We start from the raw sequence: 144,179 nt of genomic DNA on the forward strand, positions 1-144,179 counted from the left end.
TGTAACTGCTTGAAAATTGAATTATTATAAGAACCCTACAAAACAGACCAAAATTCATCTTTTATTTCGTATTTGAATGTTTGAAAATCAATCAGTCTTATGCATGTACATGTATACATGCACTTGCATAATGTCGATTTCTATCCGATGCAGCTCATATATAGATTTACTGTCTGGCCAATGCTTCATTAATGTTCATAGTAAGTTCCTATCATGAAGATTAGCATATTTATAGGGCATCCTGCTCAGTGGACAAACTCCAAAGTTATTGCTCCTTTGCACTTATGGTACTATTAAGTGTGCACTTTATGGACACAACTCTTCCCACATGCTTCATCGGATGTTCATGAAACTTTGTTCACTGGAAGATCTATATATTAAATTGAAATTTTCCTGAGTAATGCTAATTTGAAACTTTTATCTTCAATCTTGTATCAATAACCTTTAAAAGAATTGCACTGGCATAGTGGATTTAAGAAACACTATCTGAAGGCATAAGCAACAAAAGTCTGTTTGATATTTTAGAAGGAAGAAATGACAAACATGGATAACACTATATTTATATTTATATCATTCCATTATTAGAAGGTTATCAATGCCACATTTTAGACACATTAATGATCTTGGTTAAGGCTTCAGTTTGATATAAAATTGACTTAAGGCCAAATAGTTATACCCCCGCTTTAAAAAAGTGGGTGTATACTGTTTTACCTCTGTCTCCATCCGTCAGTCCATCCAGCCCATGAATATTTTTTCGTCGCATCTTTCTCAGGAACTACATTACAAGGATTTCTGAAATTTGGTTTCAGGGTTTATATAAGTCAGCTCTACCATGTGATGCGTTTTCAGATTCATCACTCAACAACTTCCTGTTTACATTCAAGTATTTGGGCACAGGGTATCATCAGTGAGCAGTAGCTCACAGTTTCACTTGTTAGTTTTAACTTTATGTTTATACAGTAATGTTTTCAAAGGTTTCAAATGATTAGATTCACTTTTTAAAGATTAGATATGGTGGAACTGACCAAAAAGAGATAGAAAAACTGAGTAATAAAAAAAAAATGAGTCATTTATGTAATTAGTGGATATAAAGGTTTGAATATTACAGAAAGTCTAATGATTGTGAAAGTAAAATGTCTACCATGTGCAAGTGTATATTTAAAATAAAGTAGCTGTTTGACCAATATTTTCGTAATTAAAGAGCAAATAACATGTCAAAAGTTGGCAGTAGATAATTAAAATGGTGTATAAAGTTTCTGCAAGTCATAAAAAAACAGAATTAGTGTCATGATATGTCTTCAACTTCGAATTTTGCACAATCTCAAAATCTGGAGTGATCACATAGATCCAGCATGGCTGAACCAAAAATCTTCTCCTCTGAAACTGCTGGGCCAAATTTAACCACACTTGGCCACAATCATTATTAGGGTATTTAGTTTTAAAAAATGTGTCCAATGACCCTGCTTGTCAACCAAGATGGCCACAGGGCTCAAAATAGAACATAGGGGTAAAATGCAAGTTTTTAGCCTATTATCTTGAAAACCATAATGAATGGAGAAAATCTGACAGGTAAAAAATGCTGAGAATGTTGAGATCTACCTGCTATCCATTTACTTCAAACTGTCAGATGACTTCGTATAGGAGTTGTAGGCTTTAAATGTCAAATTTTATCAATTTTTGTCTCGCCTTGATGGAGTCCAAAAGCGAAACATAGGTATGCTGTTTCGTGCTTTGGCAGAGGAGTCTTCAAAAATGTACTAGTTTGTGATTAGGTCTAGTTTATGGTGAACCACATAAGTGGTAGGTCAATGATATTTGGTATGCAGTTGTATAAGCATTGGCATATCTTATTTCCATGGAGATTATTTGGCCTTGCCCCCTCAGTCATGGTCTATTGACTTTGAAACTTTTGCTTCGTTTACATGTATTAGTTTGTGATTAGGTCAGTTTAAGATGAACTGCTAATGTTAAGTCAATGATATTTTTTGCAAGTTTCATTTCCATGGAGATATATAACCCCACACCCTCATTATGGTTCATTGACTTTGAAACTTTTACATAGTTTACAAGTTAATGTTTGTGTTTGTTTAAAGGAAACAACTTACAAGATTTCAGTTGTATTTGGTAAATATTTGTATTAGTATTGGCACATCTCATTTCCATGGAGATTGTTTAGCCCTGTACCTTCAGTTATGGTTCATTGACTTTGAATATTTGCATAACTTACATATTGATAAAGTATTGCTATTTTAATTTCAACATTTGCATTATCAAAATAACAAATAGGTTAGACATATCTCTGTGTTTACAGTTTATTTTAATTTGTGTCCATTATTTTGAAAACTGTGATAGATACAGAGAAATTTTTGTAAGGAAAAATGATAAGGAAGATCGACAAACAAGTAAACATGGCTGAAATCATGAAGTTATTGCTCTTTACTGACAATTTTTACCATTTTTTTTAATTTTTGCCTTAAATCTTACAAACTATAATAGATAGAAACTTTTCAAGCCAAAATGATCAACAAGTCAAGATCTACAAGTAAGCAATGATGGCTGAAATCTTTAGTTGACTCGTTATTGGAGTTATTTCCCATTAAAGATGTTTTAACATTTTTTTTTGGAGTTTTTGCCCATTATCTTGAAAAGCTTAATAAATACAGATGTAGATGGAAACTTTAAAAAGCAAAAATGATCAGCAGGACAAGATCTACAAATTTGTCACCATGACTGAAATAGTCGGGTACGGTAACTCTTTGTAGAGTTATTGCCCTTTCATGATTTTTACCAAAAAATAGCTATTGAAGATGCAGGTGAGTGACACAGGCTCTTAAGAACCTTTTGTTTTCTTAAACCACGAAAATTGGTACCAACAATCGTAGTAAACTTAACTTCGTGGTTAATTGGTCAATGTTAAATTTTCATGGTTTAAGTCATATGAAAAGTCTGGTGAATACAATCTCAAAGAAATTATAGGACCTATTCATGCATATATACTAAACTATTAAAGACCTCTGTGCATGCATTTTACATTTACTACTTATCCATAATGTATAATGGACAAACAAATATTTCATTCAGTGATTGTTGATAAAAAAAAATGGCTGCTAAACAACTTACAACTTTCTGGTTTTATTCCCGAAGTTTACTCATTGTGACCTTGATAAACAATCAACCCTGAATCATGGAGCATATAAAACACAAGTGAGGTAACACAGCAATGTGATTGATTTTTAATATTTTCCATGCGAATACATTTGTTAATTAAACTTTGTCATAACAATTGTTAAATTGGTGTATTACTTTTTTCAGTATCCGTTCCTATACTATCTTCCTTCCATGTTTGGTTGAAGTGTATAAAACAGATATTTGTTTGTTAAATTTGAAGGTTCATATGACTAAGTTCGTTTCTCAGATACTATAAGCAATAGTATTAGGTATGTGGAATGATTACAGGGTGAACATGTCTGTCACAGTTTTCATCTGACCTTGTCCTCATTAACATGGATCATTGATAATGAAGTTTATTTGATTATTGCATATACTTAAAGATTTTCAATATGAAGTCAGGATATTAAGCAGAGCAAGTGAGACTTTTCAAAGTGCACTCAGCATAAGAAGAAATTCCTCTTTCATTTAGCAGTGCTCACAGTAATCTCAGTTGATCATAAAAATTCATTTAAAGCATCAAGACAAGCTAAAAAGCAGCAAATGCTCCAACTCAGATTAACTTTGAAGGTGTAGGGTCATTCAGTCCTTAATATTGCTGAAACACAATCATGTAGTGTGGAATGAAGGTCAATTTCAAGTTGTGAAAATGTAATAAAACTTTTACAACCTGCTTTAACAAGAGTGCACACGCTGAAATGTCTCGCCTGCTTTTCTACCATTGATTTTATGTTGACAGCCCTAAATATAAAGTTTAAACTACACGTATCACATTAACTTAACATCATCCAAGAAAATGAGGTCAAGGTCAGATAAACCAAGCCAGAAATACATGTTCATCTTACAATCATTCCATATATTGAATATAGTTGACCTATTGCTTATAGTATGCAAGAAACAGACCAAACCATTAAAACTTTATATTGACCAATGAACCATGAATATGAGGTCAAGGTCAGATGAACCCTGCCAGACAGACATCATTCCATGGATCAATTATAGTTGATGTATTAAATATAGTATCTAAGAAACAAACTTGACCAGGAAAACTTAACATTGACCAAGGAACCATGAAAACTAGGTCAAGGTCAGGTGACAACTACCGGACAGACATATAAACTTTACAATCATTCCATACAACAAATATAGTTGACCTATTGCTTATAGTTTAAGAAAAACAGACCACAACATAAAAACTTAACATTGAGCAATGAACCGTGAAAATGAGGTCAAGGTCAACTAAAACCTGCCAGACTGACATGTACATCGTAAAATATTTCCATACACCAAATATAGCTGACCTATTGCATACAGTATTAGAAAAACATACCAAAACACAAAAACTTAACTTTAACCATTGAACCATGAAAATGAGGTAGAGGTGAGATGACACCTGCCAGTTGGACATGTACACCTTACAACCATTCCATACACCAAATATAGTAGACCTAGTGCTTATTGTATCTGAGATATGGACTTGACCTTGTTCCTGATCCATGAAATGAGGTCCAGGTCAAGTGAAAACTGTCCGACAGGCATGAGGACCTTGCAAGGTACGCACATACCAAATATAGTTATCCTATTACTCATAAGAGAGAAATTAGCATTACAAAAAATCTTTTTTTCAAGTAGTCCCTGAACCATGAAAATGAGGTGAAGGACACATGACAGACGGAAACTTCATAACATAAGGCATCTATATACAAAGTATGAAGCATCTAGGTTTTCTACCTTGCCGCCAGATCACTATCCCTATGTCGAGCTTTCTGCGATAGAAGTCGCAGGCTTAACAAAAAATTACACATCTGAAAGAAGATACATGTAGGTGACTAATGGTCCTATTGAATATTTGAACTAAAGATTCAAAGATCTGGAACTTATCATCTGGTAGCCACAAATGTCAAGAATGACCTCTATCCAACATAAGAGTGCACATGCTGAAATGTCTCGCCTGCTATACTGACCATTGATTTTATGTTGATAGTCCTAAATATAAAGTTTACTACAAGTATCACATTAACATTTATGATCCAAGAGAATGAGGTCAAGGTCAGATAAACCAAGCCGGAAATACATGTACACCTTTAATACAATCATTCCATACACAGAATATAGATGACCTATTGCTTATAGTATAAAAGAAAGACCAAACCATGGAAATTTTATATTGACCAACGAACCATGAAAATGGGGTCAAGGTCAGATGAACCCTGTCAGACAGACATGTACACCTTAAAATCATTCCATGCATCAAATATAGTTGACCTATTGCTTGAAGTATAAGAAAAAACAGATCAAAATACAAAAACTTAACATTGAGCAATGAACCGTGAAAATGAAGTCAAGGTCAACTACAACCTGCCAGACACATGTACATCGTAAAATATTTCCATACACCAAATATAGGTGACCTATTGCAAACAGTATTATAAAAACAGAGAAAAACACAAAAACTTAACATTTACCACTGAACCGTGAAAATGAGGTCAAGGTCAGATGACACCTGCCAGTTGGACATGAACACCTTACACCAATTATAATAGACCTATTGGTTATAGTATCTGAGATTAGGACTAGACCACGAAAACCTAACCTTGTTCACTGATCTATAAAATGAGGTCGAGGTCAAGTGAAAACTGTCTGACAGGCATGAAGACCATGCAAGGTATGCACATACCAAACATAGTTATCCTATTTCTAAAAATAAGAGAGAAATTAACATTACATATATTAATAACTTTTTTTTCAAGTACTGTAAATTCAGAAATTATTGCGTGCATTTAAAGATTGGACAAAAATGCGAGATTAATTATTGCGATTTCAGGAAAATCTTCGCACAGATATATTTATCAGATATCAGAATGCGAGTTCTTATTATTGCAATACTAAACCAGTTGCATTATCGCATTAATAAAAATCTCGCAATAATTTCTTAATTTTCAGTAGTCACTGAACCATGATAATGAGGTCAAAGACAATGGACACATGACAGACAGAAACTTCATATCATAAGGCATCTATATACAAAGTATGAAGCATCCAGGTCTTCTACCTTCTGAAATATTAAGGTTTTTAAGAAGTTAGTTAACGATGTTGTTCCCGCAACTGGGTCACTATCCCTATGTTGAGCTTTCAATGACAGAAGTCGCGGGCTCGACAAAAACCATAACAAATCCTATGAACTCTCCTTATATTCAGCCTCAAATTACCATTTGCATTTTTCAAAATTTGTTTAATTCACCATCTAGAATTGCATCTGGAAGCAATTCATTTGCCTGATCAAAATAACATTAGCAGTTTAATAAAGGGCCTTCCATACATTATTGCTTGGAATAGATTAGTAAATGATCACAAAAACTTGTGTATAAAGTTTGATTCAGATTCAGTTTTTTTTTTTTTATAGAAAGATGGGAATGTGATTTCAATATACTGATTAGTGTTGACGTTTGTACAATGTATGAAGATTTTAGATTTTGCCTTGCATATTCAGAATAGAAGGTATGATAAGGCCACTTTTTGTCCTTTTCAATAAAAAAATGAAAAGGTATAATATATCAAATAAAATGCCAAGAATTATCTATTTCTGTAAGGCCTTAATTCCTTTTTTCCAGAAATTAGTTGTAAACTAGCCATTTCAGTTATATATCCATTTTAACACGTTTTTGATATCATACCTGATATGTCTTACTTTTCATGTATCAATGTATCAATATAAGTTCTTTCATAAAAAAGGCTCTTTTCATACTCCTTTGACAATCATACAAGTCCATAGATACATTTTTCTCTGATGTTTGATTCAGATTTGCCATGAAGTTCAGTGAGGAAAATAATGATTTAATATATGGTCAGAATCCTGTAATTCAGTGGTTGCTGTCCATTTTATCTGGGTTTTTTTCGTTTATAGTTTTGTCATACACCAGGCTGTTGTTTTTTTTTATTTGAAATGTTTTACATTTTGTCATGTAGTGGCCTTCTATAGCTGAATATACAATATGGGTGTTTGTTCATTGTTGAAGGCAGTACAGTAACCTATAATTGTTTAAATCCACATCATTTGTTCTCTGTTGGATATTTGTCTCATTGGCAATCATACCATATCTCCTTATTTTAATTTATTAGGAACAGAAGATTGCACCACTGCTGCCATGTTATTATGTACCTCACATTCAATGAAATTCTGGTTTTCCCCCCCAGGATTTTTACTTTTTTCAGGATTTTTCCTAAACAGAACATTTTAATAATTTTTCCAGTTTTCCTGGTAGTATCGATTTTGAACCATTTTTAACATGCAAAGAAGACAGCCAAGAATGTATAATTTTTTATTTCCTTTTTAATATCATATTCAATTTTTTTTGTAATTAAATAAATATCTTATTACAACATTTATCAGTGACAATACTTTCTATACACTTCTACCAATGCTTTCAGATAATATAAGAGTTATTAATTTTGACAGTTTGAACTATTCATCCAAATTTAATGCCACCCAAAAAATAAATCTACAAAGTGGGTGATTCTAAAAAAAAAATTTTTTTTCCTTTCTAATTTTCAAAAATATTGAGAATATAATACATGTACCATATTTTAATATTTGATAATGTAGAAATGAAAATTTGGTTTATTGCAAGGTTGCACAAACTGCAGGGATTAGGTTTCTTATTTTCGTGTAATCTTTTCGTACTAGTTTTCAACGCATATCCCTGAAAATACACAGAAAAGAGTGCACAAATATTGAAGTTGTGCACATGCTATTAAGGAATAGTTACAGGAATTTCTCCCCACTTATCCACACTTGGGAACTTGGTAATTTTAATTAAAATTTGTTGACACAGATATATGTCTCGCCTGTCGGCACAAAATTCAGAAAAAGACAATCTGATGGACAGCAACACTGCTTATCAATACAGTTGCTGGACCATGATCTAGTGAGCAGGGCCTGAAAATGGTGTACAAACTGAGATGTACAGACAGTTATGTAACTTTATAGAAAATATTGTTGTCTATTGTTAAGAAGTTCCTATCAATCTAACTTGAACAAAAAACTTAACATTGAAAATTGCTAATTAATTCAAAGTCACTGGACCATGTCCTAGGGGACAGTGCCTCAAAATAGTCGTCAAACACATATGATCTGATAGTATTGCAACTTAATATTAAATATCAATGATCTATTATAAGTAGTTCCTATCAAACTAACTTAAGCAGAAAACTTAACAATTGTTGACGCCAACATCGTCGGAAAAGCAATCCTGTCCCGCTTTGTGCGACTTTCATTGCAGGCTAGACAAAAACAGATTGATCTAATTTTTTGCACTTAATTCCTCCTACAGTTTTCAACATAAATCTTTGAAACTTTACAGAAAGATTGAAAACATTTTAGAAGTTGTGAATCTCTGCTATTATGGAATCGTCGAGACTCTCACCCAATTTTACTTATCTTTGGAAATTTTGTCAGCAAAAGACAGTACCAATTTTGAGTAATCAACTACTGAAGTCTTGAATCTTCACTGAAAGTTTGCAAACCTTTTGAAGTTATGCACCTCGTATTATACAGTTGTTTCAAGATTTCCCTCTCAATATTTATTTTTTAACATATATTAATGTTCATAATAGACCATTCTCCATTGTTTAATCAACATTTTGGGCAACCCAACCATTTTGAGTCTTGATCTTTTTAAAATTTTTACATTAAAACTTCTGGTTAAGGGAAATGGAAAGAAAACGGCCAGTTTCCTTTTGTAATAGAATATTTTTGTTATATATGTGGCTTATACATGTATCATTACAAAATGTATAAAAAATACTTTTAACAATTTAACAACTCAGCTGTTTCACATAACACAGCATTTTATAATACAATGTATCCTCATTTCATTGATTAACACTATAGTCTTCAAAAGATAAAAAAGTTGATGTGATATTAGAGAGTTTTAAATCACTTTGGCTTCTCTCCCTCCCTAGTTATTCCCTCAATATAAGTTACATTTCATCCCTTCAAGAGATACTCCATTTTATAACAGTCCTCCAAACAATTTCTTTTTTGATCCCAAAATCAAAAGGCTTATACCCCTTCTTTATATGGTCCTTCTGTATAACTAAAGTTAATGTTTGCGGAAACCATTTGTTTCTGATGCGCAGATGGAGAGAGCAGACAAGCCATGACTGTTCGTTTCAGAATTTTTTTCCTGAGCATAATAATAAATAAAAATTCAGGAACGAGAGCGATAGACAGGAAGAAACATGAAATGTGAACAATATAAAATCAAAACAAGTGCAGATTCTTATACTACTCTTGAGCTTGTACATAAATGATATCTTTTTACAATATCACAGTGATCCATTTTATATATTACTTAAATGATTGACTTTATTCTAAAAAAATTCATTTTCATGAATTCTCTTAAAAACTTGTTTGATTGTATGAAATATGATGACATTTTCTGTTTATAGCATACACACAGTAACTTTACAAACATTTCAAGTATTACATGATAAATTACAAACTTCATAAATTAAATATTGATGAATATTACTCAACATTATGGTAACATCATCAATTATATTGCACACATATTATCTATTCTTAAACACAAAAAAATAAATGAATAATGAAATTTATCTGAGTTTAAACATTTTAACAAATATGAAGTAGATTTGACAGCTACTATTTAATAAGAGCTTACACACTTAAATGTCTCTACTACCGCAAAAATTTCTAATTTTTTAAAGATCAACGTACTCTAAAATTTAGTTCAAGGTCAAATGACACCTGACCTATCCTTCTACTGGAGAATGAATGCAAATATGATGTCAAGGCAACATGTCAGACAGCCATATAACTCATATCATTAGAAACTTTTGCCTAGCAATGAAAACAAGTGACTGCCATGAGAAATATGTTAGAAATATACTCATTACAATATTAAAAGTTTTTATATAAAAATGCCCCAAAATGAATAAATATACCACATATGCATAGTTATTGAGAAAAAATAATGAACAGCAGTCCATTAAAATAAGTAGACAACTGGGTGACAAGATATCATCATAAATAACTTCTATACATAGTTAGCCAACTTAAAAAGAAAGAAGGAATAAGTTACAAAGTTATTGTCAACTGTCAATACTACCTCCAGAAAGTTTAATTTTATGTCTTGCCTCCTACGTTTATTTAGGCTTGACAAAATCTAATACAGCACTGGTGTTTCACAAGATTTTATTGTTAACAGGAAGCATCAACCATGGAGCAAAAATATATTATTGTACTGACTTTAAATAAAATTACTGATCATTCAAAATAATATATAACCATGCAAACACGCACATAAAGTTACAATGAAAAACCAAGCTCTACTAAATATACTATTTGAAAATATTGTACTCAGACTGTCTTCAATATTCAGTCAATCATAATGGCATCTCTTGAGTTTTCACCAGCTGAGTCCTTTATCAATCCATTTACCTTTAGTAGTTCTACATTTGTTTTCTCTATGTTATTTAGTACAGGAGGCTGGCCAGTGTTATTTTCAACTGATTTACTACCTTCCTTCTCAGACTTTTGCGTTTTTATAGCTGTGTTTGATATGGGAGAAGATACTGGAATCAGAGCAACTGGCTTTTTACATTGTGGAGAAGTGAAGGCTTTTGCAAAATCTGTTAATTTCCTTTGGTCAACTGTTACCTTTTTATTTGGAGTAAGAGTATCATTAGGAATGTCAGCTGTATCCATTTTTTCAGGTTCCTTGTCAGCAATTTCCTTTTTCTTTTCTGCCTGAGCTGCCAGTATTTTAGCTTGAGCAGCAGCGTGCTGAGCTGCTATGGTTGAAGGAGACATTGGTCTAGCAAACTGAGTTATAGATGGCACTGGTGTCCTACGACCACTTGGCGTAGTTTCTTCAGGTTTAACTTTGCCTGGTGTCTTTGCTGGTTTGGTAAGAGACTCCCAAGCTGATGGAATAGGCAATCCTTCACAGTTATGCTGTTTCAGTATGTCATCATGAACATACCAACAAATCTTTTTATAATCCCCACGTTTCTCTCGTACAGCAATGGCTGTTATTTTGATTTCTAATTGTCTTTTTGATATAGCACAATTTGCAACGTCTGCATCAGTTTCTGCAGTTATGGATATATTGCTTACATTATCTTGTGACAGACTGGTATCCTTAGCTTGTGACAGACTGGTATCTGTAGCTTTGTTATCAGTATTGTCAATCTCCATACTCATGTCTGCTGTACCTGTTGGTTCTTGCTGTTCTCCAGTTGTTTTAGACTTCCAATACAAACGAAATTCTTGAATTAATTTTTTAATACCCATCAAATTTCCATGGACTAGTCTTATCAAGTCTGGCATTGCTACAATGACAAAGTGGAAAGTTCTTTTAGTATAAGTCATCAATAACCATTTTAAGAATTTTTCCTCATAATTGAACTAATACCTCTATAAAGTAAGTAGATCTAGATCTCTGCATTAAAGAGCAATGAAGAGAAGTAGACACATTTTACACAATGGGTAAAAGTTATTTGCTTATATTTGTCGAATCATAAATGTTACAAAATGTACATAAAAAAGTTTCTTTTGATGAGAGACATAATTATATTTACCTTCTTCAGGAACAGGTTTTCTCTGTGGATTAACTTTTGGTGTGTCAACATTATTGTCACAAGAAGAGTTATCCCCCTTTACAACTTTGACTGGTTCATTGAAGGAGGTAGGCACTGGATTTGTTGTCAATAAGACTGCCTGAAATAAACAAAAATAATCTACATTATACTTTTCAAAAGGAAATGTACATGTACATCAATTTCACTACAACCGAAAAAGTATGATAAACAGATGACTACTTTTATATGAAAGGAGTTTCTGTATCAAAATTGACAGAACAGACATTAAGATAATGCTTTAATTATTCAATTCATGGTGACATTTTTTGTAAAACTTTAAATAGGGAAATATCAAAATTAAACCAATGGAATTACTGCAGTCTTTTGGAAACAAACAGAAGAAGGAAATAAGGAATGGAGCATTAAAACCAATTTCAATTAATAACTGTGGATTCATTTATTTTCGTGGATTGAGAAAAGATTGTATATTTGTGGATATCTGATCTAATGGTTTTGTCAAAAGTTTGCATATAAGCCCAAAGAAATTTTGTACTTCAGTGAACATTTTTAAAAATTAGTTGTTCAGCTATATCCATGAAATCTATTAACATTATTATCCCACTAATAATAATGAATCCACAGTATGTCAATTTTACTTAAATGCACCAAGAATGCACACTAGTAACTTTAAAGTCTTGGAAAACAGGAAGAAGTTGCCCAACAGATCTGAATAGTGCACACACATTACAATACATCAATGTTGAGCTGCTGACCAAATATGAACTTGTTTTGTTCAGAAGTTTCTGATAGACAAAGTGATTGTAATATCCCCCACTTTTATAGTGGGGGTATAATTATTCAACTTGTAATCACTGTGTAGCATCACCACCCATTAGCAGTGGAAAAAACAAATGTGAAGTCAGGTAAGGTCAGATTCTTCTTATTTTCATTATATTCTACGTTTTGCTCACAAGTAAAGTTTTGTGATAGTGATTCCTAATAATGTACTAATATTTAGGGCTGATTATGATCCTTATTAGGTTTGACCTCTCTTCAAATTGTCAGAATCAGACCAGGTGGTACTTGTTCAAATAAGCATGTGACAAGTTAAAAACAAGAATGTGTCCATAGTACACCAATGCCCCACTCGCACTATCATTTTCTATGTTCAGTGGACCGTGAAATTAGGGTCAAAACTCTAATTTGGCATTAAAATTAGAAAGATCATATCATAGGGTTCATGTTTACTAAGTTTCAAGTTGATTGGACTTCAACTTCATCAAAAACTACCTTGACCAAAAACTTTAAACTAAAGTGGGACAGACAGACCGAAAAACATAATGCCCCTAGGTGGGGCATAAAAACACATTTATCCTTCAACTTTTCATTTGATGCTTTGGTAGAACAAAACAATATCCCACTTAAGCTTGAATAACACTGTATTTCAAAATAACTATTGTTTTCCCAGAAAAATTCATGTAAATAAAGCAGATAAATTGTATGGCAAATAGTTTTTTACTGTACAGGGAATATAAAAGATACTTTTTGCTTTCATTGTTTCTTTGCCTTGGGGGTACCTATATTAGGTGGTGATGCTACACAGTGTAAAATTATGTTATAACTACTTTCATAGCAGAGTAAGATTCAATTGCTTGTTATACTCTTTTTATGTTCTATCTACTCAAAATTTTATCACCACATAAAATAATAATCCTCAACTGCTAGCAAGTTTTTAAAGATGAAGAAAAATCACAGGCAGGTCAAAATATTATTCAGAAACTTGCTTATCAGCAGATATTTATTTGAACTATAATACAGATAATATTTTAGAAGAACACTTTTTAAATTTGATACCAATACACCTTATCGCTATTTGTCCGCCATTACTGGACCTCACAAAGGTTTCCATAAATTTTGACGTCATAATAGAAAATAACTGATGCCACAATGGAAAAGTGATTGTTGTATGACGTCAATAGGTCAAGCGGCGCAGATTTCCAAATAGCGATAAGGTGTATATATACTAAAGCCAATCTTAAGAGCTATTTCAATTGCCGGTTTTCTATTTATTGTTCTTTTTTTTTGTTTTTTAAAGTTAGGGTCAGAGCCTATAAATTAGGGCCAGTTGGTTGACAATGGTATTTTTTGCCTTATATTTTTTCCATCCAGCCTCTCACCTTATATTGTTCTAGCTGTTTACTAATCTCCTCTTGTAAAACATGTGTGGCTTGTTCCCAGAAACAACCAATGATCTTTGGTAAAACTGGTTTAGTCTCTCTGTTTCTATCTGCCTCCCATCTAGTTGCCAGTTCATTACGTTTTATTTCTAGAAGCTCTGGTGATACCTGTAGATAAAATTATCAATAAAAAAGAATTTTTTATCTCTTTAAAACTAGTCATATACAGCAATTTTCAAAAATACCTACCTCTAACAAAGGTTATGAACTGCAGATTTATATAGATAATAATATGATTGTTTACCACTTTTTGGGCAAACCCATCACCAATAGTATATATGGCTTCCATGAAAAAAAATTCACACAACACCTTTTCAAAGAGGCCCTGTTATTTTAAAAGGGAATCATGTAGTAGCTTAGCTCTCTAGGAAATAACAAAACATAATTCAGAGTTTTCATCCACACCTTCATCCTATAGCTATATTTGTTCCCTTTACATATAACTTCTTGTTAACTACCAACACCATCTTGACAGAGAAATTTGTGCTATACATGTATTATCCATCCTTACTTTCGTCAGATACTAGTAAAATATAATCTATATTAATTCAAACACCTTAATCCTTCTACAGATACCCTTGTGGAACCATCCATCTTTACCTCACCATCATAAACTGTAAAAAACACTTTCATCCAACCACAGATATCCATGAGGAACCATCCATCCATTCCTCCTTGTCATTATCAACACATTCATCCTCATACAGATATCTTTAAGGAATCATCAATCCTTACCTCCTCATCATCCTTATCTACTCCTTCATCCTCAGACAAATACCCATGAGGAACTATGAAGTCGTCTTCTTCATCCTCGTTGTCTTCTTCAACTTTTTCTTCCTCATCCTAAAAAAATAAAATGAAAAATTTATAATTGAAAGATCATTTTATTTTGTTCAAAGATAACTGATATATACAATTGTAGAGTTGAACATAACATTTTTATTCTGGATTAATAAGAAAGGAGTAAGATCTTTAAATATAATTTAATTAGGCACAGCCATAAATGTAAATCTTGCAAGTAATACACCCATCACTAAAACAAGAGTGCACATGCTGAAATGTCTCTCCTGTTTTACTGACCATTGATTTTATGTTGAAAGTCTTAAAGATAAAGGTTTTACTGGAAGTATCACATAAACTTAACATTTTAAAGATCAATGACAATGAGGTCAAGGTCAGATAAATCCTGCTAGACAGATATGTTCACCTTACAATTATTCCATACACCAAATATAGTTGACCTATTGCTTATGGTAATTGAAAAACAGGCCAAACCACAAAAACTTAACATTGACCAATGAACCATGAAATGAGGTCAAGGTCAGATGATACCTGCAAGACAGACATGTACACCTTACAATTATCACATACACCAAATAAATTTGACCTATTGCTTTTAGTACTTGAAAAACAGAACAAAACACAAAAACTTAGCTTGACCAATGAAACATTAAAATTAGGTCAAGGTCTGATGAAACATGTCAGACTGACATTAACCCCTTTTGACAAAAAATATAACTTTTTTTTTCATGCAGTAGCTGAGACATGAAAATGAGGTCAAGGACAATGGACATTTGACAGACAGAAACTTCATTACATAATGTATCTGCATACAAGGTATGAAGCATCCAGGTCTTCTAACTTCTGAAATATAAAGTTATATACAAATAGTTTACACCCCTCCCAGGTTGTAATCCCCATATCTCGCATACTGAGACTTTCGTCGCAGACGAGACAAAAATTGCAACCATCAATATTTTAATAGACCTGAAGTTGCTTTTAGAACAAAAAATCCAACAAATATACAAGAAATGAGCTGTAAAAATGACAGCAAATCAGGTTTCTGTATTTTGGTTCTTTAAATTTTTATATAAATATCTTTGAGAAATGAAGGAATGAGAGCAAATGCAATGCAATTCCCGATATAATTAATATTTCCTTAAAAAATATTTGATCAGCACTGATTTTCCAAAATGTCTTAAGACATTGCTGATATAAACATTTGATAAAAATTTGAATTGTACCCACAAGAGCACTAACAATGCAACTTTCCATATAATTCATATTTCCAAGGGGTATAATTGTTGATCCACTTTTTGAACTTGTCCAAGACAATGCTGATATAAACCTATGATATAATTTCTATAAGAATCTGGCAAAAATTCTATATGTGAGAGGGCTAACAAGACCTGACGGACCATCGCAAACACAGTAATTCTAGGTCCCCTGCAAGACGACACAAGGAGGACACAATGTGAAATTTGTCAATATTGAACTTGAACTCAAATTTTGTCATAAGTTATTGCATAGAAACTGCTGGCAGCCACCCTCCTACTGTACTTAACCATCTTAAAAAGCAGATTTTTCCTTCTGAAGGCCTGGTTAAAAACACAGATTATCAACAGGTACCCTATATCCATATGATTTTCTGATGGTACCCTATATGTATAAACATCAAATATAACAATCATTTGGAAACCCTTCTTTCTTTTGTCAAAGTATGCAGAATTTTTTTTTTTCATTACTGAAGAACAAGATACCAACAAGAAGTTGCAAGTGTTGTTAAATAGAACATAGTTCAGAAAAGTTAACACAAATTCATTGGTAAGTAGAACCTGAGAAAAGCAGGATGAAAATACAAAACAAAATTGTTGGACGATTGTATTGTGACTACTGCTGTCAGTGTAAAAGTGAAATGATGCCTGTCAACAATTTTTCTTTCTCAAAGTAAAATACATAACAAGAATGTACATGCTTAATTGTCTCGCATGCTTTTCTGATCATGACTGAATTCATGTCGAAAGTCTTTACATCAAAGTTCAAATACAGGTATCACATAAATTTAACATTATCTATGATTCACGAGAAAGAGGTGATCAGATGAATATGTATACAGAGTAATCATTCCATAAACCAAGTCTAGTTGACATATTGGATGGTACCACTTAACGTTGATCGATGAACTATGAAAATGAGGTATCGCAACTTTCAGGTAAGACAAATAGTCTGGACAAAAACAATTTTAAGGACATTTTTTGAGGTCGAAGACTGTAATTCAGCGGAAAGTCAAATGAGTACAAAACACAAACTCAATCAATTAGTCAAAAACATGCACTTCTTCAATAAATAGTTCAAGATCTGCAGGCACAAAGAAAAAAGTATGGACAACTGTTTGATTTCAGAATGACGGACATGGGTACCACTATATACCCCAGCCATTTAGTGGGAACAAATAGTTGGTATAAAATACATCTTCAGATACATACATCACAACCTGAATTATCACAAGATACATACATCACAATCAGATAGACTTTCTCCTGGCTCCTCTTCTTCCCAATCATCATCACTATCATATTCATAATCAAACATTTCCTGTGAAAATAGACAAATTATCATATTAACAATCTCACATTACCTGTCGAACAGCAAAAAATGACATCATATTCATATTCTAACAAATCTTATCAAATAAGAGTAATGCACATCACTCATAAAGCAAAGCTCATTGGCTGATAAGTCATCTAAAACACCTACAAACACAAAACACTAAAACTTTAACTTCAATGATTGATTGCATTTTAAATTTACTATAAAAATCACTGATATATGGTTATTCACATTGACATTGTTTGCCTTTCTTTGGTAGAATTCATGCTTAAATGGAATAGCTCAACATCATTATCTAAAAACACTACCCACAACACTCAATAAAACTAAAACATTTCACTTAAAGTTTCTGTCCAAAGTATTCTAAGCCTATCATCTTTATATAATGAGATTTTGATGCATATTTAATCACAGTGACAGAGTATGTGCAGAGAAACAGTCCTTCAATCTTCCATATGACTTACAGTATCTGTTTTAAATGGATTCCTTGGACTGACATGTGAACTTTTTTTTCTATATGTTCCATAATATGGTGGTCTGTAGTTCATATGGAACTGTAACAGTTTACATTTGTATGTGACTTTTTTCACAGTCTCTGAATCATGGACCAATAATTCCACATCATCTTCTCCTATCGTCCTAAAAAATAAATAAACTCTTGACACAGAGATATGTCTCGGCTATCAGCATAAAATTCAGAAAAAGACAATCTGATGGACAGCAACATTGCTTATTACATGTAATTCAATTACTGGACCATGATCTAGTGGGCAGGGCCTAAAAATGGTTGACAAACTGAGATGTACAGACAGTAATGAAACTTTATAGAAAATATCGTTGTCTATTGAAAGTAGTTCCTATCAATATAACTTAAGCAGAAAAACTTCACTGAAAATTGATAATTAATTCAAAGTAACTGGACCATGTCCTAGGGAGCAGGGCCTCAAAATAGTCGTCAAACTGATATGTACTGATAGTACTGCAACTTAATAAAAAATATCATTGATCTATCACAAGTAGATCCTATCAAATAAACTTAATCAGAAAACTTAACATTGAAAATGTTAATATTCAAAGTCACTGGATCATTTCCTAGGGGGCAGGGCCTAAAAATAGTCGTCAAATTGATATGTACTGATAGTAATGCAACTTTATATTAAATATCAATGATCTATCACTAGTAGTTCCTATCAAACTAATTTAAGCAGAAAACTTAATTGTTGACGCCAAGGCCAGAAAAGCAATCCCTGTCTCTCGCTTTCCGCGACTTTCCTTGCAGGTGAGACAAAAAACAAAAATAACAAGATTATTATGTTAAAATGCCTCCCCTGTTTTACTAATTCGGATTGAATGTTATGCAGAAAGTCTTGAAGATCAAGGTATTACTGCGTGCATCACATAAACTTAATTAGTCAATGGAAATGTGGTAAAAGGCCAGATGAAACCTACCAGGCTGATATGTTTACTGTACAATCATTCTAAAGACCAAATATAGTTGACATTACTTATAAGAAAATAACTATGCTAACCAATTAACAAAGAAAATAAGTCAAGGTCAGTGAACTGTAACTGAAATGTATACCTTTCAATGGTTCTATATACTAAATATAGCTGTCTTATCATCCACAATAACAGAAAATACACACGTGATTAAAACCTATAGTTTTTTTAAGCAGTCATAGAACCATGAAATGATGTCAAGGCTGTTCTTGAAAGTATCCTGGACCTTAATACTGGTACAGTGGTGAAAATATGAAGTGACCCAGATCTAGACTGTATGTAAATACTCTAACTTTTCCTGGCCATCTCGGCACCATTTACTTATCATTTATAACAAGGTATATACTGACATGCTCCTGTACACTACTTACTTTGGAAAGGTTTTCTCTGATTTGCCAGTTTTTTTGCCATTTTGAAGATCTTTAATATACAAAACATTAGATTCCTGAAACAAAAGAGAATGTTTTACAGACAATTTGAATGACCATATAATGTAATAAAAGAATAGCATTCCAATCTCCCCTCAGATATACATATTTTATGTCCAAGTGCAAGAACTTCAATTTTTTTTTTTAGAACTTTTTAACAAATATCCTATAGAAATGTAAGCATGAGATTGCTATAAATGTTATTTTCAACTATAATTTCTATTTCCAAGGGGCATAACACATAAAAAAAAGTCGCACTGCACTGATTATCGAGCTCTTCCAAGACCTTGATGATTTAAACTTTTTATATAAACTTCATAAAAGTCTGAAGAGAAATGATGGTGTGAGAGTGCTTTAATGCAATACAATGTTCAACATATAAATTACATTTCAAAGGAACATAATTTGTCAAGAAAACTAATTTGCGCTGTGTTTTTGAACTAAAACAAGACTGATATAAACTTTTCATATAAAGGAGTAGACCCAAGAAAATAAAAGATTTTGAGAGCTAAATAAATTTACACATAATGCTATGAATTACATAAGATCATTGAAACAAGATTTTTTTTTCATCTTATGACATCAAAGAAGACATAATATGTGCCTTTTTCATGAAACTGAAGTTTTACATTCATATATAAAGGCAACAGAAGTATACCGCTGTTCGAAACTCATAAATCAATAGAGATAAAAACAAATCCGGGTTACAAACTAAAACTGAGGGAAACACATCAAATATAAGAAGAGAACAACGACACAACAAAAACACAACATTAAAAATTAAAAATGTAACACACACAGAAACGAACTATAATATAACAATGGTCATTTTCCTGACTTGGTACAGGACATTTTAAGAAAAATTGTATGCAGCCAAGAAACAAAATAAATTTAGAAGAGCTTTAATATAGCTATATAAAGTATCTCACCAAATATAAAGTTGTTTCTTGGGTGTGCACATATCTTTCCTTCCTAAAATATACTTTTTGAGATGGGAATAAAACCTTTCCCCAGAATCAGTTATTTTTTACCTGGTTATCTAAATTGATGCAAAGTTAACTGTCCCATTGAATAAAGACCATAGCTTTACATTTAATGGGAATTTTAAATTTCTCCTTGAAAAACCAATCAATCATTGATTAATTTGACTGTACAGAAAATAAAAACTCCTAGTGATGAAAATACATGTACCATACTGGAGGAATACAGCAAATTATACCTTACTTATCATAAACTGACAAATATCCATAACATTTCACAGGACCATTGAGGAGTGAAATAAATAGCATAGGAATCGTTATCAGCTCCCTTTACATGATCAACTAATGGATAACAACCATGGATAATACCATATATACAAATTCATTTTCCGTACTATTCTCAACCAATTTTATTATAATTAAGATAAGGCCACTATTAAAAAAATTCGTAAGGGTTCCGCGGAACCCAGTGTCTCGCCTTCTTTTGCTGTTAATCACAGGCTCAAGAAAAATGAGGAAAAAAATTTACAAAAATATTCCTCTCTATACTATCTTTTGATTGTAAGTAGCTTCTGTCCAAGTTTGGTAAAAATCCAGGATAGTTTATGAATCTAATAAATGTTTTAAAAACTTTAACTGCAGAGTGTATGTAATGTTAACTGGAAGAAAAACTAAGTCCATTTGTAAGTAAAATACGGAAAAAATGGAACAAAATTTTAACAAAATTTCCTTCTAGATACTAGCTTTTAATCATAAACAAGCTTCTGTCCAAGTTTGGTACAAATCCAGGATAGTTTAAGAAAGTTATTAAAATTTCAAAAACTTTAACCACAGAGTGAGTATTTGTGGCCGCCGCCGATGGAATGTAGGATCGCTATGTCTCGCTTTTTCGATAAAAGTCAAAGGCTCGACAAAAATGTTTGTTGGGTGTTTGCCTACCTTACTCTTTTAGAGATGGGTAAGTAGGTAGGCATTTTTTTTGTTTTTTTGGATAAATTTCTATACATGTAATAATGTTTTTGTGCTATATGTGCCTGCAGGTATGTGTCTTATTCTTTCTTTTATATAGGATCTTATGTCTTCTGCTGTTTAATGTTTGCTTATTTATATTCAATATAATTTATGTCTGTGTTTTCAGTCTCAAACGATGTTACATTAAATGTCAAAAATTTAAAAGTTGGATCAAAACCAGGGGTTCAAATTAACACTTGGTATTGGAAGGTCCAGGACCTTTGACACTCCAAACTGAAAGGTCCACAACATAAATGCCAGGTCCTACTTTATTTGGAATATTTCATAACTCAGTAATTTAAGATACAAATTAATGTGTTTAATGTCTTAGGTTAGCTTGTTTAATTATATTTGAACTGCCAGGCAACCATATAAATGTAGCACTAAACTGTCAGTGTCACTGTGGTATAACATGTATAATAATAAATGATGTAATTGTCTTACAAGTATATTATGAATTCAAATAATCTTTTTTTTTTGGTATTGGGGAGGGTGTAACTGTGGGTGGGTGTGTTGTCTCAATTATTGGTAATTATACCATTATCTCAGGGCTTACACTACTTCAGAATCATAGGGAGAAGTGACTTCTCTTTTTTAAACTGATAGGGGGAAGTGGTGAGATTTGAAAGAGAAGTGCTCACTCAAGGCACTACAATGTTTGATTTTTACTATAATATAAAGGGCTATATGTATCTTTTTTTATATTGTTCAATTAATAACCGAGTATACAATTAAAGTAACAGGTCAAATTCATAGCTGTTTAAGTTCATCATATGTTGCACAATTATATTAGTTCCTCTCTTGTTAGAAACTACCAACTAAATATCTAGCACTAATAAAGAAAGAACTTTTTTAACATAAAAAAAGACAAGAAAGTGATGAATGCCTAATTTTTCCCTTTGGGATCAATATTCTTCTGTCAGATGTGCCATTCATGGGTCCGTAGTCATTATCCTTAGAATCCGCATTTCATTCATAGCTGGTCCGTTTCTCGACTCCGATCAGTAGTTTGTACAAATATTTCAATGGCGGACGAGAAAATTTACAAAAATAAATGTTTGAAATGCTATTTGTAAAGGAATATGACGTTTTTAATGCAATGAATGGATTACAAATTTACTTAAGGCAACTTTCATCACTTCTAATGGGTTAAAAAACTTATTTTGACGACAGTTAAAATGGTTTGAAGTACGCTCTCGAGGGGTATACCATGTCAATAGTAATATGGCTTTGAAATGACGATACTGATGGTTAAAAAGGTCGGCAAATTTAAATTTTATTTTCTTTCAAATTGAAGGTCCGTCGGGCGTAGCTAGTAACCAAAATGAAAGTCTGATTGCAATAGTGGAAGGTCACGGACCTCGGACCACCGCTAATTTGAACCCCTGATCAAAACACAATGCAGCATCAATGGAGTCGTCCAAGGAAGGGTGAAACACATCTGGTGACATTTTTGATGTCAAATTAACGGACACTGTGTCTGATTTCTTCAAACCAAAATCCTTCCCCTCGTCAAGGGTTTCCTCTATGACTTCCCTCCATGTGTAATCTGTTTCGAATTCCAGCAGACAATTTCGTATGTTACAATCGGCATTGCTTTTGAAATCGACATTAATACACAGGGTTGAGAATTTTCTCAACCTTTTCTTATCCGCCTCCATTTCTAAACAAATCAATGTAGTATAAAAGCTTTTAAAAAACTATGTTTGGGCAAATGTTTTAAAGATACTGATTTTGAAACCGCTAAATTATGGAGGTCGGAAACCCAGACCCTTCGCTTGATGTCAGACGCAAAAATAAAGAAATAAAAATAAATGAAAAATCGGTTGAAAAATTTTTTTTTGAGTCGGCACCATTTTGAGTGAATCGGTCGGCAAACACCCAACAAGTTTTATTTTTATTTTGGCCTAAACACCTAGCTACATAGTCAAATGAAATAATATTGACATTGATCTAATGTAAAACATATTTTTTATTTGTGATTGACAAATTTCTCAAAGGGGCCTCGGTGGCTGAGTGGTCTAAGTAGTTACTACTGTAATCACTAGCCAGTCAACACTGAGGTTGTGAGTTCGAACCCCGCTCTTGCGGGTGCACTCGACTCCAATCTTAATTGACTAGGATTGTCAGTTTTCCTATCGAAGGTCTGTGGTTTTCTCCGGGCACTCCGGCTTCCTCCACCAATAAAAACTGGCCGCCAAGAAATAGCCCAAAAGAGGTGCTTAAAAGTGGCGTTAAAACACCAAAAATCAAAATCAAATCAAATTTCTCAACAATCATTGACCTGAAAAAGCTGAAATGCTTGCCACTAGAGTAAAGCAATCAATCACATATCACTTTGTCAAGCAATAAAAGTTTACACTAAACAGAGGTTATGTTTTAGTATTGTATTTTGATACCTGGTCATGAAGACATCTATCCAGATAATTCTTTTGGTCCTCACTAATGTACTGTCTACATTCTGGTGCCAGTCTAGTGTTCTCCTTTACTTGGAAAGGCATAAAAAGACCTGATGGTTCTACAGTTGCCTGAAACAAACACAAAATCATATTGATAAGAAACGTTTTCTTGTTTTCTTGAACATGAATATGAGGGTTCTACAGTTTTATATAATTATACAGTTCCCAGATACAAAAGAAACAACTTATTTTATTGTTGCTTGAAATATTTCCTCTAACAACGTCACACTTTTCCAGTCATAACATCTACTTTACAGTAGTTGATGCATTAAAATAATATCTAAATCATTTCAACCATACTTAATTTGAAAAAAAAACAACTTTCAAATAAATCTAATATATCAATAAAACAATTAAAGCTTCTTAATTAAAGCATGCTCAAATACCCCATACCCCCACATTGTTACTGGACAAACAAAATATCACCAGATTCCTAAGTTCAAAGACTCATAACTGCTACAACAGTATGACATAGTATGTTCTTATCTACAAAGTTTCATGAAATTCTGTAGTGTGGATTCAGTGGAGTTGCGATGACAAACTGCTGCAATAGTACATTAAAGCCAAAATTCTAAGTTCAAAGAGGCAAAACTCCTAGAAAATAAATGAGGAATGTGTCCATTGGACACAAATGCTGCCCCTGCTTGCATATAACCTTATAAAGGGACATACCTCAAGAACAGGAAAAGTGACACTACCCAAATTTGTACCTGATCTGTGTTTAGTAGTAATAAGCATTGTGTATAAGTTTCATAACATTTGGTTCCAGCAAACTAAAGTTGAGAAAAGAAACAAAAAATTCAGCAATTTTTCCAAATGTAAAGGCGCATAACTCGAGAACGGAAAAGTGACGCCACCAAAATTCTAAAGTTAAAGACCGGAATCCAATTTTGGGACATACGGACAAGGGTAAAATTTAATGCCCATTCGGTTACACAGGGGGGGGGGGGGGGGGGGATAAAAAAATTGATTAATGATTTCCTGTCGATATGCACATCTACATAGTATGTCCTTGTTATCTACAAAGCTTCGTGAAATTCTGTTGTGTGGTTTCAGCTGTGTTGCGATTACAAGTACAGGACTGACGGATGGGTAAAAAACATTATACCCTGCTGAACGAATTTTTATCAAAAAGTTTACCTTAGAAGATTTAGGTGAAGTACTTGTCTTGATAAAGAAACTCTGAAATGCATCTTTAACTTTCTTTTCTTTTTTCATCTGAAATGCATAAATGGATATTTCTTAATTAACAAATCAAAAACACAACAAACTAGTTGTCTGTAAAGATTTCTAGATAAATACACATTTCTATTCTATTGTTCTTTTGAGAATAGTATATTTTTAGTTTTGGTCGGTAAAGGCATCAAAAATAAATCAAAAACACAACAAACTAGTTGTCTTTAAAGATTTCTAGATAAATATACATTTTAATTCTATTGTTTTTATTGAAAATAGTATATTTTTACTTTTGGTCAGTAAAGGCTTCAAAAATGACAAAGAAAAACTGTCTTTATGGAGCCATACATCTAGGTTCTTGAGGCACAGTGATATCAATTTGATAGTTCTTTTGCATCCTTTTAAAATCTCATTTTCAAACAAAAAACTTGGTATTTAAATAGATGAATTTCAAGTCGTATTTCATGTAAGAGTAAATATATTTACTTTTTCTTCGTTTTCTTTCTGTTTTTCTTCTTCCTTTAGTCTTTTCTCTTCATCTTTCTTCTTTTTTTCTTCATTTTTAGCTCTGAAAACACAATCAATGACTATTACTCTAAAACATGATTTTTCTTCATCACACATACTTGCATTAATGATAGAAATTGTATAAGTTAATTTTCACCATAACTTAACAACTTATACAACCCTATGTATTCTTGTATCATAAGTTTTCGTAACATTTCTTTTTTCTTAAATACAAAATATTTGAAAAATTTAATAAAGAGTACACGTTAAGGCCAAAAAAAATATGTCTGTTTTCGATTACCTGACCGACCCTCAGTCATTTTATTTCCATCGTAAGTGAAAAATGTGATGAAGTAAACACTTTGATGCCATTTTTTTCCAACCAATAACCAATGAAAATATTCCAATTATTAAAAATATGGGAAACACGGCCCATGGACAAATCGGACCACACGAGTGACACGACTCAAAATCATGTCACAAAAAAATAAAATGAAAAAAAATAATAAAATGGAAATACCGACCTACCTACCCTATTTTTTTTAATGATGTAACCTTAAGCAGACATACATATATTTTTTTGGCCTTAAATATCTTGCCTGGCTTGATTGAATATTAAGTTCTTAAAATTGGTATAACAGAAACTTGACATTATCAATCATCCTTGAAAATAAGGTCAAGGTCAGATGAAAACTCTGTCAGATGGGCATGTTCATCTTACAATCATACTCTACACCCAGTATAGTTGATATATGGCTTATAGTATCTAAGTAACATTCTTAACCAGGAAAACTAAACAGTTACATCCCCTGAAACATTATTGTCTTCCCTTAATTCCACCTTCAAATTTGAACAGTTACCCTAAATTTGTAATGGTTGATAATTATAGTTATTACATTGGTAGCATTGAATTACATTGATTTCCCAGTCAAATAAAAACCGATAATTTCACATGTGAAATAAACGTGGTTATTTCACTCTCTGACGTCATACAACAATAGGCGTTGTCAAGACGTCGATAACGTCGGATCAAAACAAATTGTGAATGCGTAGAAAAAAGATATAGTTCCTTACATTTTCTACATTAATTTCATTAAAAAAAGCCATTTGCCAATGTAATAAAAAGAATAACTAATCAAAAAATTCAAATATCGAAAAATATTCAACTCGTGACCGAACAACACTGATAATTAACTCATGCGCTACGCGCATTCGTGAATTAATGTGTTGTTTGGTCACTTGTTGAATATTTTTCTCTATTTGAATTCTTCGATTAGTTATTCTATAATTACAATTGGCTTTTCTGTTTATTCATACTATATGTATTAGTTTATATCTTACTCCTGCTCTTCACGTTTTTTCTTCAACTCATCTTCCTTTTGCTGTAACTTCTCTAATCTTTCTTTTTCTTTTTTCTCCTAAACATGTAGTACAAATTTCATTAATTGGTAAAACCACATTTTTGTGAAATAATAAGTTCTATAATATTGTTGTTGAAAACAAACTACCTTAGTGAGAACTATGTCACCTGTTTCACCAAAGTTTGTAGGAAAAAAATATTGACTTTTTAATTCATTTATCTTTATTATCTGAACTGACCAGTTGCAATAAAATATAAGTTTTGTACAGGTGTTTTTGCAATAAAATACAAGTTTTGTACAGGTGTTTTTGCAATAAAATACAAGTTTTGTACACATGTTTTTGCAATAAAAATATACCAGCATTAATCTTATTCATAATTGTTTACAGTGAAACTCTTGCTTACACAGGTGGCCATGGTCTAATACATAGCACCTAACAATTCATATTGGACTGCAGCAGCTTCTCAGATGTTTTAAATTAGCAGTGGTCCGAATCAAGGAGCTTTTTTGTTTTGGGGTTACAAAGGGTGATGTTGTCAAAAAGGAAACCTGGTGAAAAAGGGTCCAAAAAAGATGAGACAGCCTCAGGTAAATCGTTGATGGTTGAATTGTAAATAAAAACCTCTGACCTCATGTCTAGCAAAGTGTTAAATCCAACAAAAACATTTATAATTGAAAGAAAGCTCATTAGTTTAAATTTTAGAAAATAGAAATGGAAGGACAAGAAATTTTGCACTATTAAGCATTTTTTATATCGATAAAGTTTTTAGTACAGAAATAAGTTTTGCTCTCTACAGTGTGGACTAGAATCGAATTCACGACAAAAGTTTTTTTTTTGGTTTGTCCTGTATTGCTGATAATGTTTTGTTTACAGTTTCTCACTATTTTCTTTAGTTTTTGCCTACCACTAACGGTTCCCCTTGAACTGACCTAATCACAAACTAATACATGAAAACTTAGGCCACCCTTAAAAAATTGTTTGTTTGGCATTGCCGACCCACACTATCAGCAGGTGGGTAGGTAGGTAGGAAAATTATTTTTTTTTATATTTAAAAGTTTTATACATGTAAATCATGAAGTCTCTAGATCAATGGTGTCTAAAGCATTGCAGCATTGTTGTGTGTACATGCTGGCTGATGGTTTCTTTGAAAGGGGTCAACTGTCAATGTCACATTCTACATCATATGGATAATTTCATGTAAGACAGTCAGTTTTATTGGCAGAGTTAACCAAAGTACCCAGAAAAAAACACAGAACTGAGGCAGAAAACTGACAAAATTAACCATATAAAATGTATGACGTAAAAATTGAACTTTAATTGTGGGACTGCCCATTGAACAGAGACCTGATGTCACATCTTGAAGTTGTGGTCACAGTTTGGTAAAATTACCATATTTTAAATGGATCAACCACTACGGCTCCTTGTACAAATAGACGATGATTTAAAACTTTGATTGTTTGCTTTAGTTTTATAAACCACTTTCTACACCATATGGGTAATTTCATGGCAGTCAGTTTTGTTGGCGTACTTAACCGTAGTACTTGAAGGAAAGTGCCAACCTGCGGGAGGAAACTGACTTACCTTATCACATATGACATGAAAATCAAACCTTAATTTTGCAACTGCCCAACAAGGGCTCAAACCAACACCTACATGTAAGGTGTGACAAACTACCATACAAACACGCCTACTGCCCCTGATAAGTTTTGAGGATAAAGGATCTGTACCAAAAGGCTGGCAAAATATTAAAAATTTGGAAGGTTGGCACAAATAGACATGGTGTTTATACTAATATTATCCAAGTGCAAGGTTTTTCAGGGCTAGGTTTCAAACGTATGATGAATTCAAAATGGAAATATGCAGCAGGACAGACAATTTTTGCAGATAAATAAATTATGGGTTGTAATGCTTGTTTGATTGTCTGGTTCAAGAGAAAATTTGTCAATGATAAATTTCAAATATTTAATAAATTCAACAAATGTAAGAGCCACGCATATTTGTTCTGTGATGTCCCGGTGAAATGCTTCTATATCATGAAGCGACAAAGACAAGCAGAAATCAACTGTTTCTGCTTTACAAAATATAAAATTTGTGTCCTCTACAAGGTCTCTCAAAACGTTTCTTTCAAAGAATAGCTGAAAATTTGATTATTGATAAAATCCATCTCCCTTAACCAATGCATTGCAGCATAGGGAGATGCTTCCCCCTGCCAGCCTCTTTGACACTGATTTTGGCAGACTTTTTCTATTCCATGTCATTCAAATGTTTGCTCCCAATACAGTGTAAGGCAAGCGCTTTTAAGATCGTGATTTGAAATAAGTAAAGCCAGAACAAACTCGGCAGATACGATCAAATTCTGGCACAATTTCGATTTTTTTTAAATAAAAAAAAATAAATTTCTGAAACGCAAATAAAATTATTTGGGTGGCAAGTTTTTCAGTGGGTCGGGCGGCAATGCCAAACAAATAAAATTTTATTTTAGATCTAAGCAAAAGTTTCAAAGTCAATAGACCATGAATGAAGGGACAGGGCCAAAAAATCTCCATAGTAATGAGATGTGCCAATGCTAATTCAACTGAATACCAAATATCATTGACCTACCACTAGTGGTTCCCCATAAACTGACCTAATCACAAACTAATACATGAAAACTAAGCAAAAGTTTCAAAATCAATAGACCATGATTGAGGGGGCGGGGCCAAATAATCTCCATGGTAATGAGATATACCAATGCTTATACAACTGCATACCAAATATCATTGACCTATCACTAGTGGTTCCCCATAAACTGACCTAATCACAAACTAATACATGAAAACTAAGCAAAAGTTTCAGTCAATAAACCATGACTGAGGGGGCGGAGCCAAATAATCTCCATGGTAATGAGATGTGCCAATGCTAATTCAACTGCATACCAAATATCATTGACCTACCACTAGTGGTTCACAATAAACTAGACCTAATCACAAACTAATATACTGTTGATGCTGCCGCCGGAAACAGCATACCTATGTCTCGCTTTTTGATTCTGTCAAGGCGAGACAAAAACGGTAAAAATCATTATCAATGGGCAATAACTCCAATAAGAGGTCATCAGACATTTTCAAGATTTTAACTTAATTGTAGATCTTGTCTTGCTGATCATTTTGCTTATTTAAGTTTCTATGCATCTATAATAGTTTTACAGATATTAGACTAAAACGCAAAAAAAAATGATAATAATTGTCATTAAAGGGCATTAACTCCAATAAGGTGTCGTCTGAAGATTTCAACCATGGGGGGACTTATTTATTGATCTTGTCTTGTTGATCATTTTTGGTACATAAAATTTCTCTCTATTATAGTTTTTCAGATATTTGGCAAACATGAAAAAAATCAGTAAAATTTGTCTTTTAGGAGACAAAAAACTCCTATTTTAAATGTTCTGACAGTTTTGAAATAATAGACAATAAGTATATCTCATCATTCTGAAGATTTTTTCCCCAGACAGATTTTCTCCATTCATAGTGGTTTTCAAGATAATTGACCAAACTTGCTTTTTACCCCATGTTCTATTTTTAGCCATGTTGGACGCCAAGTGATGAGAAAAGCTCACTTGGCCTTTTAAGTCAGGTGAGCTAAAAAGGTGGACCTCATACTTTTTGAAGCCAAAGAGCAAAGACCTTTAATTCCCAAAAGTAAATTTAAACCCCTAATTTTATGTATGTGGAACTGTTTCCTTAATACTATTTTAATAAAAAAAAAACAAAAAACTGCAGGAATGGCACAAATCTGTGTAATCAATCATATAAAAAAGTTGTAATGAATTTCTCTGCCAGAATTTATGTACCTATGAGATGAGATTATTCAAATCAATGCTTTTTTTTTTTTTATTTAGATCAACCAGAATCAATTTTACCAATATATTCTGCCTCACTAGAAGAAATGATTACCATAAACTTACAGTTTCTCTTTAACGTAAGGTTGTTCCAAAATTGATCATGGTGGGGTATGGGGGAAAGGAGGCACTCAAAAAAATAAATTGTAGCTGGTTTTATTTTCCTTAGGATTTTATGAGAATTATAAGTAAAATTAACTATCTATATAATGGAAGGTTGCCACTGGCTTGGGAAAAAAACCTTTGACCCCTAAGCGTTTAATTCTGGAACAATCCTAACTTTTTTTAGTTAATAAACAGACTGATACAGTAGTGACTGAATATACAAAAACAAATCTAGAGAACTATAAGTTATAAAGTTGTTTTATTGCAAAGCGTGCAGATGCCAAATTATTTGACGCTTTTATTCTGAGAGTTTGTTGTAGGCTGTATTTCGTGCAAAGGCATAGAAAGGTTGTTTGCAAGACCAAAAGTGATTCCCCGTTAAAAGTTAACTCATACTTTTAAACTTCAAAAAAGAAAGTTTTTTTTTCATTATATACAAATGAAATGTACTTAAAATTCTTTAACTTGAAATCATTAGTACTTTTTCCTCTTTCTTTTGTTTTTCCTTTTCAGATTTGGCAGCTTCTCTTTCCAGTCTTTGTTTCTCTTTCTCTTTTTCCTTTTCCACTCTCTCCTGCTCTTTTTGTTTCTTCTTTTCTTCAAAGGCCTTTAATTTTTCTTCCTTGAGTTTCTGTCTCTGGGCTTCCCTTTCTTTCAACTTTGCCTCTGAAAGCTGGAATCAACCAAGTTTTCAAATTAAAATGTTTTTAATATTTTTTTAAGCATATATATATTCATTTAAAATGTTTCTTAAACAAGTATTGTGTTCATGTGTACAAGTACATTTTGAAGGACATAATTCATTACAACTTTTTCTTTCTTTTGAGTAACAAATGTAGATCTACTAAGTTTTTTGAAAACTTTATATATGGACAATATCTGAATGCAGCATGATCAAATATATTACTTCCTTAAGGTTCACAATATACCTTAGATCTTGGTTTTTTGCCAGATTTAGGAGTTCCATCACTTAAACTATCCCCTGGGCTCTGTGATAAAGGTGTAGCTCCTGACTGTGGACTAATCTTTGATGAAACTGGAGTTTTAAATACTGCTGAGGGTAGACTGCCCTTACCAGGAGTTACTGGGCCAATAGCACTGTTGTTCATATCTGCCAAACTAGTTGATTCATCTGAAACATCCATGTTTTCTTTGTCTGCAGAAATGTCAAAATTTTCCCCTTTTTCGGAGCTATCCAAGTTTTCCTTATTTTCACATGATTCCTGTAAATTTTCTGCTGGAATAAGTCCTTTACTGACTGCTTCAATGATTTGAATGTAATTTTCTACCTTCTGAGTCTCATTGGTAGATGTCCCTTCCTTTGATATGTCAGTTTTGGAAGATTGTTTCACACTGAAGAACTCCTTTATTTTTTTTGATTGACAGGTATTTGTGTCAACAAAAGATACATCAGATTCTTTGCCATCATCTGAATCTGTTATATCAATACATTCAGTGTTAGTTGACGAGGTAATTTCTTCCTGAGAATTTTTACGTACAAACCTTTCCAACGTATTACGAACCCGTATTTTAACATTGTCAGCTTCAGAACTAGAGCTAACTTCTGCTTCACCACTAGTTACTGGAGTGTTACCAGATCCACATGTGGTTCCTGATTTTGGAGTTTTGGGAGCTTTAGCACTGGGTGATTCTGCATCAGATAGTTTTCTTTTCTTTGATGCAGCAGTTGACTTTGGTGAGACTAGCTGTGCTTTATGTTCAATTGTTTTGAATGGTAATCTAGCTGTAAAATACAAAATTTAAACTTTACAGTGTTAACAAGAAACTGAAATTGATTTTTTTTTGTTTTGAATCTTAATCTAGCTGTAAAATACAAAATTTAAACTTTACAGTGTTAACAAGAAACTGAATTTTTTTTTTTTTAAATGTATAGTTAGCATTCATTAAAACATTACATGTAACCTCTCTAAAAAGATTGGCATACATGTAGGTATGTAATTCAGATATACTTGTAGATTGAAGAAAAGAACCATTATCGCACATACCTTGTCTTAGTTTTTTTGATGGTGTACATCCATCATCATCATCAGCAGAAGGACCTGAAAATAAAAAAAAATATTTTTTTCAGTTTCAACATATTCAAATTTTTTGGCTATCACTATACTGTCTCCTCCCCCAGTGTTCCCTCCATTGTGGCAAGACTTCCTTTTGACTCCCTGTTCTTGCATGTTCATACCTATTATGCCAATAGACAATGTTTTAAGGAAGTCTTTCCTGGGTTGCTGTCTTCAGTTGCATGAACATCTCTTTTTAATACTAAAAAAAAAGTGATATTTTAATGAAACATTTTGTGTGTACTTTAAATGATAGAATTAGGAAATAAAATGGAAGAAGACATATAAACTATCTATTCATTTTCCCTTCCTTTGTAACAAAATAAAAATGGCTTTACAACATGTACAAAAAATTAAAAAAAAATCATATTTTAATCATCTATATTAAGAATGTGTTCGACTTATTTTGAAGACCCCTTTAGATCACTACTTCATCATCCTCCTTATTTTACTAATCATAATTACTAGTTCCTTTAATGAAGAATGGTAAGTAAGGGATTTACAAATACACCAACAAAAGAGGAAAGGTTTGCCCTTGCTGTTTTTTGTCATAATTCTTCATGGACTCCTTCTTTTCCCTTGTTGTTTGTCAGTTTTTTTTGTTTTTTTTTGCAGGACGAAATTTTATTCCAAAAAATCTGTATATTTTTACCAGAGACCTATAATTTAGTATATATTATATGTCAGTGATAGTGTTTGCCTCAAATTACATCCGAAATACAGCTTTTTCCCCTAAAGAAAATTCCCAATTACTAAAAAAAAATGGCTTAAAATTCCTCCCAATAAGTTGTACAATTTTCCCAAACAGTGATGGCATCGGTAGTAATGTATGTAAATTTCATATTCATGTTATTATTTGGATATTCTGAAAGCACTTTTGAGATCCAGGTTTCTGATCAGAATCATCACGGCGTTTGTAACACACGTGGTTTTCAATGTATTAAGTACCATCATTGTTTCAGTTTCTTTCCCCTCCCCAAAAAGTACCTTTCATGTTAAAAATGTCTGAGGTGACAATCAAAATATACGTGAATAAACTGATAAACTGTACAATAAAGACAGCAAAAAATGTTGGATTTGTTGACAATATTTTGTAAAATTCCTAGTTATAAACAAAATTTTGACTAGCCCGTCGGACTACTGTGATGGAAACTTTACTAGCCCTCCCTAATTTTTACTAGCCTCAGGCTAGCGGACTAGCGTTAGTGTCGAACCCTGAATTTAACAATTCCCTAATTTTTATTTATGAAAATAAAAATATTTTGATACAAACATCTAAAAAATATCTAATAATTCCATCAGGTTTGTGAATAAAAAAAAGGTGCGAATGTGAAGGGTGCGAACGGACCCAGGGGCAAACGTGTGTGGTGCGAACATGTATTGGGCGCGAACGGATCCAATAGTTGATACCATTTTCCCCATACCTTATTTTATTAAATTTCGAAGAAAAAAAAATTTGATTGATAGCATCGAAAAACTAAAAAAATGTTTCAGACTCAGACAAAAAACCATAACCCCCCCCCCCCCCTCCCTTTTGAAGTTAAATGGTTGCTCCCTAAGATCTAGTCACAGGCACTTGTTTTCTATCCATGTCAAGATCTACTATCCCTATATATTACGTAATATAGGGATAGTAGATCTTGCCAAGGATAGAAAACAAGTGCCTGTGGATCTAGTAACAGTAACAAGTAAACAATTATGTTTTTCAAATTTCAGTATGTTCTTATTTTAACTGAAGGATGTTTGTCACTTTGTCACTTACCATTGTTAACATTTTGCACACAATCTACTTGTGCCATTGTCTTTAGGTTATGATAAATGATTGAATTTCGTCCAAAAGAGTGGTTTTCTTAGTCTTTTTTATAGGAGAACGTCTAAAAGATAATCAAACTTGGCGGGAATGTGTAGCCGCTTCAGTCCGCATCGAATATTGTTCAATAAAATTGCAAATCAATAAAATTTATTTCAAAACTCATTCTCAAACAATACAAGCAGACTTTAAACTTTATAGAATATTGTTAAAGACAAGGAAAAATTAAAGTAAAAATTATTTATGCGGATATTCACTGCGAAGTTCATGCATCTAACGTCAAGACTTCCGGATGGGAGTAAACATAACTAATTTTAGATTTGTTATTTTTAAGTGAAACAAACATTACCAAAGATGTCGTTCGCAGGATTAAAAAAACAGTTCAACAAAGCAAATCAGGTATAACTAGCGGTATATAAACAAAGTTCAGTCGTAGACTTACAGGATAAACAATAGGAACTTTTAAAGATTTGTTGTCCACCAAAAGGCAAAACGATTACTTATTGAATATATATTTCGAAATACTTTAAGGTTCATCATTTCAAATGGACAAATATGGCTAAAAATTCTCTGAGTACAGAAAACATGTGCAGGTTTGAAAAGTTATAAGGCCTAGCATTCACTAGAAACAAAAAATGTATATATAAAAGTTAAATGCATTTATTGTTTCTGAAAGATAGAATCTTTTTTGATTTTGTATGGCTTGGTGCTTGACACAGCAGTACAATGATTTCCAGAGAACTTCCAAAAACTCAATTTGAACCAGATAACCGATGGATATTACCTGAAAACTCTATTTTGAATGGAGAAATATGGCTTTATAGATAATAAAGTCTATAATTTTGATATGCATGCCATTTTTTACTAAGTAAATGCTCAATTTAACTTCAGGAATTCGATTTGTGTTTCTTGGTTATGACGGTATCAGGTCCGTTCGCGCCCAATACACTTTCGCACCCTACACGTTCGCACCCCACACGTTTGCACCCAATTTTTATTCAAATTTTAGTTGAATTATTAGATACTTTTTTATATGTTAATACCAAAAAAAATATATTTTCCTGAATAAAAATTGGGGAATTCCTATATGAATGTTTTTTTTTGTTTTATTTTTTCATCAATTTGATGATTAATTATTAAATGTTCATTATGTACAAATGTATGATTACTGCTAATTGGTATTTATACACAGCTAAATTTGGTATTATTGTTGTGTGTTTGAAAATCATGGTCCGAGTACACAGTTATCGTCCTTTGATTTTCGTTGTCCATGAATATAGTCCCTAGTGTGGACAGTGTGTTACTTGCCAGTTTTTTTTATACCCCTTCCAAATTTATTTCTCCATGTTTTATGCCTCAAATAGCAAGTAGGGGGGTGAAATTACACTGTAAAAAAATTTGGGTCATGAATTTTAAAGTGAAGTAGTGATTTGGTCCAGCTGAAAAAGGTTAAAAATTAGCACTTTGGAAGTAGTTAGAAGATTTCAAGACCCCCTTAACATGAAATTGTCCATATTTTGAGTTAGAGCCGATGAAGTTTTCTATAGTTTTGATATGATTTGTCCCAAAAGTAGTACAACACACTGTAAAAATATTATTGAGAAAGCGCAGGTGGGATTTTTTTAATTTTCATTTATTGTCTTAAAGAAATGCACTACAAAATAACTGTGTACTCGGACCTCATGATTGTTGTTTTAACTTGCTTTGATGTAAATACTGCATGTATTTAGCTTGGTATGAGTAAAACATTGAAGATTTTAAAAGAAAAACACGAAAGATAATTGATTTTAACAGCTTGGCCCCTTTGATCTCACTTTATTAAGAAACAATGAAAAATAAAATTATATCACAACACTAACCAAAACATAATTTAAGATTTATTAAGCACAAAAAAAAAAAAAACGTGAGAATCTCACTTTATTTTGAAACAAGGAAAACATAAATTTATAGCAATTTACTAACCAAAAGATGATTAAGATTTATTCAACACAAAAAAATGTTTTCAGAATCTCACTTTATTTTGAAGCAATGAAAAAAAAAATATTTACAGCAATACACTTACCAAAACTCGATTACAAAATTATTAAACACAAAACCAATAAAAAGGGTGCGAAAGTGTAGGGTGCGAATGTGTAGGGTGCCAAAGTGAAAGGGGGCCAACGAGAATGGGCGCGAATGGACCCGGATTCGTGTTTCTTGTATGTAATGTCCCTGTATAACAATATGGGGAACATAATCATTCAAAAAGGTAGATAGCCCTATCTTAATTAATTAAAAAAAGATTATAATTTTTTTATAAATTTTAAGTTTTCTAAAAATATTGTAATGTATTTCCATTGTTAAAGAAACTCCATTTAATCCTTCAGTACTTTTTTATACTTTTTTTTAGTTAGAGTTGTCTACCTTTTAAATAATTACGGTTGCCGTATTGTTATCTAGGAACTTGAAATTACTAAATAAACTAATTTATTAATAAACTTCAAGTCAGGGTTGGCAAAGTATTACCCGGGATTTAATGGGCTGAGCAATACTCCCTGAAATGGGTAATACTGGGCAATATGATTTTTTAAGCTTATTTTGACACAGAATAGTAAAGACTTCTTGTAGTTTCATAGTATTGTAGCTAAATATATAAAAATTACATACAGATAACTATTGAGAGTCATTTCTAGAGGACTGAAAATTCAATTTCTTCCTTTTCTTCAATAATTCTTTGTAGGCAAAATACAAGTTTTTTGTACATTTTAGGATACCTTGTCAATTTCCAAGCTTTGTTTTAGCATGTTTGATAATCTAAACTTTTAAAAAATACATTTTATTGCAGTGTTTAAGTGAATTGTAAATATTTATTGTTATACTATCATATTGTTAATTAACAACCTGAGGGGACATGTCATGAATACTTATAGAAATGAAAAGGCTGATTATTGTTATATAAACATATATGTGTTATATAACCTGGATAATTACTTATTAATTAGTGATGTACATATGTATACTGCTTAATAAACATTTTTAGCAATGAACAGAAATGTTTAAAAGTAATTTTCCTTACATATAATTGTTTATTCTTTTAGAATAGTTGTATATATATTTAAAAAAAATCAAATTGAATTCTTTGGCTTTATTTTTATAACCATTTGACAAATCTAGACAGAATGTCGAATTTTTTTTTAAATAGATTTTTAGGAGGATTATTGAGAAAAGCTTTTCACATTTGCCTAATGTGTCTTCATGTACACGTACACTTGTCTTAGAGTTGCTGGTACAATAATTTGTCAGATTTATACACTTTATAATAAGAGTCTCAAACAAGTGAACTTATAAATCAAAATACTATTTTTTATTTTTATAAATATCTTTAATGTATTGCATTTGAGATTAATCACTGAATCCCCTTTAAAATTAAGGCCAGTATTTCATATTACCGAGTATTGCTCAGTATTACTCTGTAAAACCCGGGTTTTCCCAGTATTTCCCACTGGGCTGGGCATTACTCATAAAACCCAGGTTTTTGCCAACCCTGCTTCAAGTGTAGATTTACTGAACATGATGAGAAAATTCAGTAGTACAGATAATATTGAAATCCTTAAGGATTCAAAACAAGTGATTGTAGTAAGCTCACTGAAAACCTATATACATTTGTATTTAGAAACAATTTGGCAATGGACTATTATGGTGTTAATGACCATTTCACTACCTTCATTATGTTTATCTAAATGTTAACATCTTAATATTTTTTTTTCCATCTGTAAATAGATATAGGAAGATGTGGTATGAGTGCCAATGAGACAACTCTCCATCCAAGTTACAATTTATAAAAGTAAACCATTATAGGTCAAGGTACGGCCTTCAACACGGAGCATTGGCTCACACCGAACAGCAAGCTATAAAGGGCCCCAAAAAATTACTAGTGTAAAACCATTCAAAGGGAAAAACCAACGGTCTAATCTATATAAAAACGAGAAACGCGTATGAACTACATAAACAGAAGACAACTACTGTAATCAGATTCCTGACTTAGGACAGACTCGGGACAGGTGCAAACATTTGCAGCGGGATTAAACGTTTTAATGGTACCAAACCTTCTCCCTTTTCTGAACCAATAGTATAACATCACAACATAGAAAAACACACTATAAAATATCTATTGGAAGGCTTAACTCAATCACAAAATGTAAATTAACACACAATGAACGAATAAATTTGACCTGTGACACCTGAATGCAAATACATAGTTAATAAAAAATTACAAGGGATAAATAATTAAAGTCAAAAGTAAATAAACAGGTTTAAACAAAGTTAAAGTATGATACACTTATGAACCACATCAACAAACGAAAACTACTGAACATCAGATTCCTGACTTAGGACAGGTGCAAACAGTTGCAGCGTGTTTAAACGTTTTAATGTACCCTTGTTTTAGGATAGATTCTATCTCAGAACTTTCACCTACTTTACACCACGAAATATTAAACAAACCTATGTTCGAAACATCAACAATGGCATCATTTTTGTTCCAATTAGAGAACAGATCATGACAACACCAAACCTGTTACCATGGTTTAGCATTATCGAGGTCAAAGGTTGCAAAATCAAAACTAAAATGTATACTATGTCTGGGAAAATATATCACATAAATGAGCATATATGTACATGTAGGTTTTGTATCTACTTCCAGGATTATTTCAGTTTACAGTAATGCTGCAATGACCAAATAGCAGATGAAAAATTAAAAAGCATATAAAATGCCAATACTGACTTCCTTTGTACATACTTGTTCTGAAAAAAACTTAATTGTCCTTTTCAATCACTGAGAGCGTTGAAATAAATTATATAAATCATGAATCAAAAACTATTAAGTAAAAGAAATGTTGAAATTTTAAATCAGATTTCACGAATTCAGTTAAATTTATAAAAAAAAAGGTAATAAGGCATGACTGCTTCCTATCTGAGCTTAACTAAATAATTTGATGCAAGTCCTTGGCTTAGACCTTGACAGTGAATTTTTTAAACTCTTGTTAAAGTATTCTCTTATTGAAGAGTGGTAAATAAATTGAGGTGCTATATATATATATATAATTCGTCTAAACAACAGCCCATGCCAACAATGTTAGATCTGTAAATTTGCGGAAGCAAATTTTTTGTTCTTCCCTGGCCGGGATTCAAATTCATGCTACTGAGATATCGTGGCACCAAATCCCCTTGCACTATGCCCGAGGCACTAGACCACTCGACCACCTAGGCTCTTTAAAATAAAGCTTTCGGTGGACGGGTGTTACCTTTCCTTGTCAGTTTTTATCTAGCGTCGTAACACAGATAGATCAAACCTATGATTGCGTTGGATTAAAACCGCAATTTTTATATGTGTGCATGCAAAATAAATTTCTTGGTAGAGGGGTCTAAATACAGCACAAACAACATTTTCCAAAAGACCGAAAAAGTGAAAAAGTATATTTTAACAAAACGCTTTTGACTTACAGGTCGAACAAAGTATGTTCTTAAATCCTGCTGACTGCCATTGGCGATTGCCAAATAAACGGATCACAAGATGTAACAAAATGGATCTTTATTATTAATTTATTACCAAACAGAAAACAATAAACTTGCGGAAAAGATGGTATACGGCAAACATGAGGTGCAAAAATATGTACACCATATCCGGATTTCATACATATATATGCAAATTACGAATACATCCAATCTGATAAATTTTTTAAAAAGTTGTATGTAAATGTATGCCATTATAAACTTCTTATAAGGAGAACCCTCGTAGATGACTTGGAACTATGTAAACATGAAAGTCATAGTTAATGGCTCTGAGGTGCCATTGCATTGTACATATATGTGTACTGATTGCTGTAGTGTCTGCCAGAATAGCTTCCAAAGTTAATGCATCATGTCTTTACTTCAGGCCAAAACAAGCCTGGGCAGCCCATGACTAATAGAGCATTTCTTGTACTAGTACATGTAGGTGCCATTGGAAACCAATTATTGGGAGCTATCAAGCAGTACAATATGTTTTCTACAAAACAGTAGATACTTTTATCAAGTACCACATTGTAGGATATGATTGGCGGAAATAAATCAATAAAAAATCTTATTTAAATTATTATATTTTTGTTTTTAATCATTCCATTTTTGGCTTTGGCTTAGACCTGGTGCAGGTACATGGTAATATCTCATTCCAGACATTTATATTGGTGCTTTTTATTCTCTTTTTGCAGTATATGAGTGAAAAGATAGGTGGTGCTAAAGGAACAGAGCTAGATGATGAATTTATTGAAATGGAAAGAGTGAGTAGTTTGTATATTTATGTGTATTGTGGTTGCTACAGGATTTAACAACTAAAGAAAAGTATCAACAATCATTTTACATAGTGAATCCATAGATCTACAGTACATATAAAAACATATTTTTAACACATTACTACAATAAATCGTAATAAGCAGTTTGTTTAGTAACATACTAGTTTATCGAAGATTGTGATGACTGGCCTGAAACACATCATGGTAGCTATATAGCATGCTTGTCTGAAGTATGGGAGGCCATGGGTTGGATCCTTGGTCATGTAAACTGAAGACTTTAAAATTGATAGTTGCTGCTTCAATGTAAGCACACTGTATTAAGAAGTAAAAGCAAAGACTGGTCAGCTTGAAATCAGATAAATGTGTTGTGGTAAAGATGACATGTGAACTGTGAACTAGAACATTAAAAATCAAACTGAGTGTGTCGGTCAATTACAAAGCAATGTTCATATTCATATCATTCTCATGTTCTTACCCTGAATATGCATGAAACTTGCATCGGAAAGGGGGGGGGGGGATTGGGTTACACAGCCATTCATCATCATCATCCTTTAACACATTTTTAGCAGTAAAAACAAACGTTACAGCAGAAAAGAAAAGAAACAAGGTTTTGATGAATGAGTTTTTTTTGTTTAGAAAACAGATGTCATGGGAAAATGTGTGGATGACCTGATAGGTAAAACAGAAGAATTTCTACAACCCAATCCAGGTAGAGTGTATTAAAATTGATAAAATGAAGTGTCTGGATAACTATCTGATTGCTATTGTTATATTTTGATAAATTGAACAATGTCTAAGGCACTGTCATTAGGATACTTCATGAGAATTTTTGCTTCTTTGGAAAAAAATTGGAAACAAATTTTATCATGTCTTAAAGGTCATACTGTAACTATGATTGTGTTGATAAATGATTGAGGGGAATAAAAACAATGTCAGAAAATAAGTAAAGTTTAAAATTTTCATCTTAATTATAATGTATACAAAACTACAGAGGAAACAGATTCATTTTTATATAGACCCCATCATGTCCGTATCAAGTGTCAAATTATTGGTGATTTATTTGAAGGTAAATTCTTAATCAAAAGCAAATCTTACATTTTGTTCTATTGGAAATACACGTAATTGAAAATCAGAATATGTTTTTCCCTCTGGCACTCTACAGTGTCATGCATGAATGATTACATGAAGATGATGCTGCTGCTTAAGATAAAAGAAATTATAATGATACAAAAAGGTTTTTCTCAGCAATAATTTTAGATAATTAAGTCTTATTATATCCTTTGATATCAAACAATATAGTTACAAATCTTGAAAAAGTTAAAATATTTAATGCTTTACGAATTGCTGATCATATAATAGTATTTGTTTTCTGTATTATTTCAGCCTCCAGAGCAAAATTACGAACAGTAAACACAATATCGAAAATGAGAGGTCAGGCAAAAACAGGTGCCTACCCACAACCTGAGGGTACACTTGGTGAACACATGTGTAAACATGGGAAAGACTTAGGAGAAGATTCCACATTTGGTAAGTTCTGTTATAACTTCTTTAGATTGGGGTGATGGAGAGTAGAGTCTTTCCAGGCAATTTCGGTCTATTACAAACTATTGCAGTTTTTATACGACCGCAAAAAAATTTTGAGGTCGTATATTGGTATGACGTTGGCGTCGGCGTCGTCGTCCGAATACACAATGGTTTTCGCACTCTAACTTTAGTTTAAGTGAATGGATCTCTATGAAATTTTACCATAAGGTTCAATACCACAATAGGAAGGTGGGGATTGATTTTGGGGGTTATGGTACCAACAGTTAAGGAATTAGGGGCCAAAAAGGGGCCGAAAATAAGCATTTTTGTAACTTCCAGACATAACTTGTGTGTTAGCATATGGATCTCTTTGACATTGTACCACAAGATTCCATATCACAAAGGGTCAATGCTGGGATTGATTTTGGGGTTAATTGCCTCAAAATTTTAGGAATAAGGGGCCAAAAGGGGGCAAAAAACAAGCATTTTTCTAGTTTCATGACAATAACTTGTGTGTAAGTGTATGGATCTTTCTGAAATTTTACTACAAGGTTCCATTTCACAAAGGGAAAGCTGGAATTGAGTGTTGTGGTAATTGCCCAAAACGTTTAGTAATAAGGGGCCTAAAAAGGGGTTTAAAATAAGCATTTTTTAGTTTCTAGACAATAACTTGTGTTCAAGTGTATGGATCTCTCTAAAATTGTATTACAAGGTACCATACCACAAAGGCAAGGCTGTTATTGAGCTTGGTTTGGGGGGAAGGGGGGGGGGGGGTGGGGGTGATGAATCATAAGGGGGGCGGGGGTCAAAAAAGGGGTAATTTTTTTTTTTCCTTTTTTTTTTGTTTAAAATTTACATTTTAAGTTAGTTATTTTTTATCACGAAGAGAAAGTAGGAATTGAGTTTTGGGGTTAATTGCTCAAACATTTATGAATAAGGGGCCAAATATTGGTCAAAAATAAGGATTTTTTTAGTTTGCAACAAAAACTTGTGTTCAAGTGTATGGATCTCTGTGAAATTGTATTGCTATGTACCATACCACAAATTGAAGGTTGTGATTGAGGTGGGGGATGATGAATCAAAAGGGGGTTGAAAAAATGTGTGGGAGGTAGGATTTTTTTTTTCCTTTTTTTTTCTTTAAAATTTTCCATTTAAAGATGGTTGTTTCAGATTTATATATGAAAGAAAATAATAATGATACGGTTATATATCATGAGGAATTGAAATTTAAAATTATGTATATTGGAAATTTAGGTTACATTGGAAAGTAATAATTGGCTTTGGGGGGGGGGGGGGGGGGGGGGGGGGGAGGGTGGTTATGGCTCTAATGTTTAAGGAATAAGGGGAAAAAAGGTTAAAAAACAAGGGTTTCCATTTTAATAGACAAATAATTGAGTAAAGAACATTATTTAAAAGCAGTGTAAGGTTGGTAATTCAAACTCATTTAAATATCTCATCTACACTGCTTTTAAATTATGTAAATTGGAAATTTGCCAATAACTTTATTGTTAATAAATGCATTGGAAATTTGCCAACAATTTTAGTGTAATAAACTTCATTGGAAATTTGCCAATATAAAATTTTGCTGATGAAGGTTTTTTGTTTACCTTTAGCCTTGACTATGAAGTCATTTTCTATTTTTATAGCCTTATGATGTAGTTGAATTATTTAATACTTTTATGATGTGTTTAAATGGGGTTTTATCATGTTTATGGTTGCAAATTTATTGTTTTAGTATAATAAACTCCATTTAAAATTTGCCAATAAAAAAAAATTTTGTTTATTTTTAGCTATGATTATGATGTCATTTTCTATTTTACTTTTATGGTTGCAAAGAAATTTTTATTTTTAGATATTACTGTTAAATGATGCTGATTAAGGTTTTTGCTATGTTTAGCCATGACTATGATGTCATTTTCTATTTTAATATCTGTTATGATGTATTTAAATGGGCTTTTATGGTTACAAAGGAATTTTATTTTTAGATATTACTATAAAATGTTGCTGATGCTGATGCTGATTAAGGATTTTGTTTATTTTTAGCCATGACTATGATATCATTTTCTATTTTAATACCTTTATGATGTAATTTCCATTTTTAAAGGCAGTGCTTTAATGCCTTTCTAGTTGCCGGGTTAATCCTTCCTTCCGCGATATCCAACTTATCTACGTGGGGGGTCATTAGACTCCAAGTAGATCCGGAAATGTTGAATTCTCTCCTCTTCTTATTGCGATATAAAATGTTTTTTGTTTCATTTCATTTACATTGGGAAATAGAGAAACGATCATTGTGTTTTGTTAGTTTTAAAAACTTTTGATATATTAGTATTTTGCATTATAAGCAGTCAACCGATTGACAAACTAGAATTATTTGAATTCCGTGTGGAAAGAGCTCGGGTTAATTTCGAGTGTTATCTGCAATCTAGATGTTTATAAATCATTTCAGTCGTTGATATAATAATTAAAGGTCGACTGAACATGAATTATATTATACAATTTAAAGCGCATTTCTGTTTATGCACGTGAACCCGTCTAACGTTATTTTCGCAGTTATATAAAGTAGCAAATTATCGTTCCTGAATAGGTGGCGCCGTGGTAGCGGATCCTGTTCCTCTTCTTCCGGTTTCTGCACTGTGCAACTATTTCAGTTATATTTTTAATTAACGATGCCAAGTACTTGTTGTTGTGTACCTGGATGTCATTTAAGAGGAGGACATGCATTTCCAAATGACTTAAAAAGAAGGAAAAGTTGGATCAACGCCATGGCCCATACGCAGATTGGACGAGAACACGATGATATCGTGGAGTCCATCTCAATCAGCTGTTGTTTGCAAGGCACGTTTTACTGAAAAAGACTACGTGCAGGAAACTATTCATGGTAAAACTCTATTTTCTTTATGAAATATATAGTTATATATGTAATCTCCATGCGAATAAACCAAAGTCTGTTTACAACCGCAATTATCGTTTTAGAATAAAAGGGGGTGGGTAATTCAAGACTTCATAATTTTTTGGATTACGATTCAATGTGATCTGTTTGAGATTTTTTGGTGATTGCTACAATTATAATGATTTCTTACAAGAGGTATATCATACTGAGAATTATTTTAGCAGTAATTATGCTAATGTAGTAATGACAGGAATGCATAAGCTATGCCTCATAGACTTTCTTGAAAAATATAAATGACAATGTTAACAGGAACAAAACAATGACATGCTCTCATCTATATTATAGTTATTTAGGTACAAACAATGTACGTTTGTTGCATAAGTCTCTCATTGTTTGTCCTTTGGATTTACATAACATACATTGAATCAGGCAAACATAGTTTTATCCAGATTGTAATGAATAAATCTAGTTAATATTTCGCCAGGTAGTACAAAGTATACATTGCTAATGGAAGTTCATTTAATTATAAAAAATCTAATGTTTTATAACCTTTTTCAGGGCGCAAACCCACCATACAGAGACTTAAGTCTACTGCAATTCCCAGCCTATTTTCCTGGACCAAGCAAGAGACTGAATCGTCCGCAAAAAGAAAAATCAGGGCAGTTTCCTGTGAAAACAAAAGAACTAAACTTGATGAATATTGTAGTAGAAATCTAGAGGAAAGTTTTGATTGTAAAGTTGGTTTTCCTGAAGAAGTCATTCATACTGCAGAAAGGATTTATGACTGTCCACCACCAACTGCCGAGCTAATGTTGAGCTTCACAGATGGAATTACGCAAACACCATCAATGCCTATGTTTTCAGCAGAGAATTTTGAAATGAAGACACGTGACACAGCCATGCATTTTTATACCGGTTTAGAGTTGTATACTAAATTTTTATTTGTTTTGACCACACTTGGTCCAGCAGCACATTGTTTGAGATACATATATTTTCAAATTGATAGGGTGTCAGTTGAAAATCAGTTTTTTTATGACTTTGATGAAATTGAGGCATCATACAACCAACTTTGAACTGTCTAGATTCTAGATCGAATCTAGTGTTAAGAATATTGTGTATACATGGATTATTTTTATGTCTAAACAGTGGTGTGAGGCTAACACTTGGCCATCTAGTGTTTTAGTCAGGTATTTTTCACCATCCAACTTCAAATTAAAGTTTCCTACGACTTGGATTATTATTGACAGCACAGAATATCCCGTGATAAAACCTAAAGCTCCTAGAGCTCAGGCAACCTTTTCATCAAATAAAAACAGAAACACTGAAAATTCTTGAATGTTCGACACCTGGTGGTTTAGTCAACTATGTCTCTATGTCACATAGAGCGAATTATTGGACTTGGCAAAACATACAAAATTCTAATAAATCCTATGAATGAAACTGAAACAAAACTTTCATCTGAAATAACATTTAGTTGTTGTACATGTTGTATGTTGTGTAATTTTAGAACTTGTATTGTGCCAAAGGATGCATAAATAAAAGTGACGCAATGAATTTTGTTCTGATATATATATACATGTATTTACAATTACATGCACATGTAAATTGTAATGCATATAGAAATAAGGAGATGTGGTATGATATTCAGTGAGTTTATCAAACTAAAGTGCATAAGAAATGGGTTTAAGCAGTAACAGGTGTTACTGTCACCGTACAATCTCCAACAATGAGAAAAACTCGTACCCTGTAAAAAATTTCAGAGATCTTACAACTAAGTTTTGTTGTCTCACCTTGACTTTGGTGAATTTTTTATATCTGTTGATGTAAATATAAAAAAGAAGATGTGGTATGATTGCCAATGAGACAACTCTCCACACATGCACAAGAGACCAAATGACACAGAAATTAACAGCTATAGGTCACAGTACGGCCTTCAACAATGAGCAAAGCCCATACCGCACAGTCAGCTATAAAAGGCCCAGAAATGACAATGTAAAACAATTCAAACAAGAAAACTAACAGCCTATTTTATGTAAAAAAATGAACAAATATAACAAATATGCAACACATAAACAAACGACAACCACTGAATTACACTTTTATAGGCTCCTGACTTGGGACAGGCACATACATGTACATACAGAATGTGGCGGGCTTAAACATGTTAGCGGGATCCCAACCCTCCCCTAACCTGGGACAGTGGTGTAACAGTACAATATAAGAAAGAACTATAAAAATCAGTTGAAAGAGGCTAAACTCATCAGATGGATAAATACAAATACAAGTGGACGTGGTTGGGTAGTTGTACATCCAAACAACAAAAAGACACTAAGTACAAATCTGAGAGTACTCGCAGTTACTGACAGCTAGTTCAAAGCCACTAACAACTGATAAAAAAATCTTGCATCTAAGACTAAATTATCAATCCGTAAGCTCCCTTTAGAATTTTATATATTTTAGATTTTACATTTCTGAGTTATGGGGTTTTATTCATTAAAAAAGGGGGGATTTTCCAGTTTTTGGACAACAACTCAAAAATGCTTTAAGCAGTTCACATGAAACTTTGGTGAATTATTTATAGCTATTGATGTAATCTCGCTATTGATTTTCATAAATTTCAAATATGACATTGAGAAGAAATTGAACTTTATTTGTTTATAGTCTGGCAACAGATTTATTAAGTATTGCACAACAGCAAGAAATCTTTAATTGAATATAAATTCAATTCATATAACCGATTTCAAGTTCATTGACTACATTTATTCAGAAACTATAATATGTCAAATATTTAATTACAATCCAAATTCAGACCTGTATCAAGCTTGAATATTGTGTCCATTTTTGCCCCAGCTGTTCAGGGTAGTACCTCTGCGGGTGTATCCAGCTGCGCTCAGCGAATCAGTTTATTTCTTAATTAAGAACTCCTTTTTATACGACAGCAAAAAAATTTTGTGGTCGTATATTGGTATGACGTTGGCGTCGTCGTCGGTGTCGTGATCCGAAGACACATTAGTTTTCGCACTCTAACTTTAGTTTAAGTGAATGGATCTCAATGAAATTTTAAAATAAGGTTCAATACCACAAAAGGAAAGTGGGGATTGATTTTGGGGGTTATGGTACCAACAGTTAAGGAATTAGGGGCCAAAAATAAGCATTTTTGTAACTTCCAGACATAACTTGTGTGTAAGTGTATGGATCTCACAAGGTTCCATATCACAAAGGGAATGCTGGGATTGATTTTTGGGGGTAATTGCCTCCAAATTTTAGGAATTAGGGGCCAAAAAGGGGTAAAAAACAAGCATTTTCCTAGTTTCATGACAATAACTTGTGTGCAAGTCTATGGATCTCTCTGACATTGTATCACAAGGTTCCATATCACAAAGGGAATGCTGGGATTGAATTTGGGGGTAATTGCCTCCAAATTTTAGGAATTAGGGGCCAAAAAGGGGCAAAAAACAAGCAATTTACTAGTTTCATGGCAAACACTTGTGTGTAAGTGTATGGATCTTTATGAAATTGTACTACAAGGTTCCATATCACAAAGGGAAAGCTGGAATAGAGTTTGGGGGTAATTGCCCAAAAAGTTTAGGAATAAGGGGCCAAAAATAAGCATTTTTATACGCCCGTTTACGGGACGTATTATGGTATACCGTTGTCCGTCTGTCCGTCCGTCCGTCTGTCCGTCGTCAACATGTCGGACATTAACTCAAAAATGCTTTAACCAATTTGCATAAAACTTTGGTGAATTGTTTATATCTATTGACGTGAGCTCCCTTTCGATTTTAATAAAATTAAGATTTTACGTTTCCGAGTTATGGGGTTTTATTCATTAAAAAAAGGGGGATTTTCCAGTTTTTGGACAATAATTCAAGAATACTTTCACCAACTTGCAAGAAATTGTGGTGAATTGTTTATATCTATTGACATGAGCTCCCTTTCAATTTTTATAAATTTTAGATTTTACGTTTCCGAGTTGCAGGGTTTTATTCATGAAAAAAGGGGGGATTTTCCAGTTTTTGGACAAAAACTCAAAAATGCTTTCAGCAATTCTAATGAAACTTTGGGGAATTGTTTGTATGTATTGATGTAAGCTCCCTTTAGAATTTTATAAATTTTACATTTTACATTTCTGAGTTATGGGGTTTTATTCATTAAAAAAGGGGTGATTTTCCAGTTTTCGGACAATAACTCAAAAATTCTGTCACCAATTCTCATGAAACTTTGGTGAATTGTTTATATCTATTGATGTAAGCTCCCTTTTTATTTTCATAAATTTCTAATATGACATTGAGAATTAATTGAACTTTATTTGTTTATAGTCTGACAACAGATTTACTAAGTATTGCACAACAGCAAGAAATCTTTAATTGAATATAAATTCAATTCATATAACCAATTTCAAGATCTTTGACTACATTTATTCAGAAACCTATAATATGTCAAATATTTAATTACAATCCAAATTTGGACCTGAATCAAGCTTGAATATTGTGTCCATTTTTGTCCCAACTGTTCAGGGTTGGACCTCTGCGGGCGTATCTAGCTGCGCTCAGCGAAGCAGTTTATTCTAGTTTCCAGACAATAACTTGTGTTCAAGTGTATGGATCTCTCTGAAATTGTACTGCAAGGTACCATACCACAAAGGGAATGCTGGGATTGATTTTGGGGGTAATTGCCTCCAAATTTTAGGAATTAGGGGCCAAAAAGGGGAAAAAAACAAGCATTTTTCTAGTTTCATGGCAATAACTTGTGTGTAAGTGTATGGATCTTTATGAAATTGTACTACAAGGTTCCATATCACAAAGGGAAAGCTGGGTTTGAGTTTAGGGGTAATTGCCCTAAACGTTTAGGAATTTGGGACCAAAAAGGGGCCAAAAAACAAGCATTTTTCTAGTTTCCAGACAATAACATGTGTTCAAGTGTATGGATCTCTCTGAAATTGTACTGCAAGGTACCATACCACAAAGGGAAGGCTGGGATTGAGTTTTGGGGTGATGAATCATAAGGGGGTTCAAAAAATTTGGGGGGGGGATTCTTTTTCCTTTTTTTTCTTTAAAATTTTCCATTTTAAATTGGTTATTTCTGATTTATATATAAAAGCAAATAATAATGATATGGTTTGAATAGGTAAATTAAATTTTTTTAAGTATCTTAGACCACTTTCATTCTGTGTCAGAAACCTATGCTGTGTCAAATATTTAATTACAATCCAAATTCAGTGCTGAATCAAGCTTGAATGTTGTGTTCATACTTGCCCCAACTGTTCAGGGTTCGACCTCTGCGGTCATATCAAGCTGCGCCCCAGCGGAGCATTTTATTTCATTCATAAATTACTTTATGCTTGGAAATATAATTTTGCTTGGAGTTGAAAGAGTTGACATGTTGCAATGTACATTTACTCTACATAGTTCTATGGTACCAAATCAAAAGTTTATATAAAGAAAGAAGTCAAAGGTTTCCCATCATAGTTTAGTTACATACATTTTTTTTGTACCTGAGGTCGTTGAATATAGATCATTATATAAATAAGGAGATGTGTTATGATTGCCAATGAAAAAACTAAGGATTTTCTTATCCAAGGAATAGATTTCCTTAGCCGTATTTGGCACAACTTTTTGGAATTTTGGGTCCTCAATGCTCTTCAACTTTGTACTTGTTTGGCTTTGTTACTATTTTGATCTGAACGTCACTGATGAGTCTTATGTAGACGAAACACACGTCTGGCGTATTTAATTATAATCCTGGTACCTTTGATAACTAATTTGACTATAAACATAGATAAAAAAGGTACAAACTGGACATAATGCACTAGTTCATAAACAAGTGAGAACAATCGCCTTCATATAGTGCTCAGAATATGACATTCATAAAACTTATTCAATATCATTAGAGAACTCTAAATCTTAAATACTGAAAGCCACCTCTGATAAGTACACTGTACTATGCAAGATAATGATATAACTGGACTTAAAATACACACAACCTGTAATTAACTGCCTTTACAGCGCTTTCGTGCTTTGATTAGATATTACTGTTATATGATGCTGATTAAGGGTTTTTTGCTATGTTTAGCCATGACTATGATGTCATTTTCTATTTTAATATCTTTATGATGTATTTAAATGGGCTTTTATGGTTACAAAGGAATTTTATTTTTAGATATTACTTTAAATGTTGCTGATTAAGGATTTTTGTTTATTTTTAGCCATGACTATGATGTCACTTTCTATTTTAATACCTTTATGATGTATTTAAATGGGCTCCCATGTATTTAGATTTTTGATTATTTATACATGTTACCAAATTGGTCCACATTGAACAAAAACGGTCCAAATTTCAACTTTATTACATTACATCAAACATTGAATTCTACATATTCTTTGATATATTGAAATTAACAAACAATTTAGTTTATGGATATTCCACCATAATAGGTAAATTAAATTTTTTCCAGTTCTTACACCACATTCATCCTGTGTCAGAAACCTATGCTGTGTCAAATATTTAATGACAATCCAAAGTCATAGCTGTATCAAGCTTGAATTTTGTGTCCATACTTGCCCCAACTGTTCAGGGTTCGACCTCTGCGGTCGTATCAAGCTGCGCCCCAGCGAAGCATTTTATTAGTTTTTTGGTGTTCTTATTTTGCAATTGATACAAAATTGTTGCTGATACCCCTTTTTATCAGTGACTTTTACTTTTAATTCAGAAATTTTAACCCTGTCTTTTTATCGTTTTTTTTTTTTCTTATGCAATAGGTTGATCTATACTTGAACAATGATTTTCAATTTGAACATTTTTATATGCAAAATTTTATACAGTATGTGTGAGGCCAAAAAAATACCTTTGTGTACGTACTGTCAGATGGTGATAATATTAGGATCGGTTTATTTTAACTTGAGTCCAGTTTGAGATATTGTGATTTTAAATGTGATTAATGGAAAATGTTATAAACAAATTAGGGTAGTTGGTTAGAAATAGTGTAGATGAGCTGGCAGATAACACACATCCTTTTTTTTTATTTGGCCTATTTAGTTTGGGTGCATGCATATGACACTTACAGATTTAAAGGAGGACATCCCTTATGAAGAGGAAAATATTTCTGCTTCAATATGAAAATTACATATTTATATTGTACTTGAACATGTATAAAAAAATGTTGTCCCACCCAAGCTCTCTCTCTCCCTCTTTCACAATCATTTAGATATAACTGAATGAGTTGTAACTTTGAAAATAATGGAATAACAAAATTATGATAAGCATTTTCATGTCTACATTATGAAGAAAATAGATTGTAATATCCACAATTTCATGGATTGCATATATCTCTCTATTTAATTAATCAAAACTGTCCTGTGATCTTTTGTCTGTGACTTTTGGCTCTGCTATCATACATTCTTACAGCTTGTATTTCCTATCATGATTTCCTTGTTAGAAGGTTCTGCTCACAAGGAAGCTATTAAACCAAGAGTTCCAAGTGGTGAAAGTGAAATCATGCTTTTGTAAATTTTATGGATGCCATCACAAGTTTATTGACCGTAATGGAATATCTGTTTCACAGATGACGACAGATATGTTCCAGTTGTCTACAATCTTGTCCCTTTTTCCCCAAATGTGACCTACCGAATTAAACTTATCACCAGGTTTGTACTTGCATGAGCAACACAATGGGTGCCACATGTGGAGCAGGATTGCTTACCCTTCCAGAGCACCTGAGATCACCCCCAGTTTTTGGTGGGGTTTGTGTTGCTCGGTTTTTAATTGTGTTTTGTGTACTGTTGTTTTTCTGTTTTTCTGTTTTTCTGTTTGTATTTTCTTTTTAAGCCATGGCATTGTCTGTTTTTATTCGACTTATGAGTTTGAATGTCCCTTTGGTATTTTTGGCCTCTCTATTACATGTTTAAAGTTTTTTTCAGAAATGTGAAATTAGTCTATTTAATATAAAAGAAAGGGATGGATTGTATGTGATATATTTTTTGTAATGTTTTTATGTAATATAAATATATTAAACAATAAAACCATTTTTTAACGCAATACATGTAACAATTCAATTGATCTATGATTTTTAAATGAGGAAATATTTTTGAATGATTACATTCTTCATTTACAAAATTATTTATTTATGTAAGGATTTACTCATGAAATCATTGATGTAATACTTTTAGTTTTGAAATATTTACAGATAAATACATTTTCAAAATGATTAATGATGGTTAAATAATTAGCAGGTAAAAAATATATATGATTGATACATGTACATGTATTTACACAAGGAAATAAAACATTTGATTTTATTGTCATTCAATTAAATGGTCTGCTAAACAAGAGTAATATGTTACCTATGATGTAATAGCAAGTGATTTTTTACCAATTTACATATAAATTAATTCCCTTGTAATATTATGCAAGAATCAAACAAATAGTGGAATTTACAGTTTACATGTTAATATTATTGATTTTAAGTTATGGCCATACATGTATAAATAATCATGTAAAATTGTCACATATGGTGTAGAATTGAATAAATATGCATTTTAAACTGTAAAATATTGACTATATATATGAATTATATGAATAAAAGAAGACCATGGATAGATTTAATCATTGAAAACAGATTATTTCCTTAATACGTTGTACTGAAAACATAATGACATTTTCTGTTATGATTATTTTTTGACATTTGACATTTATGTGTTTGTCAATATGAGAATATTTTTCAGAAGAATACGGAATAGATAGTTACTTCTCTGAAGTAAAGAAATTATGAAACTTAATCACGAGACCAAATAAGAGTGTTACAATTTCCTATATTTCATATATACATGTACTTGATTAAGTTGAATGATACAGTTACATGTATATATAAGGTATAAGTTGATAGACTGCTTAACCTACATAATACCATTGTAAGAGGATCTCCCCAATTAGTAATAAATTTTCCTTGAAAATACAGTAAAAATCTTCTTTGAATTTACCTTTTTTGTACATTATTTTAAAAATAACTAAGACAGTTCTTCCAGCTAATGTCCTGAATAAATCTATTTTTACTTTATAAGAATAAAAGGAATAAACGGGTCAACCGGTGTAACTCATTCATAAAAAACAACTCAAAATTGATTTATTGAAGATCTGTCTTAGTTGGTATTTTACACATCAGTAGCAGAGAAAAAGGCTGTATAGGGTGGTTAGCCTGAAACAGATGATATAGAATGCACATACATGATATAAACAGAAAAAGGCTATATGGGGTGATTAACCTAAAGGGATGATATGAAATGAACATACATGACATAAACAGAAAAGATATAAGGAATAAATTTAGACTAAGACAGGAAATACATTGTTAGTTGTGTAGCATCTGTCCTTAATGTGATGAACCTTAACAAAAGATGGTTGGTGGGTAAAACACTTTACCAGGGAGTGCCATAATCTTAGGGGATACACTTCAGACAGAGACACTATACCCAATTCTAACCCCAAGGTTTTCCCTCAAGAGTGTAAATGTTACTTAATAAAAGGACTTAAGAAATATATAGATGAATCCACTAACTGATATAAAGCTTCAGAATAAGCCGAGATCTGTTACAAAATATGGTTTTATTATAAATATCAAGTGTATTACATTAGTAGAACTTTATTACAAGTGGCGATATATGCATGATATGGATCGGTCTTTAATCCCATTCATCTCTGACTGTTAGTAATACAAGTAAAGGAAACGTGTCATTAACCTACTTATATGGCAGTTTAAGGGGATGAAAGATATATACTAATACTGATTTATTGTAATTATATAGTACACTTCTCTTCTGTTGTCAGGGCCTCTGTGGCTGAAGGGTCTAAGTTGTACTGTACCACTAGCCTGTCAACATTGAAGTTGTGTAGGGGTCTCTGTGGCTGAGTGGTCTAAGTAGTACTGTACCACTAGCTTGTCGACATTGAAGTTGTGTAGGGGCCTCTGTGGCTGAGTGGTCTAAGTAGTACTGTACCACTAGCCTGTCAACACTTGAGATTGTGAGTTCTAGGGCCTCTGTGGCTGAGTGGTCTAAGTAGTACTGTACCACTAGCCTGTCAACATTGAGGTTGTGTAGGGGCCTCTGTGGCTGAGTGGTCTAAGTAGTACTGTACCACTAGCCTGTCAACACTGAGATTGTGAGTTCTAGGGCCTCTGTGGCTGAGTGGTCTAAGTAGTACTGTACCACTAGCCTGTCAACATTGAGGTTGTGTAGGGGCCTCTGTGGCTGAGTGGTCTAAGCAGTACTGTACCACTAGCCTGTTAACATAGAGGTTGTGTAGGGGCCTCAGTGGCCGAGTGGTCTAAGTAGTACTGTACCACTAGCCTGTCAACATTGAGGTTGTGTAGGGGCCTCTGTGGCTGAGTGGTCTAAGTTGTACTGTACCACTAGCCTTTCAACATTGAGGTTGTGTAGGGGCCTCTGTGGCTGAGTCGTCTAAGTTGTACTGTACCACTAGCATGTCAACATTGAGGTTGTGTAGGGCCTCAGATGCCGAGTGGTCTTAGTAGTATACTGTACCTGTGACTAGCCTGTCAACATTGAGGTTGTGTAGGGGCCTCTGTGGCTGAGTGGTCTAAGTAGTACTGTACCACTAGCCTGTCAACATTGAGGTTGTGTAGTGGCCTCTGTGGCTGAGTGGTCTAAGTAGTACTGTTCCACTAGCCTGTCAACATTGAGGTTGTTTAGGGGCCTCAGTGGCCGAGTGATCTAAGTAGTACTGTACCACTAGCCTGTCAACATTGAAGTTGTGTAGGGGCCTCAGTGGCCGAGTGATCTAAGTAGTACTGTACCACTAGCCTGTCAACATTGAAGTTGTGTAGGGGCCTCAGTGGCCGAGTGGTCTAAGTAGTACTGTACCACTAGCCTGTCAACATTGAAGTTGTGAGTTGCAACCCCACAAGTGTCAGGTGCATTCCACTCCAATCTTAATTGACTTTGATTGCTGCTTTTCTTGCAGATAGTCCGTGGTTCTCTCTTGGCACTAAGGCTCCCTCCACCAATAAAAAACTGGCTGCCATGATGAATCCAATAGTACTAAAGTGACGTTAAACACCAAATATCAACCAATCAATCAATCTTAAGTTGTCCACAGCATGTTCTTCTTGCATATTTCAAGTCTTGATTTGTCACATGCTCAAATTACAGAAGCTGATTTCAAAATACAGCTCAGTTTCCGTTACTGCGTAGCAAGCTAAATACATTGAGGGCAAACAAATTGAGTAGAACAGGATAAACTTTAAAGTTATGTTTCAAACATTTGTTAATATTATGATTTTTGTCTTGCTTGAGACTTCCTCGCAGTATGGGAGACATGGGTATTAGTACTATTACTATCCGGCGGCAACGGGGATGTAAACTATTTGTATAAAGCTTTATATTTCAGAAGGTAGAAGACCTGGATGCTTCATACCTTGTTTGCAGATACCTTATGTTATGAAGCTTCCATCTGTCATATGTGTCTTTTGTCCTTGATTTCATTTTCATGGTTCAGCGACAGCTTGAAAATTTTTTTTTTCATGTGAATTTCTCACTTATGAGTAGTAGGATAACTATATTTGGTATATGGGCTCCTTGCAACACCTACATGTCCATCAGACAGATTTCACCAGACCTTGACCTCATTTCATGGATCAGTGATCAAGGTGAAAGTTACGTGATTAGGACCGTTTCTCAGATATTATAAGCAGTAGGTCAACTATATGTGGTGTATGGAATGATTGTAAAGGGCACATGTTAGTCTGGCAGGTTTCATCTGACCTTGACCTCATTTTCATGGTTCATTGGTCAAGGTTAAGTTTTTTGTGTTTTGATCTGTTTTTCAAGTACTGTAAGCAATAGGTCAACTATATTTAGTGTATGGAATGATTGTAAGGTGTACATATCTGTCTGGCCTGGTTCATCTGATCATGACCTCTTTATCATAGAACATTTATAATGTTAAGTTTTTATGATACTTGTAGTAAAAACCTTCATGTTACAGACTTTCAACCTAAATTTGATGATAAGGAAAACAGGCGAGACATTTCAGGGTGTGCCATCTTGTTTTTTTAATAACAATTGCTGATATGTCTAAAACATGAATAGGATGGGACCCCGGGGATCTTTACAAACAATTTTGTAAGGTTGATTCTGTCTATATGTAATGGAAATACATGTACATGTATATCAAATTAAAGGTACAAAATAGTATGTAAATGTAGTATGTACTTGAATTAAGTTCTTTATGATATATTTAAGTTCAATTTTATAAATGAGGTTGAAAAAAAGACCTGTCAATTTTCATGGCCCTTATTGTATATGAATATTTGAGTGTTTGTTAGTTAGATTCTAGTACTCCTTTATCCTCAACCAAGAATACCACTGCTATGAAAATGTGCATATGTAGTACTCCACAGTAAGGTGTGCAGTTTCACATTTTGGCCCCAGTGGATTTTTCCAAATAGGAAAGCTATTGTGTAATAAAATTCATTGTTGAGTAGCTGAAGATTAATATAGCCTTCAAAGTGGGTTTATATGAACATCAAGATTGCATTATGTATGTATTATGGGCTGTTTTCTGTATGACAGTCTTTTTTTTTCATATTCATAACACATAATAGTCCAGAAATTATTGTAATGTTTTTTCCCCTGTTTTGTCCCACAAACTTTGTGATTCGATTTTATAAAAAAATGAGGCAAAAGCCACCCAATTTTTACTTGATCATTTGATAGATTATAATTATATTAATGTCATTAGTTTCAGAAAAGGTATCATTCAAAGGGATTGAAATTCCAGTCTGAACCAAATTTTGGGGGAAGTTGCCGCTTTTTGCAATATTTTATGGTAAATAAATGCAGAATGTTACCATTGATACACAGGAAAGGAAAAAAAAATCACCATATTAACTGTTGAAATCAAACCTTTGGAAGATACTGATGACATACATGCATATGTATTAGAACACCAGGAATAGAAGATGATTAAACATTTTGTGGGTCAATTATAAAAATATGATTCCTAATTGTGGAGTTCTTCCTTGACCAGGAAATTAAAAAAAATCTTTTAGTTCAGCTTCTATGTGTATTTATTAGGGCCTCGCCAAATGGCGGCCGCCCTATAGTGATCCGTCTGTCTGTCTGTCCGTCCGTAACAAAACGTGTCCGCTCTATATCTAGAGAACCGTTACGATTTCAAAGTTTATACTTGACATGTATATTAACCAACACCAGAGGATGTGTCATAATGTATGTACAACTTCCTAGGTCAAAGGTCAAGGTCAAAAACTTTGGTTTTAGTTGACAACCCCATGTCCTATGGTAAAGATCGTGTCCGCTCTATTTCTTGAGAACCGTTATGATTTCAAAGTTTATACTTGATATGTATATTAACCAACACCAGAGGGTGTGTCATAATGTATGTACAACTTCCTAGGTCAAAGGTCAAGGTCAAAAACTTTGGTTTTAGTTGACAACCCCATGTCCTATGGTAAAGATCGTGTCCGCTCTATATCTTGAGAACCGTTATGATTTCAAAGTTTATACTTGATATGTATATAAACCAACACCAGAGGGTGTGTCATAATTTATTAACAACTTCCTAGGTCAAAGGTCAAGGTCAAAAACTTTGGTTTCATTTGACAACCCCATGTCCAATGATAAAGATACAAATTTTTTACCACACATTATTCACAGCAGGGTCCACAGAGATGGCTCCCATCTCAATGATATCTAGTTTTCTCCTTCAAACAAGATAGATAAAAATATTGGATTTTATACACATTTATTTTCTTAAGATATGAGTGATATTTTTAAGGAAATAAAACATGAACATGTAATTACTATTTTATTTATAGAAATATTTTATGCAAATAATGAATCAGGATATGTTTTGTCATGACTTACATATTTTGTTCTATATTCTGAACTTCTATATAAGGGGTTCATAATTACACTTCCATGTATTATTTAACACAATACCAAACAATGGAAAAGATTTAAATCTTAGCAACAGATTATGAGAATTGAATATTAATTGGTTTTTGATCTTACTAACCTGTTGTTGTTTACTTTATGGTAGTAATTTTACGTCATAAAAATGTTTGACAGGAAAAAGTCTGTAAGGAAATTATTTTTTAACAATCTAAATAAAATAATCAAAGAAAGAAAAAAGTTATTTTTTGTAAGAAAAATGGATACCTCTAAATTTGTCCTCTTTAATTGTGCCTTGTACCAAAAATGTCTTCCCCATAGGTGATTTGTACCAAATATGTCTTCACCAAAGATATTCACTTTTACTTATTATTATAAATAAGGTGTTTTGTACAAAATAAATCAAGGTTTTCTAAAATTTCAGTGGTAATGATTTCATAAAAAAGCAACTTTTTTCTATTACCAGTATATGATTTTATATAACAAAGGACAAAATCATGTGTAACTGTTGTATGTATATATGGCAGTTATTATTCCTATGTGCCAGTAGTATAGAATCACCAAGCTCATATTCTTATTGGTAAATTGGTATTGACAGGATATAGAGTGAACATCTATGTAAAGGGACTACTCTTTTCCAATAATCGATAATGTATGCATTTGGCAGTCTTTTTATCTGTGAACAATTTAATCATCCTAATTACTAAGGGACCTATTATTTATGAAAATGACAAGTGGAAAGACAGTGTTTTTGACAAGTTATAACAAGTAGTGATTGCTTTAATTGGTTCATTGTATTCATGCTGACATGCAAATACACAATTACTCTTGTAAAGGTTGTAATGTATACGGAGATTTATTTTGTGGATTTTGATTGTATGTTATTCTTTTGTCTAATTATATAAACAACAAAAGAAAAGTTTTTTCAAAAACAGATTGACTCTTTTCATCATGGTGCTGGTATCTGAAAAAAATACACAGAATCAATATCTTTTGTTAGATACTTAATTTTGTTTTGACTTTGTTTTTTAGAGGAATATCATGAATTATAGTTGTCTCAGGAGCCTATTCATGAGGGTAGTAATTGGGCAACCTACAAGACAAATGCCTGTAAAATATTTGTTAAAATAACGTTTGATGCTTGACGGTAAAGGGCATTCTTACCCTCATTCAATTGATGTATAAAATGTCCAACCAACACCTAAAATTTGAAATATTTTAACCTAAATTTGGTCATATAAAGTATGAAGTGTATTAACATTCAACAGTGCCTAAAGTATAGATTCTAATGTATTAACATTCAACAGTGCCTAAAGTATAGATTCTAATGTATTAACATTCAACACAGTGCCTAAAGTATAGATTCTAATGTATTAACATTCAACAGTGCCTAAAGTATAGATTCTAATGTATTAACATTCAACAGTGCCTAAAGTATAGATTCTAATGTATTAACATTCAACACAGTGCCTAAAGTATAGATTCTAATGTATTAACATTCAACAGTGCCTAAAGTATAGATTCTAATGTATTAACATTCAACAGTGCCTAAAGTATAGATTCTAATGTATTAACATTCAACAGTGCCTAAAGTATAGATTCTAATGTATTAACATTCAACAGTGCCTAAAGTATAGATTCTAATGTATTAACATTCAACACAGTGCCTAAAGTATAGATTCTAATGTATTAACATTCAACAGTGCCTAAAGTATAGATTCTAATGTATTAACATTCAACACAGTGCCTAAAGTATAGATTCTAATGTATTAACATTCAACAGTGCCTAAAGTATAGATTCTAATGTATTAACATTCAACAGTGCCTAAAGTATAGATTCTAATGTATGAACATTCAACAGTGCCTAAAGTATAGATTCTAATGTATGAACATTCAACAGTGCCTAAAGTATAGATTCTAATGTATGAACATTCAACAGTGCCTAAAGTATAGATTCTAATGTATGAACATTCAACCGTGCCTAAAGTATAGATTCTAATGTATGAACATTCAACCGTGCCTAAAGTATAGATTCTAATGTATGAACATTCAACCGTGCCTAAAGTATAGATTCTAATGTATGAACATTCAACCGTGCCTAAAGTATAGATTCTAATGTATGAACATTCAACCGTGCCTAAAGTATAGATTCTAATGTATGAACATTCAACCGTGCCTAAAGTATAGATTCTAATGTATTAACATTCAACCGTGCCTAAAGTATAGATTCTAATGTATTAACATTCAACCGTGCCTAAAGTATAGATTCTAATGTATTAACATTCAACCGTGCCTAAAGTATAGATTCTAATGTATTAACATTCAACCGTGCCTAAAGTATAGATTCTAATGTATTAACATTCAACCGTGCCTAAAGTATAGATTCTAATGTATTAACATTCAACCGTGCCTAAAGTATAGATTCTAATGTATTAACATTCAACCGTGCCTAAAGTATAGATTCTAATGTATTAACATTCAACCGTGCCTAAAGTATAGATTCTAATGTATTAACATTCAACCGTGCCTAAAGTATAGATTCTAATGTATTAACATTCAACCGTGCCTAAAGTATAGATTCTAATGTATTAACATTCAACAGTGCCTAAAGTATAGATTCTAATGTATTAACATTCAACAGTGCCTAAAGTATAGATTCTAATGTATTAACATTCAACAGTGCCTAAAGTATAGATTCTAATGTATTAACATTCAACAGTGCCTAAAGTATAGATTCTAATGTATTAACATTCAACAGTGCCTAAAGTATAGATTCTAATATATTAACATTCAACAGTGCCTAAAGTATAGATTAAAGTGTATTAACATTCAACAGTGCCTAAAGTATAGATTAAAGTGTATTAACATTCAACAGTGCCTAAAGTATAGATTCTAATGTATTAACATTCAACAGTGCCTAAAGTATAGATTCTAATGTATTAACATTCAACAGTGCCTAAAGTATAGATTCTAATGTATTAACATTCAACAGTGCCTAAAGTATAGATTCTAATGTATTAACATTCAACAGTGCCTAAAGTATAGATTCTAATGTATTAACATTCAACAGTGCCTAAAGTATAGATTAAAGTGTATTAACATTCAACAGTGCCTAAAGTATAGATTAAAGTGTATTAACATTCAACAGTGCCTAAAGTATAGATTCTAATGTATTAACATTCAACAGTGCCTAAAGTATAGATTCTAATGTATTAACATTCAACAGTGCCTAAAGTATAGATTCTAATGTATTAACATTCAACAGTGCCTAAAGTATAGATTCTAATGTATTAACATTCAACAGTGCCTAAAGTATAGATTCTAATGTATTAACATTCGACAGTGCCTAAAGTATAGATTCTAATGTATTAACATTCGACAGTGCCTAAAGTATAGATTCTAATGTATTAACATACAACAGTGCCTAAAGTATAGATTCTAATGTATTAACATTCAACAGTGCCTAAAGTATAGATTCTAATGTATTAACATTCAACAGTGCCTAAAGTATAGATTCTAATGTATTAACATTCAACAGTGCCTAAAGTATAGATTCTAATGTATTAACATTCAACAGTGCCTAAAGTATAGATTCTAATGTATTAACATTCAACAGTGCCTAAAGTATAGATTAAAGTGTATTAACATTCAACAGTGCCTAAAGTATAGATTCTAATGTATTAACATTCAACAGTGCCTAAAGTATAGATTCTAATGTATTAACATTCAACAGTGCCTAAAGTATAGATTCTAATGTATTAACATTCAACAGTGCCTAAAGTATAGATTCTAATGTATTAACATTCAACAGTGCCTAAAGTATAGATTCTAATGTATTAACATTCAACAGTGCCTAAAGTATAGATTCTAATGTATTAACATTCAACAGTGCCTAAAGTATAGATTCTAATGTATTAACATTCAACAGTGCCTAAAGTATAGATTCTAATGTATTAACATTCAACAATGCCTAAAGGTATAGATTCTAATGTATGAAAGGTCATTTGTAAAATGCATGTTTCATTTCAGATTGATGGTTTTGTGGGTTTCATGATACATTGTAGTATTTTATTGATAAATTACTACAGATGATTTTAGATACATACTTTGAAGAGTGAAGACATCACTGAAATAAAAAAATGTTATGCTTGATTTAATCTGAGTGATTGATGAGTTGGTAAAGAATTAATAATAAACAAGGGTTAGGCAACTTCTTTGTGTCCTTTATAGACCATTGAACATGTCAAATATCTACGATTGCTGAAGTTGTTAAATATTAACTTTTGCTTCAAAATAATTTTAGAAAATCTAACTTTAATATAAAATCTAAAAAATAAGTAATGGAGAACAGTCATTTTCCTCCTTAGTAATTTTAAATATCACAAATTGAAAAAAATGTGATATACACAGCCTTGCATTGCAAACAAATCTCCTTATATATTTATTTTCATCACTACATTTGTACTCAGCTATCACTCGATCATTCTTTATCTATTATCTCAAATTCCTGAGAGGGTCTTTTTATTTATCAACTTAACAGAGAGGAAGTCTTCCTTTATGACAAGTGTTGGTCATATATCTCTGCATATGAAATATTAAACATTTATTTCCCGTGCCGAAGGGAGATATGAAGATTTGTTCACCCAAGAATATTCATATTTCACGAGGGCTCTGCCCGAGGGAAATATGATTTTTCGAGGGTGAGCAAATCTTCATATCTTCCGAGGCAAAGGGAAATGAATCTTTTATTCCACTGCCTATGCTTTGTTTACTATCAATACATTAAGTATTATTTTGATTACATTTTTTTTCTTATCCGCTTGTTTTTGTAAGTCAAACTAAACACGACATACCAATTGATAAACAGTAAGGATCAAAATTTAATTATAAGTCTTTTTGTTTTATCGTCTGAAATAAATTTGAACATGATAATGATTTTTGCTATCGCTATTTTAAGAAGAATAAGAAGTTCAAAACGTTATGTACATTAACCGCGCGTAACGTCGCACGAAGTAATCCCGACATTTCAGAGGGGAATATGATCCTCAGAATGGAATATGAAGATTTGTTCAATGACACGTGGGATAATCTCAACCAATCAAATATTGATTAAACTATCAATATGTTTAAACAGTGGAATAATAACTTTTATAATATCTTAAAAAGCATGATTAATTTCCTTTTTGAAGTTATGACAGTAAAGGATATTTTCATTTTCTGTCATATGTATGGAACAATATATGTTAGTTTTATTGACCATTTTAAATCTCTTTAGAGGTAAACAAGACCTTATAAAAGTTGACATCAATATCTGTAAATAAGTTTCTTTTAAATATTTATTCAGATAATTACTCAATATTGTCACCTACGAATCTAATGATATAAGACTGATGAAATGACTTAAGCTGGATAACTTTATAAGAAGATATTGAGCCTGTCGGTAAAGTCATTCCTTCTAAAAATAAATCCCATGTTTACAGGATTGTTATTACTTATGTATTTATAATTTAATCCTTATAATCCCATGAAACATTAATGTGGCTATGTGTGTTGATTTCTCTGTTTTTCTTTAAGGTTGACTTATTTTCTCAGTTATTTTATGTAATATGTATAATTGTTGTCAATTGTGTATGTACTGATCTGTGACCTCATTTTCATGATTCAATGAAAGACAAATTTTTAGCCCAATGATTTTATCAATGGTTACTCAACTGCTATAAGTTAGATGGACTATATTTGGCCATGGTAGATGGATCATTTTAATGTGAACTTGTCCTGTAAAACACATTTCATGTTACCTTGAGCTATTCTTTCAATAATCAACAATCCCGTTTTACGATATATATAAAAATAAGAAGATGTAGTATGATTGCCAATGAGACTGCTCTCCACCCAAGACCAAATGACATAGAAGTTAACAACTATAGGTCACCGTAAAGTCTTTAATAATGAGCAAAACCCATACCACATAGTAAGGTATAAAAAGCCCCAAAATTACAAATGTTAAACAACTCAAATAAGAAATGCACTTTAAAATTCTTTATCGGCATGAGTGGTTTTATGAAAATAAGGAGATTTTGATATGTCTGCCAATGAGATAACAATCCAAAGCATAGGGTTTTCTAATCAAATGTGAAAACTGATAGTCATATTTCTGAATATATATATGTATATATATACAATGTTTATGGAATTTTCTTACACCCTTATTAGTGCAATTATCTTTTTATTACTACGAAGTCAGCTAATTCCATAAATATCTTGACATAAAGTGACTATACAGTTTATAGATTATCTATCCACAGGCTATGGGTTATCAGACAATTGTTGTATAATCTTTAAATAGTTGAGGTTGTAAGGTCTATTTAACATTTGTAGTGTGAAGTAAATATAGTTTTATCATTCAAGTAGTTTTAAGAACTGATCAATCGTAACCTGTAACAGATATACACATACTGATTAGAAAAATTGTAGAAGAAATTTTTAGATCATATTGCAGTTAAGTTTACATAAACCTTTATGACCATTTTCCATAGATTTTGAGGGTAGTAGTGAAGACTTTGTTAAAATCCAGAATATTTGTGTCTGTAGGTACCTACAAAAAACAGATAAATCAACAGGAATTATTACTAAGGTCTCAACGCCCTTATTAATTTAAGTTAACTTAACAGAAGTGGCTCTTTTTGTTGAGATGAATCAAAGGAGATGTGGTGTATAAGTCAATAGACAAAAACACAAATCACCAAAAGAGGGAGACATACAGTCTAACTCTTAAACAATTGACAGATGTATCTATACCAAGCTCTATATCACTTTGTTAAGTCTATTTTGTTGTATGAAAATAGTCAAACTTTTGGTTTTAGCTAGACTGTTGATGTTATTTCAGTAAAGTTGTTCACTACATTGTTAAATATGTTTGTCATTATGACCTGTAATGTTATAACTTCTGATGCATCTGATATGGTATCATGATTTTTTTTCCCTCTGTGATCAACTGGTAGAGTGGCAAGACTTATTTTGCTTCTCTGTGATCAATTAAGCATACTGGTAGAGTGGGAAGACTTATTTTGCTTCTCACCTTTGAAAAATAATAACAGAGGTAATATTCTATAGTGCTCTACTTCATCAATAGAAAATTCTGTAAATCTGACTGGCTCTCAACGGCCTGGCCAGAAAATTTCATATCTGACTAATTTTCAACAGTGTGGCCAGAAAATCCTTTAGATCTAACTGACATTCAATGGCCTGGCCATAAATTCTGTAAATCTGACTGGCTCTCAACGGCCTGTCCAGAAAATCCCACATCTGAATGAATTTCAACAACGTGGCCTGAAAATCCTTTAGATCTGACTGATATTCAACATCCTGGCCAGAAATTCTGTAAATCTGACTGGCTCTCAACGGCCTGGCCAGAACATCCTTTAACTTTGACATACAGTAGCCTGTTTCTGACTCTGACATTCAATTATATGGCCAGAAAATCCTGATTTCAATTCTGACATTAAATGGTTTGGTCTCATGTTCTCATAGAATTGGTACATTTAGGATAAATAACATGCTGTAATGGCTCTTTTATTTTTGTTTGTATAAGGATGCAAATATGTTTAGCCCACATGTTTTCACTTATTCCTATATTATAGCTCATACATTGATTTTGTCTGTAAACTTTCTGTAAACTTTCTAGACACTTGTTAGTTGATTTTGTTTGGAAACAATAAGTGTGATAGAATTCCTAACGGCTTTTTCCTGTTACCAGGAACCATGTGCCATTATTACATTAAGTTGGTCTCGGAGGTGTAACTAATTGAAATAGATCATTAATGGGTATTCATTTCAATAGGTGTTCGAGGAAATACAGTTATTAATGTCTAGTAAATCTAAAATATTGGCTAATGTTGTACAATGTACAAGATTTATCGCTTTGAAGTTAAATATTAAACTAATGTGGGATTATATATTTGAAAATGTGAAGTAAATAAGATGAACACACATCATTTTAGATGTAAATCTGTGTTGTATTGAACATGATTTCAAGAAGTTACAAAAAATTACAGAATAGTTTTTATATACACATTTAATGAGGAAGAACTGGATGGCAAAAACAATTGTGGAAGGACACAGAATTATTAGACTAAATTAAACATAATTTTTTGAATTATGAGTTACTTTTGACTGTAAGAAAATAAATAAACTCTAAACAACCAACTGCCTAAGCCTATTGGAATGAGGCTTCTTATCATCCCTGATAACCCCCCTCCCCTATTTTGCTTTTAACTTTTCACCAGAACGAACTTTAAATTTGATATTCTTATTTTCGATTTGTTTTGAAAAACTTTGATCGTTACTTTTCAGTTGTGATGTCTCACTAACTCAGATAACACTGTATATGTTTATGTTACTAATTATTGACAAACACATGAAGGCAGGGTTTAAAGATAGTTTATTATTGCTGATTTATTCCTTCTTGGTTAGACTCCATGATCAATGCTTTTAGGATTGCTAGTATATAAAAAAATAAGTCTTGTCAGGCAACTCTGGTTCCTACTCTTCTGGTTTCCTATGGTTGTAAAAAAAAGTTTTTGGTGATCCTTTGGTACTAAAGGGTGATCACCTCAAGTGTGCGATGTTATGGTTTTCTAACACCAGCTTGGTCAAACAAAAGACAAAAATTGATAATTTTCTCTGCCAAGTTCACAGCATTAAGGAGAAAGAACAAAGACTGTTTGACTCAAGAGTCAGAATAATGTTTCCAAGTGGAATGGAATGTCTATTTGTGGGCTGAAAACTTGTGTTCTCTAGTACATCAGCAAGTCATTCTTGTACAAATCAGGGTATTCCCATATCTCTAGTACATCAGCAAGTCATTCTTGTACAAATCAGGGTATTCTCATATCTCTAGTACATCAGCAAGTCATTCTTGTACAAATCAGGGTATTCTCATATCTCTAGTACATCAGCAAGTCATTCTTGTACAAATCAGGGTATTCTCATATCTCTAGTACATCAGCAAGTCATTCTTGTACAAAGCAGGGTATTCCCATATCTCTAGTACATCAGCAAGTCATTCTTGTACAAAGCAGGGTATTCCCATATCTCTAGTACATCAGCAAGTCATTGTTGTACAAATCAGGGTATTCCCATATCTCTAGTACATCAACAAGTCATTGTTGTACAAATCAGGGTATTCTTATATCTCTAGTACATCAACATCTCATTCTTGTACAAATCAGGGTATTCTCATATCTCTAGTACATCAACAAGTCATTCTTGTACAAATCAGGGTATTCTCATATCTCTAGTACATCAACAAGTCATTCTTGTACAAAGCAGGTTATTCCCATATCTCTAGTACACCAGCAAGTCATTCTTGTACAAAGCAGGGTATTCTCATATCTCTAGTACATCAGCAAGTCATTCTTGTACAAAGCAGGGTATTCTCATATCTCTAGTACATCAGCAAGTCATTCTTGTACAAAGCAGGGTATTCCCATATCTCTAGTACATCAACAAGTCATTCTTGTACAAAGCAGGGTATTCCCATATCTCTAGTACATCAGCAAGTCATTCTTGTACAAAGCAGGGTATTCCCATATCTCTAGTACATCAGCAAGTCATTCTTGTACAAAGCAGGGTATTCCCATATCTCTAGTACATCAACAAGTCGTTCTTGTACAAAGCAGGGTATTCCCATATCTCTAGTACATCAGCAAGTCGTTCTTGTACAAAGCAGGGTATTCCCATATCTCTAGTACATCAGCAAGTCGTTCTTGTACAAAGCAGGGTATTCCCATATCTCTAGTACATCAGCAAATCATTCTTGTACAAAGCAGGGTATTCCCATATCTCTAGTACATCAGCAAGTCATTCTTGTACAAAGCAGGGTATTCCCATATCTCTAGTACATCAGCAAGTCATTCTTGTACAAATCAGGGTATTCCCATATCTCTAGTACATCAGCAAGTCATTCTTGTACAAAGCAGGGTATTCTCATATCTCTAGTACATCAGCAAGTCATTCTTGTACAAAGCAGGGTATTCCCATATCTCTAGTACATCAGCAAGTCATTCTTGTACAAATCAGGGTATTCCCATATCTCATTTACATGTTATGGTTCTGCATTTGCATGTGATATTTGCCACTGGATGTTAAACAGTCATTAATCAATCATTTAATCTTCTCTCAGAAAGACTAAAAGTAGATTTTTGTATATACATATGTGGATTATATTTTCAGGAAATTGTTGAGTTGAAGGAAAAGATATGATATATGAAACAAATAACGTTAACTGATTAGAAATATTTCTTACAGGACAATATCAAAGAGGATTCATTAAAACCACTGTTTGTTTTTATATTTTGATGAGCACAGATAAAAAAGTATTAACAAAAATACCAAACACCTAGGTAAATTCAAAAAGGGGGGAGTCTGTAAAAGCTGACAATATCAAACGACTGACTATATCTACCAACAAAACGAATGGAAAACAAATGTCATATTCCTGACTTTGTAAAGGCATTTAGATATATCAAGGAATACAGTGTAAAGCAGAATTTTGTTTTGTATTTTCAGGAGAATGTTTAATTGAAGCTGGAGAAAGTTTTAAACAGTTAGCTGATTATAAATATTCCTTAGAAGATAATGTTAAACAGAACTTTTTAGAACCACTCACTCATCTACAGACGAAAGATATAAAAGAAGTCAATGTAAGCACTTTATGTAATGTATTCATTTCAGTCTTTTCTCTACAAATGTCTTTATGATGTTTTGTGATTGTTTGTTTGTTTTGAGTTGTTTTGGTGTTGTTTAAAAATCTTTCATCTGGCAACAAATGATTTAATTGATAGAAGGACGTCACCGGTTTTATATGCAATTTGTTGATTACTTAATATATTCCTTCGTAGACATATGTAGAGCGTACAACTTTGCTGATGCCATTGGTTTGCTTCAATTTTCCTGTAAGGTTTCACTTCTTTAGCACATAAAAAAAAATGAAGAACAGATACAGAAGCACTTTACATATCTTTACATATTTGTTTTCTGCAAAATATACAACTACCCCATATCCCCTCAGGCCCTTTTTCTGAAATCTGAACTACAATCATTTAACAATTAACAACTCAAAATTTACAAAAGGAATTAGGGGCCAAAAGGGGCCAAAAATAAGCATTTTTGTAACTTCCAGACATAACTTGTGTGTAAGTGTATGGATCTCTCTGACATTGTACCACAAGGTTCCATATCACAAAGGGAATGCTGGGATTGATTTTGGGGGTAATTGTCTCCAAATTTTAGGAATTAGGGGCCAAAAAGGGGCAAAAAACAAGCATTTTTCTAGTTTCATGACAATAACTTGTTTGTAAGTGTATGGATCTTTATGAAATTGTACTACAAGGTTCCATATCACAAAGGGAATACTGGGATTGATTTTTGGGGTAATTTCCTCCAAATATTAGGAAATAGGGGCCAAAAAGGGGCAAAAAACAAGCATTTTTCTAGTTTCATGACAATAACTTGTTTGTAAGTGTATGGATCTTTATGAAATTGTACTACAAGGTTCCATATCACAAAGGGAAGGCTGGGATTGATTTTGGGGGTTTTCCCTCAAAATTTTAGTAATCAGGGGCCATAAAAGGGCAAAAAAAACATGCATTTTTCTAGTTTCAGGACAATAACTTGTTTGTAAGTGTATGGATCTTTATGAAATTGTACTGCAAGGTTCCATATCACAAAGGGAAAGCTGGAATTGAGTTTGGGGTTAATTGCCCTAAACGTTTAGGAATTTGGGGCCAAAAAGGGGCCAAAAAACAAGCATTTTTCTAGTTTCCAGACAATAACTTGTGTTCAAGTGTATGAATCTCTCTGAAATTGTACTGCAAGGTACCATACCACAAAGGGAAAGCTGGGATTGAGTTTGGGGGTGATGAATCATAAGGGGGTTCAAAAAATTGGGGGGGGGGGATTTTTTTTTTCCTTTTTTTTCTTTAACATTTTCCATTTTAAATTGGTTATTTCTGATTTATATATAAAAGCAAATAATAATGATATGGTTTGAATAGGCATACATGTGAACCTCCCGACGGGAGTACAATAATCCCGTTTTCAGGGGTCTCCTCCCCCCTCCCGTTGAAAAAATCCCGTGTATGAAATTTTTCATGAATGAAAAATTTCTGCCCAACATAACATCTCAGGCATCTGGTGTAACTGACATTACCTGAAGTTATATTTTACCTGTAAATCAATTAACATGCATAATTATATGGCTTCACTTGTCAGCTTGGGTGTCAAACATACTGGTAAGCAACGATTTTTACCTCAGGCTAACTGCCGTTGTGTAACAAAAACTGTGTATTTATTGGGTTACTTCCCTTGATTTATCCTGTTTTAAGTTACTTTCCTTTTAATAATGAAAATTTTTAAAAGAATATAAATAAAATATAAATTGAACAAATAATCATAAAAGGATGGTTATTAAATGATTTTAAATGTCTTAGGACAAATAAAAAAATAATAATTTGAAAATTATTTGAGGATTCTATACTTCCTTTTAAGGCTTAAATTGAAATTTATATAATAACTATGACCCTAACTTTACAGATAGAATGAATTTCTGAGTTTGCAAATAAAAACTATTTGCAAGAGAAAAAAATAAAAAATAAAAACTATTTGCAGACAGCTAAACAAAAGTTCTGGTTGCAATGATTGTTTTATAGAATATGAAGTAAAAAATTTAAAGAACATACTGGAAAAAAACAATGTTAGATTGAACATGTAGAATATAAAGATGGAGAAACTTTATAAGTACAAGGGTACTATAAACATAATAAATTGGTTGGAAAGTTGAAGAAAACACACTTTAAAAGACCATTTTTACAGCACACGGTTACATTTACAACAAAATTAATGTCGATTAAAAACCTCCTGATCTGAGTCCTAATCTCCTGACCAAAATTTCCCAATCTCCTGATCTGAGTTTCACAGTCCATCACATGTATGAATAGGTAAATTGAAAATTTTTAAGTTCTTAGACCACTTTCATTCTGTGTCAGAAACCTATGCTGTGTCAAATATTTAATTACAATCCAAATTCAGTGCTGTATCAAGCTTGAATGTTGTGTCCATACTTGCCCCAACTGTTCAGGGTTCGACCTCTGCGGTCGTATCAAGCTGCGCCCCAGCGGAGCATTTTATTTTCTATGACGTCATATTTTAAGGGACCATGTCTAAGTGACCCTTAGTGGTGGAATGGTTAATAAAGATACTTGTATAAAACTAGATATCACTGGAATCAGAATTGTCTCTAGTTTATATTGAAATAAAAATATAGTGTACTTTTAGTATAGTAAAAAAGTTCTATCCAGAGAAAATGGGGAAAAAGTTGCCTAATCTGAACATAAAAAACCTGAAATCAGCTCATGTGCATACCCATGTAAACATGATACAGGCACATTTACCATAATCAAAACTGTATGAAATTCATAGGTTTTTACCTGGCCTTTAATAAAAATCATGTTTCAGGGTACGGTTTCCTGCTTCGAAAAGAGCTACAGTGGCTGCAAATAAGTTTTCAATTTTCACTGCCAAAACAACAGGATGTTTACAGTGTTGTCTCCCCTCAAAACATGTATATTTAATCTAATTTATAAAATTATTTTAATCATTTAACCTGTTTAAATTGAAAGCTAATTAACTAATTTATACAATCAAATACAAAAAACATGATACTTTTTCACCAATTATATGAATAAAAAGGGATTTCCCTCCATGGTTATTTTTAGTCTGGGAATAACCCCTAGTTTTTTATACGAAACTGTTTATAGCACCCTTAAGCAAAACTTTGTTTGCGATATATAAAAAATTCTCTACTTTTCTGAATCTGTACATTATATCGATTAAAATGATGTCTTACTTTAAGGATTGTGACCATCGATAGTGAAACTACAGCTCATTTTTTATGTCGCATAGTATTGGCATATTGGCCAGTGGCAAATAGTTAAACTGGCATATTCCAAACATTTCCTGTATCACATTTTCATCAGTTATACAAAGAAAAAAAATCATAAAATTGGGTTTCTTTTGAATAAATAGAATAAAAACTATGAAATAAACATAAATAAAGTTACTTTAAAAAGATTTGGTCCCTAGTATTATATGAACTAAGGTGTAGCTGAGTTGAGAAAAATACTGAAATAGTGTATTTCTTAGGCATGGCACTTGTAGCTATTTGACTATAAAAAGTACCAAATATATAATATAATGAATAAAAATGTATGTTACACTGATCAGTAGTAAAGGTCAAAGTAGAAAAAATCTACACTTTTCATGTGCAACTTTTGGTTCCAAATATATGAAAGAATGAATAAAAATATTATGACGTCGCAAAAAGATTAAAAAACTTCAAAATTTGCACACAGTCTGGTTTTCTTATATCTGGTTGCTATGTACAAATCTGTAATATTTGCATTAAATATACCAAACTGATGCTTTTAAATTAATGTATGCATGCCATATGATATTTTTCAGAATTGTTTTACTCCATTCACTAACACATTTCTATGCTAAAACCTCACTATATTATATGTTTGACCCTTTAAGCAAAACTTTGTTTGCGATATATAAAAAATTCTCTACTTTTCTGAATCTGTACATTATATCGATTAAAATGATGTCTTACTTTAAGGATTGTGACCATCGATAGTGAAACTACAGCTCATTTTTTATGTCGCATAGTATTGGCATATTGGCCAGTGGCAAATAGTTAAACTGGCATATTCCAAACATTTCCTGTATCACATTTTCATCAGTTATACAAAGAAAAAAAATCATAAAATTGGGTTTCTTTTGAATAAATAGAATAAAAACTATGAAATAAACATAAATAAAGTTACTTTAAAAAGATTTGGTCCCTAGTATTATATGAACTAAGGTGTAGCTGAGTTGAGAAAAATACTGAAATAGTGTATTTCTTAGGCATGGCACTTGTAGCTATTTGACTATAAAAAGTACCAAATATATAATATAATGAATAAAAATGTATGTTACACTGATCAGTAGTAAAGGTCAAAGTAGAAAAAATCTACACTTTTCATGTGCAACTTTTGGTTCCAAATATATGAAAGAATGAATAAAAATATTATGACGTCGCAAAAAGATTAAAAAACTTCAAAATTTGCACACAGTCTGGTTTTCTTATATCTGGTTGCTATGTACAAATCTGTAATATTTGCATTAAATATACCAAACTGATGCTTTTAAATTAATGTATGCATGCCATATGATATTTTTCAGAATTGTTTTACTCCATTCACTAACACATTTCTATGCTAAAACCTCACTATATTATATGTTTGACCCTTTAAGCAAAACTTTGTTTGCGATATATAAAAAATTCTCTACTTTTCTGAATCTGTACATTATATCGATTAAAATGATGTCTTACTTTAAGGATTGTGACCATCGATAGTGAAACTACAGCTCATTTTTTATGTCGCATAGTATTGGCATATTGGCCAGTGGCAAATAGTTAAACTGGCATATTCCAAACATTTCCTGTATCACATTTTCATCAGTTATACAAAGAAAAAAAATCATAAAATTGGGTTTCTTTTGAATAAATAGAATAAAAACTATGAAATAAACATAAATAAAGTTACTTTAAAAAGATTTGGTCCCTAGTATTATATGAACTAAGGTGTAGCTGAGTTGAGAAAAATACTGAAATAGTGTATTTCTTAGGCATGGCACTTGTAGCTATTTGACTATAAAAAGTACCAAATATATAATATAATGAATAAAAATGTATGTTACACTGATCAGTAGTAAAGGTCAAAGTAGAAAAAATCTACACTTTTCATGTGCAACTTTTGGTTCCAAATATATGAAAGAATGAATAAAAATATTATGACGTCGCAAAAAGATTAAAAAACTTCAAAATTTGCACACAGTCTGGTTTTCTTATATCTGGTTGCTATGTACAAATCTGTAATATTTGCATTAAATATACCAAACTGATGCTTTTAAATTAATGTATGCATGCCATATGATATTTTTCAGAATTGTTTTACTCCATTCACTAACACATTTCTATGCTAAAACCTCACTATATTATATGTTTGACCCTTTAAGCAAAACTTTGTTTGCGATATATAAAAAATTCTCTACTTTTCTGAATCTGTACATTATATCGATTAAAATGATGTCTTACTTTAAGGATTGTGACCATCGATAGTGAAACTACAGCTCATTTTTTATGTCGCATAGTATTGGCATATTGGCCAGTGGCAAATAGTTAAACTGGCATATTCCAAACATTTCCTGTATCACATTTTCATCAGTTATACAAAGAAAAAAAATCATAAAATTGGGTTTCTTTTGAATAAATAGAATAAAAACTATGAAATAAACATAAATAAAGTTACTTTAAAAAGATTTGGTCCCTAGTATTATATGAACTAAGGTGTAGCTGAGTTGAGAAAAATACTGAAATAGTGTATTTCTTAGGCATGGCACTTGTAGCTATTTGACTATAAAAAGTACCAAATATATAATATAATGAATAAAAATGTATGTTACACTGATCAGTAGTAAAGGTCAAAGTAGAAAAAATCTACACTTTTCATGTGCAACTTTTGGTTCCAAATATATGAAAGAATGAATCAAAATATTATGACGTCGCAAAAAGATTAAAAAACTTCAAAATTTGCACACAGTCTGGTTTTCTTATATCTGGTTGCTATGTACAAATCTGTAATATTTGCATTAAATATACCAAACTGATGCTTTTAAATTAATGTATGCATGCCATATGATATTTTTCAGAATTGTTTTACTCCATTCACTAACACATTTCTATGCTAAAACCTCACTATATTATATGTTTGACCCTTTAAGCAAAACTTTGTTTGCGATATATAAAAAATTCTCTACTTTTCTGAATCTGTACATTATATCGATTAAAATGATGTCTTACTTTAAGGATTGTGACCATCGATAGTGAAACTACAGCTCATTTTTTATGTCGCATAGTATTGGCATATTGGCCAGTGGCAAATAGTTAAACTGGCATATTCCAAACATTTCCTGTATCACATTTTCATCAGTTATACAAAGAAAAAAAATCATAAAATTGGGTTTCTTTTGAATAAATAGAATAAAAACTATGAAATAAACATAAATAAAGTTACTTTAAAAAGATTTGGTCCCTAGTATTATATGAACTAAGGTGTAGCTGAGTTGAGAAAAATACTGAAATAGTGTATTTCTTAGGCATGGCACTTGTAGCTATTTGACTATAAAAAGTACCAAATATATAATATAATGAATAAAAATGTATGTTACACTGATCAGTAGTAAAGGTCAAAGTAGAAAAAATCTACACTTTTCATGTGCAACTTTTGGTTCCAAATATATGAAAGAATGAATAAAAATATTATGACGTCGCAAAAAGATTAAAAAACTTCAAAATTTGCACACAGTCTGGTTTTCTTATATCTGGTTGCTATGTACAAATCTGTAATATTTGCATTAAATATACCAAACTGATGCTTTTAAATTAATGTATGCATGCCATATGATATTTTTCAGAATTGTTTTACTCCATTCACTAACACATTTCTATGCTAAAACCTCACTATATTATATGTTTGACCCTTTAAGGGTGCAATCAACAGTTTTTTTCTATGACGTCATATTTTAAGGGACCATGTCTAAGTGACCCTTAGTGGTGGAATGGTTAATAAAGATACTTGTATAAAACTAGATATCACTGGAATCAGAATTGTCTCTAGTTTATATTGAAATAAAAATATAGTGTACTTTTAGTATAGTAAAAAAGTTCTATCCAGAGAAAATGGGGAAAAAGTTGCCTAATCTGAACATAAAAAACCTGAAATCAGCTCATGTGCATACCCATGTAAACATGATACAGGCACATTTACCATAATCAAAACTGTATGAAATTCATAGGTTTTTACCTGGCCTTTAATAAAAATCATGTTTCAGGGTACGGTTTCCTGCTTCGAAAAGAGCTACAGTAGCTGCAAATAAGTTTTCAATTTTCACTGCCAAAACAACAGGATGTTTACAGTGTTGTCTCCCCTCAAAACATGTATATTTAATCTAATTTATAAAATTATTTTAATCATTTAACCTGTTTAAATTGAAAGCTAATTAACTAATTTATACAATCAAATACAAAAAACATGATACTTTTTCACCAATTATATGAATAAAAAGGGATTTCCCTCCATGGTTATTTTTAGTCTGGGAATAACCCCTAGTTTTTTATACGAAACTGTTTATAGCACCCACATGTAATTATAGAGAATATTAATAATGTTATATACATCAATAAAATATTTTAAGTCAGATCTATATATATATAGACACTCTACTGGAATAAACTAATTACAGAAATAAAGTAATTATATGCTGTTTCTGAACTGAATCTGAAGTATATCAATGAATACCAAGTCCAGGCAGACTCATTAATTTTGTGCTCGGAGTACGGAGTAAAGTTTTATGGCTGGAAGCTTTATGACTGGTCTTCACTCTGGTTATTTTGTGATTACTTGTTCATGGCATTATCAGGATTATGCTTAATATGACAAAAATGATAAAAACTCTAGTTAAAATCTGCCCCTAAGTATGTACAGGTGCAAAAAGCGTCATTTTTGACAATTTTTCGTCCTATTTCTTGACCTGGAAGACCAAGGGATGCTGATAGATGTATCCCACTGCAGTCTGCATGTAGAGTAGACTCCAGTGAATACATTAACCACAACAAAGCTTAGGTCGGAGTGAAACTGATCTGGGTACAACAGTCGAAAGAAGGTCATTTGCACCAAAATTTCAGAATTTAACAATTTTCCCAATTTTTGGCTTCAACTGGACCTGCAACCGGAAGTAGTCATTCACTAAGTGTATTTCAATAATAAACACAATCAGTAGTTATACCCCTGTTGGTTTACACTATTTTTGGAAGTTTAAGGCCTCTGAACTGCATGTTTCGGACACCAAAGGGAAGCCCACCCCCTCCAGAAAAACCAGTTTTATCTGATTTGAATTTTCCAAGTTCATATTTGAGCTCAAAATTCACCTTAAACCTGAGAAACATGACAATAGATAGCCTTAGGTTGAGGGAACATGCATCAACTTTGAAATTAATGTCACACAGTTGACCTCTAAAAGTATGGAGAGCCATTGGAGCCAAAAAACGGTATGGCCGGAATATTACCGCCCCCCGCATGGTAAGGGTTAAGAATGCATATGTGTGGTTGTAGTTTCCTCTTTGCTTGTGTGAGATGTGAGAGGTATGAAAAATTTAAACAGGGTGGCTTCCTTTGTTGAGAGGACTTGACTCCAAATGGTTGATTAAACATATCGAAGAAATCAAACTATGTAAACTCTTTTATTATGAGGATGAATAGTGTCAGTAAAGTGTTATTTTAGACCATGTTTGACAAAGTGACTCCTACTTTAGATAGAAAGCACAGCAAAGAAGTTGATTTAATGGTCTATTTTACAAATAAGCAAAATGAAATAAACACATTATAATAACACATTTTTTATTGACACCCAAGTTTTCGGTGGGGTACGGTTGCCCAGTATTTGGTGTTTTGTAGACTCGTTTATCTTTTTGCTCTTTTAACGTTTTTCGCCATGGCATTGTCAGTCTTCGACCTGAATTTCCCTTTGATATCTTCTGCCTCTCTTTTAATATAGTATACATATGTATTTGTGAAATGAATTAATCTGTCATGTTCAATTTTTCAGCATCATCGGAAAAAGTTATCTGGTAGAAGATTAGATTATGACTGTAAAAAGAGAAAAAAGGATAAAGGTTTGTTTTAGATAATTATATTATCATCAAAACGCTACTTACAATCTTAAAATCATTCTGTTATCTTAGAACTTGGATTATATTTTCTGTGACAATCTTAAATTCTTCCAATTATCTTAGAGAACTCTCATTATATAAATACCTGCTGTGACAATCTTAAATTTTTCCAGTTAGTGTCGAAAACATATATATGTAGTACATATATTCTGTTACAATCTTAATTCCTTGTTAATTCACTGATATCATTAAAAAATTATCACTCTTGGCTTTTTGATTAATGGTTTATTTCCCAGAGACAAATCCTTTTTCTGTTATCTGTCCTTTACACTACAGAATACTGTGTAGTGGAAACATTGATTTATAATGCTGGACATCAGATACTTAACTAGTCTGATACATATACAGACATTCTAATAAAGTTGTTTCCAAAGTTTGCCATGGCAATTTTAAATTCACTGAGATATTAAATGTGCGGTCCTTATGACTGTGGCTCTCAGCGAACATGTCAATTATTGCAGATGAAGTTATAAATTTGTCCCCTTCATTGTCTATTTATATATGTTTTCTGTTATTTAAAGATCTTCTTGAATAATATTAAAAGTCAAGACAGCAAAGAAAAGAATAAAGCAAAAGTGATTTTAAAAAGTCATAATATTTCAAAAGAAAGTAGAAAAACCACTTCACAATATTTTAGCCAACCAATAAGGAATGTATGCTATTTCTTCAACACATTTAGTTATATACAGCAAGGTAAACTGCAATCACTGAAAAATTTGATGATAAATCTGTAAAGGTTCTGCTAAATTATGTAAACTTTATGTAATTTACTAGTATTTATAGTAGATGAAAATATCAGCAATTGTTTTGGGGGAGTGTAGGGTTTACTGTTAAGAGCTTTTTGATTTAATAACTGATGACGTTTGTTGTTTTTTCAGCTATAACATAACAGTCTTTGATTTTAAGTTTATTATGAAGAATAATGTCAGATTTTCTGATTTGATATTACTGTAAAGATACTACAGAATAGAAATATACAGGGTAGAAATATTACTGAAAAAAAATCTTAACTTTCTGTTTGCTTTGCATTTGGCAAATGATTGTCAAATTTTATATTTTACTGTATAATTTTACAATGAAAAAGTTTATCATGACCCAACATGTACACTATTTGTACTGTATACTGATAATTTATTTTGTATCTTTCCCCAGGAGGTAAGGACATATGCACTAGAAAGTCTAAGTATTATTTTTCATTCTTTGCATGATGTTAGGATGTACTACAAACAAATGGTTTCACAAAATAATTATTTAAGGTTTGGACCAGAACCGATTTGTGTATGTCACTCAAAACATATTTTTATGATGACATTATTGAGAAATGTGTATTAGTGATGAACATTATAAATTCAGATTTATATCAGAAAACTGGGACATTTTTAAAAATAAGCGAAGCACTAAGAAAAAGGTTCATCAAAATTCAATCTCTTAGCCCTTTTTAATCACAACAAAAAGAATTTTCAATGAAAATAATACTCTATTTCTAACCATGATCATTGTTATCCACCAAATCAGTGGAATTCACTATAACAACAAGAACACATGTCAAGAGGTAGTTGATTTAGATAAAAATAGTAAAGCAATAAGTTGATTAAAACTGTGTTATAGGTGAAAAAATAAAAGGCCTGCTAGAGAATTTGAAAAATACACCTTGCAGGAATGTTTTTGTGTGAAGAGATTTGTTTGTAGTCATAAACAGTGATACTATCAAAATTTGGACTTTTGAACTCTTATTTAATTTTAAGCATACCTAAGACACTAGATTTTGCATTATGCTTTAAGATATAACTTTTACAATTACGAAAATAGAAATAAGTATCACTGTTATTCACCTGTAAAGCTTTTGTCCCCATCTGATTTAATAAAAACATCAAAATGTTTGTAAACAATAGCTTATCTATGTTTAATGTACAGTCTTATTCATTTGACATGTCATGTTTGGTAAATTAAAAAAAAATTGTTTAAAAAAAAATTAAGAAATCAGGTTTTGCGGTCATAATACTCAGAATTCAACCAATCAAATTCTGAATTTGGTGTTTCGATCACAAATTTTGTACTCCAAGCAATTTATAAAGTAGTTATGACCGTAGGCCCAGCTTAAAGATATATTCCCAATTTACATAAACTAAATTTTGAAAATACTTGATATTTCATGTCAAATGACACGGCAGTAGATTAGTCTTTGTCTGGACAAATGCAGAGTGTTTTATAGATGTCAGATAGATATAAGCTTGCTAAATGCTTGAGAAATCATTTAGATTATAACCTCAAAAAATTTTATAAAGGTGAAACTTTAGATTTTAATTTGACTGTTGTGAAAACTGATTCATGACTCTTTGTTTTTGCTACTTTACTTTATACACTTCATTTTTGAGAAGTGAAAAGTATTTGTAATCAAATTATATTGGAAAGACAGCATTTTATAAATAGAAGCAGAGAATAAATATCATAGTTAATTTCAACATATCTTTTCTTATGGACTTTTAGTTATTTAGGAATGAAAAAAAAGGACTGTATGTTTAGGAATAAGGGCTGTTCCATTAAAACATTTATAGTACTCAGGAATGGCACCTTGAAAATGAGATAACCACCTTTCAGATGACCTTTTCTACTTGTTTGGGTTTTTTTGGTTTCACTGTAATATTAGAACTTTTAACTTACATTTCCACTGTACCACCAAGTAGGAGACACCCAGCAATAATTATGATTTTGAAGTGACTTCCCAGGCTCCTATGTATGGTTTTATGGAACAGCTCTAATGCTAGAATATTATTTTAAGATGTGATATGCTAAGATTTATCTATTTCCTGTTCAAATACAAGCAGATACAAACAGAATTCAAGAAAGAACTCAAAAATAATCTAAAATAAGACCTAAGCAGCTGAAATGGATAACTATCAATTATAGAGAAACTATGTCAATAGTAATTCTTGTATTCTGAAATTGGATCTTTATGTCTTATGACATAAGCATATTTGGACATGCAGTGGTTTTCATCACTTTCCTGACAATATTCATCAATTATATGAGATATCTGTGTATCCATAACCAATAGTTCATTGTATAATACATGTCTTCTTCTTTCATGCTATTCTTTCACTAAAGGAGAAGGTACTATTGATTTCAATGTATATTGCATATGGTGGTCAGAGGCTTTCAGTACTTATCACAATATCATATCATCTAGGGAGGATTTATTTCTTAATCATATGCTGAAAGATTTATGCTTATTTTCTCCAACTTTGTAAAGCAGTTTTATACAATTTTACAAGCATAGTGTAATTTTTTTTTATTTTGGAAGGGAAGTTCATGTTTTATTTTACTCCTGTGTTGTTTCATAACTTTCGTTAAACTAAAAAAAAACTCACTGTATATACTGCATTTGTATCATAGTAAAAGATATCACTACAACAGCTAGGGATATCATCTTAAGATATGTAGATAAGTACAAAAGGTAAATTATGGATGAAAAATCAAAAATAATACAAATATCTTCATCATCAAAGAAAGATAATAACCATAATTAAGGTATGAATAGCAGGGCTTGAAAATCTAGATAGGAATTGTTATATTTGTATTCCCAGAAAGATTGGGTTTTAGGGTGTATAGCATTTTATTTTTGTGGTGCATGGAGATTTTGTTTACTATTTGCTTGATCATTGTTTTAGACAGATTGATATTGTAAATTTTTGTTTAGTATTCCAGTCTATAAGGAAAAAATCCAGGAATGCAAAAATCTTAACTTATCTTTGTAATATATTTGACTGAAGGATGAAAACATACTTACATGTATTTACTATTTTTGTTGAGCCTGCGATTTTTGTCGCAGAAAGCTTGACATAGGGATAGTGATCCGGCGTCGGCGTTAGCTAACTTCTTAAAAGCTTTATATTTTCCAAGGTGGAAGACCTGGATGCTTCATTCTTAGTATATATATGCCTTATGTTATGAAGTTTCCGTCTGTTATATGTCCATTGTCCTTGACCTCATTTTCATGGTTCAATGACTACTTGAAAAAAAGTTCAGATTTTTTGTAATGTTAATTTCTCTCTTAATATGAGTAATAGGATAACTATATTTAATATGTGCGTACCTTGTTAGGTCCTCTTGCCCGTCAGACAGTTTTCATCTGACCTCGACCTCATATCATGGATCAGTGAACAAGGTTAAGTTTTCGTGGTCAAGTCCATATATCAGATACTATAAGCAATAGGTCTTCTATATTTGTTGTATGGAATGATTGTAAGGTGTACATGTCCAACTGGCAGGTGTCATCTGACCTTGACCTCATTTTCATGGTTCAGTGATTAAAGTTAAGTTTTTATGTTTTGGTCTTTTTTTCTAATACTATATGCAATAGGTCAACTATATTTGGTGTATGGAAATATTTTACAATGTACATGTCAGTCTGGCAGGTTTTATTTGACCTTGACCTCATTTTCATGGTTCATTGGTCAATGTTAAGTTTGTTTTTTAGATACTATAAGCAATAGGTCAACTATATTTAATGCATAGATTGATTTTAAGGTGTACATATCTGTCAGCATGGTTCATCTGACCTTGACCTTATTTTCATGGTTCATTGGTCAATGTTTAGTTTTCCTGTTTAAGTCTGTTTCTTAGAAACTATAAGCAATAGGTCAACTATATTTGGTGTATTGAATGATTGTTAGGTGTACATGTATTTCTAGTTTGGTTTATCTGACCTCGACCTCATTTTCTTGGATCATGTTAAGTTTATGTGATACATTTAGTAAAGCTTTATATTTAGGACTATCAATATAAAATCAATGGTCAGTAAAGAAGGCGAGACATTTCAGCGTGTGCAGTCTTGTTTTTCTATGGTTGAAGACAATCCCCTTGAGATGTATCTTTTTTGGTAATTCTTGTTTTGTTGGATTGATGTCTCATTGACATCTTAGGATCTATCCCATATCTTTTTTTTTTTATTACTCTGCTAGTATTTTTATTTTGGGCTCCATGGATGCTGTAAATGTTTTATGGATAAAACAGCCGTTTTGATTAATTATTTTAAAAACGTAAAATAGTTTAAATAAAAGATTAGGAGTAAAAGCTTATGGCACAAGAACAAATAAATATCATGTAAAGTAAAATCTAAAATTGATAACAAATCAATAACCATGCCCACCTCGCACTATCAAATTTCCATGTTCAAGGAACTATAAAATAAAGGTCAAAACCTTGAATCAAAACATTAACCTGATACAGGACAGACTAACATAGGGACTATTGGACTGACGGTAACACAGAACAGAGACCTTATGTAGACAGGGCATAAAAAATGCAGAAGGCTTCTTCGATAATTGGGTCCAGGTAACTACTGAGATACAGACATGGTAGTCCTACTGAATTCTGTAGCTTGATTATTATTACATATAGATAATAAAAAGGGCTACCTTTGAAAATATATTTCAAACTACTACTGTATAATCCACCCTCTACAAGCAAGACAATACATGGACAAAACAACCCAAAATCAAATTGATAGGTGAACAAAAAACTCAAGAAAGAATTGTGCAAACTCACTTTTAACTAGATCTTTGATGAAATTTTAAAAACACGATGACTTAACCAAATTAAAAATACAAAGTACATTTAATAATCAAAACTGTTGAACTAAAGTTTTTAAAAAATCTGAAGAAAACTACTTGGATACAATATACAATTCTAAACCTAAATTACCATTTAAGATATAAAAAGTGGGGTGTAAAGCAGAAGCTCTGAACAGTTACACACTATATTTATCCATCATATATTTGAAATTTTATAGGATTAGCATGTAGATATTAGCTTAAAGCTTAAATATATTTTGCACTATTACCATTTTGCCTTTTTTTCATTCTCCTATTCCATTTGTTCCTTATATAATTACATTTTGATTCAATTTTCAAATAAAATTCAGAATAAATATTAAAAATAAAACAAAAATGGATGTTCATAGAAATTTAGAATTTTAGAAAACATTATATTGAATTGAATTTAATAAAAAGATTTATATGTGTTATGATTGTCATTATACACCATGTTTTTATATAATACTTGTCAGAACCCTGTCTTCCAAAAATATCACTGAGATACATGTAAACTTGTAGTTATCTAAAGCCTTTTCTTTATCAGAATGTATATCATGATGCTGAAAATTTAATTAGTCAAACTTTATGTTTTGGAAATCTTATACAACATTTATTAGGAAAAAATAACTGAAACCTTTTTAAAATATGGACATATTTTGATAAACAAGACCCAACAGACAAATACTAAAGAGGTTAAGACAAACAATCTTAGTTGAATGTTTAATTATGGTCTTTTGCAAAGTTTGAAAGTAGCAAAAACGAGATGATTTTTGACATTGCTGTCAATAGACATATAAAAGTATATCCAACAAGATTCAATATTTACTATAATTTGATGTTGCTTGTGGTTTTAGTGGTTGTAACATTAGGTACATAGTTCAAACTTATTAATTTATATTATATATACTACATGTACCTCTTTACAAACAGAAACAACAAGCAAAGGCGCAGGTAGTATTAATGTTTTATTATATTAGAATGCTCTAATTAACCAGATAAATGAGTTACCTCCCCTTTGGGATAGAATATTTAATATGCAGTCAGTATCAAAATTTATCATCAGCTTCAGTAAAAGTTGCTTAAAGCATGAATATTTTATTTACTCTTTGCTTGAAATCTTCTCCAATTCATTATCATATAACTCGAAAAGTGCCATAACAATGAAAACATTGAAATAGAAATGCCAATCTAAAACATCTGAAAAGTATATTTGAGATTTTGAGACAGAAAGCTTAAGAAATTTAATGTTTCAATGAGTGATGAAACCTCATTGTTTGTCCACAGAACAAGCTTTTTTGTCTCAGGTGTCATTCTTCTCATGTGATTCACTTTCATTACATGGAACTACAACTTATTACTTAAATTAAGCACATGGCAAACCAAATAAAATAAGCTAAATATTACCATTACCTATCAGTAATATATTTTCAATACAAGGAATATAGTGAGCATGTTAAAGAGGTTTGGGAGTTTTTAGTTAATAAGAGAATTATAGTTACTCTCTCAAATAACATGACTTGCGTAACTGGTATGTTGTACCATCAATTGCTGCTGGAAGGGGAGCATTTTACATAGTAAAACAGAGTCTGCTTGTATGTTTGTAGTTTCCAAGAATATCATACATTGGAAGTGTACTGCCTTTAGTTTTCAGAGTTTAGTCATATTGCAGTGTGCAGAGATTACTCTATGTTTGGTACCCTCATCCTTACTTTGAAAATGTACACTATTATATTCAAGACATATGATTTATGCTGAAAAAGATGTGAAACACATTTTATTGAAAGACTCCCTCCCATTTTAATATATTCTTTTTAAAAGTTATGAAGAATTAAGGATGCCGTACATCATTTTAATTATTCTTATCTTTATATTTAATTACATTTTGTACCAGTAATAACCTGTCACATATTGAACAAAAATGAAGGAAAATGGGTTCTGTTACTTGTCCGAAGTGAAAATTTTCAGTAATATTCACCAAAGTAGGGATGTTAAGAGCTGGAAAAAAATAAAAGGAATATACTTGTACATTATTTTTTTTACCATGCAAGCTAGATATTGCAATATTTGCATGCAATGTGCTTAATGTCTGTGAATGTATGGCATGTCTGGTTATAGATATAGAGGTGTAGGGAAATACCCTGTTTCCATGGTTATTGTTGTGGTTAACATTGTTTTAAAAGTGTTTGCATGAGGAATAAAATATGAGAGCATTATATGAATTTACATTCCACATTTCTTTAGTAACTGAACAGATAATTTTGAAGAAAAAAAAATAATTATTGTGTCAGAAAATATATAGGGAACATGAGTAGAGCATGATAAAAATATAATGAATATCCTAGAAGGAAATATTCACTATGGTTTGAAATTCAATCTCTATTATATATTTGCAAATAGATACAAATATCAACATTTTATTTCCTCACCACACTGGTGGGAGCTTATCATTTTATCTACGTCCTTTCTTCTGTCATTCAAATTATACAACAGAAATCAAAACTATAGTATGTCTTTCCTGCTGATATGGACCTTGTTTTTGGCATGTAGTTCTATAATTATAAGTTACAAATTGGAGTCGTAATCTTGTATTCATACTAAATTTTGACCAAATTACGTCCCATGAACCTGAACTTTTGCTTGAAAATTCTTCTTTTTTGGTTGTCATGGCATGCTTGATTTTTGGTTTATAGTTCAGTAATAATGAGTTGGAAGATTGAGTTTTCATTTTGTTCTAGATATTTTACATTTTAATGAGTTATGGCCCTTGATTAAATCCCACATGCTTGGATGAATATATTCCTGTGGTATTGACACATCTATAGTTTTATATTTTGATATCAGTTGTTTCCCATTTTTATAGGATCATATTGATTATTTCCTGCATTTGACTATTTTTTCAGTTAACTGAAACATTTTCATCTTTATTTATCAATTCATTTTGAAATCATTAATATCATTTCAACCAATATATTTATGCTGATTTTCTGAAAATGTCTATAGTTGAGTTGGTACTTAGTGATGATTAATAATTGATAAAAAGAAATCATTCAGATTTCATTATCATACTAATAATTATCATTAGACCTCCTGATCACCAACTAACAAAAGCTTGTTTTAAAAATTTCTCATAGATAAGTTTTCTGTCATTGTTTTTTCATAGGTTTATGTTAATTATATTTCCCTTTAAAAAACTAACTCACAAAGTATAATATTCTATTTTGCAGGATCTCAAGTTACAGATGAAGACCTAAGGGTTGCTGAAGAAAAATTTGACGAATCAAAACAATTAGCAGAAGCTGCAATGAGTAACCTCTTAGAAAATGATGTAAGTCACAGTTACACACCAACAAAGTATTCTTCATCAACTGATTTATGACGTTTCCCCCCTTTTTTTTAGGGAGTTTGTGTCTTGATGACTCATCTGTATGGCTGCCTTTATAGAAAACAAACTTGGTTTGCTTTACCGTTAGTTTTTTTATAACAAGTTTAAGACCCATTGTAACTTAGAAAATTGTCTGTATACATTTAATATATGAATACCATGTATGTCTTCTTCTGATTTGAATGAAACTTTATATGATTGTCCTCAGATACCTTAGGATGGGAGATGCCATTCACATCTTCTGACAAAAAAAGGCTGAATATACCAAAGGCAGAATCAATTCTCTTAACTCTAAAACAGATCAACAAAATCATAGCAAAAAACTCTTAAATAAAAAACATGAACCCAACCAAAAATCGGGGGTAATCTCAGGTACACCGGAAAGGGTTAACAGATTCTGCTCCACATATACTACCCTATGTGTTACTCCTATAAAATATGTTGATAAGTTATATCAACTTATTACAAATAATCCAATAGGGGATTGGTAATTGGCTCTTATATAACTCTAAGAAATCTCTTAAACCAATGGTCATGTACATTTTCTAAGCCATGAATTTGACTGAATGAGAAATTTTGAAATTGAGCAACATTTCTTAGGAAAAAGGAGAGACAAGACTGTTACCAGTAGAACAACACAGACATTGAAAAATCAAAATACACAAAGTAAAACACTGAAAACTTAAGCAAGAGCAACACAAACCCCTTTTTAACAAAACTTGGGGTGATCTCAGGTGCTATGGAGGGGTCAGCATATCCTGCTTCATATATGTGACTCCCATTGTATTGCTTATGGTAAGTACAAATTTACCATTAAGTTTTGTTTGGTGATGTTCCAATTATGGAATCGAGGAACAGGAGAATGGATACGATAATCAGAACATATCTATGGTTATCTGCGAGACAGATATTACCAAACGGTCAATCAACTCATGATGGTGCCTGTAAAACTTTCAAAGATTTGACTTTATTACTAGAAACCTTTGTTCAATAGCTTCCTTGTAAGCAGCAACTCTTGATTAATGAAATCGTAATAGAAAAGGCAAGATCTGAAATATCTTTTTCAAGTGGAAGATATATATATATTCCATATGTAGGTGCAGGTAGAATGGAAAGCTGAAATTATCTTTTTTAAGTAAAGTTTTGTTCTGAACCGACTCTAATTTCTAGGTGAAAGTCAAGATATAAGACATAAATAACTTTACCTGTGGTATCCTTTATTTAAAATTTGATGGGATAGACAAGTTCAATATAGTAACCAAGTTTTGAATTAATTAGTGAGAGGAGTTAATCCATTTTATATTCTTCATGACTCCTGAGGAGCTCCTACATGAAGTAAGTCTCCAATGAATTATTAAAGAACCAAATCCATAAGAAGAGTGGCACAGATAGTTTGTCATAGAATTGCCGATCAGATACATTCTGTAGTGCAGGCAGACACCTTAGGATGAGAGTGTGCATTCACATCTTCTGAGTTATCCTTTGGTGTGGGGGATGCTGTTCTATTAATTATTAATTGTTTACTTTACTTTACAGGTAGAACATATATGCCAGCTACAGTCATTTATAGAAGCTCAAGCTGAATACCATCGGTCAGCCATGGAAACTTTACAGGGTCTAGTACAGACTTTAGAAGACAAGTAAATATGAATATTGTATTTTATTGATGCCTTTTGAGTGAATTTTATGTTTAAAAAAATTATTAGATTTACATTTATGATTTTGCAGATTCGCACTGCAAAACAGATAATCCTGGTTGCAGTTTATAAAAAAAGTTGTAAATATCTTTCGTATTGTAGTTGTATACAAACCCATGCATGTGTCACCTATTTTGTTGTAATTTATCTGTTTAATTTCAATTTTACTAGGGCTTTGAATGCTTGCTATGTATTGAAACCAATATTGCTGAGGTGAGAAACTTGTTTCCGTTGAGTTTACATAATTTTGATCGTGAAATTGTGGTTTCAAAACCCAATTTTTTTCAGCAATCCTGATAAAGATTAAAATATAATTGATCACTTTCAAGTTCTGTATTTAGGGAAATTTAACACATGAGTATCTTTTTAGGAGAGAAAATGCTGGATCCAGACCAAGAAGGGAACGTAAAACTCGACCAATGTCTGAAAGACGAAGCACCTCCCCAGACCATTTTTATGAAGCAGCACCTAATGACTTAACAAACCATGGCAATGGTTTTAATTATAACTCATCTTCTAGTTTTAGTTCTGGTAAGTTAAAAACAGTAAATATTTAATAATTATGGAAGTCCACTTGGATCAGTATGTGCTGAAGCTTGAAGATTTAATGTCCTGGTAAATTTTATATTAAGCTGAATGTTCCATTAGAATTGAGATAACCCAAAATTTACATAACTTGACTTCTTACATTTAAAATATTAAACAAAATATCGGGTGTTATACATTATATTAAAGGCATAAAACAGAAGTTGATCTAATCTACTGGGGATATCTGAAAATTAGACTGCAATCTGTATATTTTATACTGTTATAACTAGATATAAATATGATCTTTTCAGCACCAAAAAAGGAAGCTTGTTGTGAAGCTTTATATGACTTTGAACCAGAGAATGAGGGAGAGCTGGGGTTCCAGGAGGGGGATAACATCAAGTTAATATCTCAGATTGACGAGAATTGGTATGAAGGATCTGTAAATGGAAGGACTGGATTTTTCCCTGTTAATTATGTCAAAGTTGTAGTGGATCTGCCTCATTAGAATAATCTCATTGTTGACTGTTTTCGTTGTTGGTTTTTGTGGACTATGATTTGAGCTTCCAAATTTTATTGTGGATAAGTAAGATTCTTAGATAAGATAAAAAATTTCAATTGTGGATAGCTAAGATTTTTAGATAACAGTTTAAATTATTAAATGTACAAGGAGACAAATAGTATAATGAAATAGTTATGCAAGAATGAAGTTGATTTTTTTTTTAATTTACTTTGGAAGACATTTAGTTAGAACCGTATTATTTTAATTTAAATATTTTAGTATATATTCATTGAATAGTTCATTTTTTAATACATTAAAGGAATTTTATATCAAAGTCAGTAAAGATATTGGTGACGACATAATAATTCATGCATGAAATTATACTTTCAAAGGAAAATAAATTGGAGTTTCACTCTAGACAAGATAAATATTGTCCAAAAATACAAATTTTCATCATAATTTTTGTTTATGAAAACAAGGGAGGTAACCTATGTGTTATATGATGATCTGTCACGTATTATTACTTAAAATCAGAAAAATGACGAAACAATGTGGATCTATCTAGTTCTCTTAAAAAAAAACAGATAAAAGCTTAAAAAACATTGAATATGATTTTGATTGTATCTGTAAAAGTAATCCAACATGCGACATCACAAATTTTGGCCTGAGAAACTTACAGTTAATTTTCTATGATCGGAAAAAAACATTATTTGCTATATAAGATAGTAAGTAAATATTTTATGTCTTCTTTTTTTTTTTAATTTTCATTTTCTATTGTTTATGTTAGTTATGATTGTTTGAGATGTGTTTTTCATGCCAGCTTGTGTAATACTTAAGCTTTGTTTGCCTGAAGTGGCATAATTGATTTGAATAAAAGTGTAGATTGAATTTAAATATAAACCAATTTATATCTTTCTTCTTGTCCATAATTTTTGATTTTAGAAAAAGATAATTTTTAAACCAAATTTCAGTGTGAATAATGTTGATTCTTCATCAATTTACCACTACTTTACACATTGAAAACATATACACAATACCAAATGTTAAACCAGGCTGAAAATATGGGACCAGTAGATATGATTAATGTTGTCTAACAATTGTCCTTTTTAAAATTAGGAAACAAATTATTTAATGTAAAAATTGTTGAATTTTTATGTAAATACTGTTAATTTTTACCAGATCATGACTTAATAAGTATGTTTATTTATATATATATATATATATATATATCTCTATTATCTTGATATACCTAAAAATACCAAAAATACCTCTGATGAAAGTACTAAACAGTAAGGACTACAAAGAACGTTTACATGCATTAGTCAAAGAAAGTTGTTTCAATGAAGTCATCTATTATAGTTATAAAGGTTATTTTGAGGGAGTTTATTGACATTTAAAATTTTCTCAACGAGTAAACTGAAAAAAGTCCTGTGAAATTAGTAACACTTTAAGAAGTATTTCACCTGTTTAGGAAGACATATGTATACATGTACAACCCTTTTGTTGCCATGACACTCACCAATTAAATTAATATTAGATAGCCTCAACATTTTACATAGGTCATCTATTATCATAAGCCAGATTAGCCCCATGCTATTAAGATTGTCTGTCATGACAAATTGAGGCATTTTAGTAAAAAAATTAACTTGTCATGAAGGCTGCCAAGAGAAAACTTACAAGTGTACATGGCAATATAGGTCCTGACATTTTCAAACTATTTATTTAAAATAATCCCTGTCTGCAATAAAGCAAACATTAAATATAGATTTTCCAATGTAATGGTAATACAAATTTGGAGACACAAAATTAACCTTCTTTTGAAGATCTTTTTATAATTCTTATTCTGAATTAAAGGAGATTTGGCATATTTTTAAATGAGACAACAACCCAATGACACAAATAACCAAGATACAAATTCTTAAACATTGTATGTTAAGCATCCATCCATCCATCTTATTCTTGAACACAGATGGAAATGGTCTCCTTTGTAAAGGGTGATAAATGAAGATTTTTGTATAATAGACATTGTCTCATCGATAAAAATATATTTGAATTTTTGATGTTCGAGTTTGTATATTATTTTAGACAAGATTGTCTATAAATTAACAGCCTGGCTGTACCATAGAATATTAGTTAATTATAATCGCTTAGCTTTGTTATGTTCACTGAGATTATGTGATGCTTAGAGCATTTGTGCACATTGCTCAAACAAATCCCTATAGCTTTAAGGCTTTTGTTACTTTTTAAGTCATCACCTGAATTTAAAATTGAAAAATATAAGCTATGTCTTTAAATAAATTTGACCCATATTGGCTAGCCTGAGAAATAGTTTGTTAATAATATCCATGTTGGCTGTGGAATAAGTGTATTACATTTTCATTAGAAAGTGGTAGTTAAAACTTCTGCATGGGAATTATTAATGAGTTATAGTTCCTTTACCATATCTTTAAGAATGAAATACTGTGGATTCATTATTATTCGTAGGATACCAATTTTCCTGGATTTTGTGAGTACAGGGAAACCATGAATTTAAATGTTCAACGAATTACAAATTTGCTGTATGATTAGATGCAGATTTTTGAAAAACCATGAAATCAAATATCCACGAAAATGCAAGTTTTCCTCAATCTTTGAAAATTGGGACCCATGAAAATAAATGAATCCACAGTATTCTTAGATCAGAAGTCAATACTTAGGCTTCAGTCCATAAGAAAACCATATAAAATCCTTTAAACAAAACATTCCTTACATTTAGTAGGCATTATAGTTTAGATAGATCTGAAATTTAAGAGATTACGTTCATTATACTTCATAATTATATATGTTTATTACTTTCTTCACCCTCAACTTCCTGTGTAATCTGCTGAAATTGTATATTTTGCAAAACACATCTATAAAATTTACCATATTGTTTGAGAGCTGTTTTTATCTTTTGTCAAAAGATATATTGTTATTTCACTTTTTTGCAATATTTGTTTAGATGTAATATATAAATTCTTTATGGCATATTTCTTCATGGCATATTTTGTTTTATACAAATGTTTAATTGAATTCACCTGTAAAACTTATTAAATGATCATGCATATATTCTTTCAAGTGTTTCACTCAACTGGCCTAAAAGTTATTCAAGCAACTAACTTTATTTGTGACATGCTAATATTTTCTGAAATCATAGTGGGAAGCAGGTAGTAAAGTCATCATCAAGCTTACAAGTCTGTATGAAAATATGGAGATGTGGTTATGATTGTTACTGTCCAAATGATGAGAATGTTAGCAACTAAAGGTCACTATACAGCCTTCAACAATGCACAGAATGCATACTGTATAGTAAGCTATAAAATGGCAGACGCTACTAAATGTAAATCATTCAAACAAAAATCCAACAGTATGATTTATTAATTAAGAAAAAATAATGTGAAAAACCGAATATGACACACAGCAACAAACAACAAGCACTGAATTACAGGCTCCTTACTTGGCACAGGCACATGGTATGGCAGGGTTAGATATGTGTGGACATCAATAAATAGGTATGAAGGTGAGCCACTCAGTCTGCAATTTATTATGCTACCCTGAAATTTTTTTGGAGCATATAGCTGCCGCTTTGTCCGTCTATCCAAAGCGAATGAGGGAAAGAACTCTTTAAATTTTTAGGTTAAAGGTCAAGGTCAAAGCTGAAAAATATTGACTGGAAATATAGTAATATTAGGTGCAGGTTAGCCAAAGGGAACCATTGCCTTTATCTTGCTAAGTAGGTACTCTAAAAGATTATTCTGTATATTAGGGTATTGGAGAAAGTATTTTGGTTTCTAAATTATTATGGTTGTTTTGTTTGTCATCAATATTATTAGGTATGTCAGGGATCCTCCTTAATTTTCAGTTCAAGGACTATAAATCTGCAGTGCAAACTTTCTACTTGTTTATAGGTGAGTGATTGTTGCGTGCTGTGAGTTGTACAAGAATGCTATGTTTTGCCAGTGGATACATCTGGGATAATATGAAGGATTACTTTTATTAAACACTGAATTTTCAATTAATAAATGAGTTAACTACAAAGTAGTCTTGCATTATGGTCCCCATGCAAACAGCTATAAAATGGTGGCCAAGTGGTCTAAGTAGTCAAACTACTGTATCACTAGCCGGTCACACTGAGGTTGTGAGTTCCAATCCTGCAAGTGGTAGATGAGTCGACTCTAATCTTAATTGTCTTATTAAGTTGCTGTCTCATTGACATGTACTCTACATGTTCTTAAATTCAAATGTATGGCATAAATTTACTAAATCTGGTAAAAGAAGACTGTTTACTCAAACTACCAGATTTTTACCTAGATTCTAGATCTTTGACATGAAATTCAATATAACTTAGCCTTATAAAATGAGCAGATGTGGTATGATTGCGAATGACACAGCTATCCAACAGAGTTCAAATGAAGCGGATTTAAGCACCATATGTCACTGTACGGCCTTCTACAATGAGCAAAACCTATATCGTATAGTAAGCTATTAAAGGCCCTAATATGAAAAATGTAAGAAAATTCAAACAAAAAAAGCCAAAATCCTAATTTATGACAAAACAACAAAAGAATAACAAATATGACATACAGCAACAAATGACAACAACTGAAATACAGGCTCATGACTTGAGGCAGGCTATTATATAATATGGCAGGGTTAAACATGTTTGTGAGCGGTCAACCCTCCCTTCAAAACGGGAATGTAATGATATTACATTTTAAATGCTAAATATGTACATGTATATATATACCAAGAAATTTGTTTTGCATGCACACGTATAATTATCGCGCTTTTTATCCAATGCAATCATAGGTTTGAATGTTGTTTTCAATTTAGACTTGTTTATAATTTTTCGTTTGGGCTTGTATTATATTTGCCTTCGGGTTTATATGATCCGTTCATCCTATTTTGACTCTTTCAAAATTCAAGAGTCTATCCTAAATTGAGGTAAATTAAATGGCCTTCCAAATACCGTTTCGATTCCTAACATCACTGAAGAGACATTAATTGTCGAAATCCGGATATGGTGTACAAATTTTTGCACCTCATGTTTGCGGTATACCATCTTTTCCGCAAGTTTATTGTTTTCTGTTTGGTAATAAATTAATAATGATATCTATTTTGTTACATCTTGTGATCCGTTTATTTGGCAATCGCCAATGGCAGTCAGCAGGGTTTAAGAACATCAGTTCTTCGACCTGCTAGTCAAATGCGTTTTGTTAAAATATACTTTTTCACTCATTTGGTCTTTTGGAAAATGCTGTTTGTGCTGTATTTAGACCCCTCTACCAAGAAATTTGTTTTGCATGCACACGTATAAAAATTACGGTTTTTATCCAACGCAATCATAGGTTTGAACGTTGTTTTCAATTTAGACTTGCATGTATATATATATATATCCAATTATAAAAGGACAAATTCCTGTTAGTTGTGAATTATGTGAAACTGATAGACCCATTAAATGGAAGTGTTTAGATTGTGAACTTTGTAATCATTGTAAGGAGAAGGTATATTTAAGAGTAAAAACTGAAAAGGAATACAAAATATTTGATGTAAAAGAAATTGGGCTTTATAAAGAAGAACTAGATTTTGCAAACATTCCTTGTGAGCACCATGCTGGACAATATTCTTGTCTTTATTGTAAGACAGGTGACACTCTTATTTGTCCAACCTGAGTAGCAAAAGTTCACAAGAAACATGAAATAACAGAAATTCAGGAAGGATATGAAATGAGAATAGACAAGTTGAAAGAAGGACAAAGTAAAATTCAAAGGGACAGGAAAGAAATTGTTTCCAAAAAAGAACAGCTTATCAAAATTTTAGCTGCAGAAAATTCTAAATACAAGCAGATACACCAAGATATTCATCAGCATGAACAATACGTCAAAGCAGCAGTAGATAGATTCTTTAAAAAGCTACGAGATGAATTAGATCAGAATATTGAAACTGTTTCTAACACAATCAAATCTGATTTAAATGTTGTCTTAAAATTACTAAAACAAGTTGATGATAACATCAATGAAGTCCAGGAACTCGTATCATTAACCAATGTTTCCAAGTTCTTTACAGATGTCAACAATTTCGTAAAATTTATTGACATCCAAATGCCAAATGCAAGGTCGAATCAAGGCTCTATACCGAACTTCATCCCAGGGGAGATCAACAAATCTAATATTGGGGTGTTAGAATTTGATGCACATATGTCTCATGAACCACATACCAATCTGACAATGAATAAACAAAATCAAACTGAACTAAGGACTATAACATATGTATGCTCGTCTATTGATGGATCCTTCTGGATAAGTTCTGGAAATTTTGGTTTAATTCAAAAAGTGAAGCTTGATGGAACCAAACTGAAGATACTATCCAGTTATAATGCCAAGGTCTATGGTATGGCTGTTACTCAATCAAAGAATCTACTTCTGTGTACTGAGGGAGCAACCCTCCAAGAAATAAGTAGTAATTTGGGTGATCTTACAGACTCAGTATATAATGTGTCACCATTCCTTCCCACAGCTGTCCATATCACCAGTGACAATAAAGTTATAGTGGGAGGTGTTAATAAAAGACTACCCTAAACAAGGAAGAAGAGTTTTTATACTAATGAACCAGAATGGAAACCATGAGAGAGTGTTTGAACATGATCAACATAATCAACCTTTATTATCCTTTCCTGTAAGTATAACCAGTACCAGTAATGGGAATGTAATTCATGTGGTGGACAGGGTTGGCAAAAACCCGGGTTTTATGAGTATTGCCCAGCCCAGAGGGAAATACTGGGAAAACCCGGGTTTTACCGGGTAATACTGGGCAATACTGGGTAATATGAAATACTGGCCTAAATTTTAAAGAGGATTCAGTGATTAATCACAAATGCAATACACTAAAGTCGAAGAATTCATTTTTTTTAAAATAAATATAACAAATATTAAGAATTAACAAATCTATGTAAGGAAAATTACTTTTTAACATTTTTTGTTGATTACTAAAAATGTTTACTAAGTTTGAGCATATGTTTATATACATCACTAATGAATAAGTAATTATTCAGATAGTAATACAGATTTGTTTATATTACAATAATCAGCCTTTTGATTTCTATAAGTGTTCATGGCCTGTCCCCTTATGGTGTTTATTTAGCAATATGATTGTATAACAATTAAAGTTTATAATTCACTTAAACACTGCAATAAAATGCATTTTTCAACTTGGATTTAATATTGAAACAAAGCTTGGAAATTAACAAGGAATCCTGATATGTCCAAAACTTGTGTTCTGCCTACATAGAATTAGTGGAGAAAAGGAAGAAATTGAATTTTCAATCTTCAGGAATGACTCTCAATGGTTATCTGTATAAAATGTATATATTTAGCTATAATGCTAATAAACTACAACTAGTCGTTACTATTTTGTGTAAAAATAAGCTTGAAAAATCATATTACCCAGTATTACCCGTTTCTAGGAGTATTGCCCAGCCCGGGAAAAGGGTTTTCCCACACGGTTTTTCCCGCCCGGGTAATACTTTGCCAACCATGGACTGGTGGATCAAGTAAGTGATGATAGAGGCAGAGTAGTAGTGTTAGGACTGGGTGGAGATATAATCAATATCTATACAGGAGATACTGAGATCAACAAGGCCATACGACTCATTCCAGGAGACGTAGTGACTACACCTAGAGATAATGTTATTGTAGCTGATACGGATACCAACACACTTCATATCCTGAACAATGCTGGCATACTGATGACATGTTATAAAACAAGTAACATAGAAATAATCTATCCATTTGCGCTTGCATTTTCCGCAAAAGGACAACTCTACATAGGATGTAGTACACCAAAAGGTAATACAGTAAAGTATGCAAAGATATATGAAGTGGCCATATCAGGATGCTAAAACATTCTATATAATATTTATTGATAACAATAGTAAATAATATGTTTGCTTTTGTATTTTTTCAATCTCATTCAAAAACTTAACATATCTACTCTTTGTTTGGCCCTTAGATCCACAAATAGACCTCACAATTAGATGGTCATAATCATTTTCCCATAAAATTCACATTACCACTGATTCACATGAATTTTACATTGAAAGTTAACTTTCATTTTTTCAAAGGCTGAATTTTGCAATTACGTTTAAAGATAAAAAAAAAACAGTAATATTTTTCATGTAAAAAGCACGCAAAAAACATCCATTAGTAAATACTAGTAGGTCAAAACCTTGGAAAGGAACAGCAATAGTTAGATGTACCAAGCTTAGATTTACTGATAGCTACAAATAAAAGAAAATATTACAGCAAAGGCAAAAGAAACAGAAACCCAACAACACAGTAAACAAAGAAAATATTACAGCATATGTAAATGAGACGGCAACACAACAACCCAGTAAAACAAAGAAAATATTACAGCATAAGTAAACGAGACAACAACCCAGTAAAACAAAGAAAATATTACAGCATCGGTAAAAGAGACAGCAACCCAACAGCACAACAAAACAAAGACATTAGGATTGTTCAAAACTTATGTACAACTAATAAAATATGTATTGGTTACCTAATAATCTTTCAGTGCTTTTAACTAGTTCCTTAACTAAAATAAAAAAAAACTTATCATTAACTTTTGTAGTATAGCATATGCAAATAGTGGAATTAACAATTTATAATATTTTAATGTTTTAGATAAATTACGTGCTTTTGATGGTCCTTTTAATTGGTTTACAGTTTTGTCTTTTCTTCTCTCTAAACTACACAATCTTATCAAATAGAAATTTTCCTATTTCTTTTAATATTCGTTTAAAAAGTCGGATTCAAATTTATCTGCTGCAACTAATATAAAGTCTTCTTCTGTAATGAAAAGGGTAAATATGCTACTTATACTGACTGGAAGTGTGATGAGATGATTAAAGCTGTAAATGATCTCATTGACAACATTTATGTACGTTTCGACACAAATTTTTATCGACAGGTTGTAGATATTCCAAGGGGCACCAATTGCGCCCCTTTAATATCAGAAATGTTCCTGTATTTTTATGGATCATAGTTTATGGCTAAACTCAGTAAAGACCCGTCTAAATTCCATTTAACTTATAAATTCAACAACACTTTACTGTTATCTTGATGATATGATTTCGTAAAATAATCAAGAATTCTTTAGATATACAGTGGAAATTTATCCTACTTTAAACAAATCAAATATAAACAGCAATAGATAAACTCATCATAGATACCAGGCTTAAAATTTAGGGCGCCAAACGCGTTTTTCGTCTACAAAAGACTAAAGTTCGAAGGTGAAGATCATTAAGGACTCAAAATTCTGAATTTAAGCGATGGTAATCTATTCTATGGGTAGAAAATCCTTAGAATTTCGAAAAATTTTTGGTTTTGTTAACAGTTGATTATAATTGTGACCATATTAATGATCATCCCTGTCAACACAGAAGTCCTGACTACTGGGCTAGTGATGCCCTCGGGAAGAAACCTCCACCAGCAACTGTCCTTGTAGCTATTCCGCATGGTTGATTGCTAAATGTGCAACCGTAAATGTCATCCAAATTTACAGTGTAGTTTGTATAAACAAATGTTTGTATTACAGTATTGTGGTTAACATTTTAATATTCATGTTTCTTAAGATGTTTAAATACGATTTATAGAATAAATTATTTAATTTTAATGCATTCTTCATTTCAGTTCTTATTTATACTCCCTGACATTCTTTTCTAGTAATTATGGATAATTCCGGAAAATTTTTAGTGGTTATATATACATATATCACATAATCCCTAATTATACACATTTACAGTTACACATATACTACATGTTCCTCGTTACAAACAAAAACAACAAGCAAAGGCGCATTAATAGTATTAATGTTTTATTATATTAGAATGCTCTAATTAACCAGATAAATGAGTTACCTCCACTTTAGGATAGACTATATGACATTATGCTGTCAATATCAAAATTTATCATCGCCTTCAGTATAAGTTGCTTAAAGCATGACTATTTTTTTTACTCTTAACTTGAAATGTCCGTTTTTCTCAAGATTTTTATCACATGATTTGAAAATTGCCATAGTAATGAAAACATTCAAATAGAAATGCCAATATAAAAGGTAACGCTGAAATGTCTCGATATAGTTTACTTATCATTGAATTTATGTTGAAAGTCTGTAATACGAAGGTTTTACCATAAGTATCATATAAACTTAACATTGACCAATGAACCATGAAAATGAGGTCAAGGTCATACGAACACTGGCAGACAGACATGTACAACTTACAATCATTACATACACCAAATATAGTTGAGTTATTGCTTATAGTATCTGATAAACTTACAAAATTACGAAAATTTATTATTGACCAATGAACCATGAAAATGAGGTCAAGGTCAAATGAACCCTGCCAGACAGACATGTACACCTCACAATTGTTCCATACACTAAATATAGTGACCCTATTGGTTATCATATCTGCGACATAGACTAAACTACAAAAACTAAAAACTGTCCAATGAACCATTAAAATGAGGTCGACATCAGATGAAACCTGCTAGACGGACACGTACATCTGACAATCATTCCATACACCAAACACAGTTGACATATTGCTTACAGTATCTGAAATACGGACTTGACCATGTTACTTTAACCTTGATCACTGATCCATGGAATAAGGTCGAGGTCAGGTGAACCCTACCCGACGGACATGTAGACGTTGCAAGGAACCCATTTAGCAAATATAGTTATCATATTACTTATCATAAGTGAGTATTTCACTTAACAAAAAAACTGTATTTTGTTTTCAAGCAGTCACTGAACCATGAAAATAAGGTCAATGACAATGGACATATGACAGACAGAGACTTCGTAACATAAGGTGTCTGCATGCATACAAGGTTAGAAGCATCCAGGTATTCTACATTCTGAAATATAATATAAATAAGAAGATGTGATATGAGTGCCAATGAGACAACTTTCCATCCAAGTCACAATGTATAAAAAGTAAACAATTATAGGTCAACGTGCGGCCTTCAACACTGAGCCTTGGCTCACACAGAACAGCAAGCTATAAAGGGCCCTTAAATGACAAGTATAAAACAATTCAAACAGGAAAACCAACGGTCTAATCTATATAAAAAACGAGAAAGGAGAAACACTTCTGAACCACACCAACAAAGGACAACCACTGAATAACAGGCTTCTGACTTAGGACAGGTGCATACAAATGCAGCGGGTTTAAACGTTTTAACAGGCGCTAACCTTCACCCTAACCCGAAACAGTAGTGTAACATTATAACACAAAAAGACACACTATAAAATAAAGCAGGAGAGCCAATAAAACCATAGATATACGATTTTGAGAGAGAAAGAAATTTGGTAAGTTGACAAGCAGTCAAATATCATTGTTTGTCCTCAGAACATTTTTTTCTGTGTAAGTAATAATTTTTAACTTCCGTCACATAAAAATCTTACCAATTACTGTGAATTCTTTTGTTGCAGTTCAGTGTTTCTGTTGTTTCGTTGTTTTCCTCCTATAGTTGATGTGTTTCCTTCGGTTTTGGTTTGTGACCCGGATTTGTTTTCGCCTAATCGATTTATGACTATTGAACAGCGGTATACTGCTTTTGCCTTTATTTTCCTGGATACCCATTGTTGTAGATTGAGGAACATTTGTATTTTCGTCGATATTGGATTCATGGTTTTGCCAACGTTTGCATAAAAGCCTATAGAACATTTATACTTAGTTGAACATTCAAATTCGTTGTTAGCCTCAAGTCATGAAATCCACAAAAGCACATACCAAATAAATAAGCAACTATATACCCGTCCGTAGAATATTTGAAACACGAGGACCAAAGACTTGATTAATCAGAGTACATAGAATAGCATAGGATGCAGTGCGCATGTATAAAAGGTTTGTGAGTTAAAGGAAGTACGTGAATTGCATGTACTCACTCAATTAACATGACTTATGCAACTGGATCTATAGTTGCTGGTAGGGAACATTTTACATTTTTCGAGTAACTACTAAACGGATAATTTTGAAGTAAAAAATAATTATTGTGTCAAAAATATGTGGGAATTATGAGTAAAGTATATGATAAAAAAAATATATTGAGTATCCTAGATGGAAATATTCACTATGGTTTGAAATTCAATCTCTATTATATATTTGCAAATGCAAAATACATCGTTGGGTATAAAAACACATATCAACATTTTATTTCCCCAACACACTGGTGGCGCATATCATTGTATCTACGTCCTTCTTTCTGTCATTAAGATCATACAACAGTTATCAAAAGATATTGTATGTCTTTCCTTGTTTTTTGGCATGCAGTTGCATAATGATATGAGTTACATATTGAGTTGGTGTCTTATTTTCGTAATCATACTAACTTTTGATTTAATTACAACCCTTGAGCTTTAACTTTTGGAAGAATATTTTTCTGGTTGTCATGGTAAGCTTGATATTTGGTTTATAGTTCAGTAATAATGACTTTGAAGATTGGCTTTTCGATTTGCTCTAATTGTTTACTTTTAATGAGTTATGACTCTGGTTAAAACCGCATTGGTTTGGAGGGATGTATTTCTGTTGTACAGACACATCTAGCTTAATATTGTGGTTTCAGTTGTCTTCCATTTTTATAGGATCATATTGAATATTTCCTGCATTTTAATATATTTTTTTTAGTTTATTGAATCATTTTCATCCTCTTTTATCACTTCATTTTGAAATCATTAAAATATTATCTCCAGATTTATGCTGATTTTTTTAACATTTCTATAGTTGAGTTGGTACTAACTGATAATTAATAAAAAGAAATATTACAGATTTCATTATGATACGAACAATTATCATAGTGGCTCCCTGATCACCGACTAACAAAAGCTTGTTTTAAAAATTTCTCATTAATAAGTTTTCTATCATAGTTGATTCATAGGTTTAAGTTAATAATATTTCAATATAAAAAACTAACTCATAAAGTATTATATTTAATTATATTTTTGCAGGATCTCAAATTAGGTACGAAGACCTTAGGGTAGCGGAAGAATATTTGACGAATCAAAACATTTAGCAGAAACTGTAATGAGTAACCTCCTGCAAAATGATGTACACTCCAACAAATATTCACCATCAACAACTGATATATGATTTTGACCCCTCTCTTTCTTTCAGGGAGACATATTGATTGTGTTCTGTCATTTGTATGGCTGGCTTTCATACCTTAAAAAGAAACAAACTTGGTTCGATTACCGGTAGTTTTCTTATAACAGGGCTAAGACCCTTTGTAACTTAGAAAATTGTCTATACACATTTTAAATGTGAATATCATGTTATTTCTTCATCTTGCTTAAATGAAAATTTACATGGTTGTCCTCAGATAAATTAAAATAAGGGATTGTATTCACATCTTCTGACTAAATAGAAAGGCAAAACGTACCAAAAGAATCAAATCTAAAAGTCAAAGAGAGACCAACAAATTCATTGCAAAAAAACACTACATAAAAACTAAAGACTGTGCAACACGAACACAACCAAAAAAACTGGAGGTAATCTCAGCTGCACCAAAGGGTTAGCAGATTCTGATCCACATTTGACACCTGTTCTGTTTTTCCTATAAAATATGTTGATAAGTTGTATCAAGTGATTACAAATCACACAATAGAGGATTTATTATTGACTATTATCTATAACCCTTAAATTTGACCGAATGAGAAATTATGAAATCTATCAACATTTTTCAGGATAAAAGAAGTGCAAGACTATTACCAGTAGAATATTACTGACATTGAAAAATTAAAAAGCACAAAGATCAACACTGAAAACTACCTCAACTAAAACTAGAGCATCACCTCTTTTAAACAAAACTAGGGGTGATCTGTGGTGCTATTGAGGGGTTAGTATATCCTCCTCCATATGTAGATTCCATTGTGTTGCTCATGATAAGTACAAAAAGAGGACGGGGAATGACTACGATAATTGGAATATATCATTGGTTGTATGTGACATAGATATTCCATAAAAATCTATCAACTTTTAATGGCGCCTGTAAAACTTTCGGAGGGATGATTTCAAATTTACCACTAGAAACCCTTTGTTCAATAGATTTTTTGTAAGCTGCAACCGTCTATCAATGAAATGATAATAGGAAAGGTAAGGTCTGGAAATCGTATCAACTAGGAGACATATATACTCCATATGCCTGTGCTGCTGGAATGTTGCTGCATAGAAATGGAAATTTCACAATTGGAAAGCTAAAATCATCTGTTTTATCCGAAAGTTTTGTTCTCAGCCAACCCTCATTGTCAATTTGTAGATGTAAGTCAAGATATGAGACAGGCTTAATTATTTGTATCTGTGGTATCCTTTATTTTAAGTTTGATGGAATAGATGAGTTCAAAATAATCATCGAGTTTTGACTTAATTAGTGAGAGGACGTCATCCATATAGCAGAATATGAAGTTATCTTCTTTTTATACTTCATGACTCATGAGAAGCACCTTCATGAAGTCTATTATATTAATTTAGGGAGAAATCTGCAAGAATAGCGGCACAGTTGGTTTCCCATGGGAAGGCTGATCAGATACATTCTGTAGTGTGCCAGAGACAGATACCATAGGATAAGAGTCTGTATTCACATCTTCTGAAAAATCCTTTGGTGTGGGTATATATGTGTTCTATTATTGTTATTTATTTGCTTTCCTTTACAGGTAGAACATATATCCCAGCTACAGTATTTACAAAATCTCAACCAGTCAGCCATGGAAACTTTACAGGGTCTAGTATACAGACTTAATTTAGAAGACAAGTAAATATGATTTATATTGTCTTTTATTAATGTCTTTAGAGTTAATTTCATTTAGAGAACATTAATAATTTTGAAGATTCACGCCTCGAAACAGATAATCCTTGTTGCAGTTAAAAAAGATGTAGATATCTTTAGTATTGTAGTTGAAGACGAAAACATGCATGTGTTACCTATGTTGTTGCCATTTATCATGTTTAATTTCATTTTTTACTAGGTCTTTAAATGGTTGTTATGTATTGAAACCAATATTGCGGAGGAGGGAAACTTGTTAACGTTGAGATTATATAATTTTAATCGTGAATCCCAAATACATTCGACCATTACTGATAAATATTAGAATACAATTATTCACTTTCAAGTTCTGTATTTATCGAAATTTAGTGTACCAAGTCAGGAATATGACAGTTGTTATCCATTCGTTTGATGTGTTTGAGCTTTTGATTTTGCCATTTGATTAGGGACTTTCCTTTTTGAATTTTCCTCGGAGTTCAGTATTTTTGTGATTTTACTTTTAACACATGAGTATCTTTTTAGGAGAGATAAATGCTGGATTATGAACAAGAAGAAATTGTAAAACTCGACACATTTCTAATAGACGAAGCTCCTCACCAGACCATGTTTATGAAGCAGTACCTTATGACTTAACAAATAATGGGCTGGCAATGGTTTTAATTATCAATTTTCTTCTAGTTTTAGTTCTGGTAAGATAAAAACAGTATATTAAAGAATTATGGAAGTTCAGTTGAATCAGTATATGATGAAGCTTGAAGATTTAATGCCCTGGTAAATTTTGTATTTAGCTGAATGTCCCATTAGAATTGAGATAACCCACAATTTGCTTTAAACAAGGAATTGTTTGAATGTGAAATAATTTTGAATTTTCCAGAATACACAATTATTCCAGATTCAAATAATTCCTTGTATTAAATTGACTTCTTACACATAGAATATCAAAAAATATATATATATAGATTCCACCACTGCATCGAGAGTGATACGTACGCTATTTCTCCACTCGAGATAGTTACATTTTCAGATTTAAAACAGACATGAGGTTCGCCGAGCGTTTTTTAAGTGCCAGTCTTTCTAAGAATTAGGCAATTTAGAAGATTATCAAAACAAAGATTAAAAAACCCACCAACCTAAAAATCCTATTTTGAAGTTACCCTCATCCTGAGTTATTGATAGTAGGTCTTTCGTTTCTGCGTGTCTGGTAATTCGAGAAATAACTTTTGGTTACAATGATAGCAAATTACGGAGTTTGCTTCTTTAATTGTTAATTTCTTGTGCGTTTCAACCAAATTATATCTTGAAATACCAGAACAGGAAAAGGAAACGGATGTTATATTCGTGCACCATTATACATTTTGAACATACATTAATGTAAAGTTGAGTGGGTTTTTGTTTGTCATGTTTTTACCACTGCCTCATGCTTAGGCAGATTTGCACTGAGAAATATTGTGTTGCACGAGATTTGGTGATATAATCTGATTCTCTTGTGATTTTTAGACGATATGCAGACAAAGTTGATCCATCTTTTCCAATGGTCTGCAAAAAGACGTGTTCTTTCTATGTAATGTCATCGGGCATGGTCGCCTTTTTTTTTCGTGACTTCATAATAGCAAAATTAGAGAAAATCAAGAAAATTTGACGTCATAATTGAATTTTGACCAATAAAGAACTGAGATCAAACGAACCACACATTGCTTAAATAAAAATAAACAACAGGTGAGGAAAAAGAAAAATATCGGATAAGAATTAAAGAAATGGATATTATACATTAAATTAAAGGCATAACACAGAAGTGGACCCAAAATACAATCCGCTGGAGATATCTGAAAATTAAACTTCAATCTGTATATTTTATACTGTTATAACTAGAAATAAAAATTAAATGTTTAGCACCAAAAGAGGAAGCTTGTTGTGAAGCTTTATATGATTTTGAACCAGAGAATGAGGGCGGGTTGAGTTCCAGGAGGGTGATAACATCTAGTTGATATCTTAGATTGATGAAAATCGGTATGAAGGATCTGTAAATGGAAGGACTGGATTTTCCCCCGTTAATTATGTCAAAGTTGTAGTGGATCTGCCTCATTCGAATAATATCATTATTGAAGGTTGAAAATAGTTTAATGCAATAGTTATGCAAGAATGAAGTTGATTTTTTTTAGATTTACTTTGGAAGACATTTATTTAGAACTCTATTATTTTAATTTAATATTTTAATATATATTCATTGATTAGTACATTTTTTAATATATTAAAGGAATTGTATATCAAAGTAACTAAACATATTGTTGACAACTTAATAATTCATTCATGAAATTTTATTTTCAAAATAAAAATTTTGATTGTAGACAAGAAAATATTGCCAAGTTCAAAAATACCAATTTTCAGCATTTTGTTAATGAAAACAAGCAGAGTAAACTTTGTTTTATATTGAGAGATTTCAAACAAAATGACTGAAAATCCAAAAAATCACAAAACAATGTGAAACTATTTATTCCTCTTAATAAAACAGACAAAAGCTGAAAAGACATTGAATATTGTTTTACTTGTATCCGTAAAAGTGATTCAACATGCCACATCAAAAATTTTGGCCTGAGAAACTTACGATTAATTTTCTATATGATCGAAAAAAAAAACGTTATTTGTTATTGTAGATGGTTAGTTAATATGTAATTTTTCTTGCTTTTTAAATATAAGTATTCTTTATGTTAGTTATGACTGTTTGAGATGTGTTTTTCATGTCAGCTTGTGTATAATTCTTAAGCTTTTTTGCTTGAAGTGGCATAATTGTTTAAATAACCAATTTATATTTTTATACCCCCGCTTTAAAAAAAGTGGGGGAATACTGTTTTACCTCTGTCTGTCCGTCCGTCCATCCATCCATCCGTCCGTCCGTCCGTCCGTCCGTCCGTCCGTCCGTCCATCCATCCATCCGTCCGTACGTCAGTCCCATGAATATTTTTCGTCGCATCTTTCTCAGGAACTACACTACAAGGATTACTGAAATTTGGTTTCAGGGTTTATATAAGTCAGTTATACCGTGTGATGCGTTTTCAGATTCATCACTCAACAACTTCCTGTTTACCGTCAAGTATTTGGGCGGGGGTATCATCAGTGAGCAGTAGCTCACAGTTTCACTTGTTTTTTCTTGTTCATAATTTTAAATTTTAAATCAAATTTCAGTCTGAATCATGTTGATTCTTCATCAATTTACTACCACTTTAGATATTGAAAACACATACACAATAACAAATGTTAAACCATGCTGAAAATATGGGGACCAATAGTTATGATTAATGTTGTCTTACATCTGTCAAGACATGATTTTACATAATCACTGAAAAATTTACGAATTATTTTACAAATACCCTGATATTGTTTCAGGGATTTTCAATAATACAATCCTTTTTTTGATAAAAATAAATCATCTGTATTTCTAAACCTTTTAAGTTTTAAGTGGACAGTTTTCATTCCCTGCCCATTTATTAAATCTAAAGTGAACAGTTTTTCCAGTGATCTGCTATTTAACTGTGTTGAACCACATTAACGCATCAACAAACTATGAATTGTTATGTTTACCCATACAAAACCGTTTCAAATGTTTTTTCATGTTCTGAATGTGAACGTACAGTGGATGTTATTTGCTGTAAAACAAATGGCGATGAAGCCTAGTGGACATACTTGTTATGTTTTCTAAGTTCCAATGAACAAGGAATTCAAACTAATCAAACGTATGCAACTAAACGTAAAGAAAAACAGACAGAACGCATGCTTCACAGATTGAACACAATTATGGAGGAGGCAAACATTGGCTTTAACGTTTTGATACCGATTCATCATGTTGATAGCGGACATGGATTGATACCCCAAAAATTGTTCATGAACAGATTGAAAAGGATATTAAAAAAAATAAAAATCAAAGAATCGGTAAAGTTAAAACAGGTAAGTGGTATCTGACAGATAAAAAAATACTTACAAGTTACTACTCATCACTGTCAACCTGGTAACCAAATATGAAGTTATTCTATTTTATTTAGTAGTTTCTGAGATAAGTGTGAATAAATTACTTCCTTGATGAGCAGATGGACGTAGAAGGTGCTTGATTTATTAAGTGGGGTCCAAAAGGAGTTTCTGGATAACAATGCTGGTGAGCAAGCTTTTTTTTCTACATTTTATAATGGTATGACGTCGTAGTCGTCGTCGTCGTCCAAAGACATTTGGTTTCCAGACAATAACTTGTATAAGTGTATGGATCTCTATGAAATTGTACCACAAGGTTCCATACCACAAAAGGATGATTAGGATTGATTTTGGGGGTTATTGTCCTAATGGTTCAGGAATTGGGGCCAAAAAAAAGTATTTTTCTTGTTTCAGGACAGAAGCTCGTGTGAAATTGTACTAAAAAAATATTCAAGGTTCCATACCATAAAAGGAAGGTTGGGATTGATTTTAGGGGTTATGGCTCAAACCATGTAGGAATTAGGGGCCAAAAAACAAGGATTTTCTGGTTTCCAGACAATAATTTGAGAATAAGTCTGTGGATCTCTATGAAATTGTACAAGGTTCCATACAAAAAAAAGGAAGGTTGTATTTGATTTTGGGGGTAATGGTCCTAACCGTTTAGGAAAAGGGGGCCAAAAACAATACTTTGTATAAATTGCTTATTTCTTGACCATTTTCAATGGGGGTTTAATTCATTATAATGAATTCTGGGGGTTCTTGAATATGCTGACTCTAACCGTAGATTTAGATATTGGATTTTTGGCCCCGTTTTTAAATTGGTCCACATTGAGGTCCAAAGGGTCCATAAAACTAAACTTTCTTTGATGTCATCACAAAATATATCATTGGGGTTCTTTGATATGCGAAATCTCATCTTGTATTTAGATTTTTAATTTTTGGGTCCGTTTTGAAATTGGTACACAATAGGGTCCAAAGGGTCCTAAATCAAACTTTTGATTTCAACAAAAATTGAATTCTTGTAGTTCTTTGATATCGTGAACCTAAACATGTATTTAGATTATTGATTTTGGGCCCTGTTTTCTAATTGGTCCACATTAAGGTCCAAAGGGTCCACAATTAAAGTTAGTTTGATTTTAACAAAAATTGAATTCTTGGATTTCCTTGAGATGCGGAATCCAAACCTGTTTTTAGATTTTTTATTTTGGGCCCAGTCATCAAATTCGTCCACATTGAGGACCAAAGGGTCCAAATTAAACTTTTTGTTTGATTTCGTAAAAAATGAATTCTTGGGGTTCTTTGATATACTGAATCTAACCATGGATTTAGATTTGGATATTGGACCAAAATAGGTAAATGTCCAATTTCAAAATTTAAAGTTCTTAGATCACTCTCATTCTGTGTCAGAAACCTATGGTGTGTCCTATATTAAACCACAATTCAAATTCAGAGCTGTATCAAGCTTGAATGTAGTGTCCATACTTGCCCAACTGTTCAGAGTTGGACCTCTGTAGTCGTATCAACCTGTGCCCTGTGGAGCATTTTTTTAACACATGACAGCTTGAAATTTCATCTTTTGTTTTCATTTATCAACAATGTGGCCCAAATCATGGGAGGGTTAGTCAAGGAACCTCTGGCCAATTTTTTTAAGGGGTGCTCCAAAAGATTATTCTGTATAGTAGGACACTTTAGAAAGTATGTTAAGAATTTTGGTTTCGAGATTACAACGACTTTTTATCAATATTATTGAGTATGTTAGGGACTATCTGCCAATTTTCTACTTGTTTATAAGTGAGTGATTGTTTCGTGCAAGAAGTCTTACAAGATGTGCTATAGTTTGTTAATGGATACATCTCGGATAATATGAAGGATTATTTAACTTATACAACTTATGCATGGATGGACTACAGAGTAATTTTGATTTGATGTCCCCATTCAAACAACTACAAAGCATTTACAAATGAAGTTTTATCAATAAATGTGTGTAAAAATGAATGTAAATATGACATGCACTTACCCTGACCTTAAGTTTAAACAAGAGTCTGGTTCGACTGATCAACTTAGGGTTATACATATTGTATGAACAATTGTCTATTGTTGAAAACTATCTGTCTTTTGGATTTTAATTCAAACTTAATGTCTAAGAATAAATACTTAGTTATTCTATGTTGACACAACACGGACTTTGAACTTTCACCACACAATGACAATTTAAAATAAATAGGGGTCATCTTCTTTATGTGCAAAATCTGAAGACTGGATAAGCTGACACTACCAGTACCTAATTTTGAACTGGATCCTTTACCTTTGACATGAAATTCAATATGACAGTAAGTCATTCCTATTCATTTTTGCTTTAGACATCTTGACTCTGATATTAAAAATCAATAAGTTACTCTTGTTTTAAAGTACTAAATTTTATGAATTTATTTAGTATGAAGTTGAAAATATATTAAAAGGTATTGGTTACAATATGAAACAAAAAGTTGTATTCTTTGTGGTGCTAAGCATTCCTGATCATCGTAATTCAAAGACTTAGAAAACAAGAATTGTATCAGACAGATCTGAAAAGCATGTACACATTACAACTCATCACTGCCAAGCTGCTAACTTTATTATATATATTGAAAAATTCGAAACATCTGCAAACAAAAAGTTGTCTCATTGGCAATCATAACACATTTTCTTATTACTATAAAGAAATATGTGTCTAACATATCTGAAATGTACTCACACAGGACAACTTATCACTGTCAAGCTCCTGATGACATAAGACGTAATTTTGTTCAAAAGTACAGGAGAAATGTGTGACAAAATTTTTTAAGTTCATTTAACATAATGAAAAATATAAAGTATCTGCAAACAATAAGTAGGTGTCTGACAGATCTGAAAAGTGCTCAAACGTTACAATTCATAGCTATGAAGCTGCTGACCAAATATAAAGTAATTCTAAAATTGAGAATGGAAATGGGGAATGTGTCAAAGAGACAACAACCCGACCATAGAACAGACAACAGCAGAAGGTCACCAACAGGTCTTCAATGCAGCGAGAAATTCCCGCACCCGGAGGCGTCCTTCAGCTGGCCCCTAAACAAATATATATACTAGTTCAGTGATAATGAACGCCATACTAAACTCCAAATTGTACACAAGAAACTAAAATTAAAAATAATACAAGACTGACAAAGGCTAGAGGCTCCTGACTTGGGACAGGCGCAAAAATGCGGCGGGGTTAAACATGTTTATGAGATCTCAACCCTCCCCCTATACCTCTAGCCAATGTAGAAAAGTAAACGCATAACAATACGCACATTAAAATTCAGTTCAAGAGAAGTCCGAGTCTGATGTCAGAAGATGTAACCAAAGAAAATAAACAAAATGACAATAATACATAAATAACAACAGACTACTAGCAGTTAACTGACATGCCAGCTCCAGACTTCAATTAAACTGATTGAAAGATTATGTCTTCATCATATGAATATCAGGCACAATCCTTCCCGTTAGGGGTTTAGTATCATACCATCATAACATATATGAGAAGAACATAACCCGTGTCATGCCAACAACTGGTTTTTAAATAAATGTGTTTAGTGCCGATGCAAAGACCCTATAAGTGAATCAATATTAACGCCAAAATATGCAATCTTTAATGACCTGACAACAGTATCATAACTATATCTCTTCTTAATAAGTCTATTTAAAGGTTTTGTTAGCTTCAGAGGTGAATACTGACATTTTTGTGCTTTATAAAGAATATTTCCATAAAAAATTGGATGTGAAATACCTGAACGTATAAGAAGTCTGCATGTTGAGCTATATTTACGAATGATGTCCTTATACCGATGATAAAATTTAATAAATGTTTTGACTAGTTTGTGATATCGAAAAGCCTGGTGTAATAATTTTTCAGTAATACATAAATTTCTCTCGTTAAAATCTAAAACATTGTTACATACACGAGCGAATCGTACAAGTTGAGATATATAAACACCGTAAGATGGTGACAAGGGAACGTCACCATCTAAAAATGGATAATTAACGATAGGAAATGAAAAATCATCTCTTTTATCATATATTTTAGTATTAAGCTTTCCGTTAATGATATAGATATCAAGATCGAGGAAAGGGCAGTGGTCATTGTTAGTATTAGCTTTATTTAAAGTAAGTTCAACAGGATAAATTTCTTTAGTATACACACTGAAGTCGTCATTATTGAGAGCCAAAATATCATCCAAATATCTAAAAGTATTATTAAATTTGTGTATCAGATGTTGTTTCGATGGGTCTTTGCTGATTTTTGTCTGTTCATTAGTACCTAAGAAATGAGTGAAAGAAATAGTTGTTGGACTAACACACAGACAGACTGATGGAGGGAATCAAGGACAGACAAGGTGAAGGCAAAATAGTCATTTTTGAGTGGGGTTAAAAAAAGAGGCTCCAAAAGGCTTGATACGCTTACCTGCTAAAAATTTGTTTTAACCTGTACTGCAATCATTTATGCTCTAACTGCTTTAGTTTTATACAGATATAAGCCAAAAACTGCATTTTACCCCTATGTTCTATTTTTAGCAACATCAGCCATGTTTGTTGATGGATCAAATCCCAGGATACACTTTTTAAACTAGATTCCCTAAGAAACATCCTTGAAAAGAGATAATTAAACAATTGTCATTCATTGATCTGCAAATAGGTAATATGGTATTAGGAAGCATGTGCTGTAAATATGTATTTAGTAGCATGGGATTTAAACTTGTGAATTCTGCTTACTCCATCTTTCATTCTTATTATTGTTCCTGGTTTAACGCATGATTATTATAGAATAATGTATTATAAGCACTTGCTTCATCCCACCTCTTAGCTTGTTCATGTGAGTGAAATACAAGTCATATTACAAAAAACATTTATTGATAATCTATCCATCATCCTGACTAAAGTTTGTACGTAGTGGCATTATTGATTGTGTAAAGTCTGTGGCCTTATCACTTCTTAATGCATTAGCTGCATGTGCTAGCTGCATCGAGGCATCAGGATGGGCAGAGCCTGGCAACATTTGACACTCCCTATCTAACATGGTTCCCATGGCATCAAGGAGGTCATGGAAACCAAATGACAGAGCTGCTCGTCTTAATCGGTTAAGTTCCTGTAAAATAAGGGAGATAAGCATTAAATACTGAAAGATGTAAAAGAATAGTTTTGTGATTTTCAGATATTGTTGTAGAATGAGATGAGAACTTAAAAACTAAAATTTTTGTCACTATGTAGGTTTGCTAAAAAAAAGGATTCTTTTGTAAAAAAATTCCGATCACTTACACCTAAAATAAAAGAACATAGTTCCAATGTCCCCTGTATTGCACATATTTTATCTGTCCAACACACATTTTATCTGTCCAAGGGCAATAAATAAAAAAAAATGTTCTTTAAAATTCTTATAAATATAATAAGAGAAATGAGGGCTTGAGAGCAAATGCAGTGCAATTTCCAATATGACTAATATTTCCAAGTGGCACAACATAAAAATATTTGATTGGCACTGATTTTCGAAATTGTCCGAGATATTGCTGACATCAATCTATGATATAAGTTTCATTAAAATCTGGCAAGAATTGTACACATGAGAGCCCTAACAATACAATTTTCCATATAATTAATATTTCTGACGTACGAACTGATGGATGCCCGGTATTTCTATGTCCCCAGCAACACGTTGCGCAGGGACAAAAATTTTTAGATAAAGTAGACAATTGGTTTTATTATCAAAATTATATAACTTTACCAATACAGTGACCAACAGACTTATTGAATATTTATTTACATGTTAACAGTTATCTACCCTTAAACTGTATAAACTTTCCGAAAAACGAGGAAAATATGGTAAATAAAAGTAAATACCTTGTAAAATTGTTGTTGTTTATCTGGTAGTTTTCTAGCATGTCGTAATACCTTCTGTAAATCAGTCTGCAATAAAAATGTGTGGATTTATAGAATACATTTACATAAATATGTAAGATGTCACATCTGAATCAGTAGAAGTAGCATGCAGCCCCTTTATGATATTAAACAGATAACGGGCAGAAACAGTTGCTATGTAATGAAACAAATGTACATGCATGTATCGTAAATATATTAATTTCAAGATGTATTAATTTTCGCTATTTTCCAAGTGCCATCTATGTCCAATAACAAGGTTGTACCCTCTTAAAACTGCAATTATAGTATAACACTTATCCTAATATCACTCCAGTTTAAAAATTAATACATGAAAAAAATAACAGTGACATAAAAGCCACAAAAATTAGATTCTATGAAAATTTTATATTTTTGCAGTATACAAACTTTATATATAAAGCCTGAAACCAAACAATACCATTAGTCATTAGCTTTTCATACACAGTGATTGATCTGGGATGAATGGAGTCAAGGGGAAATAACCCCAGGTCAATTTGTCATAAAAAACAAACACCTAAAACATTATAAAACTGGATTCCTTTTGTATTTTTCTCCATGACAATGTCTCTAAAACATCAGTTTCAAATTTTTAGGTACTCCTTCAGTAGTATTTACTTCAACAAAACTAATACCTAACCTTACCCTGTGTCACCCTGCATCACTGCATGCATTTGACTGAGGTAACCTGGGTACCGAAGCATAACTGATGAAGAAGATAACTTCAATAAAATGCTACTGCTGGGCGCAGCTTGATACGACCGCAGAGGTTGAACCCTGAACAGTTGGGGCAAGTATGGACACAACATTCAAGCTTGATACAGCTCTGAATTTGGATTGTGATTAAATATTTGACACAGCATAGGTTTCTGACACAGAATGAATGTGGTCTAAGAACTTAAAAATTTTTAATTTACCTATTATGGCCCAATATCCAAAATCTAAATACATACATGGTTAGATTCAGCATATCAAAGAACCCCAAGAATTCAATTTTTGTTAAAATCAAACTAAGTTTAATTTTGGACCCTTTGGACCTTAATGTAGACCAATTTGAAAACGGGACCAAAAATTAAGAATCTAAATACACGGTTAGATTCAGCATATCAAAGAATCCAAATATCTCAATTTTTGATGAAATCAAACCATATCATTATTATTTGCTTTTATATATAAATCAAAAATAACCAACTTAAAATGGAAAATTTTAAAGAAAAAAAAAAGGAAAAAAAGGAAAAAAAGAAATCCCCCCCCCCCCCAATTTTTTGAACCCCCTTATGATTCATCACCCCCAAACTCAATCCCAGCCTTCCCTTTGTGGTATGGTACCTTGCAGTACAATTTCAGAGAGATCCATACACTTGAACACAAGTTATTGTCTGGAAGCTGTAAAAATGCTTGTTTTTTGGCCCCTTTTTGGCCCCAAATTCCTAAACGTTTAGGGCAATTACCACCAAACTCAAACCCAGCTTTCCCTTTGTGATATGGAACCCTGAAGTACAATTTCATAAAGATACATACAATCAAAGAGCTGAAAGCTCTAAGGAAAAATGACGCCATTGTCTCTCATATTAGGATATTTTTGATGCAAGTCTTGATTTTTACTTAATTTACCTACTGAATCTTAGGCGACGTTTCAGTTTATGGTAGGTAGGGTGACTGATAGAATAGATATGAATTGTTTCCACAATCTATAGATTTTTTTTGGTTTGTCAAGATATATATATATATATATGTGTGAAGTGAAGATAACTACTAATTGTTCTGCTGTACAAAGAAATAGCTCAAGACTACCCGAACAATCCACAATATTCAAAGTAATACGTGAATTTGTTTCCCTTATTTGTAGAATTATTTAACAAAATGATTATGAAGAGCCTGTAGTAAGCAAGCTTTTATACCCCACATAGTCGTTATTCAAGAGATAAGTTACAGGTGACCTAGTGACATAATCACATTGTTATTTCTGTTACCTAATCATGATCAATTTCTGTAGATTTAGACAATAGTATTGTTATACTAGTTTCACAATTACAAACAAAGTGACACCATGGTTTTTTTTTCTTCGTCACTCAGAATATTATTTATTTAGTTTTTTCGACACAATCATTCTTTTTCAAAATTTGACACTATAAAGTATGGAGGGAATTAGCATTCAGAATACATTTTTTTGTCATCTGCTTGACCAGAATATTTTTTGTCATAAAATTGGGGATCAGAATATTTTTTTTAGAAAAAACCATAACCTCTTTTTTTTGAAGAAGTCTTTTTTTTTTAATTTATTAAAGGTTGATTATCAGATTATTGGTCACAGGAATATTAAAGTGATTGTTGACTTTTCAAATATAAAAATATGCACAAAGGAAATATATCTGATTCATTGTGAAAATTAAAAGATAGAACATTGTACTTTAATTGATTTGGTAATATAATTTCAAGAATGACAACATGTACGATCTGTTACCGTAAGTGTTAAATTTGTCCATTAGCTACTGTTGATTATGTTTATGGTTGAACTGTATCTTTGAACTTTGTCAATCAGTCATGATTTACTTCTTAAGCTGTGTAAGAACCTTCTTGTAATTGAAAATTGGTCTGCCATGATCCAATTTCTACAATTCTGAGTTCCTAACAAGTTCAAAATTTAGCACATTTGCAGTTTACAATACCCAAAGATCAGGAGAAACGATTTTGATTGGCTGATCACGGTTGTCTTCCTTGGGAAAAGTTTGAGGAAAGTTCTAAATCGGGAACAATCATTATTTTGTGTAGAATTTAACAAAATCGTGTTTAAGAGATTTTTACACGATCACAATCGTGCAATCGTGACAAGGGGTCAAAATCGAGTATTTCACGCATGATCCTGAAAGTTGGCAGGTATGACAGGTTAAGAAATTAAAGAATGAAATTCTGTATAGTACAAGTTAAGTATGTAATATACGGAACCAAGTTCGGAAAGCGGGTTGGAAGTCTGGTTAATGGTAAAAGAAAATTGACTGCGTCATTTTCCAATTACAAACAAGTTATTGTCCTGAAACTAGAAAAATGCTTGTTTTTTGCCCCTTTTTGGCCCCTAATTCCTAAAATTTTGAGGCAATTACCCCCAAAATCAATCCCAGCCTTCCCTTTGTGGTATGGTACCTTGCAGTACAATTTCAGAGAGATCCATACACTTGAACACAAGTTATTGTCTGGAAACTAGAAAAATGCTTATTTTTGGCCCCTTTTTGGCCCCTTATTCTTAACGTTTTGGGCAATTACCCCCAAACTCAATTCCAGCTTTCCCTTTGTGATATGGAACCTTGTAGTACAATTTCAGAAAGATCCATACATTTACACACAAGTTATTGTCATGAAACTAGAAAAATGCTTGTTTTTTGCCCCTTTTTTGGCCCCTAATTCCTAAAATTTTGAGGCAATTACCCCCAAAATCAATCCCAGCATTCCCTTTGTGATATGGAACCTTGTGGTACAATGTCAGAGAGATCCATACACTAACACACAAGTTATTGTCTGGAAGATACAAAAATGCTTATTTTTGGCCCCTTTTTGGCCCCTAATTCCTTAACTGTTGGTACCATAACCCCCAAAATCAATCCCAACCTTTCTTTTGTGGTATTGAACCTTATGGTAAAATTTCATAGAGATCCATTCACTTAAACTAAAGTTATTGTGCGAAAACCAATGTGTCTTCGGACGACGACGACGTCATACCAATATACGACCGCAAAAATTTTTTGCAGTCGTTTTTGCGGTTGTATAAAAACTAAGTTCAATTGGACTTGAATAAAGTATTTTTTCATTGATGTAATTCTATTAGATGTAACTGTTGTAAAATTCTAAATATGGGCAAACAGAAAATGGCTGCACGGCAGATTTTAAAATTGCTTAAATGCTACAACTTAACATCATCAAGCTGCAGACCAAATATGAAATTATTCCCTTCCATAGAAGCCAAGAAAACTTTGACTCAAATTTTCTACCCAAGGTCTTTCAGACAGACGGAATAACAGAATGACCAACAAAGTCGAGAGGTTACTGCTTTATACCACAAGAAAACACTTGTCATTTGAAACCCTGTCATTTTGGCAGAAAAGAAATACACATATCCATAAAATTAAACAGGTTCACTACGAACCCCTACTGGAGTAGTTGTTCAGCTTTTCTAATGTCTAGAGAATGTGTCACTTATGTTGTGGTTTCTTGTATGATTTTGACCAGCTGAAAAAATGACCTGGATAAAAAATTACAGCAACTGTGTAAAAACAAGAATGTGTCCATAGTACACGGATGCCGCACTTGCACTATCATTTTCTATGTTCAGTGGACCGTGAAACTGGGGTCAAAACTCTAATTTAGCATTAAAATAAGAAAGATCATATCATAGGGAACATGTGTACTAAGTTTCCAGTTGATTGGACTTCCAACTTCATCAAAAACTACCTTGACCAAAAACTTTAACCTGAAGCGGGACACCCCACTCACACTATCATTTTCTATGTTGAGTGGACCGTGAAATTGGGGTAAAAACTCTAATTTGGCATATAAATTAGAAAGATCATATCATAGGGAACATGTGTAATAAGTTTCAAGTCGATTGGACTTCAACTTCATCAAAAACTATCTTGACCAAAAACTTTAACCTGAAGCAGGACAGACGGACGAACAGACCGAAAAACATAATGCCCCTAGGTGGGGCATAAAAATTCCTGATAAATTATCCATACTGTTAAAATACACCTTACCTGTAATCCTGACTGTTTGATCCATACCACACAACTCTGAGCATAGCTTCTTTTGTCATTAGGTCGGACAGGAAAAGGAGTCTTGTTGTCATCTTCACCATAGGGTGGCTCTGTGAAAGCTGATATTGGTGCTAAGTTGTCTAAACTACCTATCCAATTAACAGGTTCATCACCTAATAAGATACAAATATTCTTCTATTTATATTTCCAAATAATAAAAGATCAGAAATTCTAACACTCCAATAAAAACAAGACCCTGACCAAGAAAATACTTTAATACTTCACCTTACATGTGAAAGCATCTAAAATTGATAGATTCAGTACAGACTAAAAATCTGTTACTCACAATTACATTGCCAAAAAAAGCTCTGATTCAAACAATCTGATAGTAAACTGAATATACTATGACTGGTCAGCTGAATGTGTCAGCAGTATATCAGTTTCATGTAATTTTTTGTGCCTTGTACCCACCTTTTGAGTTAAGCCAATTGCTACTGATTTTCACAGTTTGTTCTTATTTTGTGCAATAACATGGGGAGGGTTGAGCGCTCACAAACATGTTAAACCTTGCCACTTTATTATGTGCCTGTCCCAAGTCAGTGTCTGTTCATGTCTGTCATATTTGTATTTCTTAAATTGTTTTGTTATAAATTAGGCCATAGGTTTTCTTGTTTGAATGTTTCACATTTTTCATGTCAGGGTCTATTATAGCTGACTATACGGTATGGGTTTTTCCTCTTTATTGAAGGCCAGACAGTTGCCTATAACTAACTAACTAAATTATTTATTATAGTGACATGTGTTTTTGACAAATAGTGTATAATACAATGAATATACAAAAAAATTAATAGAACACCCGACCCTTTGGGTCTATAAGTCACTTTAAACATTGATGTCAATGGTACTACGAACAAAATAAATTAATTTCAAAAATTTTCATATAAAAAGATTTTTCTCTTACTGAAAGTTTTCAAAAGATATTTAGCAGTTTTTCTCTGATGTTGACATAGTAAATATTTAAACTGTTCCTCTTTTGATAGAATATATAAATTTTCAATTTGTGAGAAATGTTGCTCATAAATGGTGGAAAAATTACAGTTTATTAGGAAAAGGAATTTGTTTTCTATATTTGTTATCATCACACATTTTACACAATCGGTCATCTTCTGCTTACATCCACTTCATTTGAACTTTGGTGGATAGTTGTCTCATTGGCAATCATACCACATCTCCTTATTTTTATATTATTAGGGATTGAATTTTCAGTGAGTATAAAATTTTCAACTTGTTAAGCCAGACTTTTCTTCACCAGTCAAGAGTGACACAGAGGTTAGTCTTTAATCTTTTCAAGTTTGGATTTCAAGGACAATAGCAACTATTAGTTGAACAAATGACTTCTTTCCTTAAAAATGTTGTGCTCTCAAACTACATGACTACATGTTTTGAAATTGTAGGAGATTGATGACTGGGAGACCCACTACAAACGATCCTAATTTTACATTGTTGAGGCAGCAAACATGGTAGCATGTGTGGTACAATAGGTACTTCCCACTTCATTTGATTTTCATTGGATAAAAACATGACTTTCAGAGGCATCTTTGATTCTTTCTAGCCTATTCTTTTTTTTTAAACTACAACTGAGCATGAAGTAGACCTAAAGTTTAGACTTGAAAATAATTACCTGGGGTAAACAATGAAAGCATTAGGTTACTTTTCTTCTTGCTGTCAGCCCAGGAGTACAATATACCAAACCAGTTTTCCCTGTAATATGTTAAGATTGTACATGTGAAATATCCAGTTTATATACTTGTATAAAGAAAAACAGATCATTGATAACTATACATATGATATGTTCAAATGAACTCTACAATTGGGTTGTTTTTCTGCATTGGTCTCCTCTCTTTTCCTGCATTAAGACATTGACTTTCTGATTTCATTGGGTATTTCTAAGAAAGTTAACTGTCAAAGTGTTTTTTATTCTTGGATTCCCATTTTCTTGATTCAAGCATTTAACATAAGATAATATTATTTTCTGCCATTGCAAAAAAAAATAATTGAAATAAGAATAAAATCAGTTGTGGGCTACACATCAATCACACAGCACCCATGTCATTCATTGAGTAATAAATTTCTTTGTCTTATTGAATCTTGAAATCAAAGGATCCTTATTGAATTGTCTTTATATCTGCACCATGTTTTGATCATCACAATAAAAAGTTGTTTTCACTAAATGCAAATAAATACTCTTCTGTTAGGAATTCTGTTGGGCAACTTTCACAAATGTTTTTGATATTATCTGTAATCATACTAAAAGTAAATATATTGAGATTTTGGTTACCTACCCAACTTGTGTCAAGGCCACCATTCCTTCTACTTTCAGACTACCATGTAACAGAACAGTAAATGATGGAATTTTACCATCTTCAGTGGATGGCTCTTCCTCATTCTCATTCTCTTTTTTTACTTCTCCATTTTCTTGTTTTGATTCTTTAAGTTAAAAAGAAAAGGTGCACATATTATATATTTACTATTACACGTACAATTAAATTATTTAACATAATAATTTATGCCTTCATCATCTCTACTGTGGATTCATTTATTTTTGTGGGTTCCAAATTTTGTGGATTGAGGACAAATTGTCTTTTTGTGGATATTTGATTCCATGGTTGTACACAAGCCTGCATACAAGCCTATATAAACATTGCCTTTGTTCACATGTACCCAAGAAATCAACACAAATTGATAGATCATGACCTGATAAACAATTTTACCACATGTCAGATTTGCTCTAAATGCTTTGGTTTCAGAGATATAAGCCAAAATCTACATTTTACCCCTATGTTCTATTTTTTAGCCATGTCGGCCATCTTGGTTGGTTGGCTGGGTCACCGGACACATTTTTTAAACTAGATACCCCAATGATGATTGTGGCCAAGTTTGGTTAAATTTGGCCAAGTAGTTTCAGAGGAGAAGATTTTTGTAAAAGTTAACGGACGACTGACGACGACGGACGAGGGACGACGGACGCCAAGTGATGAGAAAAGCTCACTTGGCCCTTTGGGCCAGTTGAGCTAAAAACTATTAGGAAAGCATATGCACTTGATGAATAATCAATAAGTGCCTTCAAAGTAGTCAATGAAATATAAAGGTGTATTTAAACTTTAGTTATCTATCAAATATAAACATAATCAAAATTTGGTTTAACCTTTGATAAGGTTATTAAGGAGGTAACCTGATAACAAACAAGGAAGTAGAATACCTCTGTCGTACTTAAAAATGGCGTTTTCACAATCAGTCAGAAAAGGACAAATTCCTGTTAGCTGTGGATTATGTGAGACTGATAGACCCATTAAATGGAAGTGTTTAGACTGTGACCTTTTATTGTGTAATCATTGTAAGGAGAAAGTACATTTAAGAGTAAAAACTGCAAAGGATCACAGAATAATCGATATCAAAGAAATTGGACTATATAAAGAAGAACTAGATTTTTCAAACATTGCCTGTCAGGACCATGCTGGACAATATGTCTGTCTTTATTGTAAGACATGTGACACTCTTGTTTGTCCAACCTGTGTAGCAAAAGTTCACAAGAAACATGATCTAACAGAAATTCATGAAGGATATGATATGAAAATAGACAAGTTGAAAAAAGGACAAAGTAAAATTCAAAGGGATAGGAAAGAAATTGTTTCCAAAAAAGAACAGCTTAACCAAATTTTATCTTCAGAAAATTATAAATACAACCAGGTAAATCAAGCTATTCAAAAGCATGAACAATCTGTCAAAGTAGCAGCTGAAAGGTACTTTAAAAATATTCGAGATGAATTAGATCAGAATTTCGAAACTGTTTCTAACACAATTAAATCTGATTTAAATGCTGCCTCAATCTTACTTAAACAAGCTCAGGATAAAAACAATGAAGTTTTGGAATTTATATCATTAACCAATATTTCCAAGTTCTTTACAGATGTCAACAAACTTGAAAAATCTATTGACATCCAAATGCCAAATCTGAGGTCGAATCAAGTATCTCTACCAAACTTCGTTCCAGGGGATTTCAATCAGTCTAACATTGGGGTGTTTCAATTGGATAAAAATCCATCTCATAAACCACATATTAATCTGGAAATAAATAAACAATATCAAACTGAACTTGAGACTGTATCATATTTATGCTCATCTATTGATAAATCCTTCTGGATAAGTTCTGGAAATTTTGGTTTATTTCAAAAAATGAAACTTGATGGAACCAAATTGAAGATACTATCCAGTTATAATACCAATGTCTATGGTATGGCTAAAACTCAATCAAATAATCTAATATTGTGTCTTGAGGGATCAAGACTCCAAGAGGTTAGTAGTAATACAGGTAATATTACAGACTCGGTATATAATGTGTCACCATTAGTACCTTCAGCAGTCTATATCACCAGAGACAATAAAGTTCTAGTAGGAGGTATTAATAAAGACTACCCTAAACAAGGGAGAAGGGCTGTAATACTAATGAATCAGAATGGAGACCATGAGAGAGTGTATGAACATGATCAACATAAACAACCTATATTTATCAATCCCTTCAGAATAACCAGCACCAGTAATGGAAATATTCATGTGGTAGATGGTATAGTAAGTGCTGACAGACATAGAGTAGTTGTGTTAGAACAGGATGGGGATATAATCAATATCTATACAGGACATACAGAGATCAATAAGGACATACAATTCAAACCAACAGACCTAGTGACAACACCTAAAGACAAGGTTATTGTAGCTGATATGGATACTGATACACTTCACATCCTGAACCATGCTGGCCTATTGATGACATATTATAAAACAAGTGACATAAACATAATGGCACCATTGTCTCTTGCTTTCTCTCCATCAGGACAACTCTACATAGGAAGTGGAAGACCATTAGGCAGTACAAACAAGGAGGCCAAGATTTATGATGTGTCCATATCAGGATGTTAAAACATTTATACAACATTGATTCATATATCAAATAATGGAAAATTATATGTTTGCTGACAGTAACATGTCTGAAGTTTGATACAACTTTACTACAGATTATATGTTTGCTGACAGTTATAACATGTCTGAAGTTTGATACAACTTTACTACAGATTATATGTTTGCTGACAGTTATAACATGTCTGAAGTTTGATACAACTTTACTACAGATTATATGTTTGCTGACAGTTATAACATGTCTGAAGTTTGATACAACTTTACTACAGATTATGTATTTGCTGACAGTTATAACATGTCTGAAGTTTGATACAACTTTACTACAGATTATATGTTTGCTGACAGTTATAACATGTCTGAAGTTTGATACAACTTTACTACAGATTATGTATTTGCTGACAGTTATAACATGTCTGAAGTTTGATACAACTTTACTACAGATTATATGTTTGCTGACAGTTATAACATGTCTGAAGTTTGATACAACTTTACTACAGATTATGTATTTGCTGACAGTTATAACATGTCTGAAGTTTGATACAACTTTACTACAGATTATATGTTTGCTGACAGTTATAACATGTCTGAAGTTTGATACAACTTTACTACAGATTATGTATTTGCTGACAGTTATAACATGTCTGAAGTTTGATACAACTTTACTACAGATTATATATTTGTACTTTTTCAATCAAATAAAAATAACTTAACATAACTATTCTTTGTTTGGGCATTAGATTCAGGAATAGACCTCAAACTTAGATGGTCATACTCATTTTTCAAATGAAATTCACATGACAGTTAACTTCATTTTTATAGGAGGATATGATACAAGTACTACAAAGTATTCAATAGCTTAATTTGCTATTACTTTTCTTTTAAGATAAGAAACAATTAATATTTTTCATGTGAAATCTCTGTCATCAGACCAGTCTGGTGGTAAAAAGGTCAAAAACTTGTAAAGGAGCAACAAATGTGAAAATCTCTGTCATCAGACCAGTCTGGTGGTAAAAAGGTCAAAAACTTGTAAAGGAGCAACAAATGTGAAAATCTCTGTCATCAGACCAGTCTGGTGGTAAAAAGTCAAAAACTTGTAAAGGAGCAACAAATGTGAAAATCTCTGTCATCAGACCAGTCTGGTGGTAAAAAGGTCAAAAACTTGTAAAGGAGCAACAAATGTGAAAATCTCTGTCATCAGACCAGTCTGGTGGTAAAAAGGTCAAAAACTTGTAAAGGAGCAACAAATGTGAAAATCTCTGTCATCAGACCAGTCTGGTGGTAAAAAGTCAAAAACTTGTAAAGGAGCAACAAATGTGAAAATCTCTGTCATCAGACCAGTCTGGTGGTAAAAAGTCAAAAACTTGTAAAGGAGCAACAAATGTGAAAATCTCTGTCATCAGACCAGTCTGGTGGTAAAAAGTCAAAAACTTGTAAAGGAGCAACAAATGTGAAAATCTCTGTCATCCGACCAGTCTGGTGGTAAAAAGGTCAAAAACTTGTAAAGGAGCAACAAATGTGAAAATCTCTGTCATCAGACCAGTCTGGTGGTAAAAAGGTCAAAAACTTGTAAAGGAGCAACAAATGTGAAAATCTCTGTCATCCGACCAGTCTGGTGGTAAAAAGGTCAAAAACTTGTAAAGGAGCAACAAATGTGAAAATCTCTGTCATCCGACCAGTCTGGTGGTAAAAAGTCAAAAACTTGTAAAGGAGCAACAAATGAATATATGTACCAAGCTAAGATTAACTGATAGCTACAAATAAAACAAAATATTACAACATAGGTAAAATAGACAGGAACCTTACAGCAGAGTAAAACAAAGATATTATTACGCCATAGGTAAAGATGATAGAAACCAGAAAACACAATAAAACAAAGAAAATATAACAGCAAGTGCAAAGGTGACAGAAACCCAACAGAACAATAAAAACAGAATATATTACAGCAAATTGTAAATGTGACAGAAACTCAACAGAAAAATAAAACAAAACAAATATTCCAGCATATGTAAATGTGACAGAAACCCAACAACACAGCAAAGCTAGAAAATATTACAGCATAGGTAAATGTGACAGAAACACAACAACAGGGTAAAAAAAGGGAATATTACAGCAGAAGTAAATGAGACAGAACCCAACAACACAGTAAAACAAAGACAATATTACAGCATTGGTTAATGTGACAGAAACCTAACAACACAGTAAAAACAAAGAAAAATATTACAGCATAGGTAAATGTGACAGAAACCTAACAACACAGTAAACCAAAGAAAATATTACAGCATAGGTAAATGAGACAGAAACCCAACAACACAGTAAAACAAAGAAAATATTGCAGCATAGGTACAGGAGACAGAAACCCAACAACATAGTCATACAAAGAAAATATTACATCATAGGTAAATGAGACAGGAATCCAACAGCACAGTGAAACAAAAGAAATATTACAGCATAGGTAAAAACAGAGACAGGAACCCAACAACACAGTAAAACAAAGAAAAAATTACAGCATAGGTAAATGAGACAGTAATCCAACAACACAGTCAAACAAAGAAATTATTACAACATAGGTAAATGAGACAGGAACCCAACAACACAGTAAAACACAGAAAATATTACAGCAGAGGTAAATGAGACAGGAAACCAACAACACAGTAAAATAAAGACAATATTACACCATAGGCAAATGAGACAGAAATCAAACAACACAGTACTGATCATTGATTTTATGTTGATAGTCCTAAATATAAAGCTTTACTACAAGTATCACATAAACTAAACATGATCCAAGAAAATGAGGTCAAGGTCAGATAAACCCAACTGGAAATACATGTACACCTTACAGTCATTCCATACACCAAATATAGTTGACCTATTGCTTCTATTTTCTAAGAAACAAACTTAACCAGGAAAAACTTAACATTGACCAATGAACCATGAAAATGAGGTCAAGGTCAGATGAACCATGCCAGATAGACATGTACACCTTACAATCAATCTATGCATTAAATATAGTTGACCTATTGCTTACAGTGTTCCAGCTTGAATCTCAGGGCAGAAGGGTGCTAGTTGTCTGAAAGGGCACTTTAGCGTTATAACCCAGATTTTAAGGGCCTTATAGTATCTAAGAAACAAACTTAACCATGAAAATTTTTAACATTGACCAATGAACCATAAAAATAAGGTCAAGGTAAGATGATAACTGCCAGACAGACATTATATACACCTTACAATCATTCCATACACCAAATATAGTTGACCTATTGCTTATAGTTTAAGAAAAACAGACCAAAACAGAAAAACTTAACACTGAGCAATGAACTGTGAAAATGAGGTCAAGGTCAAATAAAACCTGCCAGACTGACATGTACATAGTAAAATATTTCCATATACCAAGTATAGTTGACCAATTGCCTATAGTATTAGAAAACAAAACCAAAACACAAAACTTAACTTTAATCACTGAACCATGAAAATGAGGTCAAGGTCAGATGACACCTGCCAGTTGGAAATGTACACCTTACAATCATTCCATACACCAAATATAGTAGACCTATTGCTTATAGTATCGGATATATGGACTTGACCACGACAACTTAACCTTGTTCACTGATCCATGAAATGAGGTCGAGGTCAGATGAAAACTGTCTGCCAGGCATGAGGACCTTGCAAGGTATGCACATACTAAATATAGTTATCCTATTACGAAATATTTCATGAAGATATTTCATTTTGAAACACAATAAAACGAAAAGCAGTTACTCCTCAATAGTATATCCTGTATGGTACCTCTTTTCAAACACGCTTATCTTTCTTTGTTTATGAAACACTTTAAAGGGTTCATTTCAGCACATGGTTATCACCATCGTCATTAAAAGAGACTTGAAATATTGGTAAGAAATATATAAACACAATCACTTCCTTTAATATTCCTTTAGGAGATTTTATTTAAAAACACATTAAAACAACAAACCATTACATATTTATTGTAAATACACAATTAATATCCTGTATGGTACCTCTTTCAAACACAGTTATCTTTCTTTGTTTATGTAATGAACACTCATGGTTATCAACTTCGTAAGCCAACAATGAAATAAAGAACAAATGATAAAGTATATATATTTTTATTCATAACAAAATATGCCACATGAACAATTTATCAAGTCACTGCAAGCACTTGACAATCTGAAGGTCTCCATAAAAAAAATACAGATATAATTTTTTTTTCACACTTGCCCTGAAACACAGAAAATATACGTACATAAAGCGCACCTGAGTATAACACGCAGGGACAATGACAGAGAAAAAAACCTGCGGCTTATTTAACGAATTTAACGGTACTCATAATAAGAGAGAAATTAACATTACAAAAAATCTTAACTTTTTTTTTCAAGTAGTCACTGAACCATGAAAATGGGGTCAAGGTCAATGGACATATGACAGACAGAAACTTCATAACATAAGGCATCTATATACAAAGTATGAAGCATCTAGGTCTTCCACCTTCTAAAATTTAAAGCTTTTAAGTAGTTAGTTAACACGGCCCCGTTGCCGCCGCCGGATCACTATCCCTATGTTGAGCTTTCGGCTCAACAAAAACCATTCCAGTTCATCTTGATGGCTTGGTGCGAAATTTATCTCAAAAACATTGAGTTATATAATGCATCTCGAGTGTGTCCCTTTTTCCAAGAAAGTCATTATTTTCCTTACTCTGAGCAAAAAAATTACTGACCATGCCAGGTCACCAATTATTGTTTGTGATTGTCAATGTCCAACTCAGAGAAAAAATTATACTTAGTACCATGTTTTTGTTATCTATGTAAGTCTGGTAACTTCAGAAGGATGTCAACTTGCTTCAGATTGTGATTGAAAGTATGGTTGGATTATGAAAAGTCCTATATTTAAGCATTAATAAAGTCATTTTGCTAAAAAAAAACATAAGACTGCCATTGTTTCGAACACTTTAAAATATACCGGTATTAGCCATAAAAGAACTGTCTATATTACATTGACCAATGTTATTTAATAACTAAAGCATTGGTCTTGGAACAATGGGTTATGTAAGAAGTACAAGCTAACTTGGCTGCCTTTAAAACACTTGACACTGTACCAAAGTAATCTAGATCCTTGTAACAGTTTGTGTAGTTGCTAATCTAAACACTGAGGAGGCTGTATATTTTGAGTCATTGTTGACCTGCTGTCAGTTCGGAACTTCTTGAGCATGTTGAAGGTGCTTCAAGGTCCGCATTGGAGTGTGAAACAATGAGCATTTCTTTGCTGAGTTGAAAGTTTATTAACTGTTTTTTTCGGCATCAAAACTTTGACAACATCAACAACATTCCACTTTTCAATCACTGCCGTTATTTACTTTAATCATCTTTGACTTGTGCCATTAACAGAAGCCATGTGGAGTAATTAATATTCGATCACCTGTTGAATGTTTAATCAAGCTATTATCACTTGTTAATTAGCGTTGGGCCACATCAACACAAGCTGCGTAATGTCAGTTAAACTTGATAAGTTCAGTACTCTCAGGTTTTTACATCTTCAAATTGTAAGAGGAAAAAACCCAAGTGTATCGAATTTTCTGTCTCACTAATTAGCGATAAGAAGCGTCAGGAAGGGTCAAGAAGCGACTATATTAAAAAAACACACTTTAATGCATGTTTCTATATTTATTTATTTGAAATAATTAATATCTTGATTTTTTTACACTAAATTTGTGTTCTTGTTGCTAAATTAGTCTTCTTGTCGCTTAATTATTCTGACACCCTTGAATTTTACACTGATTTCCAGATGTCAACTTTGGCACTGATCTTTTTGGATTTAAAAAAAAAAAAATTCATCAGACCTATCAGATTGAAATTGTTAACCTGACAAAGGGTCTGACTTGATAGCTATGTCAGACTGTCAGACGATTTTCAACAGCTCTGATTTTCAATAAATTCCAGATCGATATTGATAGTTTAGGCAGATTTCGGCAATATTCAACGTACCGAATGTTCTGATGAGAAAAATAAAAATAATAGGATTCCTGAGAAAACTGAGTTATTATTGACAGGTGGCGACTAAGCATAGATCAGTCGACTTTTCATTGTTATATCAACAACTGAAACGATCTTAAAAGCAACTAAAGATTAAAATACCACTCAAAATAAACCCAAACTCTTTCACACGGATTTTAAAGTAATATCAGTATGTCAATCGGTTGACTGCTCATAATGCAAAATGCAACTCTATCGTAAATTTTGAAAACTTACAAAAAACACCGTTCGATTCTTTACCTCACAATGTCAATGAATAACAATAAAAAATACAGAATATCACAAATAGAAGGAGAAAGAATTCCACTTTTTCGGGATTTCAATGGTGACACATTTACCCCCCACGTAGAAACAAAATGGCTATTGACTGATACCATTAAAGGCATTAAGGCAATGCCTTTAAAAATGAAAACATTACAGCTTAGGCAAAAGAGACAAGAACCAAACACCACAGTAAAACAAAAAAAATATTACACCATAGGTAAGATACAGGATCCATACAACATAATTAAGCAAAAGACATGTAGTTCAAAACTGATGTACAATTTACAAACTAGATCACAGATTCCTTACTATACGGGAATATTTATCAGTGAAGTCCAGCTCAAGTAAAAGCAGTGTCTGTGCATATATTCACCTGATGTCAGGTATTCAATTGTACAATAGAAAGCCTTTTAAATTGTCCCCAGTTACGGGTCAGGGGACATAGAAATACCAGGTGTCCCTCCATCCATCCATGTGTGCGTCTCTCTTCTCTGATAAGTGCTCTGTAGGGATATTGGAATAAACATGCAGTGAAAGGGTTAAATCCTTTATGAATTTTGTTGCAGTTTACTTACTTTTGATCAAATTACAGCCAAATTTAAGAACAAAAGTATTCTCCTCTGTTATCAGTCATTTTTTTTTAAGACAAAGACCAGATATTTGGATATATATCTTTGTACAATGAGATTTTACAAACTTCATGTTAATTTTTTTATTGACATAATTTTGTGTAATTATAGCCAGTTGATTCGTGATTTTATTTAGAAATTACTTTTCTGCTCACTTTGCTACCCCTCATGTTCAATACTATGCTATCACTATTAACAATTGCATATTAAACAAGTTTTGTTCCATTACAGGACTAAGGGTCCAGCATTTTTACATGTGATGTGGGTTATTCTTTTTAATAGGAGAAAAGGATCATAAAAATGCTTTTTAAGATTTCCGAAAGGGATTTTAAAAATGTTTTTAAAGATTTACCTCCCAAATTAATTTTTTTTAAACTTCAAAGGGATCTTCAAAAAAAAAATTTTATATATACGATTAAAATACATACAGTGAATAAAAAATTAATGTCCAAAGTTTGACTTGTAATTCTGATCCATAAAGAATCAAATTGGAGCCCTGTTTATAGCATTGAGACTTTGATATGGTAACTTAATTTTGCAATAATTCACATACCTTCCATCTTTTTGAGGTTCTTAGTGGACATAGGTAAAACAAGATGTCTGGACAACATAGGTGGACTGGCTACATCAGCAATATCTAGAAATCCTAAAATTTCTAATGTCTTTGATATATCTACAGAAACATGCTCAAATTCATCTGTTCTGAAAAATATAATTATATATTGTTTTATAATATATGGACCAAGTACATAGTAATCTAAACATTGTTGTTCTGGTATAAAAAAGACAATTATTTCATACTTGAGGCCATTTAAACAAAATGGCTGATAATGTGGTCTGGTAGTATTTTTTTACTCATAGTCCTGTGAAGTTGCTTATTTCTGTAACAGTCTGCTCAAATAGATCTGTTTTGAAAAAAAGATGTGACAATTTTTGTCCTTTGCTCTTTATGAATAGTTGTCTCATAATTATCAAGCATACTTGGCACATCTCCTTATCTTTATATTTATTAATTATCTATTCGATAATCAAACAAAAACTTACTTATCATATGGTTCTGGAGCAGGAAATAGCTGAATTGGACATTTGAAATTCCCACAATGCAAAGCACCATGATATGGAGAATAATATTTTTCTCCTAATTCTTCAAACATTGTCTGAATATTTTTAAGATTTAAAACATTATCTGGTGTAAATATTTCACCACCTTGTCCATTAATTTCTATCAATTTTTCAAAATATGGCATTGAATTTTTAATGTCAGCATCATTGGGATTTCCAACAATGGCAATGTGAAGTTTGCATGGAAACGGAAAAGGAAGTGGAAACTGGTCCTCTGGTACTTTTGGATCTCTCTGGTCCCAGTTTTGGAGGGAGTTTTTCAGTGATTTCTGTCCAATACCAATAGCACCATCAGTTACAAGGATTACCTACAATGACACAGCAAGTCTATTATTTACAACCTATTGTTCACAATGCACTTTGAAGGCCTTCAGCATGAAATGATAGGATGGCCAAATAATTAAATCAGATTTCTCTTATGGTTGTGGCCTGTTATCTATTTCTTGCATGAAGAGATATTTTTCATATCACACTACACGAAAAATACAATAATTTGATTGGCTTATCCATCATTAAGAAACAATATTGCGACATTTCCATTCTATTCGTTAGGTCATTGGGGATTTTCAATGGTCAAAACGTTGTACATTGCCTCTATAGTAACAGAGATATGTGATTTCTTCCATCATATATAAAACACTGACACTTTTCACCTGAAAATCTAAATTTTGTAAAATTTTATTACATTTTGAAGCATACACAAAGTTTTAAAAGGTCTGATGTTCAAGTTTGATGCTAGAACAGGACAAATAATGTCATACTGGTATGTGCAAAAGACTAGATCAGCGAGTCACAGACTTATCTATTTAAAAGAAGGAGAATGTTTACCAGAAAAGAAATAGGTTTAACAACTTGTGAGAATTTGATATTGCTTGATATTAACTCTTGTTATCTAATTTAAAAAGTAATAATAAACTCGCCACATGCTTGTTAATTATTATGTTGAAATTAAATAATTATAGTTGATATCAAGCGATATCAAGTTATCACTCGTTATGAAACCTATCATTATCATCTAAATTCAAATCTTCAGTGATACTTTATTTACTGCATGGGTTCATAAAACTGGAAGAAGTGTAAAGCTAACTATTTCTGTACTCATTTTCATGCAGTATGTTTTTTCACACAATTAATTTGACAAATAAGGACAAATGAATACACACATCTGAAAAAAATAACAACAAAAACAGTAGACAATTTGATATATATGGGGTAAATAGGGTATTATAATCTTCATTGCATGAAACAGAAGACAGACAATTTAAATCATGGCATAAAACTTATAAGGATTAAAAGATAAAAAAGTCTCCATTCTTAATTTTACAAAACCAAAGACTGAGCAAAATTAACCCCACCAAAAGCAGTGGATGATCTTAGGTGCTCTGAAAGGGTAAGCAATTCCTGCTCTACATTTGGCACCTGTTATGTTGAATAAGGTTAGTGCAAATTTGAATAAAAGTCTCAGACAATGGTTGCACTCAAGGAAAAGAGGACAGGATTGTGGATACAAAACTCTACGACACAGCTATTCCATAATGGTCAATCAAATCATGAAGGTGACCACAAAACTATACGACACAGATATTCCATAATGGTCAATCAAATCATGAAGGTGACCACAAAACTCTACAAAACAGATATTCCATAATGGTCAATCAAATCATGAAGGTGACCACAAAACTCTACGACACAGATATTCCATAATGGTCAATCAAATCATGAAGGTGACCACAAAACTCTATGACACAGATATTCAATAATGGTCAATCAAATCATGAAGGTGACCACAAAACTCTACGACACAGATGTTCCATAATGGTCAATCAAATCATGAAGGTGACCACAAAACTCTATGACACAGATATTCCATAATGGTCAATCAAATCATGAAGGTGACCACAAAACTTTACGACACAGATATTCCATAATGGTCAATCAAATCATGAAGGTGACCACAAAACTTTATGACACAGATATTCCATAATGGTCAATCAAATCATGAAGTTAAGGTGACCACAAAAGTCTCAAAGGGATGTCTTCAACTTTACCACTAGGAACCATTGGTTCTATTGCCCTTTGTAAGCAGCAACCTTCTATAAAGGAAATCGTGATAGGAAACACAAGTTCTTTTTTATATTGTATCAAATGGGAGATATTTACTCTATATGCAAGTGCAGCTTGATACAAACTCAGAGGGCCAAACCCTGAACAGTTCTGGCAAGTATGGACACAACATTCAAGCTTGATACAGCTCTGAATTTGGATTGTGATTATATATTTGACACAGCATAGGTTTCTGACACAGAATGAATGAACTTAAAAATTGGAAATTGGACATTTACTTATAATGTTCCAATATCCAAAATCTACATGGTAAGATTCAGCAAACCAAGCATACCAAAGAACCCTAAGAATTCAATTTTTGATGTAATCAAACAAGGTTTAATTTTGGACCCTTTGGATTTCAATGTGGACCAATTTGATAACTGGGCCCAAAATCAGAAATCTAATTAGGTACACATTTAGATTCAGCATAACAAAGAATCCCAAGAATTCAATTTTTGTTAAAATCAAATTAAGTTTAATTTTGGACCCTTTAGACCTCAATGTGGACCAATCTAAAACCAGGGCCCAAAATCCAAAATATAAATTCACAGTTAGATTCAGCATATCAAAGAACCCTGAGAATTCAACTTTTGCTGAAATCAAACTAAGTTTAATGTTGGACCCCTAGGACTTCAATGTGGACCAATCTAAAAACAGGGCCCAAAATTAAAATTCTAAATACATGGTAAGATTCAGCATTTTAAAGAACCCCAAGAATTCAAGACTTTAAATCTAAACCCCATTGAAATTGGTCAAGATATAAGTAATTTATACAAAATATTAGAAAAGTATTGTTTTTTGCCCCTTTTTCTTAAAAGGTTAGGACCAAAACCCCCAAAATCAATCCCTACCATCCTTTTTTGGTATGGAACCTTGTGGTACAATTTCATCGAGATCCATAGACTTATAGTCAAGTTTTTGTCTGAAAACCAGAAAACCCTTTTTTTCGCCCCTTTTTGGCCCCTAATTCCTAAACAGTTTGGGCCATAACCACCAAAATCAATCCCAACCTTCCTTTTGAGGTATGGAACCTTGTGTTACAATTTCATAGAGATCCATATATACTTAAACACAAGTTATTGTCCTAAACAAGAAAAATGCTTGTTTCTGGTCCCTTTTGGCCCCTAATTCCTAAACAGTTTGGGCCCTAACCTCCAAAATCAATCTCAACCTTTCTTTTGTAATATGGAACCTTGTGGTACAACTTCAAAGAGATCCATACACTTATACTTATACAAAGTTATTATCTGAAAACCCAACGTCTTAGGACGCCAACGAATAAGACAATGTCATACCATTATACGGCCGCAAAAATTTTGCAGTCTAATAAAAATTAATCAAAAATCATCATTAAAAGGACAACAACTCCCATAAGGAGTCAATTGATAATTTTGCTGAAAATAGGAAGTTGGTATATATGTTGTCATTCTAAGCATTTTTCCATCCATTAGATTTTCTCTATTATGATTTTCAAAATATAAGACAATAAATGCATGTTTACCCTTATGTTCTATTTTTAGCCATGACAGCGTCATGTATTGATAGACAGGAGTAATAAAAATTTTAAACTAAATACCCTAACGGATCATTGAGCCAAAATTTGGATGAAATTGGTCTGGTAAAGTTAAGGATGACAATGATGAGGGACGGCAAGTGATGAAAATAGCTCACATATGCCATATGTGAGCTATTTAACAACTAGGAAACTTTCACATGTAGAACATTGTATCACTAGATTTTTAATAGTTCAACAAATTTCACTGTAATGTGGCATTGCTTTTAGCTTTGTTTCAATAATCACATATATTTGGTTTTATTTTAAAATAAACATATAATTGTGATAACACCATTACTCAAAAAAAATTTGTACCTTTGAATGCAGAGTTTCATAAAAATTTCCAGCTACATGTTAAGTTGAATCAACAGTATATATACAAGTCAGTGCAATAATTTTTCATATCAAGAGGAAGGTAATGTATAAAATAAACATAAGGGGTCCTAATATGGAGCATTTGTAAGGAACAAGAAATTAATAAATTTAAAAAAATTCAGAATAAACATTTCCAATTTGTACTCGTTGAGTTCTTTTATTCAAATAGTATTGTACGGTTATAACTCTCTGAATTATTTACCTGACTAGCAGTACTTGCATTCCATTCATCATATAATAATGATCGTATACCAGTTATAGCACCCTCTATACATGTAGTGTTGTAGGTCTCTGATTTACTTAAAGCTGTCTTTATAGATTCAAAGTCTCTTGTAAAAGGTACCAGCTGTTCCCACAGATATGAAAATACAACCTGCATGAACAAAAACAGCTTATTCTATGTTGTGATGTTATACTATTGTTTCAGAAAAGGGAGAAGTTTGGTACCATGAAAACGTTTAATCCCGCTGCAAATGTTTGCACCTGTCCTAAGTCAGGAATCTGATGTACAGTAGTTGTCGTCTGTTTATGTAGTTCATACGTGTTTCTCGTTTCTCATTTTTATATAGATTAGACCGTTGGTTTTCCCGTTTGAATGGTTTTACACTAGTAATTTTTTGGGGCCCTTTATAGCTTGCTGTTCGGTGTGAGCCAATGCTCCGTGTTGAAGGCCGTACCGTGACCTATAATGGTTTTTATGACGTCATTTTCCAGATAGATGGGATCGCCTGTATCCCTGCACTATTAAAGTTCATCAAGCGTCTTCGTGATCGTCATTATGCAGGATGAACTAGAAATAATCTTTGTTCAAAAGGTACTTAATCACAATTCCCTAATGACAGCAGTGCTGATTATCAATTATAAGAATTTAATTTGCGTGATAATTTGTGCAATACAGTATTACATTTTTTCAACCACTCGCTCAACATGCAAAGGAAGTGATGATGCCACAAATGCAATACTATCATGACTATATAGAATTTAATTCAGTACAAACATTTTGTACAAATATAAAAAAAAAATCACATGTCATTTATCTTGTTAGTATAGAGATTTAAATTGTAAAGAAATCATCAAATATTTAAAAAAGAACATTATTAATACGGAAATGTCACGAAAAATCTGCTTTATTTAATACCAACATCCAGTAGAAATTTTCAAACTATTATTCTTGAAATTAAGGCCAACAGCAATAACATAATATCCTAGATGTCTGAAAAATTTCCAGTGCAACATTAAAATATTTATAATATGGTGGTTTCAGCAGGTTTTTTTCAAATGTACTTTGCGAAATTCACATATTGGCATATTTTCACAAAGGCAAGAACTTGACATTTCTTAATTCATTTGAAACTTTCCATTTTTACGTACATATATACACACACACAAAATCACCAGGATGCAAGATGATTTCATTAACATATACAAACTGTTACCATGGACACAAATTCCAACCGACAGTTTGATGAGAAATGGTCCAATAAAGTGTTGATTCCATGAATTGCTAAGTTCCGTCTCTGATATTCTTCTGTACAATCTGGTATCTGCACAGGTCTACACATAGACAGGGAAACATCTAAGGCAATGACTGTAGGCATTCTTATTTATCTTGTACTCTTTTTCTCTACCAAAACGATACAAATACACATGAATAATGATAAATCATTAACAAGAGTGCACACACTTAAATGTCTCGCCTACAATACTGACCACTGATTTTATGTTGATAGTCCTACATTTAAAGTTTTACTGCAAGTATCAGATTAACATTTATGATCCAAGAAAATGAGGTCAAGGTCAGATAAACCAAGCTGGAAAATACAAGTACACCTTTAATTTTAATACAATCATTCCATACACAGAATATAGATGACCTATTGCTTATAGTATACAAGAAACAGACCAAACCATGGAAATTCTATACTGACCAATGAACCATGAAAATGAAGTCAATGTCAGATGAACCCTGCCAGACAGACATGTACACCTTAAAATCATTCCATGCATCAAATATAGTTGACCTATGGCTTATATTATCTAAGAAACAAAGTTAGCCAGGAAAACTGAACATTGACTTATGAATCATGAAAATGAGGTGACGGTCAGATGATACTAGCCAGACTGACATATACACCTTACAATCATTCCATACACCAAATATAGTTGACCTATTGCTTAAAGTTTAAGAAAAACAGACCAAAACACAAAAACTTAACATAAGCAATGAACCATGAAAATGAGGTCAAGGTCAAATAAAACCTGCCAGACTGACATGTACATCCTAAAATATTTCCATACACCAAATATAGTTGACCTATTGCATGTATTGCATACAGTATTAGAAAAACAGACCAAAACACAAAAACTAAACTATTACCACTGAACCATGAAAATGAGGTCAAGGTCAGATGACACCTGCCAGTTGGACATGTACACCTTACAATCATTACATACACAAAATATAGTAGACCTATTGCTTATGGTATCTGAGATATGGACTTGACCATGAAAACTTAACCTTGTTCACTGATCCATGAAATGAGGTCGAGGTCAAGTGAAAACTGTCTGACAGGCATGAGGACCTTGCAAGGTACGCACATACCAAATATAGTTATCCTATTACTCATAATAAGAGAGAAATTAACATTACAAAAAATCTTAACTTTTTTTTCAAGTAGTCACTGAACCATGAAAATGAGGTCAAGGACAATGGTCAAATGACAGACATAAACTTCATAACATAAGGCATATATATCGACAAAAATGAAGTCACTTCAGTATATATATATACATGTACATGTATCTTGAAGTGGTCTATGGTTGTTTTACTATTTTTATTGTTTCTATCTTACAGGATGAGATTGTTGGGCAAATTATGACAGTATTTTTTTTATATTCTGTAATTTGTAGAAATTACTACACATCTATCTGTGTTCTTCAATTGCAATGAACACAGATATGTAGCTTAATCATCATTTAGGGAACTTCCGAAGACATTGGATTTTATCTAGTGCTCTGAATTGTGAGCTTTTCCTCCTTGTTGAAGGCTTCAATGGGACTTTGAGATGAAGAACAGCAATATCAAGGCTGTACCTTTGCTTTTAGTGCTGGGAGGAACCATGAAGGGGTCTACAAGTATGAGAAAGCAATTGAAATTTGTTAGTAAAAATATAGGAAATAAAAAATCTGCCCTTCAATTTTTAGGAAGTTGAAGACTAGTTGCCATATGCATAGATATCCTTTTTTCAATTATTCTTACATGTGCATTTTTAAGATCCAAAAGTTTTATATTAGTTTGATTTCAAGTGTTTTTGGTAATAATTTAAGGAAAATGTCAGAAAAAGGCTATTTCTCATTGAAATATCCAAATCCAGAAAATTATAAATTTAATACTCAAATTTGGTAAAATTTTTATTTTTTTCATATTTCTTTTGATAAAAATCATCATATTGGCAAGGTTTAAAATGAGTGGCAATTTATACATGTACTTCATGTGTTTTGTCATGTTTGTGCTAAAAGGCATATATACGCATGTACATTTTGTATATATGCAAGACTCTAAAGTGAGATGGGGATGCTAAAATGTGACGGTAACGCTAAAGTGTGCAATGGTCTACACTAAAGTGCGATGGTTTAATACCCGAATGTGCATTGGTCTTTGCTATTCAATGGAACACGCTAAAGTCTGATGCCTCAATAGGCTAAAGTGCATTTTTCCATGAAAGTGCAATTGTTCGCGAAAGTATGGATGTTAGGATCATTAAACAGCATTATGTTACAATAATATGGTTCGTCATAAACCATTAACAGCATTGTTGGCAGGGACAAACTTGTTTCTATCAGGGTACTGGAAAAAAGGACTTCTTATAATCACAGAAACTGATGATAGTAAGGAGAAGGTGTATACCGTTAAAAGTAAAATAGCAAAAATACAGAACTCTAAGGAAAATTCAAAACAGAAAGTCCTTTATCAAATGGCAAAATTAAAAGCTCTTCACATCAAACGAATGGAAAAGTGTTTTTTTTTATCTAAACAACTGTCATATTCCTGACTTGGTACAGGCATTTCCTCATGTAGAAAATGGTGGATTAAACCTGGTTTTATAGCTAGCTAAACCTATCAAAGAGAGTGAAAAATGGCAAAATACACCAATTGTCAAAGTATTTAATTGGTCCAAATTTAGTTTAGAAACTCCTTCTCCGTTAGTAATCCCATGTCATGTACTTGCGTGAAAGAAAGTCTACTTTTTTACTTTCTAATGGAATTATTCTATAAAACATTTGTTTTACAATATGGTTCGTCATTTCTTTTAAAGAGATGAATATACATATACGTCAACTAGACAGTTACCTTACTACCAGAGGTGTGGTATCATAATATGATTGACAATGAGACAACTCTCCATCTAAGACCAAATGTAACTAATGTAAGCAACTATAAACACTGCATAGTATTCTATAAACACTGCATAGTATTCTATAAACACTGCATAGTATTCTATAAACACTGCATAGTATTCTATAAACACTGCATAGTATTCTATAAAGACTCAAGGACATCAATACAACCAGTGTAAAACAATTCAAACAAGAACTAGAGGCTCTCAAGAGCCTGTGTCGCTCACCTGATTCTACTTTGGTTTTGGAAATCATGTAAAAATAGATTAAAATCATAACAGATACGCTAATAATGATTGAGGCCAAATTTGGTTTAATATTGGCCCCGTAATTTAATCAAAAGCAGAAGACTTTTGTAAAGTTTACAGAAATTACCAATAACTTCATTGAAATTGTAGAAAATGACTTTATAAGGACAATAACTCCATCAAGATGCCAACTGACAATTTTGCTCATGTTGACTTATGTGTAAATCTTCTTTTCTTGATGTTTTTGCAGTTTACAGTAGACCACAATCTATAAAGATACAAATGTACATGTATTAAGGTCTTCATCAGCACCTCATAAGGAACATTTATGCCATGTTTGGTTTCATTCCATTCAGTGCTCCTCTAGAAGAAGCATTTGTATGTATTTCCCATAGGGTTTTATGTTAAACTAAGTCCCCTGCTGGCGGCCATCTTGGTTGATGGTTCGGCTACAAAGTAACAACACTTGGTCAGTACCTCATTAGGAACATTCATGCCATGTTTGGTTTCATTCTATTCAGTGGTTCTCTAGAAGAAAACATTTGTATTTCCCATAGTGTCCTATGTTAAACTTACTCCCCCTGCTGGCAGCCATCTTGGACGACAAATCAGCTACAAAGTAACAACACTTGGTCAGCACCTCAAAAGAAACATTCATACCATGTTTGGTTTCAATCCATTAAGCGGTTTTCTAGAAGAAGACATTTGTATATATTTCCAATAGGGTCCTTTGTTAAACAAAGTCCCCCGTTGGCAGCCATCTTGGTCAATTGATTGGCTACAAAGTAACAACACTTGGCCAGCACCTCATTAGGAACATTCATGCAATGTTTGATTTCATTCCATTCAGTGGTTTTCTAAAAGAAAACATTTGTATGTATTTCCCATAGGGTCCTATGTTAAACTAAGTCCCTGCTGGCGGCCATCTTGGATGATGGGTCGCCTGCAAAGTTACAATATTTGGTCAGCCCCTCATAAGGAACATTCATGTCATGTTTTATTTCATTCCATTCAGTGGTTCTCTAAAAGAAGACATTTGTATGTATTTCCCATAGGGTCCTATGTAAAACTAAGTCCCTCTCTGGTGGCCATCTTGGATGATGGATTTGCTACAAAGTAACAACACTTGGTCAGCACCTCATAAGGAACATTCATGTCATGTTTGGTTTCATTCCATTCAGTGGTTCTCTAAAAGAAGACATTTGTATGTATTGTCCATTAGGGTCCTATGTTAAACTAAGTCCCCCGCTGGCGGCCGTCTTGGATGATGGATCGGCTTCAAAGTAACAACACTTGGTCAGCAACTCATAAGGAACATTCATGCCATGTTTGGTTTCATTCCATTCAGTGGTTCTCTTAAAGAAGACATTTGTATGTATTGTCCATAGGGTCCTCTGTTAAACGAAGTCCCTCTCTGGTGGCCATCTTGGATGATGGATCGCCTTCAAAGTAACAAAATAAATGAGGAATGTGTCCATGGTACACAGATGATACCCCAGCTTGCATACATATAAAGTTATAAAGGGATATAACTGAAGAACGGTAAAAGTGAGGCTATCCAAATTTGTAACTTGATCTGAGTTTTGTGGTAATAAGTATTGACTATTGTGTATAAGTTTCATAACATTGGGTTGAGGCAATCTTAAGTTAGAGAACGGAAATGAAAAATTCAGCAATTTTTCCATTTGTAAAGGGGCATAACTCTAGAACGGTAAAAGTGACACCACCAAAATTCAAACTTGATCATTCAGACGGACAAGAATAAAACTTAATGCCCCCTCCACTATGGCGGGGGCATAACAATCATGACAATAAACGTAAAAAAAACATGACATACAGCAACAAACGACTACCACTGAGTTACAGGTTCCTGGCTTCAGACAGGTACATACATGTAAGTATATTCTAGCTACTGCAATGTAACCATTACACTTTTTTGACAACTATTGTACTTTGGTATGACTGTCAATGAGACAAATATCCAACCAAGACCAAATGCTGTTGATGTATGCAACTAGTAACTGTAGTTAATGATTCACA

General features: G+C 32.3%; 5 protein-coding genes and 1 long non-coding RNA gene across 8 annotated transcripts in view; 4 read left to right on the forward strand and 2 right to left on the reverse strand.

Annotated features, from left to right (window-relative positions):
- Positions 1 to 7,480: 7,480 nt before the first annotated feature.
- On the reverse strand, positions 7,481 to 34,793 carry LOC127735820 (chromatin assembly factor 1 subunit A-like). The gene is made up of 15 exons (XM_052246200.1): positions 34,642 to 34,793; positions 32,811 to 32,864; positions 31,734 to 32,548; positions 31,286 to 31,477; positions 26,802 to 26,878; positions 25,440 to 25,521; positions 24,918 to 24,995; positions 23,718 to 23,846; positions 19,271 to 19,344; positions 17,864 to 18,038; positions 17,307 to 17,384; positions 14,745 to 14,852; positions 13,950 to 14,117; positions 11,773 to 11,911; positions 7,481 to 11,523 (listed from the first exon to the last, which is right to left on the reverse strand). Exons 1-15 carry the CDS (start codon positions 34,676 to 34,678, stop codon positions 10,568 to 10,570), a joined length of 3,162 nt encoding a protein of 1,053 aa, XP_052102160.1. The 5' UTR covers positions 34,679 to 34,793; the 3' UTR covers positions 7,481 to 10,567.
- Positions 34,794 to 34,961: 168 nt separating this feature from the next.
- Positions 34,962 to 94,018, forward strand: LOC127735833 (endophilin-A3-like). Of its 2 annotated transcripts, XM_052246221.1 has the most exons (11): positions 34,962 to 35,088; positions 40,917 to 40,985; positions 41,634 to 41,706; positions 42,381 to 42,524; positions 69,906 to 70,039; positions 79,107 to 79,173; positions 85,755 to 85,775; positions 88,049 to 88,149; positions 89,743 to 89,846; positions 90,274 to 90,434; positions 90,743 to 94,018. In XM_052246221.1, exons 1-11 carry the CDS (start codon positions 35,044 to 35,046, stop codon positions 90,937 to 90,939), a joined length of 1,116 nt encoding a protein of 371 aa, XP_052102181.1. In that variant the 5' UTR covers positions 34,962 to 35,043; the 3' UTR covers positions 90,940 to 94,018. The 2 variants fall into 2 exon arrangements, with proteins under 2 accessions (XP_052102181.1, XP_052102182.1); XM_052246222.1 differs by lacking the exon at positions 85,755 to 85,775.
- LOC127735842 (uncharacterized) lies at positions 44,836 to 46,965 on the forward strand. Its single transcript, XM_052246234.1, has 2 exons — positions 44,836 to 45,399; positions 45,970 to 46,965. The coding sequence occupies exons 1-2, from the start codon at positions 45,315 to 45,317 to the stop codon at positions 46,482 to 46,484; spliced, it is 600 nt and encodes a 199-aa protein (XP_052102194.1). The 5' UTR covers positions 44,836 to 45,314; the 3' UTR covers positions 46,485 to 46,965.
- A 20,607-nt stretch (positions 94,019 to 114,625) lies between the features above and the next one.
- Positions 114,626 to 144,179, reverse strand: part of LOC127735830 (integrator complex subunit 14-like) — a 30,017-nt gene continuing 463 nt past the window's right edge. Inside the window, exons 2-10 of one of the 2 annotated variants that reach the window (XM_052246217.1) lie at positions 138,930 to 139,117; positions 137,696 to 137,866; positions 133,380 to 133,765; positions 132,889 to 133,037; positions 122,770 to 122,914; positions 122,109 to 122,188; positions 120,428 to 120,600; positions 115,629 to 115,694; positions 114,626 to 114,879 (exon numbers count right to left, since the gene is read on the reverse strand). In XM_052246217.1, the coding sequence (XP_052102177.1) occupies positions 114,652 to 114,879; positions 115,629 to 115,694; positions 120,428 to 120,600; positions 122,109 to 122,188; positions 122,770 to 122,914; positions 132,889 to 133,037; positions 133,380 to 133,765; positions 137,696 to 137,866; positions 138,930 to 139,091 (1,560 nt within the window). In that variant the 5' untranslated portion in view covers positions 139,092 to 139,117 and the 3' untranslated portion in view covers positions 114,626 to 114,651. The other variant, XM_052246218.1, reaches the window with a different exon arrangement.
- LOC127735826 (uncharacterized) lies at positions 123,687 to 125,666 on the forward strand. The gene has a single exon (XM_052246211.1). The coding sequence runs from the start codon at positions 123,704 to 123,706 to the stop codon at positions 125,399 to 125,401; it is 1,698 nt and encodes a 565-aa protein (XP_052102171.1). The 5' UTR covers positions 123,687 to 123,703; the 3' UTR covers positions 125,402 to 125,666.
- Positions 126,824 to 128,108, forward strand: LOC127735852 (uncharacterized). Its single transcript, XR_007998606.1, has 2 exons — positions 126,824 to 127,965; positions 128,022 to 128,108. It is a non-coding gene; the product is annotated as an uncharacterized LOC127735852 (long non-coding RNA).

Source organism: Mytilus californianus, unplaced genomic scaffold (genome assembly GCF_021869535.1).
Source record: "Mytilus californianus isolate M0D057914Y unplaced genomic scaffold, xbMytCali1.0.p SCAF_3, whole genome shotgun sequence".
NCBI classification, from domain to species: domain Eukaryota; kingdom Metazoa; phylum Mollusca; class Bivalvia; order Mytilida; family Mytilidae; genus Mytilus; species Mytilus californianus.

Excerpts from the sequence above, each read along its gene's own strand:
- LOC127735820 (XM_052246200.1), bottom strand. The coding sequence starts at position 34,678 with ATGGCACAAGTAGATTGTGTGCAAAATGTTAACAATG. Across the intron at positions 32,549-32,810 it reads ATCAAAAAAACTAAGACAAG|CTAGATTACCATTCAAAACA; the intron begins GTATGTGCGATA and ends TGTATTTTACAG. Across the intron at positions 31,478-31,733 it reads GCAAAAAACCAAGATCTAAG|CTTTCAGAGGCAAAGTTGAA; the intron begins GTATATTGTGAA and ends GGTTGATTCCAG.
- LOC127735833 (XM_052246221.1), top strand. The coding sequence starts at position 35,044 with ATGTCGTTCGCAGGATTAAAAAAACAGTTCAACAAAGCAAATCAG. Across the intron at positions 89,847-90,273 it reads GTACAGACTTTAGAAGACAA|GAGAGAAAATGCTGGATCCA; the intron begins GTAAATATGAAT and ends GTATCTTTTTAG. Across the intron at positions 90,435-90,742 it reads ATCTTCTAGTTTTAGTTCTG|CACCAAAAAAGGAAGCTTGT; the intron begins GTAAGTTAAAAA and ends TGATCTTTTCAG.
- LOC127735842 (XM_052246234.1), top strand. The coding sequence starts at position 45,315 with ATGATATCGTGGAGTCCATCTCAATCAGCTGTTGTTTGCAAGGCACGT. Across the intron at positions 45,400-45,969 it reads CGTGCAGGAAACTATTCATG|GGCGCAAACCCACCATACAG; the intron begins GTAAAACTCTAT and ends AACCTTTTTCAG.
- LOC127735826 (XM_052246211.1), top strand. The coding sequence starts at position 123,704 with ATGGCGTTTTCACAATCAGTCAGAAAAGGACAAATTCCTGTTAGCTGT.